Below are 144179 nucleotides of genomic sequence, written 5' to 3'. Positions count from 1 at the left end.
TTCTGCCACTCTGACCCCTCCCCATGGTCAAGGCTAAGACCTGAGTTTCATGTTCTCTATCCTGGCCACTGTCCCCACTTATCTCCTGGCAGGACACAGACCACCCTTGCTGCCTGCAGGTCACTGTGCTCTGGGTTGGATGACAAATCCTCTCCTGGACAGGTCTCTTCTTGAGTTCCAACTTTGTGCCATTTCATTAGAATGTCTCAACTCTGAATTCCAGCGATGTGGCCAACCCATGCCATTCCACAGCAAGGCAAGTCAGCAGATTTCACCCTATTCATAGAAGCATGGGGCCTGCAGCCCTGTGCCATATCTGCCAGCCTGGCAGCCACACTAGTTTCTTTTCTCTTTTTTCTTTATTCTTTAAAGGCTTAAAGATAGTTATTCTTATAAACAATATGCACATGCAATCTCATGGGAAAAGACTTGAAAAATAAAGAAATATAGGAAGAATTCATGTAGTGAAGTATTTAGGCTCTACTTTATTCAATTCTGACTGCTAATAGTTTGGTACAGTGGGCACAGAGAAGGTGAACCTTCCGGGCTGCTGTACCACCACCCCCAGCACTGAGGAGCAGAGTCACCCCCAGTGCAGAGGAGGTGAACCTTCCAGGGCACCATACTACTGCCCCCAGTGCAAAGGAGCAGAGCTGCCCCCAGCGCAGAAGAGGTGAACCTTCTGGGGTGCCGTACCACCACCCCCAGCACCAAGGAGGTGAGCCATGTGGGGTCCAGCAACACACCCTCCCCTGTTTAAATGAGAACACACCTAAACAAGTCTCAAAACCAGACTCTCAGATAGCCTAAAGCAACCCCAAAAGGAAGCAAGATGGAACAATCTGATACTCAACCACCCGGACTCCCTGAAGTGGCAACAAAAGGGGATCTGGAAAAAATGAAATCAGAAATAATTTCTCAGATAACAGCAGAGATTGTGTCATAGTGCAAGACATGATTAATAAGTCTAGAGAGGACACAGATAAAAAAAATGGAGGTGCTGAGGAACATGATGCAATCCAAACATAGGAAAAACATGGAATACATAAAACAGATTCAAACAGATTTCCAGGAGATTAAAAAACTCCATTGAAAGTTTACACAGCAGAATGAGCCAATGTGAGGACAGAATTTCAGATATACAAGATAAGATTGCAATGACAAGGAAAGGAAAAATTTCTTTAAAATTGTAAGGGATCACGAGAAATCAATCCAGCAGCTGCTAGACGATGCAAAGAAGAATAACATAAGACTGATCAGAGTCGATGAAGAAACAGGAGAGAGTGCAGATGAAGTAAAAAGTGTTCACAGAAGTGATGGCAGAAAACTTCCCAAGCAGGGAAAAAGATGAGTGAGGCATATAGGACTCCAACTAGCCTTCACCAAAAAAAAAATCTACACATAGGCATATAATAGTTAAGATTCCAGAAACACAACAGAAGAACAAAATTCTAAAAGCAGTTAGAGAAAAGAAACAAATCACATGCAAAGGAAAGCCCATCAGAATCACAGCAGACTTCTCAACACAAACCATCAAGGCAAGAAGAGCTTGGAGTGACATATTCTAAGCCCTAAAGGAAAACAGCCTCCAACCCAGATTGATGTACCCTGCAAAACTATCTTTCAAAATTGATGGAGAAATAAGATACTTTCATGATAAAGAGCACCATAGAAACTTCATGAATACCAAGCCAGCACTCCAAAAAATTTTGGACAATATCCTAGAAAAAGACAATGAGGATCAGAACCCCAGGAAGCCCAGCAGAATGAATCTCTTGGGCATAACAAGAAATTAAATGTAAAGGGGGAAAATCCAACAGAAAGAAAAGCCACGACAATGATAAGACAATGCATATCACTTATAACCATCAATATTAATGATCTCAATTCACCAATCAAAAGAAATAGACTGGCAGAAATGGGTCAAGAAGCAACATCCAACAATATGCTGCATACAAGAAACACACTTAATTCAAAAAGAAACTCATAGACTGAAAGTTAAAGGGTGGAACACAATACTCCATAAGACAGGAACCCAAAAAAAAGCTATCCTCTTTGCAAATCAAGGGGATTTCAAACCAACACTGGTTAAGAGAGACAAAGAAGGACACTACATCCTTGTAAAGGGAAAAATCCAACAGGAAGAGATGACAATCATAAACATATATGCACCAAACACTAGTGCACCCAATTACATAGAACAAATACTAATGGATATGAAAAATCAAATAAGCACTAGTACAATAGTAATGGGGGACATCAATACCCCACTGTCACAAATAGATAGATCAACTAGACAAAAAATAAGCAACAAAGTAATAAAACTCAATCAAACTCTTGAACAAATGAACTTAACAGATGTTTACAGAGTGTTCCACCCCACAAAATCAGAATACGCAGGTCGTTATCCAAAATAGACCACATACTCATTCACAGAGCATGTTTACGTAAGTGCAAAGGAATTGACATTATCCTCTGTATATTATCAGACCATAGTGTGATGAAATTGGAGATCAGTAGCAAAAGAAACCTCAAAAATTTCATAAACACACAGAAATTGAGCAACACACTTCTGAATAACCAATGGGTCACAGAGGAAATTAAAGAAGAAATCAGTCAATTCCTTTAATTAGTTGACAATGACAATACAACATATCAGAATCTATGGGACACAATGAAAGCACTCTTATGAGGGAAATTCATAGCAATAAATACTCATATTAGGAAAACAGAGTGAGCCCAATTAAAGAGCCTGATGCTGAACCTCAAGCTTCTAGAAAAAGAAGAGCAGGACAAACTCAAAGCTCATACAGGGGAGGAAATTATAAAGATCAGAGGAGAAATCAATGCAATGGAGACTAAGAGAATGATATAAAAAATCAATGAAGCCAAGAGTTGGTTCTTTGAAAGAATCAACAAAATTGACAAACCCTTAGCCAACCTTATCAGAAAAAGGAAAGAAAAGGCCCAAATCCATACAATTAGGAATGAAAAGGGTGAAATTACAACAGACCCAGCAAAATTCCAGAGGATCATCAATACCTACTTCCAGAACCTATGCACCAATAAGATGGAAAACACAGAAGAAATGGACAGATTCCTAGATATGTATGAATTACCAAATTTGAATGAAAAAGACCTAAAAATTCTAAACAACCTAATATCAATTAATGAAATTGAAAATGTAATTAAAATCTTACCAACTAACAAAAGCCCAGGTCCCAATGGCTTCACTGCTGAATTCTACAAGACATTTAGAGAGGAACTACTGCCACTACTGTTTAAACTCTTCAATGAAATTGAAAAGGAAGCAATATTCCCAAATTCATTCCTGGAAGGAAGCATCACCTTGATCCTCAAAGCAGAGAAAGACCCAACTGAAAAAGAGAACTATAGGCCAATCTCACTAATGAACATAGATGCAAAAATCCTTAATAAGATACTGGCAAATAGAGTGCAGATCATCAAGAAGTACATACACCTTGACCAAGTGGGATTCATCTCAGGAATGCAGGGATGGCTCAACGTACGCAAACCAATCAATGTAATACACTATATCAATAGAGCCAAGGACAAAAACCATATGACCATCTCAATAGATGCAGAAAAAGCATTTGACAAAATCCAACCTGCATTTATGATGAAAACCCTACCAAAAATTGGAATAGATGATCTCTACCTCATTCTCATAAAAGCCATCTATGAAAAACCAACAGCCAGTATGCTAAATGGTCAAAAACTGAAACTCTTCACACTAAAATCATGAAAAAGAAAAGGATGTCCACTATCACCACTCCTGTTCAGAATAGTTTTGGAAACATTAGCCATCAGCCACAGCAATTAGACAAGAGAAAGAAATAAAAAGAATAAAGATAGGAAATGAAGAAGTCAAACTGTCATTATTTACAGACATGATACTCTATATAGAAAACCCCAAGAACTCCACCAAAAGTCTTCTAGACTTAACAACCAAATTCAGTCAAGTAGCTGAATACAAGGTCAACACACAAAAATCAATAGTTTTCCTCTACATGAATGACAGACTCACTGAGGGAGAAATAGGACAAACAATTTCTTTTACAACAGCATCCAAAAATTGAAATACCAAGGAATCAACTGAACAAAAGAAATCAAAGACCTCTTCTCTGAAAACTATAGCACTCTGAAAAGAGAGATTGAAGATGCTATCAGAAAGTGGAAAGACATCCCTTGCTCCTGGGTAGGAAGAATCAACATAGTGAAAATTGCCATACTTCCAAAACTGCTATATATATTCAATGCAATCCATATTGAAATTCCAGCAGCACACTTTGCAGACCTTGAGAAAACAATCCAAAAATTCATTTGGAACAAGAAGAGACCTAGAATAGCAAAAGCAATCCTAGGCAACAGAGAAATGGCAGGGGGTATCACAATTCCCAACTTGAAACTATACTACAGAGCTACTGTGATAAAAACAGCATGGTACTGGCAAAGAAACAGACCTGAGGACCAGTGGAACAGATTAGAAGGTGCAGAAAGAACTCCAGACACACTCAGCCACCTCATCTTTGACAAAGAAGCCAAACCCCCCAGCCCCGCCCCCCGAGGAAAGATAGCCTCCTTAATAATGGTGCTGGGAAAATTGGGTTTCAAGTTGCCAAAGACTAAAACTAGATCTGTATCTCTCACCATGCACTAAACTAAAATTGAAATGGATTAAATCTCTAAATATTAAAACAGAAATGTTGAACTGACTGGAAGAGAGGTTAGGTAGAACTCTTGAAGACATTGGTGTAAGAAAAGATTTTATGAACAAAACCTCAGTTGCCTGTGAACTAGTATAAATAATAAACAAGTGTGATCTCTTTTCATTAAAAGGCTTCTGCACAGCAAGAGAAAACAGCAACAGAGTGAAGAGACAATCCACAGTGTGTGGGAAAAAAATTTTCACCTGCTGATCCTTAGGCAAAGGTCTACTACGTAGAATCTACAAAGAACTTTTAAAAAAAATCAGACCTCCCAAATTTAAAGACCCAATCCAAAAATGGGCATCTGAAATGAACAGACATTTCTCACACAAAGAAGTAGAATTAGAAAATAAGCATATGAAAAAATGTTCAATGTCACTGGTCATTTGAGAGATGCAAATGAAAACAATGCTGAAATTTCACCTCACCCCAGAAAAAATGGCTGCTATAATGAAATCAACCAATAACAAATGCTGGCAGGGCTGTGGGGAAAGAGGAACGCTGCTCCACTGCTGGTGGAAGTGTAGACTGGTGCAACCACTGTGAAAATCACTATGGAGATACCTCAAAGAACTAGGACTGGAAGTCCCATTTGACCCAGCTATTCCCCTGCTGGGTATCTTCCCAAAAGAATTAATAGAATCATACCACAGTAACATATGTGCACCCACATTCATAGCAGCACAATTTGTAATAGCTAAAACTTGGAAGCAGCCCAATTGCCCATCAGCTGGAGACTGGATAAAGAAAATATGTTTTTTAAAAATAAAATGTAGTACTACTCAGCCATAAAAAATGAGAAATTAGAGACATTTTTACCTAAATGGTGCACATTGAGGTGACACTCTTTAGTGAAGTAAGTAGGACACGTGTAAATACCAAATAGTTTCTCTAGTGAGAGAATCTGAAAGTGTAAATAAGGACTAAATGTATAATAGATAGTGTGAAATAGGAGGAAAAGCGGCAAAGGGGAAGGGGGAGGGGGAGGGGAAAGGAAAGAAGGGAAATGGAATTAATGTGAAAAAATGGAAAAATGGAAACAAAGTCTTTGTAAATAGGGAGGGATGGAGGGGTTGAAGGGAGGGCAGGGGAAGGGGGAAAACATAAGAGCCAAGAGAGATTATGTAAAGGTGCAAATTTCCAATGTTGAATGTCATTATATTGTATACCTAAAATGTACCAATAAAATTAATTTAAAAAATAGTTTGGTACAGTGGATCCTTGACTTATGACCTCAATTCCCTTGGGAGGGCTGGTTATAATTCCAGTTGGTCAGTTGAAGGCTCAGGATCCTCTACACTGCCTTCAAAATCTCTCTCCTGTATACAGGCAGATCTCAGTGTTGTTGGAAAGACATTGGCTCAGGATTTCTCAGTTAACCCCACACAGGAAAGGATGTTGTAATGTTCCTTCCAGAACTCTTTTAAGGGTTAAATCTGTATCTGAGAACATCTGGAAGGACAAGCGGCTGGCATTCAGGTCATAACTCAAGACTGTGGTTATAAGTTGAAACTAAAATTCCAGTTGTAACTCAAGTTGTTCATATGTCAGGCCAGTCATAACTTAAAGGTCCACTGTATATCTCATTCCAATTTTTTCCTATGCATTTATATACAATTTGTACTATCAGCTTAAAATACCAATACAACTATGCATTTGTATGTACAGTAAGAATCAACTTACTCTAAAAGGAAGTCTGGCCTTCAACCTTGGCCCCTGACAGTGGTTTGCCTGGAACCTTGGTCTACCCCGATCATCACAGTGTGATTTTGAGTGGGGCTGACCACACTAGAAAGACTGACAGTTTGACTTAAATTGGTGGCTTTGGGTCATGCAGTCTCTGTTACCTGGGAACCAGCTTGGCCTTGTGGGTCAATCCTGCCTATGGGACAGGAGCCCAGTAAACATGCTGAACCCTAACCCCGGGACACAGGAGCCTCCCTGTTTGGCAGAGCTCTTCGGACATTGTCACACACAGATGCCAGAGGAAGAAATGTCCATGAGTCACTGGGTAGAGGATGATGGGAGCTCCACAGCTGAGGCCTTTCCTGGCCTCTGACTTATGATCTTCATTTCTTGGGTCAGTTTATTCCATACTCATTCTATGCAATGAACTGGGCTGTGAGTATAACCATTTTCAGTGAGTTCTGTGAGTTCTGATAGAAAACGATTGAACCTGATGGTTGTGAGAACCCTTTGAATAGACAGTTGGTGTCAGAAAGGAAAGTGGTCTTGGGGACAATACCCTCTAACGCTATAGTTGGCCTAACCCCATTGCAGTGTGTGATTTTTTTATATGTTACATATACATTCTATAACATGAAATTCTGTTCATGGTGCTCATGAGTTCCACCTTTCATGTGCTTGGAGAGGCACTCTAAGTCTTTTTGTGACTCAGTGTCCTCATGCACAAATAGGGTTAATTATAGCACCTGCATCCAGAGGGTTGTTATGAGAAATAAATGATTAAATATTTGTAGAGGTGTTAGAACAATTCCTCTAGCTTGATCCTAGAGAAGCGATGGCTATGATTTCCATGCCAGGCCAGTGAAGTCTAGCTTATTCCTTTTAATAGCTGATGGACTTCTCTTAGTTACTCTGTGTTTCCTGCAAAGACAGTATTAATTTAGGACCAAAGTGCTTTGTAGATAGTGACTTTTTTGCTGTACTACAGTGTTTGGTAAATTAGTCAGCTAGCTTAGAACAAGTATTTATTTACCTAGAAAACATTGATTTAGCACATACTATGTGCGGATGCCCATCCTCATAATAATGAAATCATAAAAACAAGTGTGGTTGGAGAAGAGGAAAAAGAAGGGACTAAACATCTGTTTGATTACCTACTAAGGGCCAGTCAGTTTATTATTGCATTTAATTCTCACATGAGCCCTGGATGAAAAATGGTATGACTTCATCTTTCAGCAAAGAAAACAGGTGAAAGCCCTTGCCGAGCTGGCACATCCAGAAGGTGTTGAAGGTAGAGGGTAGTCAGGGTGTGCTCATTGCAAAGCCTGTTCATGTTGAGCTGTGTTTTACCACTGAACAAGATATGGACCTCACCCTAAAAGAAGTTCTTGGCTCTTTGGAGGAGGGATGAGAAAGGTGGGAAAGATGAGACAGAATGCAGTTATAAAAAACAAGCCTTTTGTAAGCAAGTCCCCAAATACAAAGTCATTCTGTTATTCAATGTGTGTATTATTCAGCTTTCCATTACTATAGCAAATACCAAATACCTGAGATTATCAGCTTGTGGTGGATTAACTAATGGTCAACTTGTAATACCCAGCTGAACTAAATAAGCATGGTTGGGCATGGAAGACCCACCTGAGGACTGTTGCCAATGGCATAAAAAGAGAACTGGAAGGGAAGATCATGGGCTGTTGATTTTCTAGGACTGTGGGCTGTTGATTGCTGTAGTTGATTTTCCTGATGTGAACTTGGGTGTTCTTGTCGGAGGAGAAGCTCAGGTCCTCGCTGTTGCTGGGAATGGCTGTTGTTCTTCTCAGAGGAGCCCTGATCTTCACCATGAGCATCACTTCCTGGCTCCAGTGTAGATCCCTCAGCCTGGTGGCACAAATCCTTCGTCCCACTGGTGCAAGTTTTCTGGCTTCTACCACTGGCCTTTGGGCCTTGCTGATGCAGATCCTCGATATGGACAAACGTGAGCCATTGCTGTGGGCTCTAGTCCACTGGCTGGACACATGGAGGACATTGCCTTGGACTCTAGGCCTTTAGCTGAATTACATGGGACATTGCTCTGGGATCTGGGCCATCAGATGGATTCTTTCGGTCTCTAATGTGTGGCTAGACCTCTTTCATTCCTCTGCATTTGACTTTTTGGGTGAATATTATAAAATAATCCTATAAATTTTGTTTCCTATATTAAATCTAAATCTATTCCCTTGCAAACCCCGACCACAACACAGCTTATAAGGAGGAAAGGTTTATTGTGGCTCACAGATTTAGAGGTTTGAGCCCCATTTTGTTTGCACCTGTGGTGGTGCAGGACATCATGGTGGGAGCATATTGCTCACCTCATGGCTGAATGGGAAAGAGAGAGGAAGAGGAAGGGGCTAGATGCCCACAGTCCCCTCTGAGGTGCTCTACTTCTTCAGTGGTCCATCATTTTCCAATAATGCCAAGCTGGAGACCAGACCTTTAACACATGGATTTGGAAAATACTTCCCAATGTCACGGGGCTGACAGTGAGAGACTTAGAGCTCTTACTTCATTACCTAGGTGCAGGCTTTCCCGTAGGTCCTGAGTGTGGAGCCAACAGGATAAGATTGTAAGTGATACCAGCAGTTACTTTTCTTTTTAACTTATTTTTATTTTTATGTAATATAAGTAGATATTAATAAAAAATGAAAACCATTCTATGAAAAATAAATTTTCATAACAAAAAAGAGACTAATAATGATAAATACCCTGTGTATCATGATATTAAAAGAATATATTTTCATTTGTTAATCTCTCAACTCATTTCCTAATAAAACTATACCTTTTTTGCATAAAACATTTTAATTATTAACAAACTGTCTCACACTCAGTATAATTTTGAACAATGTTTTCCTATTTCCCAATATCTATTACACTTTTTGATCCTTATTTATACTTTCAGTTTCTCACACCAGAGAGACAATGCAATACTTACACATGTGTGTTCGATTTAGAATTTTCTAGGTAACTAGATGCACCTTGAAACCATACTCTTAAGTGAAATAAATTGAACCAGCAGTTATTTTTGCAGGTAAACTCAGTTTGTGAAACATGTGCTGGATGCCTGCATCCTGTAGAGAGGCCCTTGTGGATAGGCGGTACCAACGACGTCTACTTTGCCAAGATCCCAAGCCCAGTCCTCACCTACAGCTGCCAGTGTAAGGAGTCCAGGTCTTTCCTGGAATCTAGGAGCTATTTTCAATCTTTGAAATCATAAATGCACTGAGGGTGAGATTGCAATTGTCCCATCAGCTTCTGTTTCTAAGCTCACAGAGAAATTAGGACTTTGGAGATTTTTCAGGAAACATTTATTTTGAGAAAACACCACTCAGCAGAAGCAATCATGATTAATTTGCCCAGTTCTTCCAACTACTTTTAGTTGGACTCTTTACTGTGTTCAAGTCAAAGAGCCAGGAATTGGGACACTGCTGTGACCAAAACAGATATGGGCCTTTTTCCCTAAGGAATCTTGAATATAGGGCCTCGATAGATTTACATATGAACCCAATGAGGTGTGTGTTTGTGGCATGCATGCACATTATGTTTAACTCTGTCCTATGTACCCCCTTTTATTTTACCAATGGTGAGAAAATGAAATTATTTTTGAACTCCTGGAGGGAAGGATAACTGGGTTTCTCAGATCATTTATAACAACACCTAGACTTTCCAGACATTAGACTCTGTAGCTTCTTAAACGACAGTGAACCTCAGGTTTGTCTCCTCTTGGAGAAACTAGGGGATTGGACAAATCTAGGACAAATCTTGGACAAATCTAGGGATTGGAATGAGTCTCTCAGGCTTCTGTGAATACCAAATGAACAGAGTCTGAGATGCTTTGAACTGCCAATGTGCTGTCCATGACCAGAGTGCTTGTTCTCATATGTTAAACTCAGGGGGCCGTGGTATGTTCTTCTCTAAGTGTGTGACAATGCCCTCTGATGAGGGATAAAGTAATCCACCAAGTCTAGAGCCCACAGGGTGATGTTTTATTGGGTACAAAGGGACACCTGATTGACCACCTTGGAAATTTCAGGAAAATTATTTAAATCGAATACTGATTTATGGATGACCCATTCTTCAAGCTGAAAAGCTGACTTTCATCTAATTTTTAAAAAAGATTTGTTCAAAAGTTGTTTTCTGGTTCTCATTTTGCCTTTAATAACTTGTCTCTTATCTTAAAATAATGGTTGGTCACTTTCCACATGTACATACTTCACAGGGGGAAAAAAAGCAAGAGAAAATTGAAATTTCTCATTTCTCAGGAAACAAACAAACAAAAAATAGCAATGCCCTCTGCTATGACATCAATTTTTAGATGCGAGAGAAAAAAAACCTCAGGAAATAATTTCTTTTTATTGTTTTTTCTTAAGAAGTATTATTTTTATTGTGACAAAATATATATAACATGAAATTTACCATTTTAGCCCCTTTTAAGCATATAGCTCAGTGACACTGAGTCTATTCACAAATCATACTTCTGTCCCCATTCCACTATGAGATCTTTTCTTCACACCTAACAGAAACATTGTACTTAGTCAATAATCACTCTGCTTCCTTCCCTCCGCCTGCTCTGCTGACTTCTATTCTGCTTTCTGTCTCTCTGATTTTTTAAACTCATATAAGTAGAATCATGTATTTTTCCTTTTGTATTTGACTTATTCATTTAGGTTAATATTTTAAGTCTCAAGCATGTTACAGGCCAGATTGTGTCCTATTTTTCCCAAAATTCATGTGTTGAAATCCTAAATCCCAGAACCTCAGCATTGTAACCATATTTGGAGATGAGGTCTTCATAATGATAATTAATTCAAAATGAAGTCATTAGAGTGGGCCCTAATCCATTATAACTGGTGTCCTTCTAAAAAGGGGAAATTTGGAAGCAGACATACAGAGGGTTCTGATGTAAAGACACAGCCAACTAGATGCCAAAGAGACAGGCCTGGGCAGACCCTGCCCTAGGCTCTGAGAAGGAAGTAGCCCTGCCCACACACTGATCTTAGACTTCTTGACCATGAGAAAATCAGTTTCTGTTGCTGACAACACTCAGTCTGTGGAATTCTATTATGCTAGCTCTGGAAAACAGTATCTATCTGAATTTCATTCCTTTTTAAGGCTAACTAATGTTCCATGGTTGTTTCCATCTGTTGCCAGTCACAAATAACAGCACTATGGATATTGTTGTACACTACCTTCTGGAGTCTCTGCTTTTCATTCTCTTTAATATTCACCCTGAAGTAGACTTGCTCTGCCACATGTACACCTAACTTTCTGAGGAACTGCCAAACTGTTTTTCACAGCAGCTATACCATATTCTCCTACTGAGGAAAGCAGCAGAGTCCCAGTTCTCTGCCTCATTGCCACCACTGTCATTCTCCATTTTTTTTGTTTGTTATTACTGTTTTTCAAGCCCAGTTAAAATGAAAAATGAAGAGGCTCACTTCTGGAATGTGGGGATTTAGCTCAGAGGTTCTGTCGCCTGCCTCACAAGTGCAAGGAACTGAGTTTGATCTCCGGTACCAAAAAAGAAAAAGAAAAAGAAATGCCTAGCAGATGAGTAAAAATGAAGAGGCTCACTTCTGGAATGACAGAGTAGGCACCTAGGCAGGCAGTCTTCACTCAGAGTTATTAACTGGATAAATGCAAACACCAATACCCAAAGATTCTGAAAAATGCACAAAGCTGGCAGACTACAGAAGTCAGAGCTCCAGAGAAGGCATCAGCAGAGCCCAGGCTGTAGCCTCCATGTCTCTTGCTTGAAGTCAGGACACCATTATGGTAAAATGGACAGTTGCTAACACTTCAGTAGAAAATCCATCCTATTTCTGGCCTGGGAACCAAAGCTAGATTCTGTAGGCCTTTTGTAATCATTGGAGAGAGAGTTGAAATCCTGAGAGGGGAAGAGCTGGACCCCAGGAACTCCCAAATGCTGCCTGTGCTGGACACTAATGCTCATAGGGGGCACAAGAAAACAGCTCCCAGTGGAGGCAAAACAGAGTGTAAACATCAGTAGCAAATAACTGGATATGAAATTTCTTAAAATTATGAAATCATCAACTTAGGAAAAAATTTAACCAAAGATGTCCAAAACCTCTACAATGAAAGACATCTATAATAGTAATAGAGTAAGATCAACATAAATGGAGTGATGTACCATATTCATAGATTTGAAAATACGAAGTTGTTGAGATGTTCACTTCTTGATCCATTGATTCTACATAGTCCCAATCAAAATCCCAGCAGACTCTTTCGTAGAATTTGATGAACTAATTTTAAAGCTGATGTGATAGTGCAAATGATCTAGAATCAACCAAAACAATTATGAAAAAGGGCAAGGTTGAGAGACTTACACTCCCTGATCTCAAGACTTAATATGAAACTACAGCAATACAGATAGCGCAGTATATTGATGGAGACCAGTGGAACAGAACAGAGTCTCAAATAGACCTATGCAGATATGGTCAATTGATTTTCAACAAAGGTGCCAGGCAATTCAGTGGGAGAAAGAAAAGCCTTTGCATTGTGTTGCACAGAGCAGGTCCCAGGGCAAATAGAGTCCATCTTTTGGTGGGAGAGGCAGCCAAAGCACATTGCACGGGCAATAGTTATAAGGTGACATGATATTTGGGGATATACCACCTAACAAAACCTGGATGAATCTTAGAGGCCACCCATCAGACAATTCTGAGTGTTCACCCTGGTCTGAACTCAAAGGCCACCACCTCTGAGAAGGCTTCCTGGGTCACTATCTCAAGGTAACCCAGAATTACTTCTCCTGTCGCACTGTCCTGATAAGCACCTTCTTAACTCTTCTACAATTTTATTCATTTGTTTCTTCATCTGTCTTCCTTATTACAATATAATTGCATTTTAAGTTGGCTTTGCAGTACATAAAATGAGGCAGAAAGCAGCCAGGGGCCAGACTTGAAGGGTTGGAATGCTCCAGTTAATTTAGATATTAGGGAAGCAGAGAATCAGAAGTTCAAAGCCAGAGTGTGACCTGATAAAACTGGCATTTGATGACAAGACCCTGGGCCCAAGGGTGTTGGAGAATTCCTTGGGGCCCCCTGCAGTGGGAGGCGGTGTGCAGGGAGACCTGGAGGAGGAGAGCAGGGTGTCTGCTATCTGAGTCTGCTGTTACCACTCTGTCAGAGAGGGTGGCCTGCCTACAGGGAGGCAGGATCCCCAGGGCTGGCATGGCTGGACATCCTGATTTTTCAGCAGAGCCTGAACATTTAGATATAGGCTCTAGCATGTTTTCATTGCTGGTAACTAATAAAAATGTTTAAAGTCTGTTGTGGGGAGAGCTGTGGCCTGAGCCTCACTAGACAGCTTTGTGAAGTTGGCTGTTTCTCTGCCAAGCATAACAGGGTCATGATTTCACAGGTGTGAATTATAATTTAACTCGAATGCCTGGAATCCAGGTTGCTGTTCTGAATGGTTTCTGTGTTCAACCCAAAATACAGTACCTAGAAGAAAAGACCTAGGGGTGGAGGGCAAAGGGCAGCAGGGAGTTGTGAGCCCACAGGGAGGTCAGGCCCTGCTCTGCCTGTGCTTGGGGGAACCTTGGATTCTATAGCTTGAGGAAGGCAAAGACAGCTTTGCCAAGATTCCTGCCTGTGAGTCTGGCCAGGCCACATCTTCACATTTGGGACCCCATGTTTCTTCCTCCACACACTGGGAATAGTACTCTCCACTTCTCATAGTTGGTGGGTAGAGAAACAAGAAAGTTCCATACATTTTGCCTAAAGAAAAACACTTATTATCTGCAGCAACTCTCTGAGGTCTTTATTATGTTTTCCTTTCTCGTGTGTGGAAAGAGTGGCCCACAAAAGTTAAATAACTGGTCCTAGGCTACATAGCCAGGAAGTGTGAGGTGCAGGATTTAAAGCCAGGCTTAAAATTGGTGCCACTTGCTCTGCTCCACCCCCAGGTGTGAAAGTTCCTGACACTTCCCATGCTCTCATTCAGGCCCTTAATTTATCCAGCTGGTGTGCATTGTACTCCCATGGTGTGTGTGGCAATGTGCTCAGGTCTGGTAGAATGGTGAACTACAGAGGTATGGCTCCCACCTTGTTCCATCTCTGTTCAGGCTCTGTGTTTGTGGGTAGGAGTGGTATTAAAATGTAGGTTTCATTATTATTTAGGTTTAGAGAGGCCAACAGATCAGAAGAAAGTCAACACTGTAGTCTTTTGTTAGTCCTGTTCCGAAGGGAGGAAGGCACACCGTGCCCCGAGGGCCACATGGGGAGGAGTCAAGTCCGACGGGGGGCAGAGGGACTGAGGTGCAAGAGTGGCACTGTGATCCTGTCGGCAAAGGATGGGTGAGGAGCTGCGAACCTTCAGAACCTGATAGTTTGAATATTTGGTGGGCTCCAGGCAATAGGAAAGGATGCTTATTTCTTGGTTTCTGGCCCTGGAGTGACTCAGGGCAGAAAGATAGTGTCCAGAAGACAGCCTCGTGATGGAGCAGGAAGACAGCATGGACTCCTCACTGGCTGGTCTGCATGGGCAGGGCATGCCTGTGGGGTGGCTGCTTTCATCTCTAAGGGTGGGCCAGCCCTGGGAAGGGGAGCACCTCCTGTCAGCAAGGCCCCAGACACCAGGCATCAGGAGGACAGAGAATATAGTTCATACAGAGGCACATTCTTTTTTTTTAATTTTTTAATTTTTTTGTCAAATTCTTTTATTGGTACATTGTAGGTATACAACACAAACACAATTACATTTCTCATTGGGAATTGTACCTTTACATAATGCATCTTGGTTCTTATTTTTTCCCCAATCCTAGCCCTCCCTTTACCCCCTCCACCCTTCCCTATTTACAAAGACTTTATTTCCATTTTTTCCATTTCTCATCATTTTTCCTTTCCCTTCTTTCCTTTCCCCTGCCCCTCCCACTACCCCACCCCTTTGGACCTTTTCTTCCTATTTTGCATTATTGATTATTCATTCTAATCATTGGTACATTTTAGGTATACAATATAATGGCATTCATCATTGGAAATTTGCACCTTTACATAGTCTTGCCCAGCCCTCCCTTCCACCCCTCCATTCCTCCCTATTTACAAAGATTTTGTTCCTATTTTTCCATTTGCTCATATTAATCCCATTCCCTTCTATCCTTTCCCCTAGCCCTCCCACTTACTTCCCCTTTGCCCCCTTTCTTCCTATTTCACATGACCTATTATACATTTAGTCCTTATTTACACTTTCAGTTTCTCACACCAGAGAAACTATTCGGTATTTACACATGTGTGTCCTATTCATTTCACTTAAGAGTATTGCCTCAAAGTGCATCCACTTAGCTATAAATGTCTCTAATTTCTCATTTTTTATGGCTGAGTAGTACTCCATTTTATTTTAAAAAACCCCACATTTTCTTTATCCAGTCTCCAGTTGATGGGCATTTAGGCTGTTTCTAAGTTTTAGCTATTACAAACTGTGCTGCTATGAACATGGGTGCACATATATCACTGTGGTATGGTTCTTTTAATTCTTTGGGGAAGATACCCAGCAGGGAAATACCTGAGTCACGTGGAACTTCCAGTCCTAGTTCTTTGAGGTATCTCCATACTGATTTCCACAGTGGTTGCACCAGTCTACACTCCCACCAGCAGTGGAGCACTGTTCCTCTTTCCCCACACCCCACCAGCATTTGTTATTGGTTGATTTCATGATAGCAGCAATTCTTTCTGGAGTGAGGTGGAATCTCAGCATTGTTTTCATTTGCATCGCTTGAATGACCAGTGATGTTGAACATTTTTTCATGTATTTATTGCTATTTTTACTTCTTTGTCTGAGAAATGTCTGTTCATTTCAGATGCCCATTTTTGGATTGGGTCTTTAAATTTGGGAGGTCTGATCTTTTTAAGTTCTTTATAGATTCGAGATAGTAGACCTTTGTCTGAGGAACAGCAGGTGAAGATTTTTTCCCACATTGTGGGTTGTCTCTTCACACTGCTGGTGGTTTCTCTTGCTGTGCAGAAGCTTTTTAGTAAGAAGAGATCCCACTTGTTGATTGTTTGTGCTAGTTCATGGGCAACTGAGGTTTTGTCCATAAAATCTTTTCCTACACTGATGTCTTCAAGAGTTCTACCTAACCTCTGTTCCAACTGGTTCAGAGTTTCTATTTTAATATTTAGATCTTTAATCCATTTTGATTTTAGTTTAGTGCATGCTGAGAGATATAGGTCTAGTTTGAATCTTTGGCAAGTTGAAGCCCCATTTTTCCAGCACCATTTATTAAAGAGGCTATCTTTCCTCCAGTGAGGGTATTTGGCTCCTTTGTCAAAGATGAGGTGGCTGAGTGTGTCTGGCATTGTTTCTGTATCTTCTAATCTGTTCCACTGGTCCTCAGGTCTGTTTCTTTGCCAGTACCATGCTGTTTTTATCACAGTAGCTTTGTAGTAGAGTTGCAGGTTGGGGATTGTGATACCCCCTGCCATGTCTCTGTTACTTAGAATTGCTTTTGCTATTCTGGGTCTCTTCTTGTTCCAAATGAATGTTTGGATTGTTTTCTCAAGGTCCATGAAGTATGCTGCTGTGATCTCAATTGGAATTGCATTAAATCTATATAGCAGTTTTGGAAGTATGGCCATTTTCACTCTATTAATCCTTCCTACCCAGGGGCAGGGGATGTCTGTCCATTTTCTGATATCATCTTCAAGCTCTCTTTTCAGAGTGCCATAGTTTTCAGAGAAGAGGTCTTTGATTTCTTTCATTAGGTTGATTCCTAGGTATTTCAGTTTTTTGGATGCTATTCTGAAAGGAATTATTTGCCTATTTCTCTCTCAGTGAGTCTGTCATTGGTGTTGAGGAAAGCTATTGATTTTTGTGTGTTGACCTTGTAACCAACTACTTGACTGAATTTGGTTATTAAGTCTAGAAGACTTTTGGTAGAGTTCTTGGGGTCTTCTATATAGAGTATCATGTCATCTGCAAATAATGACAATTTGACTTCTTTGTTTCCTGTCTTTATTCCTTTTATTTCTTTCTCTTGTGTAATTGCCATGGCTAATGTTTCCAGAACTATATTGAACAAGAGTGGTGATAGTGGACATCCTTGTCTTGTTCCTGATTTTAGTGTGAAGGATATCAGTTTTTGACCATTTAGTATGATATTGGCTGTTGGTTTTTCATAGATGGCTTTTATTAGTTTGAGGAGAGACCATCTATTCCAATTTTTGTAGGGATTTAATCATAAATGCATGTTGGATTTTGTCAAATGCTTTTTCTGCATCTATGGAGATAATCATATGGTTTTTGTCCTTGGCTCTATTGATATACTGTATTACATTGATTGATTTGTATATATTGAACCATCCCTGCATCCCTGGGATGAATCCCACTTGATCAGGGTGCATGATCTTCTTGATGATCTTCTACATTCTGTTTGCCAGTATCTTATTAAGGATATTTGCATCTATGTTCATTAGTGAGATTGGCCTATAGTTCTTCTTTTTGGTTGGGTCTTTCTCTGCTTTGGGGATCAAGGTGATGCTTGCTTCCAGGAATGAATTTGGGAGTATTGCTTCCCTTTCAATTTCATTGAAGAATTTAAACAGTAGTGGCAATAATTCCTCTCTAAATGTCTTGTAGAATTGAGCAGTGAAGCCATCAGGGCCTGGGCTTTTATTAGTTGATAAGTTTTTAATTACATTTTCAATTTCATTGGTTGATCTTGGGTTGTTCAGAATTTTTAGGTCTTCTTCATTTAACTTTCATAATTCATATGTATCTGGGAATCTGTCCATTTCTTCTGTGTTTTCCATCTTATTGGCATATAGGTTCTGGAAGTAGGTATTGATGATCCTCTGGATTTCTGCTGTGTCTGTTGTCATTTCACCATTTTCATTCCTAATTGCATGGATTTGGGCCTTCTCTTTCCTTTTTCTGATAAGGTTGGCTAAGGGTTTGTCAATTTTGTTGATTCTTTTGAAGAACCAACTCTTGGCTTCATTGATTTTTTGTATCGTTTTCTTAGTCTCCATTGCATTGATTTCTCCTGTGATCTTTATAATTTCCTCCCTTGTATGAGCTCTGAGGTTGTCCTGCTCTTCTTTTTCTAGAAGCTTGAGGTGCAGCTTCAGGTTGTTTAATTGGGTTCGTTCTGTTTTCCTAATATGCGTATTCACTGCTATGAATTTCCCTCGTAAGAGTGCTTTCATTGTGTCCCATAGATTCTGATATGTTGTATTGTCATTGTCATTTAATTGAAGGAACTGTCTGATTTCTTCTTTAATTTCCTCTGTGACCCACTGGTTATTCAGAAGTGTGTTGTTCAATTCCCACATGCTTATGAAATTTTTTTTTCTTTTGCTATGGATCTCCAATTTCATCACACTATGGTCTGATAATATACAGGGGATAACTTCAATTCCTTTGCACTTACTTAAACATGTTCTATGTGTGAGTATGTGGTCTATTTTGGAGAATGACCCATATGCAGCTGAGAAGAATGTGTATTCTGATTTTGTGGGGTGGAACACTCTGTAAACATCTGTTAAGTTCACTTGTTCAAGAGTTTGATTGAGTTTTATTATTTTGTTGCTTATTTTTTGTCTAGCTGATCTATGTATTTGTGACAGTGGGGTGTTGAGGTCCCCCACTACAATTGTATTAGTGCATATATGACTTTTCATGTCTGTTAGTATTTGTTTTATATAGTTGGGTGCACTAGTGTTTGGTGCATTGATGTTTATGATTGTCATCTCTTCCTCTTGGATTCTTCCCTTTACAAGGATGTAGTGTCCTTCTTTGTGTCTCTTAATCAGTGTTGGTTTGAAATCTACTTGATCTGCAAAGAGGATAGCTACTCCTGCTTTTTTTCGGGTTCCTGTCACATGGAGTATTCTTTTCCACCCTTTAACTTTCAGTCTATGAGTTTCCTTTTGAATGAAGTGTGTTTCTTGTATGCAGCATATTGTTGGATTTTGCTTCTTGACCCATTCTGCCAATCTATTTCTTTTGATTGGTGAATTGAGACCATTAACGTTGATGGTTATAACTGAAACATATTGACTTGTCATTTCCATGACTTTTTCTTTTTGTTGGATTCTCCCCCTTTACATTTAATTTCTTATCATACCAGATGGGTTCATTCTGTTTTGCTTCCTGGGGTTATGATCCTCAATGTCTGTTCCTAGGCTATTGTGTAAAATTCTTTGGAGTGCTGGTTTGGTATTCACGAAGTTCCTAAGGTGCTCTTTGTCATGAAAGTATCTTCTTTCTCCATCCATTTTGAAAGATAGTTTTGCAGGGTACATCAATCTGAGTTGGAGGCTGTTTTCTTTTAGGGCTTGGAATATGTCACTCCAAGCTCTTCTTGCCTTGATGGTTTGTGTTGAGAAGTCTGCTGTGATTCTGATGGGCTTTCCTTTGTATGTGATTTGTTCCTTTTCTGTAACTGCTTGTAGAACTTTGTTCTTCTGTTGAGTTTCTGGAATCTTAACAATTATATGCCTATGTGTAGATTTTTTTTTGGTGAAGGCTATTTGGAGTCCTATATGCCTCACAGATCTGTATGTCAAGCTCTTTTCCCCTGCTTGGGAAGTTTTCTGCCATTATTTCTGTGAAGAGATTTTTTATGTCATCTGCGCTCTCTCCTGTTTCTTCATTGAGCCCAATCAGTCTTATGTTATTCTTCTTTGCATCATCTAGCAGCTGCTGGATTGATTTCTCATATTCCCTTATAATTTTGAAGCAATTTTTCTTTTCCTGGTCACTAATTACAATCTTATCTTCTATATCTGAAATTCTGTCCTCATATTGGCTCATTCTGCTGTGTAGACTTTCAATGGAGTTTTTCATGTCCTGGAAATCTATTTGCATCTGTTTTATGGATTCCATTTGTTTCCTATGTTGGAATTCCATCATGTTTCTGAGCTCCTCGCTAGATTTATTAATCATGTCTCGCACTAGGAGCACAATTTCTCCTGTTATCTGAGAAATTATTTCTGATTTCATTTTTTTCCAGATCCCCTTTTGTTGCCAGTTCAGTGGGTCCAGGTGGTTGAGTATCAGAGTGTTCCTTCTTATTTCCCTTTGGGGTTGCTCTAGGTGATCTGGAAGTCTGGTTTTGAGATTTATTTACTTGTTTTCTCATTTCAACTGGAGGTGAGGTGCTATTGGCGCCTGCACGGATTACCTCCTCTGAGCTGGGAGAGGTGGGACAGGGTCAGGGAGCAACAGTAGGGATGGTGGCCCAAAGCCCTTTCCTGTGGGCTGGGAGCAGCGGGAGGGATGGTGGCTGGGAAGCCCCTTCCAAGTGCCCATCTCTAAAACTGCTCTCCTATGGGAAGAAACCAGCCACCCCTTCACACAAAGGGCCCAGGAGAGCCTCCCAGGAGCTAGCACTTCTTAGCTCCGACTTTACCTGCTGGGCTCACCTCTTCCAGGGAGAGAACATGGCAGAAGTTCTGGGCCTGGCATAGTCCCCTCCACGCTGCCCGGGTGAAACAAACAAGACTCTGGGACCCTCTGTGTGTGCCTTGACTTGGGGCAGCTTGGGAGCTCACTCTGAGTGTGATCGACTCCCCTGTTTTCCCTCCTAGAAAGAAAGACTAATACTAAAGCAACAGTCACAGACGGCTGTCTGCCCAGCTGTCTGCAGATGACTTGGTCTTTTGGAAAACACCAGCATGGGGGAAGATAGCTCCAATTCTGCACTGTAAACAGAACAGACAAGGCCCAGATTAGCCCCATCTTTATGTTTATTTTTCTCCCTTTGGAACGTTTCCTCGCAAGGAGGATCCCTCCTTGTGTTATAAACCTGTGTCTGAGACTGGGTTTGTTTTACACTTTGGAATGGAAAGAAGTGTCCCCGAAGTGAACCAAGTGAAGCCAGTCTGCAAGTCACTCACCTTCAGTGAAGTCCCACACAAGTCCTCTGCATAGAGGACCCCTCTGCTCCTCTGTCGTTGGCTGACTGGAACCTAACTAAAGCAGAACACAACCAAATCTGTGTAACCAACTGGAAGAAAACTGTGACTTTGAATATGGAAAACTAAACGAAAGTCCAAACAAAAGCAGATGCTCTGAAGGTCATGCTGAGTGGCCAGGTACTTTCAGATCTGAAGGATTCAGCGCCTCATGTTAGTAGGAAGTGTCTTTGGCATTTTTTCCAGGCCCCTAGTTTAACAATCTTTTATTTTAAAAAAAACTTTCTTTAAAAATGTGACTATATAGGTGCGATCACAGTTCATTCAGACTGACCTACTACTTTGAAATTTGTGATGATTCAGGCAAATTAAGTTGAATCGATTCCATACAGTGCAGTGACACTGGTCACAGATGGCACCTCACTGCTGAAAGGAAGCAACAATTTCCTTCTGCTTGCCCCAAAAGGGTTCAGTCTATTCACCCTAGCAGGCCATGGAGCTGCTCCTGGGCAGAGTGGTGTTGTTGTCTTGACTGAAATTCCCCTTGTTGTGTCCTATCACACTGCACACTGAGGCTCCAGACAGTGACACATCACACCAGCTCCCTTTGCCAGGCTGCTGTCTTTACACAAGCTGTTTCCAACTGATCTGATGTCACTTTACCATGGATTTTCACCTCACTGTGTCTGCCACCCCACTCAGGGGCAGCTCGAAGGGGCCTGAGAGAAACTCCTCCCTGTTTAAGGTGCCCTGTGACACCAAGATAGAACTCCATTTCTCCTTTTCATATCCTTTGGAACTGAGGAAACAAGATAGTTAACTCCTGTCCTCCCTTTTTAAACTCACAGGAGCCAATACTTCACTAACCTTGAAGAGCCCAAGTCTCATTGTAAAATAGCACATAGAGACCATTTCCACCCCCACCCCCCCACCCCCATTTAGTGTAATCTGCCAGGGTGAGGGTTAGCAAACTTCATCCCTTGGCCAAAGCAGGGCCTTCTCATGATTTTATAAATAAAGTTTCATTAGCACCCATCTGTGTTCAGTTGTTGTGTCTGTTTACACACTGCCAAAGCAGAGTCAAGTCACTGGGACAGAAATCAGTTGGTCTGCAAAGTCTAGAACGTGTATTCCCTTGCCCTGTATGGGAATGTTTGCCAAGCCTTGCTCTAAGATTGTAGGATGCAGTGGCTACAGGCTTAACTTGCTGGTGTTTAAAAGTGAAGTCACAGCACACAGCCAGCTTGGTCTCAGCTTCCTGTGCTCACCCAACTGCTTGGCTGCTCCTGGCACAGGGATTCCAGCCCTGGCACAGCTGGTGCAGAGATGATTTTGGTGAGGATGTGAGGAGACTCAGGATGGGGCCTCTATTCTGCTTTGAGCTTTGTTCTGTGATACTGATAAAGTTACTTCTACCCCTGGCCCTCAGTTTCCCCATCTCAGGCAAGGGGTCAGGAAATGGGATGTCTCACCAGCCCTTCTGATCTCACATGCTCAGGCCTTGCTGCTTCTCCAGCCAGCAGCATCACCACCACCCAGAGTGTCATGGATGCAGAGTCACAGGTCCCACCTGGACCCACAGAACCAGAGTCTACATTTCACCAAGCTCACCAGGTGCCTCTCATAAGCAATCGGTGGGAGAAGCAACTTTTCTAGAATGTCACCTTCCTGGAGAGACGTTAGTGGCAAATAATGACCTCTACTTTTCTGAGAACTTTGGGGATTTCACTTCCTGAATTTTAATGCTACATTGAGTTTGGTGAGACATAAGGCATGTAGTCCTATTAGTATAGTGTTTCTTGGGCCTTCTCCCAGGGTTCTCTTAGGACTTTGTGGAACCCATCAATATCTGACCATCAATATAGCCCCTGGCCATTCTTAACACATGCACATGCAAAGTACAGGACAGCAGTGCTTGGCTTTGAATTATTTTCTTCTTCTCCTTCTCCTTCTCTCCCTCCTCCTTCTCTTTCTCCTCCTCCTTTTCCTCCTCATCTTCCTTCCTCTCTCTCTCTCTCTCTCTCTCTCTCTCTCTCTCTCTCTCTCTCTCTGCTAGAGGTCTCTTTTAGTGAAGAGATAATACTTGGGCATTTGTTGGAAGGTCATGGAGATTAGAAATATTAATATTGGTGAGCAATTTTGCTGATGGACTTTAAGAAACTGACACAGAACTTAAAACAAATGTTGCTTTTGGGCTGGGGATGTAGCTCAGTAGAAGAGTGCTTGCTTAGCAAATATAAGGCCATGGGCCACATTCCTAGTACAGTTATAAAAAAAAAAGCTGTTTCGAAGAATAGAGGAGATTGTGTTGACTCATCTTTCTGGGTTCACTGCTGGGTGATGCAAACAACCATGAAGACAGTAGCTGGTGCTTCTCTAGCACTTACTGTGTCAGGAGCTGTCCCTGAGTGTTTGAAAGTGCATCAGCTCATCTCATTCTCAGAATTACTCCATAATGTAACACCACTATATTCCCACTTAATAATGGAGAAACTCAAAAAGAGAATGAAATGACTTATGTAAGGGACAGGCTTGGAATGGAGGTAGTATAGATCCAAAGGCCATGCTGTAAAGGACCATGCTGCACCAACTGCCAGTTGGATGGGTTTGGTGAGTGAGCGGGGAAGGCCAGGCCTGCAGTGTCCTTTGCTAGGAAGAAGTGGGGCCCCTGGGATGAAACACAGGCTGGAATGCTGCCGGCATCAGGTAGGCTGAGTGGATAGATAGTTGGTGCTCCCCTCTGGTAGAGTGCACCCCATTAGCATAGCTGCATAGTCTGGGCAGGGGCCAAATCAGTCACACAGTTGGTGGTTGGCAGAGACTCAGAGGCCCACAAGAATGTTGGGAGACTGAGCCTTGGAAGCAAAGGCCACAAAAGGGAAGTGTTTCAGGTGGGAACAAGCCGAAAGCTCAGCACTTGCTTGCCCTGGCTAAAGATGTCATAGCCACCTCTTCTATGACCAGCACCACATGGGCAATGTACTGAATAGCAGACATCTTCCCACTTGGCCTGGGGCTCAGGCTGGGCTATGTTCTTCCATGCTGCTTTGGGACTGCATGGTCTGAGGATGGCTGTCCCTCTGCTCCTTTTCCTGTGCCCTTATCAGCTGAAGAAGAGCTCCACAGAGCCTTCCTGTCCACTGAAGCACAAACCATTCCCTTGTAGGGCAACGGCTTGTGATTCCCTGTAACAATATTTCATAATTTATATATTTGATTAGAAAGTGGACCCTGTGCCAGCAGTCTGCATAATCTAACAGACCGGGAGCATTAGCTGCTGTGTCACTCTTCTATTTTAAAACTTTCCATATTTGAACTCATGGAAGTACATCCTTCACATTTATGAAACTTTTCCCATAAAAGAGTTTAGTAAGTCTCTATCATCTTTCAGAGTTAAAAAAAAAACAAGTCACTATAAAACTCTTTAGACATGTCCTTCAGGAAATACCATTTTATTTAGACCTTTTAAAAACATTTGTCCTATCTTGCTGGTGATTAAAAAAATATCAAGACAAATGGGATTGTTAGTGGCATCATAATGACTTCAAGATGAGCTCTGCAACTTGGCTTCCATCCTGGCTCTGGGCTGTGGGTTACTCAGACCTCCTGTCAGCCTCCTCCCTCTCTCCAGGCACAGAGTTAGCCTCTCAGATTCTGGGGTTGGTGGTCTCCCCATTTCTCACCTGGATGCACTCCTGCCCTTGGGAAAGTGAGCCAGCTCTGCTTGACCTAGAAGGCTTTTCTTTTCGTCTTTACCTCTGACAGGGTGGTGGTGGTGGCGGCAGCGGTGTGCGTGTTTACATTATTAGGGATTGAATCCAGGGGCTTCACACTGAGCTACATCCCCAGCTCCTTTTTTCTTTTTGAGACAAGGTCTTGCTAAGTTGCCCAGGCTGGGCTGGAACTTTTGAGCCTCCTGCCTCAGCCTCCCAGAGTGCTGGGATTACAGGGCTGTACCATCACCGGGATAGGGATTGTTTTTTATAAAGGGCCTGTTTTCTATGACTGGGGTGAGGCTGTCTTTTTAATCCTTCCCTCTCCCTACAGGCTGGCTGCAACCTGGTCTAGGCATTGCCAGTGGAAGTCACCCAGGTCCATACTACTCGTCACTTCTGTAGAACGAGGGAGATGAGACGATCAGGTGGGAAAAGTAGCAGGTTTACTCAAAGGTAGTTCCAAAGGAGGGGCCTCCTGCTGCCTTAAATCTCCATGTCATCGCCATGTCCCTCTCCATGTGCATGTCCGTCATCCCCATCTCCTCCATCTTCTCCTGTTGGAGTTTGCAAAGGCTTTCACTGCAGGGAAGAGGTGGGAGGAACACAAAGGGACAATACACAAGGAAATGTTAACCCTGCCTTATTCTGTCCATTCTGGGCTCTTTCCTTCCTTCTTCGAAATGAGACTGGATGCTGGCCTATATTCCTTTCAGATGGATGCTTACGTCTACTGGAGGTGTTACTTTTCCATCTCCTCATCTGAGATGAGAAGAGAAAGGGGTGGCAAGATACCTCCCAGCACGAGGAAGCTGGAGACGTAGCCTATTTCTGAAAGAAAAAAAAATGCTGTTAGCTGGGCTTGGTGGCAAACACCTGTAATCCCAGCACTCTGGGAAGCTGAGGCAGGAGGATCACAAGGCAAAACTGGGTTTCAAAATAAAAAAGGGGTGAGGATGTAGCTCAGTTTGAAGGCCCTAGGTTCAATCCCCAGTGCCAAAATAAAAATAAAAACCCAAAACCCAAAACCCAAATCAATCCTATCACCTTCTGGGCTACGGTTACAGAACTTGGTCAAGGACTAAGCACACAGCCTGAGCCGATCACAGTCCTCCCCGGGAGCCCCAGAAGAGATACTCCGTTTTCACTGGGCTCCATGACTCTGAGGAGTCTTTGCTGCAACTGGGTGAGCCTGCCTGATAGGTAGGCCAATAGGAGGGAAAGCAGAGGGAAAGATGAGAAAAAGTAGCAGTCTTAGCTCATACCTTGAGGTAATGGATTCACTTGTTCCTGAAGCCAGGCCCTCTCTCAACTTTGACCAGAAGTAGACTCTGGCATGTTCATCCCCTATCACCTCTCCTGTGGTCCACACTGGTTTGAACTGCCCTTCCTTTGCTTGCAGTAAGAGAGATCTGGATAGTACTTCTGCTGTCTGCAAGTGCAAATTCTTTCTGTCTTTCAAGAAACAATGTTGTCCCAAAGTCAAAACACTGAAACACTTTATGCTGGCGCTGCAGTTCCTATTATTAAAAAACCAAGGGAGACCACAAGATCATTTTGCTTCAAACCAGCAGAATCTGACTAAATGCAAATATTGATTGAGAAGAGAAAAAAACACAACACTTCAGAATCATGGCTCCCAGTGTTGGCTGGTCCAAGGCAGAGAAAGATGTGAATACCCAACCCACATATTATTGCACAGTCCCATCTTCCATGCAGCTTTCTCACACTGCAAGCCAATGTTCTGGAGCCAGAGTCTGATAACCCCATGACTCTAGCACTCGTGTCACTGTTGCTTATGCCTGTGGGACAGACTTGATTGAAAACTGCTGATATAGTAGAATTTAAACGTTCTCACTCCCCCCAGATGGTAAGTATGTGAGGCAATTGATTCATTGATTAGCTTGTTTTAGCCATTCCACAACGTGTGGGTGCCTAGCCATGTGCCACACAATGATGTCTCGGACCATTTACATGGATGGTGATCCCGCAGGATTACAATAGGTGGAAACTGTCCTGTTACTCAGTGATGTTGCTTGTCACAATGTCCTTTGCACAATCCCTTACGTTCACATTTGTGGTGATGTGGGTGGAAACAAACCTACTATGCTGACACTCTTTTTTGTTTTCAAAAATTTTTTCATTATCAAGTACTGTATTATATGTTGTACATAACTGTATGTGCCATACTCTTACATGGTTGGCTATATTGCTAGTCTTATGAAAATGTAGCACATAGACTTACGTACTGTCCCAGATACTTGATAATAGCCATTAACAAAATAAACAACTATCATATCACTTGTTTGTATATTTATGCTATATATTTTATTGTTATTTTAGAGTGTACTCCTTTTATTTATAAAAACAAAAGCTTACTGTAAAATAATAGCCATGTTACACCAGCAATAGGCTCCTACATCTCATGTTTACCATGTCCACTGATCACACCAAAAGGCCATATCCCATGTCTGACCTACACTATCGTGGTTTGTGTCCATGAAAGCCGACATGTTTACATATTGACCAAATTGCAGAACAGTGCATTTATCAGAATGTGTCATATGACATATGACTGCATCAAAGCATCACGTGTAGATTGTAAATATATAAAATGTTTATCTTTCAACTAAAAATTCCAAATGAGCTAGCATAATATAAAGGCTTCAGAAATGTGTAATTAACCCAAGCTTCAGGGTAAAATATCTTGGGTATCAATCACATTGTTTTTGGCAATGGTGAACAAAATCCCCTCTAACGAGAAACTGTATGAAGAAGAAATATATTGAACAATGAGAAAACGTGTCACCCTATACCAAGAATAAGGAATTGTCCCCTCCAACAAGAGGGCCAGAGGTTAGTCCATTGTCCCAGTGATATAGATTGTTTTCAAAATAGAGAGAAGGTAGAACTTCTTTTTATAATAGAATCCTAATTAATAAATGTTAAAGGAATAATTTTTAGAAAAAAAATTTTCAGCTATCATATTAATAATTAGCTCTCAATTGAGAAACATCAATGGATACTAATAGCCAGTGGCGGGTTTTATTGAGGATTTGGATATTCATACTGTCTCAGAACCTCCCTACAAAATATTTATTTAAAGCAAAAGAAAAAAATAACCTTATAATGGGAAAATCTGGCAAACACATGCTTAATCAAGTGTTCAAAAGTAATAACAATACTAATGGAACAAATAAAAAAACCTATACTATCTCTTTTAGTACAATGAAAAGTCAACAGCATTACCCCTGTCATATCCTTCCAAAAATGCATATCCTGAATCTAATTATAAGGAAGTATCAGGCCCAATACAACCAATAACTACCCTTTAATATTTTAAAGTATCAGGGTCCTGAACATTAAGGAAAGATCAAGGAAGACCCGATTGAAGAAGACTAGAGAGACAAGACAGTTAAGTGAACTGTGTGATCCTGGACTGGATCTTTGGTTATTGGGACTGTTGGTGACACTGAAGTTGGATCTGAGGGTTAAATGGTGGAATCATGTTTGCTCATTTTCTGGTTCTGAGGGTTGTATTGTGGTCATAGAGGAGAATTTCTTGTTTTGGAATCACACAATGTAATATTCAGGGGTGATGAGGCACTATGTCAACAATACCTTCAAATGGCTTTGTTCTTTTCCTGTAATTTTTTGGTAAGTTTGAAATTCTACTAAAAGAAAAAGAAAATGAAAGCAGGGATATTTCCTTCATAGCATCTGCTTTCATTAAAGAAGAAAAGTTTTCCAAGAATCATCTTGATGTAGAAGCCCCTGGCCAGCTCTCTTGCTGCAAAGGGGGCTGGGAAGTGAGTTCATATCCTGGGAAGTGGGCCCTTAGCAGGAAGAAAGAAGTGGGGTGCAGGTTGGCAACGTGTCGGTAGCCAACAGCGTCTGCCTCTGTCTGAAGCCTCCGTATTTGATCTTGACCATTTGAGAATATTGTGCATTAGCAAACTGAACCATCCAAAAGCCCTACCTTGTTTGTAGTTTAAAAATAAATTCATCACATGTTACCCCATAACATATACATTTATTATTTGTTGGGAGGCTGGGGCAGGAGGATCACAAGTTCGTGCCTAGCCTGGATAAATTAGTGACTTATGGAGATCCTGTATCAAAATAAAAATACTTCCGAAAAGGCTGAGATGCAGCTTAGTGTGAAGGCCCTGAGTTCAATCCCCAGTAGCACCAAAAATAAATAAATAAATGAATAAATATTAAAATTTCATAGGGGAAGCCTTTTGCAAATAATTACAGCATGGAAAAAGCAGTGCAAAACTCCCTGTCAGCCTGGGGTACCATGAGTGCACTGTAAAGGGTGCCTAGAATGTTCCAGGGGAGTGTAAGGCCAGGGAAGCTTCTAAAAGGCAGGAGTGGTGGAGATGGCAGTTGCTCTTTCTGCTCTTTCTGTCATATTTTAACACATACATCCACCTGGATCTGGCCCAGAGTCCCTCTTGGCCACAGTGCCTCTGGAAGAGACAGCAATGATCTAGAGCCTAGGGAACTTCAGGGAAAGGGAACAAACAGCCTGAGTGAAGTGACGGCGGAGAGGCAGAGAAAGTGACACAGGAGCTGCACACTGTTCATTTGGCTTCTGAAAGGAGAGCAGGAAGCAAGGAGGGTTGTGTTCAGGAAAATTAAATTTGTTTTGGTTTTGGTTTTTTTTTTTTGTACCAGGGATCGAACTGGGAAAATTAAATTTGATCAAAAGGAAAAAAAGTTTTTACTTTTTTCTGTGTGTGCAACAGGAGCCTGTGATTCTTTGTTGTTTGTGTGATTTGGTTTGGTGTTTTTAAGTCGGGTTTTCACTGTGTAGCTCAAGTTGGCCTAGAACTTATAATCCTCCTGCCTCAGCCTCATGAGTGTTGGGATCACAGGCCTGTGCCTGGCTCTGTTCTTGGAGAGGAGAATGCATGATAAGGCCTGTGTTTCTGAGCAATTCATCTGAAAGTCAGGTCATGGCAAGGAGACTCACTAAGAGACTGTCATCAGCCTGGGCAGAAAATGCAGGAGGTAGGACACAACCTGGGGGATGGCAGGAAAGAGAGGCTGGAAAGAGAAGCCCAGAGAAAGCTCAGGGCTCCACATGTAAGGACTGGTGTCAAGAATAGACAGGAGGAAGGCAGGAGCAAGGTCTGGGAGGTGCTCAGTGGGATTTGTGCTGGACCATCAGGCTTTCCCAAAAGGGCATGACCCAGTTGATACTCAGGCATCATGCTGGATCTCCAAAGTGGAGGGACCATGTGTCCAGTGACCAACCTGTCCAGCTATCACCAGCAATGCCTCCATCGCTCCTAGGACAGAGATCTTCTTTTTGTCATCTATGAGGCAGGAGCTGGGTCCACTGTCTTCCCTCACTGACCACCTTCATCGCCCCCAGCCCTCTGCCACGTAGATCTTCTTTCAATCCTACCTGTCCATGGGCATGTGGATTACTGTCATACAGCACAGTAAGCAGGCATTGAATGAACTGGTGCAGTTTCTGCCACCAGACCTTTACATGTGTCATTCATGTATGAATCCTTAACCACTGTCCCCTCCCTCTTCCCTGACGCAGCATCAGTTTATCCTTTGGATCCCATTTCAAATGCCACCTTCTCTTGACACATCTCTTGATATTCCTAGCTAGGTCCAATCTCTCTTTTATGTTCCATAGTATCATGAACCTGCATTAAATAGCATCCACAGTAGCTATAATTTTTACATTGACTTTGGGGAGTATTTGTCTGAAGCCCATCTCTCTCAGACTATAAAGTCCACTGGGCAATGGCTATTGCTCTTTTTCAGGCATGCTGTGTCCCCTGTATTCAGCGTGAGAGTTGGAACTCTGTAGTACTTAGTAAATATTTGTGGGAAAGGTACATGGATAGGTGACTATTCCAACTGTGCTTCAGAGAAGTGCCTGAGGAGCAGGTTGTACTTGAGAATTATCTTATAGAACACATAGAATTGGAACAGATAGAGTTGATAACCAGGCCAGACTGAGCAGAAGCCTGGGGTAGGGGCTGTGGAGGCTCATCAGAAGCCTCTAACTGTCCAAAGAGACAAATATTTAGAGAAATAAAGTTGTAAGAAATAAGAAACCTAATCAAGTTTGGAAAGATTCAGATTTGCAAGTGAAGATTCTGTTCTTAACAGGCAGTAGGTAGCCACGGAGCTCAGGTAAGGGCAAAGAGGTACTCAACACTTGGCACTTGGCTTTGAGAAGACAGAATGCCCACAAATTGAGCCCAGCTGGAGCGGGGTAAGGGGAAGATGGGGGCAGAAGACCACCACGGTGAGAGAGACTGGAAGTATTTCATCCAACTTGTGGATCACGAGCATGGGAATTATAAAGCATGGTGAAAGCAAACTTTAGATGGCAAAATTAAAGACACATGGCAACTGATGGAGAAGTTTAAGAAACAAGACTGTGTGACTGAATGTGAGCTCCTAGGACAGTGATGGTGAACCTCTTAGAGCTTTCAATGATAACAAGTAGCCAGCTGTGGCACGCGTGCCATGGGCTCCCTCCTCTGTTCTAAGACCCCTGTCATTCTCAGCTTTATATCCCCTATAAAAAATGATAGGGTTGTTTTCTTAGGCATGTGGGAAGGAAATTAATTTGAAGGATGAAAATACCGAGAGAGACCATAAGAGGGAGAGAAAATCTGTCCCAGTGATATGTTCCACCTGGCTCACTCAGTGGTCTGTTAGCAACACTTAAGAATTGGGAGATTTCTCATAGTCTTTATTTTTAAAGATTTGTGCACATTGGCCACCATGGCCATGTGGTGGCTGTTGGTTGAGCCTAAATGGCTTTGTCTGGCAGCTCCTGACTCCACCTGCTCTCCTTACGGATGGATGGCTCACTCATGGCCTGTCTGGCTCTGAGGGTAGCTGAGTGAGGTCCTCCACTCAAACAAGTTCACCAGAGGAGGCCGCTCTTCGGGGTTCCATGGAACAGGAACACAGATTTCCCTCAGGGATCTGGGAGCATTTGCAGCAGGGGACCTGGCAGGAAAGTTCTGTTCTGAGAACCTGGATGCCGGTGGAAATCTGGAAGACACTGGTGAGGGCTGCTTCCCGCCAGCACTAGCCTGTGCAGGATCATGGGTTAAGTGAGTGTTGCAAAAGTCATATCCATGGTGTAAGTCATTAAACACAGGTGTATGTGAAATTCAGAAAACTTTTATTGATAATTTTATCATGCCAAAAAGTTGTTTATTTAAAATTCAAATTCCACTTGAGAAAAAGAGGCAACAAGTAATAGTTGGGGTCCCAGCCTGTTCCTGGAAAGGCTCCCATGTCTACAACAAAGCTTGAACATCCTATAGCTACGTGACTGGGTCACTCAGATTGCATTCTGGAAATTCTCCCTGGTGCTTCTTTGCAGGATGCTGTTTGTGTCTTTAGTCGGTTGTAGTTGGGAAAGAACGACAGCAAAAAGAAATCCATCCTAAGACTTCTTAAAACATTTCTGGTTTTACAACTACTGCCCTCAAGGATCTACCACCACTCAACCTAGAATATATATATATATCCCCACTTGAAAGACATTACAGGTGATGTTGCCTGCTGGTGATTACATCAGCCCCTTGGGATGGTCTCAGCTTCTGGGTGGGATCCCATGGATTCTGAAGGCAGGGAGTCCTTCAGGAGCGCTTGGACTTGCTGCAAGTGGGGCACAAGAGCTGACCCTTGGTGACAATGTACGCCCGGCCACTCAGCAACTGCTCACAACCTTCGCAGACAAAGTGCTTCCGGTGCCAGGCGAGCTCTTCCACACGCTGGTAGTCCTCTGAGAATATAATCTAGAAGAGGGGCAGGAGAAATGAGTGACTCCATTTTTGTTCACAGATAGAAATACAAGTCAGGGGATGGGGGTTCATCCCATCCCATTCTTATTTTGGTCTTTAGAGGCCTCAGTGGAAAAATCTGACAAACTCTGGGGCAATCAGTATAGTATTTGGTGAGGGTCATGGTTGCATCTTACCTTCTCAGATTAAAAAAAAATCCTCCAGCATAGGCAGGTTTTATTTATCTAGCATCTGTGATAGCTTTTTTTGAAAATCCAAAGGCCAATTGAGTTCTGAGATGGAATGACACAATCCAATGAAGACAGTTTAATAACAGATAAGCTGCTGATGGCTAATCTTTGAGAGCAAGAACACAGAGGGCCCCTGGGCTTGGACTAAAGTGGCATTTCGGAATATTCCCACAGTGAGAACCCAGAGCCTTAGGAAGAACAGAATAGCAAACTGGTCACATGGGCCTCTGACTTTGGAGTCAAGAGGAACCGGCTATGAGTTTTCACTAGATATTTGTCAGCTTCATGGGCAAATTTAATCTCTGTGCCTCAGCTTCCATATCTATAAAATGGGGACACAAATACTTGCCACCTACAGGGTTTTAAGAGTCCAAGATGAGCTACTGCACATGAAATAATTGGAACAGTGTCTGACTCAACATCAGCCCCATGTAGTTATTATTGACCCTTCTTAACTGCCCTTTTCTCAAATGTAAAATGGACATCATGTTATTATGTCTCAAACGGGATACTATGAGATATGCACAGCATGTTACCCCCCAAGGATGGAGCTCATTATTGACCCTAGTACATGACGGGGAACCCTGACTGCACCCAAACGATGGTCCCCTCAACAGTGAAGTTACAAGCAGGCCTTTCCCTTCTTAATATCACGAGGTCACACAGTCATGAGGTAAGAGGGCCGTGAGCCTTGACTTCATATGGAGACCATCGTGGGGAAGGTGGTAGAAGGCAAACTTAGGCCCAGTGTGGAGCAGACATCTCACACCCTCTAAAGACAGAGGCAGTGTGCCTTCTGCTTCCAGACACATGCCGGCACAGCTCACTGTCATCAGAACTGGCACTGCAGGACTGACCTAGTTCAGAGTGCCTTCTCATCTGCTCCCATATCAGGTCCTTGGAGACCTTTCACCTCAACTGCTATGCAACTACTATGGTGTGTTCCATAAAGGTGTATGACCATGTGTAGGATGGATTATATCACACCATGGCAAGACAACTGTAGCTACCATCTGTTAGTCACTTAGGCAGCCAGGGCCATACATGTTTGTTCATACAGGCTCTGACTTACCTGACTGGGCACTCCTTGGGCTGGGTAGTCTTCTCACTCCCACTACAGAACCAGTGGCACCAAGGCACAGGCTTTAGTAACCACAAGGCTCAGACATAGCCGCAGGGGTGAGCCTGGTGCAACCTGGGGCCCTTTTGAGCACTTGCTAAATGCCAGGCACTGTGCCATGGCCCAGACTTGACAGCACTGTGTGTCAACCCCACTCTGACCCCATGTGAGGGCACCAGTGTCAGCCCCATTATGCAGATGGGAGGATGGAGGCTGAGGGTGGCCAGTGAAATGTGCCCCAGTTTCCCAACCTGAGGAGCAAGTCATGGACAAAGCCCCAGTCCTCCAACCTCGCCCTGCCCACCTCATCGCAACCTGAGCACCGTGGCCGCAGGCTCTCGCAGTAGTGGCGGCCACACCAGGGCGCACCGTCCTTCCAGAAGTAGATGAGGTCCACCAGTGGCTCGGAGCACTGCGCACACACAAAGCAAGCTGGGTGCCACTGCTTTCTGTAGCCAGCCCTGTCCGCATAGACCACAGGGCTGTCGCTGGAGGCTGCGCCCTTGCAGAGCTCGCAGACCTGGAGGGTGAGGGAGGAACAAGCACACAGATGCAAGTTTGCAGGGAGAGTGGGACAAGGGTTTGAATCTCGCCTCCACCATGCTGCTTCCTACGTGACTTTGTGCAAGGTAACACATCTTTCTGGCCCTCAGTTTTGTCCTCTACAAAGGAGGATAACAGTGTCTTTTCCCTAATCAGTTGTGAGGACTCAATAAAGTTACTAATTTATCCCTCTGCCTCTCAAATCTCATGAGTCTCAATATTCTCAAACACTATAGAGACTCCCAGAAAGATTTTGTTCACATGGGTAACAGCCACTGGTATTTACCGTAAGAGAAGCTGAAATGGAACAATTTAAATATTTATTAATTCATTTAATAATGACAAAAAACATACAACATGCTAACACAAATATCTTATTACTAAAAATAATGGGATTGGGGGGTAGCTCTGTGGTAGACCACCTGTCTAGTATGCATGAGGCTCTGGGTTCAATCTCCAGCAATGCAAAAAACAAAAGAAATCCCTGAGAAACCAAAACCACTGTATCTTTTAAAACAAAACATTTAATACATTGTTTAAAAAATATATGCAAGAACCATACAGTGAAAACTACAAAATAGTGCTGAGTGAAATAAATGGCGAACTAATGTGAGGTGTGTGGATCGGAAGGCTCAACATTGTTATGAAAGCAATCGCTCTGGAGCTAATTTACAGATCCAACCTTCTCCCCCCAAAAACATTCTGGGAGGCAAAAAACAAAATACAAAACTTTAGAAATTGCTTTATGGTTTTATAAATCTTTTTGATGACTTGCTTAAGACAGCTGGGTTCTCATGACTACTTCTGCATTCCATCTTGGGCACTGTGTCACTGGTTGAAATACATGAAGGGTATCTGACTTCACACTGATGCAAAGTTGGACAAGGAAGGGAGGAGTATTTGAATAGCCTTCCGAGATCACTGTGCAGTGGTAGCTTTCCGAAAGATAGCTGCAATGTGGAATCTAAAGTCATCAATAATAAGCAATGAATCTTTCATAATAGGTTATAATAAAATAATAAGGTTATAATAAAATGTTTGTCACCTTGTCCTTTGAATGGATCTTTTTCCCATGCATGATTATTTTTAATAAGCTTGTAATTTTTGAATATTTTTAGATTTATAGAAAAATTATAAAAGTAGTACAGAGACCATTCACATATACCAGTTTTCTCTGTTTTTAACGTATTACATTAATGTGGTATTTCATGTTTAGCTAACCAATATTGATATGTTATTATTAAATAATGTCCAAGCTTTGTGCAGACATTCTTAGATTGTACGTGTTGCCCTTTTCCTAGTCACACATCCCACCCAGCATTCCACAGCATTCCATATGCACGCAGTCACCTGTCTCTTTAGGCTCCTCTTAGAAGGGACAGTTCCTCAGACTTTCCTCACTTTTGACAGCTCCCCTGACAGTTCTGACTGCTCATCAGGTACTTTGTATAATCTCCCAACTGGAATCTGTCTGGTGTTGTGCTTACACTGGGAGGAGGAGCCCAGAAACAAGCTGCTCTTGACACACATGCTATCAGGTTCTTGCTCTCCCCACGATTCATCACTGCTGACACTGACCATGACCCTCAGGGCCAGAAGCACAGCTGAGGCAGTGCTTATCAAGTCTCTACACTATAAAGTAACTCATCGCCCCTTTTCCATACAGTCCTCTTAGGGAGAAAGCCACTAACAAGGAAGGAGAGCCCCACCGCCTGGAGGGCAAAGTATCGCATGAATTATTCAGGGTCCATTCATGATTTTGATCTCATAGCTCTCCCAGGACTTTGGGAACCACTCATTGTCCTATTTACTCTGGACTTGGCCAGTTTTGGCTGGCATTATTTCTGGATGTCTGTGTGAAATGGGTATATTCCCTGAGGGCCACTCTGCTGCCTCTAGCTCTCTCTCCATCCCTTTACGCAGGAATGTTTCCACTGCTGGCTCAGGAACAACACAGGGAAGTCACCTCGGGCTGCTCCTGAGCCTGAGTTCTGGTAATGATTTTGTGGGAAGAGTGAGCCTGGAAGAACTGGAGTGTGAGTGTCCAAGGTTTCTCCCTCCCCAGTCCCCACAGAATGCTCATTCCTTCCTTCCTGTCTTTATGACTCGCCTGTTTCTGTCTGCTGAAGGACAGAAACTTGACAATGTTACTTCAAGAAATCTTTTGAGCCACTGGAGTCCATTTCTGCTCCCCAAAGTCTCGGTGAGGAGGAGGCTATCACGCCTTTGGTGCACCTATGTGCACCTGGGCTCAGGACCACACAGTCAGTACTAGTGCTCCTTACATGAATCCAAGTGACTTCTCCTTGTAGAATTATTTCTGTATTATAGAAACCGTTCTTTCCCCTCCTAGAGATGATGAAACTGAGGCTCAAAGAGCTCCAAAATTTGCTCAATAGCACAAAGCAGACAAGAGGCAAAGCCAGGACTGGAACCTGACCCCAAAGCAAAGTCTATTACACAATGTGGCTTTCAGGTCTGGGGCCTCCAGTGGAGTGAAATGTCTCCTCCAAAGAATTCAATTTTTCTCATTAGTAGATCTGAAGGATTTTTAAAATAAAGCATTTTGCTTAATTGTCATATTTTAAATTCTACAAATATTTTTGCAAATAAAAATGGAAACTTATTCTCTCTCTCTCTCGTTCTATCTCTCTGTCTGGTGGCACTGGAGGTTGAACTCAGGCCCACTGAATTACATCATCAGCCCTTTTTTAAAACTTTTTTTACTTCAAGACAGGGACTTGCTAAATCTCTTGGTTGGCCAGGCTGGGATCAAGCTTGCATCTGATTCTCCTGCCTCAGCTTCCTGAGTGCTAGGATAACAGGCATGGACCACCATGCATGCTTTGTTTTCTTTTACACAAAGTGCCTATATGAGATCGTTCATTTTGGCTCCTGGTTCACAATGCCTGAAGTATTTACCACTTGAGCCTCTACAGAAATGTTTGCTGACCTTGGCCTACAGATGGTATTTTGAGCTTAATAAGCACCAAAATAGAAAGCAATTGTTCTGCCATGTAAAGACGGGGAGGTCGACCTCTGGAGGGTCCCCCAGAGGCCTGTGTGTTAGAGGCTGGGCCTCTAGTCCATGTGCTGTTGGGAGGTGTGGAACCTACAAGAGATGGGCCCTGGTAGAAGGCAGGGCATGGTGGGGCACTGGTCCCTTCAGCCCATTCTGCTTCCTGGCTGCTACAAAGTGAACGGCTGTGCTCCATAACTGCTTAGGCCATGTGTCCTGGGCTACCATGGGCCCAAAGGGTTGAAGACAAGTGACCATGAACTGCAGCCTCGAAAACTGTGAGCCAAATGAAACCCTTCTTTTTGTAAGTTCATTATCTTAGGTATTTGTTACAGTAACCAAAAGCTAACACATAGTGAAACAGTATTCTTAACTTACATACTTTAATATATTTTTAATATACTTAATATTACTTAATATTCTCTTGTATACCAAAAAGGAAATAGTTAAAATGGTGAAAACTAGGAAAAGAAAACTAAATGACAAAGAATGCTCAGGTGCTGGTCACAGTCCCTGAGCACCATAGCTATTCCATGGGTGTCTGAACACGGTGAGTCTGGTCAGTGGGGAGAGGCTCCCCGCTATCAGCTGGGACCCCCGAGAACAGGCTAGATTTGGGGCTTTGGCACTGCCACTGAGGATGGATGGCACCATGCCTCACCTACATATGATTCTCCTTCTTCTCTGCATGCCTAGAACCCTCAGAGGTCTAAACCAAGGGATGGTTCACACCCATTTCCACATCCCATCAGCAGAGCTGGGGACTGTGAGCTACTTGGCAAAGGCTGCTTGAGCGCAGGTGAGTTTTCTGCCTGGCTGGCTCTGGGATTCAGAGAGTGCGATTTCCAGTCCCCTTCCTCCCACACTGAAGGCACTCACTGTTGCTCCACAGAGCTACACCCTGCCAGGCTGCATCTGGATGGATCAGTGCAGCCCGATCTATGCTGCCACATGCTGCCTGATTTGGGAGCAGGGAAACAGAGGGATGTAAATGTACCTTGGCATGTCTGGGAAATGGGGCAGGCACCCAGCGACAGACAGAGGGGAGAAGGGGGGATGAGGTCAGAAGGGCAGCTCTGGCAATTGCAGGAGTGTGAATCCATGTTGGGAGCTAGAAATTCACTCTGGAGCCATTGTGGATTCTTGAAGGGAGGAGTGTGATGTTCTGATTGGACCTGCAAGGAGTTAACTGGTGGCAGGCAGTGTGGAGGGAGAATGCTTTGCTTCATAGAGCTTGGTCTCAACCTTCCTCTTGGCCCTGTGTCCCACAGCTGGCTCATTTTGGCAAATAGGTCAGGCAGCGAGCCCTGTAGACTCATCTCAGCAACCAATGTTCTCCCCCTGCCTCTGAGCTACTTCCTGTGCCCATTTCCTGTTGTCCAAAAGGATGAAGGATCTGAGGTTGTGCTAGGTCTCTCAGCCCAGTGACCCCTCAGCCACTAGGTGCAAGCTGGTGACCCAGAGTCGGCATGTCAAGCCTGACTTAATTCATCTCTTACCACAAGCCTGGCACCCAGGCACAGTTTCTACACCCCAGTGGATGATCAAGAGAGGAGCTCCTGAGTCAGGCTGCATGGGTCCATTGCTGTGTGACCTCAGCAACCTCCCTAACCTCTGTGTGCCTGCTTTTTCACTTGTCAAATAGGGACACTGATAACAGCAACAGAACCAGGCTGTGCATGGACTGAATGAGATGATGGAATCACTGGACTTCTGAAGGGCCGATAATGAAATCACCTGTTATCCTCGCCACAGTCCTCCTTATAGTCTAGCAACTTAAGGCTCAGAGAGGTTAAATCACTGTCCAAAGATGACAAAGACATGCTGCTGGTGGGCCTGAGCCCTGGATTTTCTGACAGCACACATGGACTGCCAGAGCTCAGCCTTCCCATTCTTGAGCTCGATTCCTACAGCAGGTTCCCTCTGTGCCAGGCCGGAGGTTGTTGCACAAGTCTGCTCACCACCTGCACTGCCCAGACCCAGGATGCTCAGCCTTGGGGTCAGAGCATCTGCCTTTGGCCTCTCTAACCTGCACCCTCTAAGACAGGTGCTCAGGCTGCAGCCCTGTTTCATACTCCCACAGGGCTCCTCACACACATCCTGATTCCTCCTCCCCACAGAGTGGGGCACCAGTGTTTGCACATTCCCAGAAGATACTGGGGAGGTCAGGGGGCCAAGCTCTGAAAACTGCTACCATAGATTGCTTAAAAAAAAAAAGAAAGAAACTTACCTTATGCATAAGCTCAGCAAAAATGATACCACCTCTCTGGCTCAGTTATCACAATGACCCATTTGATTCCTGGAATGTTTAAATTTAAACTGGTTCTGAGAAAGCTCAGTGTGGCTATTCTCATACTTCTGCCCCTACTAAGGAAGCAGCCAGACAGGCATAGAAATGTAACTGATCCTTAGTATAGCTGTTGACTCTTGTTCACACCCAAGTCTCTCAAATGTGAATTCTCATAAGAGCATCTCCCACATTTGCCCTGTAACTGTGTCTACAGACTCTTCTCCCCTGGGGAGAGGATATCCAGATGACCTCTCAGAAGGAGAAAAAATGGGAAGCTCTTCCCTATACCAGCAATGGTTTGGGGCCAGTCCCATAATTCGTATTAAAAGGCCTGAAGGGAAAGCTTTCTGTGCCTGGAGCCTTGATGCTCTGTAAATACCTGCTTTGAGCTGGCTGAGGGACAGACCATGTTCACCTGCCTCCAGAGCTAAGCCCCAGAAGGGCTGTGGGTTCCCTTAGTTGTGATGTTTTCAGTCATGTTGGCAAATCCTTGAGCATTCTTCCCACCGACACAGAGTTTGTTTCTCTTCAGTGTGGTCCCAGCTTAGCGACTTGATTCCACAGGACAGGGCACGGCAGAAGTGATGCTATGACTCTAGGTGGTCAGAAAGGCACCAAGATGCTTCTTGAATTACACAGGGTTCAGGTCTGATCAACCCATCAAAAGCTGAAAATATGGTAAGTTGGGAATGCCTTGGATACCGCTTGCCTGTGGAGCTCCCTAGCTCAGCACTACAGTACCCTGTGAGCCACAGAGTGTGGCTATCCGCTCTCATGACTGGCTAGGAGCTGCAGTTCATGGCTGCTGCCTGGCTCATGAAAGAGAGCTATGCTCATGGATGGCCCCAGAAGAGACCCACATTTGAAACTCAGTCTCTACTGGAATGCATAGCATTTTTTACCATTGTAGAGTTGAAAGATCTTAAGAAGAGCCACTGTAAGTCAGAGACCATCTGCGCATCATTCCCTTGGGCTCTCTCAGTCCACACTCCTTGGGAACCTCAAGCAGACAGGGAGGAAGTCCTAGTATCCTGATGCTTCATGTCAGGACGATCATGTGGAGCAGCCACACAGAGGTGAAGGGAGAGTCCAGGAGACTCCATGGGTCTTGCTTCGCTGTGTGTATGTCCATCTTCCTGGCATCCGGGGCAACCTTACAAGTGGGCAGGCTTCAGACCAGCCCAGTCCTGCCAGTGAGCTGCTCCAAGTGATGCTGAGTGGACAGACCAGCTTTTCCCTTAGCCCTGGCCAGACTGCGATTCTCGAGCAAAACAGATGCTGTTGATTAAAGCCACTATGTAGCCTAAGGGAACAGACATTACATGTGGACACTCAGAATTATTAAGGCTTCTGTATTGAAGTAACCAAGACAGAGTGCTTCAGGCAGCAACAGGCTCGGGAGGGTGGCCAAGAGCTGGGGCTCAGGAACTGTCTCTGAGGACTGAGCCATGCTGACCTTCAGGAGGGATCTACAGATACAGAGAGCCCTCTACACCAGCAATAATCTCTGCCTTGGGCTTGCCAGAAATTCCATCTCAATCATGTTGTTTTCCTCTGGAAGACTCTTATCCAAAGTCCACCAGTCTAAACCCAGAGTGCCTTGTGAAAATCTCACTATTACAATATAGTAAATATTAACATAAGGGCCTTGAATTCAGTCGCTGGGTCCTTTCCAACACAAATACTCAACAATTTATTGATAAACAGCATCTCTCCATTTCCTCTTATGGTGATTATTCACTATCTTTGCTTTGCAGCTTCACGTGTTCAAAAGATTTTTTTTTCCCCTCTCTTTTTCTTTCCTGGCCAAGTATCATTTCTGTGTTCTTAGCTCTTAGTAAGCTCTGCTCTCCATATAGTAGTCTTCCTGGGTCCTGATGGTACAGAAGAAACAGGCTGGGTGTGTCTGCCATGATTGAGCCCAGGGCCTCTGGTATGTGGCTAGTACCACAGCTCCATGTATTAGCTTTGTGTCATTGTGATAAACATACCTGATAAACTCAATTCAAATGAGGAAAGATTTATTTTGGTTCATGGTTTCAGAAGTGTCAGTCTATGGTCATTTGGCTTCACTGACTCTAGGTCTGTGGTGAGGCAGAAACAGCATGGTGGATGGGCACAGAGAAGGTGAGCATGCTCATCTCATCTCATGGTGGCAAAGATGAAGGGAAAGAGTCAGAGAAGAAATGGCTGGGGACCATATATAGTCCCCAAGGCCACGCCACAATGATCTGCTCCTTCCAGCTAGGCCCCACCTTCTAAGTTCATTTTACCTCCCAAAGCCATCAGATTGTGGTCTCATGAATATATGGTACTGCTGATGAAGTTAGAGCTTCCATGATTTGTTCACCTTCTGAAAGCCCCACTTCTGAACACATGAAATTTTAGGGGGACATTTTAGATCAAAACCATAGTGACCCATCACTGTTGAGACCCTCAGAGAAATCACACACGGGAAGCCTCGTTTTTCTTATCTGTAGCACCTGGAGGGCTCCTACTCATAGGAAATGCCTCACATGTGGTATATGGTGGTCACTGCTGGGGTTCACTAACCCCATCACCTATGTTGCTTCGCAGGTCAGGTCATCAGCTGAGGGGCCCTCTGCCAAGTGGGATAACATGCCAGGCATTTCTAACTGAGTCTCCTTCACTAGTTACGAAGTGGGAAGATGGAGCTGGGAAACCTTCATAAATGTCTTACTTGTAAAGACAACATCAGTCTAGCTTTATGCTCAGATCTGGCTTTGATAAGCAGAGGTTTCAGGAATGGTTTCTCATGAAAGGATTCTGCTTGGTCCACAGCTGATCAAGGAAAAGTCTACAATGGGGTCCTCTATTGCAGTGGCCTCTCACAATGTCTAATTTTAAGGGTGCTCTGCAGGTGGGAACTTCTGTCATCTGGAGTCTGTGTGGGGTTTGGGATGACACAGGGCTGGGCTCTAGTTCTGGCTTCACCCAGCCAGATGACCAATTTTGTTATTTGAAATTTTTGTTTCTGTGACCCCCGGTAAGAAATACATTTTACATCCTAATCTAACACACACACACACACACACACACACACACACACACACACACACAATAAACATTTCCCATACTACCTCTGGAATGCTCTTTTTTCTTGTAATTTTCTAAAAAGAGATCTGGTTATAATCCACTAAAGTAGAGTAGTATCCAGTGATGGGTTGTAACCTAAAATTTGTAAAGGTATTTTAACTTTGCTAAGAGGATCTCAATTCCCTTGTCTGTAAAAAGGGAGATAATATACTTGGTAAGATAATTCTTAGGATTAAATAAAGTGTCACGCAAAATTTCGAGCACAGTGCCTGACACAACCTTGGTAGCAATGAGTGCAGATGACATCATTACCAACCATCCCCACCACCACCGTTACCATTACTATGCTTATCACCGGCACCATCTCCACGTCTGTCTTAGTTACTTTCTTAGGCACTGAGACAAATAACTTGATCCCCACAGCTTACAGGAGGAGAGGCAGTCCATGGTCAGGTGGCTCTCAGGTAAAAGCAGCAATGGCAGAGGGGTGTAGTGGATGAAAAGCTGCTTACACCATGGCAGCCAGGAAGCAGAATGAGAGGGCACAGGAAAAGAGAAGCCAGGGAGGGAGATGCACCCTTCCAGATCACAGCCCAGTGACCAGACCCTACTTCCTAACACCATGTTTAGCTGTAGCATGCCCTGACCCAATCACCTTCCAAATCATTGCCTCTGAGCATTGAGAGCTTCGGGGTTCATTTTTGATCTAAACCATAAAACAACATCACCATCAGTGCTTAAATTATAACATAAAATCAGATAAAACCAAAGTCATTAATAGAAAAGCTATAATTTTTTTATGATTCTTTTAGTTTAAGAATCAGGAAACTGCAACCATCCTTGGGCCAAATCCAGCCCACCACCTGTTTTTGCAAATAAAGTTCTATTGGAATGGGGCCATAGTCACCTTTTAGATATAATCTGTAGCAGCTTTAACGCTATGAGGGTGGGCAAGCTGAGTAAAGCAACAGAGACCATAGGGTCTGCAAAGCCTTAAATACTCACGGCCTATCCTTTACAGAAAAGTCTCCCAATCTCTACTTTCATCAATGGAATAGTATGCAGCCCACATGAAAGAAGAAAAAGTGCTTCTGAAGGTCAGATGGCAACATGGAAAAGTATTTTTCATACAAATGGTGGAATAAAGGGAATTTTCTTTGGGAAAAAGACCTTTGGATGTCATAAAATATCTCCACTAGAAAGGAGGAGACAGATGCTGAGAAGCCTGGTAACCATGGTGATTTTTCAGGCTGCTGCCAGGCCCCTGCCCATAGGTACCTGAGACAGAGGGCTGTCTAGGGAAGTGAGAGGAACCAGGAAATCCTCTGGTTAAAGGTCTGTCCGCAGGTTTCTTTCTGTCCCTCTTACCTTCCTGTTCTCCCATTCAGAAAAAAGTGGCTCACAAAAGGGATGGAGTGATTTCAAATTCACAAGTAGGACCAGCAGAAAAGCTGGCCAGCCAGTCTGCACAGCCCACAAGCCAGACATTTGCTTGGACAAAGACTTGGAAGTTCCTTGCCCACAAGTATGTCCCTCTCGGGGGCTGGAGTGTGGCTGAGCCGCCAGCCACTGTAACTTTCCATCTGAGAGGCAGGCCTGTGGTAGCTGGGTGGGGACCACAGCTTCCTGTGCTCCCCGCTTTGCATTTCTGTGGGGAGGTGGGAAACAGAAGCTAGACTGCTCCTGGTGTCCTGGTGTGCAACCAGGTGCCCTAAGAACACATCCTCATGATGGCAAGGACCCTCCCCCTTCTCACCATGTACCCTGTGCCAGTTACTCTTCAGGGCAATCACTTGGCCTGAGAAGGGTGGTGTAGGAAGGAGTAAGGTGGTGTAGGAAGGAGGCTGCTGGCAGGAACAGTGAACAGGAAAGAGCAGAGGGTGCATTAAATGCGATGTTTTGGCTTTCTCTTCTTTCTTCAGTTACAAGTTTGGAAAGGTCGGAAATTCCTGGGCAAAATACTATGCCCAGGAAATGTGTATATTTAATTTCCAAGAAAACATCCAGTCTGCCCTCTGAATATAGGAAATGGCCTGGTGGAACTGCTAACAATCAGAACATGAAGAATGCTGCCCACATACCATAGCACCCACAGACTCCATCCAGGTGGGAGAGACGGCTGCAGAGGGCCTGGGCACTGAGTCTGAAATGGTCCACGTTGCTGGAGCCAGTGGCTCCATGGCCACAGAGTCCTTTCATGCTCCCAAGACCCATGAGAAGCTGTGGAGGCTAGAACTAGGGGAGGGCAGGCAAGGCTTTCTTTTGTTTACAGCATCCCCATGTCACATTCCCCAGTGGGCTGGGGTGTGAGGGACCCAAAACACTGCCATTCACCCCAGCAAACATCAACCCACACACACACACACACACACGCACGCACAGACCCTGGCATGATGGGACCCACTGTCCATCCTCATCCCAGGACTGTTTACTCTCCCAGCACGGAGAAGGCAGAGAGCTGAGACAGGGTCCAAGCCCACTGCTTGGCAGCTGCTCGTCACTTGGCTATGCCTTGGGTTCCTTATCAGCTGCCATTGGTATAGCAGCCCCTCTCATGGTTGCCACAAAGATTTCAAGAGACAGAGCATTTGCATCTTGTCTCCTCTCCACATAGAGTATGGTGGGACAAGTGGGTAGAGGGGGGCTAAATATTCTTGGGTTTTAACTGGCCTCATGGATTTAAAAAGGCATACTCACTGCTAGTGAGCTGGCATCTGGGATGGGTGTTTGCACCCTGGTATTTCCTTGTGCAGAGGGCTTACTCCATGGGCGTGCTGGCCACAGGAATTTCCTGTAGTAGCCCTGTCCTAGAGCATGGCATCTTCAGAGGATGGCTCTGAGGTAGGTGCGGTAGCCACAGTTCTTGGGGTCATTGTTCTAGTAGACAGATATGGTCTGCTTAAGCTCAGTGGCCTGTCCTGTCTGTAGTCTTGGAGGTTGGAAGCTGACCATGGGTGCAGAATTCAGATCTGCCCACTGCGTTCAGACCCCCAGCACTGGACAGCCCAGCCATTCAGCCTGGCTGGCCTGCTGTGATCTGGGCCCCCTCCAAACACGGCCCCTCGGTGGAAACTCCACATGGGCAATTTAGAAAAGGCTTTGGAAGTGATGCTCCTCTGGCTGAGATAATAGTACTTTCCACAGGGACAGTATGCTGGAGCTTAGGGAGGACTCAGTAGCCTGCTGGGCTCTGAGTCCCTCCCAAGGTTCCAAAGGGAGGACACTACCCTCAGAGGCTGACTAGCCAGTGGACAAAACCCCAGGGGCTCACAGATGCATGCAGAACATGAGAGTTCATGGGCTGCCAATAGCTGAGATTGAGGGTCTGCAAAGGCAGAACTGGTGGAGCGGGGATACAGCAAGTGTGTGCCAAGAGGCCAAAAAGATTTAGAAAATATCCATGTTACCCTCGGTATTCTCCCTGTACTAAATTGATGGTATGTTTGCTGAGCTTACAAGTAAGGTAATTTCTAGCACTCCTTATCAGGGGACCTCACAGTGTGGCCATGGCCAGCACCCACGTCACCTGGGAACTGTCAGGCATGCAGAGTTCCAGGCCCTAACCTCTCCTTCAAGGGAATTCTGGGGTGGTATCCAGCCTTCTGGGTTTTAACAAGCCTCTCAGGTGATTTTAGGTGGCATTGAACTAGCCTCACAAAAGCTCTGAGAGGTCCTGCTGTAAACAAATCCGTGTCTTTCATATCTACATGGCCACAAGACCCTGTTGTGGCATGAGGTCAGTTAGGTCTCCTAGGAACAAGCTTTAGGGAATGAGAAAGAATGTGGGCTTGGAGTCTGGCAGACACTGGTTTGAATCCCAGTTCTGAGACCCAGCAGCCTGGGCAGGCACAAGCTCATCATATCATTAGGTGGTTGTGAGTTGTATCTGCGTTGAGTTCAGTTCCAAGTTCAGAGCAACACCCACCAAGTTGTGGTGCTGGCCACAGTCACATTGACCAGTATGATGAGAGTCATTCTGGTGTTACCAATACAGTTCAGGCACAGTTCATGTGTCTTCTTTATGCCCTTTATCCACCCCTTTCTAGCACCCTGCTGACATAAATCTCTTTGGTCTGGAGATAACAGGCCGAATCCAACAATTTCTTCCACATACCTGTATTCTCAAATTGAATGCCCTGACCATTTCCTGCAAAGTTTATGGCCTTCAATGAGGCTTCCTGCCTGCTGCCTGGCTCTGTTAACTGCTCAATGCTGCCTTTTTATGGGGAATGAGAGGAACACAAACTCAGGATAGCCGGGATACATGGCCTTATCACGAAGCTGCCCATAGAGTGAGGCAGAGAGAGCCCACTCCCACATGGACAGCAGGCTATGTCAGGATTCACTCTCCTGCTTCTAGGAGATAAACAGAGGGTTACGTAAGAAGCCCCAGTTATGATAAGCAAGGTGTTCTAACACAGGCCTGGGAACACAGGGATCCCAGCAAAGTTACCTACTGTCTCTGAAACCCAGATCCTCACCTGTAGGTGGGTTTGGTAAAATTCACCTTACCAGGAAACAGTGTGAATTAAACAAACACCCTGACAGTGTGAGCATAGTGTTTGGCATATAGCAAGTGCTTAATCAACGTGGAAATGGAATCTGCCAATCCTCCTAGGCAAAATGGCCATCCACATTGCCCCCAACTGTCAGGGTCCAGTTTAGTTCAAGCATTTACCGACTCGTTCACAGATCACAAACCTACTGAGTGCCTACTACCTCTCTCAGTGGCACCTGCTGCAGACAGAGCTGAATGAGACCTCAGCATCCACATAACGAACATAAATTCACTAATTACATAATTAGGTACTGAGTTAAAATTGTGGCTATGGCAAGGAAGGAGAAATCTGTATTTCAGAACCCATCCGACCCAGCCCAACCAGGACTTTCCTTCAGATTCCCTGCCTATTTTCTGGTTGGGGATTCTGCCAAAGTATTAAGTATTGTTTACGTCTGAGGTGTGATAAGTACTTCCTAAAGTTAACTGTAAACAAGGACCAGGATCTCAGAGTACCTTTGCCCCAGTTCTCAGATCAACATCTCTTTCTTGGAAAAGACACTTTGGAAAAGCAGAACTCTCCCATGAGATTTCCTTCCAAATTGGAATTCTCCAGAATTTTCCAGAATTCTAATTCAAATTCTCCAGAATTTCTCAAAAGAAAGACAGCTATCTGAGGGCGCATAGAGGGCAGGATTGGGGTGGGGCAAAGGAGGTCAGTTTATGAAATATGGTAACTTTTTTTAAGTCCTTAGGACATGTACTTATCCTGAGAAATAGGTCTTTTAAATATCACTTATAAATGAGCAGTCAATAATTTTTGTGTTTTATCTTAGAATTTGTAGCTAGACCCAGGCATGGTGGTGCATGCCTATAATCCTAGCACTCAGGAGGCTGAGCCAGGAGGATCACCATGAGTTTGAGGCCATCCTGGGCTCCATAGTCAATTCAAGGCCAGACTTGACTACATAGTGAGACCCTATCTCCAGGAAAAAAAAAAAAGAATTTTCAGCTAGAGCTGTGTGAAGCCCTAGTTCCTGGGTGGCAGTCCCAGACTGCCAACAAGATACAGCTGAGGACAGAAGACACATGAGGAGCACAGAGCCAGCCCTCTCTGGTGGTAGCAAGTCCTTGGGCTTACACTTCCCTGGGTTGTCTGGCTCACCGATGACCATCAGCCTGTTGCCCAGCAAGGCAAATAATACACTGGAAGACCCATGAATTGGGTCTTTTATCTCCATATGTCAAATAGTGGCCAATGAGGCCACTTAGCTGATGTCTGGGGAGAACAAAAGGTAGAGGGACCCTAGGAGCCCTAAACATAGTGAGCGTAAACACACATGTTCCAGGCTCAGCTAGCCCTTGGGGGCAATGTGAGACACAGCAGTCTGTGAGGCTCTCAGCAGTGGCTTCTCTGTGTTTTCTCAAATTGGCCCCCAGTAGCTCACTACCTGATGGGTAACCCTAATCATCAATGTGACCGGATGAATCCTGGAGAGGTAATGGGATCATGGGGGTGCTATGCTCATTTGAGAATTAATCCACTGCTGTCCATGGCTGCATGTGCTGTTAGGAGGTGGGCGCTGCTAGAGGTAGGTCCCTGGGGATGTATATGCCTTTGGGCAGCACCTCTCTCCGGTGCTCTGGTTGTGCTGTCCAGCTGCCATGATGTGAGCAGCTTGCATCCCCCAGGCCTTTCCACCATGATGCTTCTGCCCTGGAGCCAGATGACCATGGCCTGAGCCTCTGAAACTGTGAGCCAAAGAAACCTCCCCTCCTTTAAGTTGTGGGTGCTGGGTATTTTGTCCCAGCAACAGGAAAGCTGACTAATACATCCCCACCAGCACATCCACCACACTGTTACTAGAGGAACTCTCCAAAGCACAGTGGGCTCCTGTGACACCTCTGATGGCAAGCCTGCTCCCGTGACCCTTAGAATCAAGTTCTGAGTCCATGGGTTTCTCCCTCACAGGGACCTTGTTCTCTGCTTGCTTGACTTCCTGGGGCTTGGCCGATAATGCAAACTAGCCAGCATTTGAATGATGAATGAACAGACAGCCTGGCTTTCCTGGAAACTCCCCCGCTGTCCTCCTGGCCTTGAGTCCCCCACTCCTCCACACCTCGCTGTCACTCACACAGTATGGTTTTGACTCCTCTGACTGCACCATGCTCTCATAAACTTAGGTCTTTCTCTGCATGTGTGCACCTCTCTAGTGGGGAGCACATCATTACCTCAAAGCCTCCTAGTTATTCTTCATGCTCCAGCTGGCCCCTTTTTGAATCCTGCACTTACCCCCAAATCTGGTTAGATGCCCTTTCTCTGAGTAGTCACATCATGCTTACCTGTGCCCTCCCCTGGACAATGAGACTTTTAAGGGCAATGACCTAGCACAATACTGGCATAGAGTATGAACAAATACCTGCTGAATGCATGAAAGCATGTCAATGCATGATCACAGTGCAGTGTGACAGGGCCCTGAAAGGACATGATGCAGCCCTGGGCCAAGGCCATTTCAGCCATGCCAGAGAAACAGGGGACACTCACATATTCCACTTCCTTGGCTGGGTCACCGAGGTTGCCATTGGTGGTGGGTGCAGTGGTCTCCATACCCTCTGGCTTGTCCTGGTTCTTCCCTTCCTCTTTGGGCAAGCCACCCTGCCCTGGGAGGGCCACTTCGCCCACCCCCAGGGCCTCGCTCTTATACTGCTTGACAAACTCTTCCATCACCATCAGCTCATTCTCCAAAAGTCCACGGCAGCGCGAGGGGTCCTGGTCATAGATGGGGAGCTGATGCATGAGCTGGCGTCGGCGGTAGTAGGCCCCCTCAGTGCCTGTCACTGGCTGTTTCTCCTTGGGAATGAGCTCCATGTACTGCAGGCCCTGGTGGGGAGGGGAACAGTGTCGCATGGGTGGGGCTCTGAAGCTTTCAATGTTATTAGCAATTGCAACTACTATCATCCTTTTTGAAATTTTGTATTGCTTTGTTTTCAAATTACAAAAGCAATATCTGTCCATTCTCACAAATAAGAAAACACAGATGAAAAGAAAGGACATAAAGGAAGATAGGCACTTTCCGGCTCTGTGAACAAGGAATGTTGTGAATCTGCATCTTGGTGACAGTGACAGTGCTGTGGAAGTGTGTCTGCCTCAGAGTTGGTCACACTGTGCACAGGAATGCATGCCCTGTACTGTGTGTGTGCTGCATTTGGACTGAAAAAAGCACTTAAAGAATTCTGCCTCATTGGCCACAGCAATGGCTTGATGCCCACTTGTGTTTAACCAGCCAGAGCTTTTCCTATGTGTATTTATTAAAACTTACTTGAATGCTATTTTCTGAGTGTGTGTGTGTGCATGTAAGTGTGTGTCTATATGTGTGTGTGTGTGGATGTGATTTAAAATGAGTCTTCTAAGACCAGGTCCAATTCCCTGATGGTTTTTATAGCCTGTGTTCATGCTATAGGAGACAAAACTTTTCTTTAGCAGTGCGGGGGATGGAACCCAGGGCCTCACACGTGCTAAGCAATTGCTTTGCCTCCCCAGGCCCTGAGTAACCAGCTGTATCTCTTCTTGCCAACAATCATTAGTATTGTACTATTGCTTATTCCCCAAACACTTAATGTAGCACTCATCTTTGGATGGCATTGGGAAGAGAAAGTTGATCCCTATTAGTTTATATTTGTATCAGAATGTGGAAAAAATATCATTTTGCTTTGTGCTCTGTCTTGCAAGTATGGTAATGATTATAATTTTGCCTCTATCACCAAAGAAAAGTTGCTACTTTTATTCTTTTTTTTTTTGGAGGGAGGTGGTTTGAGGCAGGGTCTTGATGTGTAGTACAAACTCATGGCCTCAAACTCATGATCCTCCTGCCTTAGCCTTCCAAGTGCTGGGATTACAGGTATGTGTCACCAAACTTGGCTGAAAGTTGCTACTTCTGCACCTTTTCTCTGATACCATTTCCTGGAAGGTAGTCAGCTGATAAAACCCTTACAGTGTAATGGCCACAGTAATGCAAGGTAACTAGCCTCCTATGACCTGTGCCCACCTGGGACTGTCTTTTTACTGGTTCTACAGCTGATGTGCCTGATTTCTACCTCCACTCATTGCTCCCTGGTGAAAAGCTTTCTCTTATCTTTCCTGTTCTTACAAGCAGCTTTGGCCATATCAATGTCAATATCAATAGATATTCCTTATCTATTTCTGCTATACTCAAGCTCACCTTCTTAATGGCTTCACCTACCCCCACTGGGCAGGCAATGTTCCTTCTACTTTAATAGCAAGAGTGAAGGCTCTGGACTTGGCCTTTTGTGAACTGAAATCCTGGCTCTAGGCTGTGTGACTAAAGCCACTTTACATCCTCTTTGTGCACAGGTCAAATGAGGAGCATAAAGCCTAGAGTGGTTGTGGGATTCAGTAAGAGATCTTAGCATCTAAACCACGCATGTTACTGATTTTTCCCTCCCCTTCCTCTCCTATCTGTGATTTTTCCACTGTTTGAAATCTGTGACTGCAGCTAGACACACTAGATGCATATTTCATAGCAGTCTTTCTCCAGTGACACAGTATGTGACAGCCATGGTTACTGCGAATGCAGATTCTCAAGCACCAGACTGCAGTCAAGATCTTGTACAGCAGGTGAGGTGTGGGGTCCAGGAAATCGCATGTTGAACAGGCTCGGTTTCTGAAGCAGAAAGTTGGCTTATGGACCTCACCTAAATTACTGCTTTAATGTGACAGTTTTGGAGGTTCCATCCATCATCAGGCTGACCCATCGCTTTTAAGCCCCTGGGGACAGCATGTCACAGTGGCAAGAAATGTGTGAGATTAAACCAGCTGTGAGCCCAGGTAAAGACCTGAGGCCAGGTTGGTGCAGGATCACTAGTGGCTTCAGGTGGCTTCAAAGCCCTGGGACATTCCAAGAAGAAATGTGGTGAGTTTTAGGAACACACAAGAGGGGCGTAAATGAATGTTTACTCTGCCCAAAGCTGTAGCCACAGATTCATGTTCTCAACAAGAACAGCTCATTCTAGGTGTATATTATAGATTTGGTGCTTTGCAATGTGGGTCTTCTTCCTTTAAGAGCAATATTTTTGCTTCATTTAACTCAAGGGCAATACTTCTAATTCTAAAAAGTCAACAGAGTTTAAAATTGCTTTTCTTAGAAAAGTGGAGATCATTATGGCATAAGGTAGTTTGTGGTTTATTAGTTTTCAAACATTCAAAGGCGCCTTTTAAGAGTAGACAAGCTCTCAGGTCCATGTGCCACTTCCACATCAATATGGCTAGCAAGTGTCTGAATATTCATGGATTTGCAGACAACTGTCTGATTTGGCTTTTTTTTTTTTTCTTTGATGAGCAGAGATCCATCTGGGTGGTTCCAGGTTGGGGGAAGGTTAGGGGAGACGCAGTCTGGGGCCACATCTCAGTGTGAGCAGCTGAGAGGCAGACTGTTTAGTCTGGATGGCAGATTTCCATTTCTGTTCTTACTCCTGACTTGGACCCTGCTACCAGGTTGGAGGACCCCTCTTGTCCTGAGTGGCCACTACCATGTTTATGCTTTGTGAACCCACCTGCCCCACATCTCATCCCAGGGCTGGCCTCACTTTGGAGTTATGGGAATCAACATGGAAATTCACACTAAAAATGCTAACAAGCAGTCTCAGCTGTTGTCTGGTTGTAGGCAGTAGGGATGCTGCTTTGGACTTGAGTGAACCCCAGAAGTCCATGTGTTCAAGTCTTGGTACCCAGAGTGGCACTATTGGTAAGTGATGGACCCTTTAAAAGGTAGGGCCTAATGGGAGAAAGTTTGGTCATTGGGGTCATGCCCTCCCAGGGAATAGTGGGACTCCAGGCTCCTCCTTGCTCTCTTTGCTTTGGCTTCCTTGGATGGATGTGGTAAACGTCTTTGCAACTATGCCATCCTCTTCCTAGTTGTTGCCAGGGCCAGTGCCCAAGAAAGGAGTTTGAAGTATACACAAGAACTCTGTCTACCCTGGGTGAGTAGGCACCAACCTAGCCAGCATCTCACTAGTTCTAAGTATTGACACAGCCCCAGTCACAGGCTGATTCAAGGTATAGAGGAATAAACATTTTCCTATAAAACACCTCACTCCCTTCATTCAGTGGTCTACAGAATGATAGGAATGGCTAACATTCAGGTACAGCTTCCTATGGTTTCATTAAATTAACCCATTTACTTCTCACCTAGGATGAAGATACTAATGCTACCCCCTTGAGAAACTGGCACAGACGATGGCACAGAAAGGTTAAGTAAACTCCTGAAGGTCACACAGCTAGTATGTAGCAGAGACAGCTTTGAACCCAGAAGCTTGGGTCTGAAGCCCTTCTCTGTTGCATTACCTGGTGCCACTCAGTGACCTTCACATTCACAGTGTCCTTTCGTAGCTCCATGCTGGCCCTGGGCATCTGTGTAGATGGGAGCTTGGCCAGGATTTAGAGACAGGGAAATTTCCTTTCTGGGATCCAATATTCCTGATGCAGCTCAAAACTTCAGCTGAGCACTGGTGCTCTGACTTTCCATTGTCAAGGCCACTCTGTGTGCTGCGACACCTGGCTGGCCTGGGGCTCCCAGCATCCATCAATACAGCATGATGCCTCAGGATGTCCCTCCATGTGGCCCTCACTGTTGACTAGCATGGACTGTGGGAAGGGAAGGACAGGGACAGAGCACTGGGTCCCACCAGTTGCCTGTGGCTGCTCTGACTCTGGAAGAGGATCTCCAGGTATCTCCCAGGAGGCTGACCAAGGAAGGCCATGTTTCCCAAAGCTTTGGCAAGAGGCATCATCTCAGACCAGTGGAAAAGGCTGGTTTAGGTTTTAAGTTTGTCCTAAGGACCTTTCTGAGTTGTCTGGTGTTATGTGAGGTGTCTGTGGTGGGGAAGTTTCCAGATTCTCTTTGTATCAGGAGAGAAATTAAAAGTACAGAGAGGAAAGTGGCAGGCCTGGTACTGTGTTCCCTGTGCTAGGCTCAAAGTTCAGCACACCCAGGCCTGAGCCTTCTCATCTGGATTCTCCTCCTGCTATTAGCTAAGGAGTAGATAAACAGGCTTCACTCCACAGGCCACCCCAGTAAGCAGTGCCCACTGGGAGGGCTCAGGAGACAGCGCCCTAATTGACAGCAGCCTCTGCCACGGGTTGGGCAGAGGTGAGGTGTGGTGAGCACCGACCCGCACAGGCTCCTCGTAAGCCTCTCTGCTCCCCTGTAAAATGGGGCCGTGACATACTTGGCACAGGAAGTGGCAAGGTGTTCTTGTGATGCACACAGAGCCCACAAGATATTTGTGTCCTCTGTCTTCTCCCTTTGCCTGCCCCCAAATCCCAGTTAGCTTTCAAAATTTCTTCCTCTTTCTGCAAGCCTTCCCTAAATATACCAGCCCACTACTCATACTTGCTCCTTTCTGCCTCCCCTCCCACCTGCTAGTTCTGGTGGCTGGATGGAGAAGAACCCTGGCTTTGGAGGCAGGGAAGCCCAAGTTTAAGTCCCTGACTCTGCCACTTAAATCAGCTGTGTGGCATCTGGTTATGTACAGCCCCTCTCTGAGCCCCACTTCCCTCTGTGCAGATGAGTGGGATAACTGTACATCTCTGCCAGTGTTGAGAAATTAGATGAGATGGCTCTTAGTGGCTGGTATACAGTAAGTGCTTCATAGACAGGAGCAATCAGGGTTTTAGTTTTTACTAGCTTAAAAGGCTAAAGAATTTCTCTGGCCTTCAATTTGGTTGGGATGTATAACAGACAGCAAAATTCTGTACCATTTCCAAAATGTAATCAGTCCTGATCACTTGGCAATTACAAAAATTGCTAGGAAAGTGAGTGGGAAGGGAGAGCTGGCCAATCTCAGAAATGTGGCTTGCCCAGGCAGACCAGCTGCAGGGCAGATGTGGGGGCTCTTGACAGTCATGAGTTTTTACAAGCCAGCAGTAATCACGGCCCTGTGATTCCTCCTTGATTAGTCTGGGGCCACAGTTTGGCCTTTTCACCAGCCCATTCTGGATCCCTACAGCCAGCTCCTTTATGAGCTGCTTGCTTAATTTCCGCTGACATTGTGGAGACCCACTTGATAGCTTACCCAGACCGGGTGCTGGAGGCAGGGCCGAGTTCCAGAACACCCGGCATGTGCCCACTCTGCCAGGGCCTCTGTGGCCCACGACCAGCCTGCCTGCGAGGTGCAGGGCCAGTAAACCTCCTCTGCTTCCTTAAGTCTAAGACTACTCCTACCTTATGGGTGGTGGAGCTCCTGAATGCTGTGGTGTTTAAACTGTGCTTTATGCATTTCAAAAAGTATAATTTAATTTTATAAAGCCTTAGCCTCTCTTCACTTTATCTAGGAGGGCTACCCTACCATCCTCTTAAGTGACAGCTTAGAAGTGTGCTCGTCACACTCCTCGTGCTAAAGGACTAGGGTGGGTCTGGTTCGCCACACTGTGCAGAATGTTTCGTGGCGTCACTGTGCATGATGAGATGCAGCTCATGCCTCTGGAGAGCCCAAGTGGATCTGACGACAGCCAGAATCTGTTCAGTGAGATGAGGCCTCCTCTCACATTCAGCTGGCTACCATGTTGCTATAAACTTTCTCCAACATCCGTTTGCAGTGTCTGTACTTTCCTCCTTCTACACCAGTCGGAAGAACTTTGGGGAACAGTTTCGGTCTATGGACCACACTTGGAGTCTCTCACTGGAGGGTGATGCTCCACCTATATACTTCCCATGTGGCCTGCTGCTATGAGTGTGCCCCTGAGGCCCCTCTGATAAAGGTTTGGTCCCCACAATGGCACTCTTGGGAGGCAGTGGGACTTTTACCAGTGGGGCCTGGTGGGTGGTTCTGATCTCTGAAGATGTGCCCTAAAGGGGACTGGGGATCCTGGTCTCTTCCCTCTTTCTCTTTGCTTCCAGCCATGAGGTGAGTGGTTTTGTTCTGCCTAATGCCCCTGTTGTGATGTGTTGCTCCACCACAGGCTCCAGAGTAATAGGGCCAAGAAGTTATGGACCAGAGCCTGCAGCACTATGAGCTTTTTCTAAGTTGATTTTCTCAAGTATTTTGTTATAGTGATGGAAAGCAGACAAACACTTGCATTGTGCTCAGTACTGGGATGTCATGGTATGACTTGGGGTCTGCCCTCATGGCTTCACATGGCTCTAACATGCAGAAGAGATAGTAACTAAACACGAAGATGTATACAAAAATTACTACTTGCAATAAAGCCTCCAAAGAAATGGAAAAAATCTGAGCATGATGATGCATGCAAGTAATGCCAGCACTGAGGGATCCTGAGGCAGGAGGATGGCAAGTTCAAGTTCTGTCTGGGCAACTTAGTGAGACTTTATATCAGAATTAAAAATAAAAAGGCTGGAGGATGTAGCTCAATGGTAGAGCATTCCTGGGTTCCATCCCCATGCCTCCCCCCAAAAGAAAGAAATGGAAAGAGAGACAAGGTGTAGGAGGATGTGTAGTATCTATCCTAAATGGGGTCATCAAAGAAGGCCCACTTGCCACCTGACTGTCAGAGGACCCAGCCACCAGAGGGCAGGGAAAGAACAGTGCAAGTAGTGGGAGAAGCAAGTACAGAGCCCCTGAGGAGGACAAGAGCTTGGTGTGCTCCATAATGGAGGGGGGAAGTCAGTGTACCATACAGTGTTGAATGATGGGGGAGTAATAGGAGCCATGGAAGGAACCTGCTGAGAGAGGACCATATAGTACTCCACAAGGTCCTTTTCTCTTCCAAGACAGACTCATGAAATGCTAGGCATGTATCTAACACTGTGGAATGTTTTGCTCTTGTTTTTAAATCTCATAACTCTGTGGAGGTTACAAAGCTCCTTGCTACTCCAAGTATGGTCTGGAGCCAGCCACAGCCGTGTCACCTGGCAGTCTGCAGACATGCAGCTTCCCAGGAGGGCCCTAAACCTACAGGATGCACTTGAGTGAGCTCCCAGATGACCTTTACATGTAGTGAGGTCTGAGAAGCCTTGGGCTGGGGCACTGGTTCATAAAGGTGGCTGCAGGCAGTCACCTGGGGAGTCATTTAAAGTGAATTCAGTACTCTGGATTCTGCAATGTGGAGCACTAGATTCAATGAGGAAAATAAGTTTGGTTCTCCCTTCTAGGACCCAGAGTCTGCCGCTTCTAGGAAGAAGGGAGGACTATTTCTTCCTCTCCCGAAGGCTGGCAGAGGGCATATCTCAGGCCACTTTGTGGGGAAACAAACATCTCACAGACAGACATGAGTACTCAGAATTTTGAGTGATGAAGCATCCCCTGGTCAGCAGTGAGGGGTCCAAAGCAACAATGAATGCCCTGTACCACAGTTGGAAGACTGAGGCCCGGAGAGTCTTCACTTCAGGAGCAGATTTGAAACAAAGGCCACTCCTACCATTTTTGCAACCCTCCCCTCTTGCTACCTTGTCTTCGAAATTCAGGAGCTCTTAACATAGCTAATGTTTACAAAGACAGGAAAACACTCACTGGACTGGAAGAAGCACTTACCAGTTTCTGGGTAACTCCAGGGGGAGCCCACTCATAGGTGATGGTGTCAAAGGTGGGGTCTTTCCCAGTGGCAATAGGGTTGGTCATGATCATTCGGTTCCTCTTGTAAATGCGGATGCCATCCCCTCCTTTCACCCTGGCAGTGAGGGTAGAGTACTTGGAGTCCATCAGCAGGCGGCCAATTTTCCGATCATCTTCCAGGTCAGAGGTTAGGCAGTGGTCTTCCTGGCTGCATTTGCATGATTTGCATATTTTCCTGGGGTGTAGGGAGGGGTAGGAACAAATGAGATCAACCTCCAGGAGTGAGACCTGCCAGGGGAGCCTCTGCCCCTTTGAAAGCAAGCTCACAGACCACCTTTGTTAACTTGGAAAGGCAAGCAGCAGACAAATGGTAACTTGACACAGTAAGACTTTAGAGATCAGGAAACCTATCAGTCTATCTGTAAGGAAAGCAGGATGTAAACATTATTAGAGAAGCCTGCATTGCCAAGGCAAAGGCTAATTCATTCCCTACTGATATTCTAGAGCTGGAGCTTCTTTGGCCTGGGGCTTGAATCTAGCCCACAACCTGCTTTTTGTAAATAAAGTTTTATTGCAATTCAGTCATGCTCATTCATTTACACACTGTCTATGGTTGCTTTGGGGCTAGAATGACAGAGTTGATATTTAGCCATCTGGCCTACAAAGCCTAAAATATCTGCCTTAACACAAGAAATTTGCTGACCCTTGCCCTAAATACTTATTGACATTGTCTCCCAAGATTTATAAGCTTCAGAACTCCAGCAAACCTTAAAATGCTTTAAAATGCACCCAGAAGTGAGAACCCAGTGGGAATTTTCTTCAAGAAACTAGTGGAAAGGGCTCAGAGAGAAGGGAGCAAGTTGATAAAAGCCCTTCAGCTGGAGAAATGGATGTCTGTAGGAAAGCTCTGTCAGGAGGCCGGAGAAGGAAACATATCTTGGGGAAAGTTCAAGTTCACTTGAAAGCCTGATTCATCCCTCTGACAATTAAAAGCATAAAGTGTTTGGCTGCTTTGTGTCATGCTGTCGAGGTTTAGAAACCCAGAGAGTTCCACAGTGTGAGAGGAAAACTGCTCCCTGCCCTTGCCAGCCTGTCACCATAGGCCTGCTGTGGTATGTTTCAGATCCTGCAGGCTGTGCAACTCAAGAGCTTGTTAAGTAAAGTGAGCAGTGTCAAGACCAACCACAGGCATGAGGAAGGCCAGGCAGGGCGGGCTGTGCCGCAGTTGTACTATCACAGCGTGGAAGGTTGATCGAGTATTGTACTGCAAATACTGACTGTGGAGCTAGCAGAGGCTGCTTCGATGTTCTGCATCAATGATTCTTCAACTTAGGTCACTTCCATCCCCCAGGAGGTATGAAGCAATATCTGGAGATATTTTTAATTATCCTAGGGATGATGGAGGTGCTCCTGGTGGCACTGTCTAGTGAGCAGGACCCTGTGATCCCCAGCACAGCTTCCCGCGTGGAGAATTTTCATGCCCCAAATGCCAATAGTGCTAGGGTTAGGATGCTGTCATCTACATGGAAGGGAATAAGCCCATTGCAAACTCCAAGCTTACTGACAGGACAGGAGAAGAAGAGAAAAGCATAAGGGAACTGTAACAGAAAGCAGACTAAGGTTGGGCTAGGACAGAAGTACCTCTGGTCTGGGGTGTTTCTGGCCCAAGCAGCTCTGCGGGATATTAACAGGTGACACACAGACAAGGGCTTAGCACTCCGTAGTCATGAGCTGGGGGACATAGTGGGCTAAAGAAAGCTAAACACTTTCCTTTAGCATAAGGCTACTCCTTGTCTTTGATACACTGATGTGCAGTGTGGCATCGCAAATGTGTCTAAATTCACATTCAGTGAGCAGCAATGTGAGAAATGTTAAAGCCCATGATCTCAAGGATTCATTCTAGTACAACAAAAGAAAGATGACCCTAAGGGTGGACACTGCAAGACAAGGGTGAGAAGTCTTCTCAGCCTCCTAGGAAGGGGTTGCCTGTTGTGAAAACTGGGGCTTTTTATTCATGACCCATAGCATCCTCTTGCCTCTCCCTTCAGTAGAGGAAGGCAAAGACAGTTCTAGAGGGTGTAAAAGCAGCAGCAACAGAAGTGGCAGGAGGGGGAAGAAGGAGGCAGGAGAGGAAAGCCCACTGTGGGAGGATACAGGGCAGCCCTGACCCAAGCCCTCCACGTGCTGTCTGTCCCTCTGTCCCCCATATATGGAACTGGATGAGGAAAATTCCCTGTGTTCTTTTGGTTAGTGTGGAATTTCAGGATGCTATTAGAGATGTTGGGAATGCAAAACATTTTGAAATGGAAAATGTTAACAAATATGAGATGTTCTTTGAGATTGCATCTACATTATTTTTCCCCTTATTTATGTTCTTCCAGACACACTGCTATGCTAGGACTTTATAAATGAGAAAGGCATCCTTCCCACTCTACCCTATCTTTTTCCAGGGACCCAGATTGCTGGAAACACAAATACATTCCAAAGGAGCCTTGATAGTATGAAAATGGCCATGGTTGCAATCTTCATTCACAGCCTAGAATTGGATTCTGTGCTCTGATGGTTACTGGAGGGACTTCCCTATTAAACTAGGCTGGCTGGCACTATTATAGGCAATTAATTTAGACAGAAATTAATATACAGTCAGAGAGCAATTGGGCTCTCAAGGAAGGCTGTGAAAAATAAAGACATCAGAATTATGGCTGGAGGCACATCTGAAGGGCAGGCCTCAAGATAGATATGTAGTGGCCAGACATACCTGCCTCCCTGAGGGATAAGCAATACCTTGGAATTATACTGTAATTAACACCACTTGGTCTAGGAAGTCCAAATAGGCATCATTGCCCAGGTGGGTATTCAGAGCATCTGGACCCAACCCTTCCCCCAAATGCCTCCCTATACCCTTGCTATGTGAGTCACTTTCCTATTTGACCAATATTAGATAAGCAGCTATATTTGTAATCCTATAGGTTGATTACAGTTTGACCTATATTATACACACAAACTCAGCACATCTGACATCTAACAGGTTGGGAGTTATATTTATTCTGTATCAGTATATTGGCCTTTTAAGTGGCTTTCAAACAATCAATGGTATGAAAATTGGATCATGGAGGTGTTTGATAGGATGTACCACTAAGGTTCTGTGGTGTCCTGGCTTCAACAGGGGTTGAATTTAAGTTCCTGTTAGCATTGTTGGAACCAAAGACAACATTTGATATGCAGGATCTATAACTTGCAGTCTGTATTTCTCAAAGAGAAACTCACTTGATATTCAAATCATTTGTAGGATGACAGGCTAATGTAGGGATTAAAATCTTGCTGAGACTTCTGCTGCTAGTCATGAAGAACAGGGTCAAGAGTTGTTCTCTCTCATAAATAAGCAGAAAACCAGACAAATTATGTAAAATGACCATTTTCAGATGTTGGCAAACAGGCAGCTCAGCACTGTGTTTCTTCACAAAAGGGGAAATATTCAACTATCTTGGTGGGTGCATTTAGGGAACATTTCCTTTTCCCATGAAATTTACAATGCGATCTCCTGGCTGTCTTGAAAGAGCTCAAGAGGAATCAACAGTATCTGAAGCCCTGGTAAAAAGATATAAGACCAACAGGGTTTAAATGATAGTTAAGTGGACCTCCTTCAAGGCCAGAAAGAGCTACAATGGTAGAAATAGAAGTATAGGGAGTTCTCTTCCCGAGTGTCTTTTAGTTGTAGAAGAAAAGTTTGCATTGGATGGGTTAGGTAAGCTTGAAGGGCCCTTCTATCCAGAAGATCATGTGAGCTCCTCTGAGGTTGAAGACTTTCAAGGAAGGGAGTTAATGAGTGGTCTCCTGCTTTAAAAGCCCACAGTCTACCATATTCCAGAATAGTGAAGAGCATGGGATTATATTTTATGCAGATCGGAGTTCAAATTCTGCCATTCAGTAGCTATCTCCTTGTTACCCACTTTCAGTATCTTGATCTATAAAATGGAGATACTAATAACATTACTGCTTAGGGTTATTCCAATATAAGAGATATTACTCAGTTTAAGTGACATTTTTTGTATTTGCCAGAAAATAGCTCTGAACTTTGACCCCCTATTGAGTGCTCAACAGACACTATGGCACTGACAAAATAAGGTCTTTGCTTCAGTGCTCCAGAGCTTAGGGTCCCTCTCCCAGGGCAGCATGGACAGTCACACAGGCTGTGCCCTGAACAACTCCAGGAGACACCATATACACAGGTGCTGGTGTGAATAATGCCACAGCATTGTATAGTATGGCAGCCTCAGCATTGCTGTCAGAATCCTCAGTAAAAGAGAAAGAAAACCTCTGTAAGTCAAATTGGATCCTATGGCCTTCCTGTGGGAATATAAATACCAGATTCTGGACTTAAAGGATTGTGACAGAATGACTTTTCCTTCTATCCCAGGAGCTACTCTTAGATCAGGACCTACCCATGGGGTTGATAGTACAGTGGGGTGAGATCAAGCCTGGCCACTAAACCCTTGGGCAGATGATCCTATCTCAAAGACACCCCTGCCCATCCATCGCTTCTCACAGCAAACCTTGCTGGCCCCGGCTTGTTGGCTTCCACCTTCAAATGGTTTAGGAAGCACTAAGTTCCTTCTACAAATCTGTGCTCCCCAACACCTTTTCTGAATTGGGCCCAGCAGGAGAGCTCTCCCTCCTCAGCTGTCCCTTCCAGTGATGCATGCATCCTAAGCAGTCCCAGCACGGGAACCTACAGGGTTCCCAGAAAGGACAGCCAAGACATGAAGGCAGGCAGAGTACCCCTCCACACCCATACTAAATCCGTTACCTCCATGAATGTGGCTCGAAGCCTGAACACGTCCCCTTGCATCTCAAGCAAGCCACAGCTCTTGCTGACTGCTGCTGGCCCAGGGACATCTGGAAAAGGAGACAGAAGAGGGTGTTTTCCTTTCAAAATCTTGGACCAGGAAGCTTGACCTCTGAAAGACTTGGCATACCAGCAAAGGGACTGTGTGGGGTTCAAAGGACTGAGATCAATAAGCCATCACTAACTGTTTACCAGGAACAGAGAAGACTGCTGGAAATGGGGCCATAGGGCTTGTAAATGTAGAAGGGTGGGGTCCTTCCCAATAAAAACAAAACTGGGACTTATTCCCAGCCTCCAGGGCAGTCATATAACACTGAGGCTGGCTGGCAAGGCTCTGCTGTGAGTGACCATTCTTCCTTTCCCCACACCATTACTCCTCATTTCCCTGTCACAGGAATGGAATCTTCCAGCGAGCATCTCCTTTTCCTCATTTAGTTCTAACTTATTGATAGCATGTAATTAAACCAAAGCTACAGGCACAAGCAAATGTATATGTTGCCAAATGTGTATGGCTCAAGGCATAACTTAAATATTTGGCTAACACACTGAAAATCTCATGAGCATTCAGAAATCTCCTTTGGAAGAAGAATAATGCACATGACAAGTTTGACTATTCATTACCACCCAAAGGTAACAAAAGCGCATTTGGCAGCTGCTGCTGTGTTTAGACACAAAAAGCTCTCAAATAGGGTCTTGAAATGCATCTTCCCAGACCTTGCCAAAAATGCAGACCCTCTTGCCGTATGCCAGCCCCTGTGAGCCAGAATTTGTATGTTAATCAGGTTCCCTGGAGGTGTGTATTACAGTAAACCTGAAGGAGTGATGGGTTGGCCATTTATGCTGATCTGTGGATTGAGAAACATCTACCGCTCCATTGCTTGTGAAAGCAGAGAGGATTTGATTCTGGAGCACACATTTACCATGCTATTATCACAAGAAGGGTACAGTCAACTACAGTAATTGTACAATAATGCAAAGGAATACACTGCTCCTTCAAAAATGCATTGAATCACTGACTATTTAACACCCACTAAATACCAGGCACAGGGATGAGATCAGGTGGGCCTTAGAAAAACTTGGTCTAGGTCAGCAGGAGGAGAGTAGGAAACATATACTAATCACTGGATTTAGCAGTGGGGAGGGCAGGGGAAGGGAAACTGCTCATTGTGTAAGAAGAGCAAGGTGTGGACTTTGGAGCCTAACATGCTTGGACTGAAAATCTAGCTTTTTGGCTGTATGCAACTTATTATTGGTTGCATGGCCCTGGACAAAATGAGCCTGTTTCCTTACCCACCAAGTGGATATAGAGATAATATATGCAAAATACCAGACCACATTAGGCATGAAAAATAACTATTATTTGGTGGTAGACTTCAGAAGTACAGAGGAAGATGTTAATAAACCCTAAGAGAAGTGTAGGGAGACGTTTAGAGGAGGGGACTTTGGATTGGGGTTGTGTAGGATGAACAGGCAGATAATGGGAAGAGGGCATGCCTAGCACGAGGAAGACTTTGGGTGCTGGCCAAAGGGTGAAAAGACATGGTGGGTGGGATGAAGTAATTGGAACATGCTCTTTGGAACGTTACTAGTTTACTCTGTTTGCTTATAGGGGAAAAATTAAGTAGAGAAAATTTTAAAACCATCCTCATTGCCAATGTTAGAATTCAGAGATAGGCAGGGAGAAACTGTTCTCCTTCACAGTAGCTCTCCTCTACAACCCAGATCTTGCCATAATAATGCCTGCTCCACATCTCCTGCTTGTCACCTTTTACACCCCATCTTCACACACTATGCTCTCCCGCTTTGTACACACTCACAGCTCTAGGGAGCAAGGGCTGCGTTGCCTGAATTTGGAGGGAAGCATGTCTGTATTTGTGGCTGCTCGGGACTAAATCTGTGTTAAATGTGAGAATTAAAGCAACTCTCAACTTTTCATCCTACAGTGGGCCTTTTCATTCACAGGTGAAACTGTTCCCTAAGGCTATTAGCATACAACTCTGTTCTTTTCCACACCTTCCTGAAACTTTGAATTTTACTAGTTGGAATATAGTGCTGTTTCCACACTTAACATTTGATTGATTCCAAGTTTATTTTGGAAGGTACATAATTTATGAACAAGGCCTCATTGTTGAAGTATTTCAGATATACCCAGAGGCCTAGAAACAGAAAGCTGTGAAGAGAGCATTTCATAAGTGGTACAGCACCCGGCAAGCCTGAGCATTACTGTTCATCTAATGAGAGGCTGATTTAGCCATCATCCTGCAGGAGATTAGTTCTGACACTCGACCTGGAGAACCACACTGTCTTGCGTCTGCTGGCTCAGGGTCTGGTTTAGACATAGTGACGTAAAGCAGAACAGACTGCAGAGCATCGGCCTGTGATGGTGACAGCCTCACAGTGCCAACGCTGGCATTCACTGGCTGTGTAACTGGAAGAGAGTCATTTCTTAGTGCACCCTAAGTGTCTCCCTTTTAAAATGAGAACACTGGCCTGGATCAGGGTTATCCAAATTGTATTCTGCAGGATATAGATTTTTTTGGTGATGGTACAAAGTGGTTCGTGGGTGGGCAGGAAGGAGGATTGCATAATCAAATAAAAACAGTGGGCACTGGATGTACAAAACCCCTGAAACATTACAGTGCCCCCCTGTGCTCAGAGCAACAGGAGAGGGGGAGAGCAGGCAGCTATTCCATGGGGAGAGATCTCCAGTGTGCATTTTAGTTCCAGTTTTCCCCTTTCTTCTGCTGCACTTAGGCTAGCAACTGGACTTGCTGAGTCTCAGTTTCCTCTCCTGTGTCATGGGGATAAAGGAATCCAACCTGCCTCATGAAATTACCATGAGGGTCAAACAAGATGCTGCATGGAACAGACTTAGCACATTTATCATGCACTGAGTGTCATACTTGCCATTACATCGGGTAAAGATGGTTTGAGAGTCTTTGAATTAGATGTTCTCAAAACATTTGTACAGAGCTTTGGCATTCTAGAGGGCCACAGAGGAACTACTTTCCTAACTGCACACCCCATAGGCTTTTTCAGTCTTCACTTTGTTTCTTGGATATAAGTATTGCCTCCTTGATTAGATTTTTTTTCAAAAAGAAAAAAGGAAAACAAAAAGCCTACAAACATTCCATATTTCACAATTATTAAGGAAGTTAATCCTGACCTTTACTCTTGATTAATTCAGTAGGCAAAACTGTTTCTAAGTGGTGTGCTACCCATCACTTGAAGAATACCATCATGAAAAATCCCCCAAACACCACGAAATCCCAGCGCAGTTAGGCAATTGATGGTACAGAAGGTGTGACCTACTGGGGCTAGGACATCAAACAAAACACAGAAGCAGGAAGCAGGAGGGCTCAGCCTCCATCCTGCTAGTGAACAGTTTTCACAGTGACAAAAGCCTACAGAGAGAGAAAGAAATAGCCTTGCAAGAAAGAAACAGATTGGTCCATCAGGCCACACTGGCAGCTGCCCTCCTGGCAGTGTACTTAACACAGCCAAGCCTTGCTCACTATGTGCCCTTTGGCCAGAGCCACACAGCCCTACTGTCTTCAACTCATAGAAAATGATGATCTGTTTACTGAGGAGGGGAAAACTTCAGCCAGAAACAGAGCTCCAAACAAGACCCTCTGTTTTATAAACAGTAGGTTTCTCTGATGTAGACTCTGTCTATTGACAGATGGCACCACATCTCCCACTGTCTCCCCGTAGCTGAGAACAGAAATGGTTTAAAGGAACCATCATTTAGAAAAAGCTTTCTTGGAATGAAGCAGCTAATCTGTCCTTTTTCCTGGGAGGAGGAAAAAAATGTTTTGACAATTTTCTTTGGCTCAGGTTAGTAGGATGTGGTTCATCTGCTGTTGTCATGGAATTGAACCATGTCAGGGACTTCTAAAGACTCAGATCATCCTGGGAGGCTGTGGCGATACAAGGAGCAGGGGTGGCTGAAGAACCCTTTCTCCTTTAAGCCTGGCCTTTAGGTGAACCCCAGGGGAGTCTTAAAAGATGGGGTGAGGGCATTACCAAGAACAACATAGCATTGAGAAGAGGAGGAATTTAAAATGGGAAATGCAGTGTGCAGTGTAGGGATGAGCATGGGGTGTAGAATTAAAAAATAAGGATTCTCTCAGCTCAACTTCTTCCTCCTTATGTGACTCACTTTCTTCCTCTAAAAATGGATTATTCCTGCCATTTTTTGTCTTAATAAGGCTGCTATAAGCACCCTGTAAGCATAAAAAGTTATTTGTCAAATGAAGTATTTAACTTTGTTTTAAAAATTATCCAGAGATTTGAAATAATGCAAACAGGTACGTGGCACACCCTTTCCATTTTATGGTGACAATATGACCTCCCTTGGAGGTACAGTCATTATTGCTTGTCAACAAATGTTGAATGACCTTCAATCTGAGCGGGGAAAGGCAACTTGCCCATTCAGAATGGTCTGGATTGGAGCTCCTCTGGAGGAAGGGATCGCCTAAGTTTACCCTTACCCTTACCCTGTACTGGCCTTTAATACAAAATGTTTGATCCTTCCCAATGATTCTGATAATAGCCAGGAGCACCCATCTTTCAGTAGAAAGCTAATGGACTGTCTAGATTTGCCTGTGTCTGTTTAATGTTCAGAAGTAGGTCTTTTACTACTAAAACCAGAAGCCAGGGACAAACCAGCACAGAGCTGGTCTCCTTAATTCAGTGAGCTTCCCAGGGGGTTCAAATTGATGTGCTGGAGCTTGGTTTGAACAGGGTATTCCTAAATTCTGAAATCCACATTTTAACTTAACCAAGTGTGCTAGAGTTCCATTTTTCAGATATTTTGGAAACCTCATGCTTCTTAAATAACTCACCTGAATGTCGGATTAAAATGTAGTCAGTGCTAGGAAGGAGAAACACAGCATGTCTGTGGCTGCACTTTAGTGGGTTTTACCCTGGCCTGGGTGTATATAGAGGGCAGTACTTTCCCAGTTAGTCAGACACTCTGTTAGCATAAAAGTCACATGGAACCTAGTCCAAGTGCATAGTCTGGTGCAGCAAGTGTGCAGTGAAGCTGACATTGCATAGTTCTACCAAAGCCCTTGGGGAAGTTAATGCTGCTGGTCCAGGACCCATGCTTTGAATAGCAAGGGTCTACATTAGTGGTTCCCAAGTTTCTCTGCATATTAGAATCCCCTGGGGATCCCAATGTCCAAGCTGAATCCAAGGCTAATTTAGCTTCAATCTCTGAGGATAAGTTACAGGCTTCAGGATTTTGGAAACTTCTTGTACAAAGGATTCCAACAGGCAAACAAGTTTCAGATCCACTTGGCATCACCAGTGTAAACTCACCTGTTCCAACTTAGACCTTAGGGGTTCCAGCTCACTGGCTTCATGACTCTTTGTCCTGAACTTTGGCACACTATTGGTGGGAATGTAGATTGGTATAGCCATTATGGAAAGCAGTATGATATTCCCCCCAGATTAAAAATAGGGCAGACATACAACTTGACAATCCCACACCTAAGCATGCATATATATATATATATATATATATATATATAATAAAATCAATGTCTTGAAGAGATATCTGTGCTTCCATGACTACTGCAGCACAATTCACAATAGCCAAGATATGGAAACAACCTCAATGTCAACTGGTAAATAAGATGTAATATATGCTGCTGTGGCTGGCACAATGTCCTGAATTGATTCAAAATGTTTATCCTTCACAGTCATTTTGACTTTGGGGAAAACCTAAAAGTCGAACAGTGCCAGATGGATGAAAACACATCTTAATGTTTCTATGGGCCAGCCTTTCCTTTGGATGGCACTTGGCAGCTGCATTCATCATAATTTTGATAAGACATTTTTGAATGACAATCACAAAAGAAGACTTCCAGAACTGCTTCAGAAAGTAGCAAGAATGATGAGCTAAGTTTATGCAAGGCAGAGAGGAGTAGTTTGAGTGGCTTTAATGGCAATATGTCCTTTACTGTAAATAATTTTTCAATTTAAATATTCACTGTATTTTTTGATCACCCCTTTTATATATACAATGGAATATAATTCAGCCTTAAAAAGAAGTAAATCCTGCTACAAGTGACCACCTGGATAAACCGGGGGGATATTAAGTTAAGTGAAATAAGACGGGCACAAAGAGACAAATATTGCAAAGTCTTACTCATATACAGAAACTATAATAGTCGAACTTATAGAAACAGAGTAGAATGTGGGTAAAAAAGGGCTGGGGATTGGAGAAAATCAAGAGCTGTTGGTCAAACTCTATAAAGTTTCAGTTATGCAAGATCAGAAATTCGTAGAGGGCTAATGTGCAGCATTATAACTCTAACATTATAACTCTGTATAACTGGGTTGTATACTTGAATTTGCTAAAGGGTAGATCTCCGTAGTTATCCCTAGAGCAAGGTAACTAGGGAGGTGATGGGTGTGTGAATTAGTCTGAATTGTTCACAGAGAATACGGATATCAAAACATCCATTTGTACATTTTCAATATGTGCAACTGTGCCTGAATAAGAGTAAAAAATCAATCTCCCTCCTCACATTCAGCACAGGGCCATCAGTCCCTGTATGGAGAGTGTTTCAAGCAAGTCTGGCTTAGTCATTTCACTCTGGTCACATCTGCCCTGGCACAAACCTGCCTCTACCTCTGAGTGCCAAATGTAATAATTCTCCTAACAATAGGACAGAGGGAAGCCACAGCCCTTCCTTCTCCTAAGACAGTCACTGCCTCCCCTTGGGGCTCTTGTGACACTGAGACCCTCTGCCTCCCTGAGGCCAGGGGTGGTCCCCACACCTCCCCAACTCCAGGCCAAAGAAGGCACTGGGAGATCCCACCAGATGAGGAGCCCAGCCTGGGAACACACAGGGCCTAGAAGGTCACAAGCCACATGGAAAGTCATTGTATTTTACTTTTATTTTTCCCAAAGAAGCCTGACTTGGGGGACAGTGGTCTGGTGGTCTGGTTGGGAAGACTTCTCACTTTTTCACTTAAGAACCCAGATTTGTGGGGCATGGTGGTGCACACCTGTAATCCCAGCACTCTGGGAGCCTGAGGAAGGAGGATCCCTAGTCTGAGTTGGGCCTCAGCAAACTGGCAACTTAGCCAGATCGTGTCTCAAAGTAACAAACAAAAAACAGAGCTGGGAACTTAGCTCAGTGAGAAAGCCCTGAATTCAATCCCCAGTATAAAAGAAAAGAAAAAAATCCAAAGGTCTTGACAACTACCTGGACTTCCACTTTTTTGAAGCTCTTCAACAATAGAAAAACATGTTGCCCCAACAGTACAAAATCTTAACAGGGTAATGAAACCAAAACCCCACTAATACGCTGTCTCCAATTGCTGCTCTTCGCATTTGTAAACTGTCCTCTCTGAGACAGGTCCTGCATACAGCACAGGAGCAGGCCAGGGGACAGGAGACACAAATGTGAGGTAAGGCTGGTCTCTGTGCTCTCAAATGCTGGGACAACCCACATCTTATTCATAATATAGTATTTTCCTGAAATAATATAAAACAAATGCTCCATATGTTGCATCTCCCAGTCTTGAAGCAGAATTATTATTCTGCTTATCTTCTGGCTCCTTCCTCACCCACTTCCCCAAGCTTTGAGAAGACCCCAAGCTAAGACTTTGGGCTGTGGCCAAGAGAATCCTGTTTTCTCAAATATGAAACAAAGGAGTGGTACTTGTGGCCCAAATCTGGAGGGTTCTGTGTTTCATGAGGCCCGAAGGTGACTGGGTCAGACTACAATGACAGCAGGTAAAGGGGGTGTAGAAATGGCTGCTGTCTTTCTTTCTTGAACTACCTTTCCCCACCATCTGACCCAAGTCCTCCACAATCTCATGGGACTCAAACATGGAAATGCCTTTGGACAAAGTGCTGCCTAGAACCACACTGAATCTTACACAGCCAGCAGCAGAGACCTTGTCTACATTAGAGGACATGTGACAGACATTCTTTGGGAAGTTGTATTACCAAACCTATGGTGTCCAACCCGGGGTTAGTCCTTGAGCATTTTGATTCTTCCATCTAGACAAGCACAGATGTGAAGAAATCCCTTCAGTTTAAAGATCCTTCTCCTGAATTATGTAATGAGGATGAAATGCATAGACTAAACAAATTAAAATTAACCCTAGTGATCTAGTACTTGGGATTCTATGGAGGCAAAATGTCTTGTTTTTTGGGGTTTTTTTTTTGGTACGAGGGATCGAACCCAGGTCCTTGCGCTTGTGAGGCAGGTGGCACTACTGAGCTAAATCCCTGGCCTTGTTTTTTTTTTTTGGTACCAGGGATGGAACTTGGGACCTTGCACTTGCGAGGCAGGTGCCAGAACCACTGAGCTAAATCCCTGGGCCCCTTGTTTTGTTTTTTAAACCAATTTTATTTAAAGCAACAGGTGAGGATCACAGTTGGTGATGCTGAGCTGATGGCACCCCTGCCTGAATCAGCAGGATTTCAGGTGAGTGGGTGATTTTCTTAGGTGGTTTGTGTGTGTCAAATTTATAACATAGATTGACTCTAGTTAAGTCAAGTGAATGTATCTCATATTGCGGGGAGCTTGTGATGTCTCAAGATACATTTTAAACAAAAGAATACTTTCTACTCTGTATAACAAATGATATTTTCTTTTAAATTGTTTAGTTTTTTCATTCATGCACTAATTTTTGTCTCTTAAAATAGTATGCCCACATTCAACTTTAGTGCAATTTGGATGTGGGGCAAAATACACCATGTTCTCCTTACTGTTCCCCTCTTTCAGTTTAATGGGTAAGATTAAGCTAAAGTCTGGGTGTCCAGGAAGGAGAAATAAATTCACAGAAGCCCAGCATGCCACTGGAGAGCCAGTGAGATGTGAGAGTGACACAGGACTCAAGATGGTTTCAGGGGTGGCAGAAGAAGCCTGGTGCCCAGGTCTCTGGCACCTCTTGTGGCCCAGCCTTGTGTTTCTCAGGCTCCCAGCAAATTATCACATCACTTTCTGAGGGAGGTCTTTGATGCTCCTAGACCAGGTACCCTTGCTCCCCGTCACTGCAGTCTCCTAACCACCACATAAGCCCCTTTATGGAGCACAAGGGTGTAAGTGAAGACCACTGAGGTTCATATCATCTGTGAACAAGAAAAGGTTAATCTGGCTATGAAAATGGAGTAGAAAGAAAATCCACCCATATGCAGAAAGGGAAATATTAAATGGAAGGCTTCCCTGTTCCAGTTCCTGCCCTTGCCTTCCCCTCTCCATCTCTGCCAGCCGTGCTTCAGTGACCTGAGAATGGATCCAGACAGAAACACAGGGATTCCCAGGCCCAAGGCCTTTTAACGAAGTGCGTGGGCACCTACCCTCAGGGAGGCTGACAGTGGCCATGATTCTAAAACCATATCCCACCACAACTGACCTCACTGCCTGCATCCTGAAGATGTCTTCCTGATTAAAAACACATTAGAGTTATCTCCCCTTTCCTGTGGTTCTGTTTTCTATGCTTTCAGATACCTGTGCTCCACTGTGATCCAAAAATATTAAATGAAAAATTCCAGATATAAACTATTCATAAGTGTTAAATTGTACATTTTTTCTGGGTAGCATGATGAAATTTCTCACCATACTATTCAGTCCCACTGGGATATGAATCATCCCTTTTCCAGTGTATCCACACTGTATATGCTACCTGCATGTTTGTCGCTATCTTGCTTGACAGATAGATTCTCATAGTGCTTGTGTTTAGTAACCCTTACTTAATAACAGATCCGAAGTACAACAGTAATGATGCTGGCAATTTTTTTTTACAATGTATTGTTATAATTGTTCTATTTTAGTAGTAGTTTTTGTTGATCTCTACTGTTCCTAATTTATAAATTAAACTTTATCATAGGTATGTATGCATGGGAAATCACAGTATATACAGGGTTGGTACTTTCTGTGGTTTCAGGCATCTATGAGGAATTTTGGAACATTTCCTCCATGGATAAGGATAGACTACTGCATTGCAATCACAGTTCACTCAGTTATCTGTGCTCTGCTAACTAACTCTACTCGTAATGTCTGCCTCTCCCCACACTATCACTTGGCATGTAATGGAGCAGACACTGAGCATGCTGGGCTAGCCAAGAAAAGGGGTTATCTATTCCCCTTTCCCTCTGTCTTTTTGATAATTTCCCTCTTTTGAATATTTAACTCTTACATGAAAAAAATGAGGAATGAGGTAACAAGACTCAAATCGGGATTTTTTTTAAAAAATTGTATTCTTAGAAACTCTTGATGGGGGAACATTGTGACAGAGGAGCTACGGCAATTCTATGAAGTCATTTGTGGCAGGGTTCCCTCTCTCAGCTAGCACTGGCAAGACTCCTTGTAAGTGTGTAACCTAGACACAGTCACTGAACATCTCTCACATCTTCCTAAGGCTGAGGTCGCTTTGAAAAAGAGGAGTATAGTAAAAGACAAAAAGTTCCAAGTCCTAACTTGAAAAATTGATTCATTACTGGGTGGTTGGATCTCCGCAATGGTGTATGGAAAATCGAGAAAGTTGGTAGTGCTGGCCCTGGACACAGATTCTTTGTTTAATATTCTGTTGGCAGCGTCCAAAGGGTGATGACTGAGGCTGAGAGGAAACCAGCCTCCTTTCCTGCCAGCTGCTTGCTGATAACTGCTGATGTTTACACGCCATTGTAGCCAAAGCAGGTCCACAAATCTTATGTCTAAGAGACCCTGCTGGGTTGACGTGATAGAAATTTTCAGACCGAACTCATATTTTCCTTTGACACCAGCTGCCTTTGAACTTGCCTCAGACACTGCTCAGGCTAAGGTGAACAGTGAATGTACAGAGGCTGACCAACAAAACCAGCGGGGCAAGCAAAACCATTTCTCTTGTATTTTGTGAGACTTGCCCAAGGTCCTAGAAAAGTCAGCTCATTATTCGAAGGGCTCTCAGTTTAATTAAATTACTCAGTGAGAAGAGATTCCTTCTCCCTCCTTCCTACTCTGAGACCCTCCATATTCCCTGGGGTCGGCACTATTTACTCTGTTACATAAGGGATTCTTATAGGACAGAAGAGGAGCTGGCATTTCTTGCCAATCTATTTCCAGAAGCTCCAGCACAGTCTTTTCTCTTGGACTGTCTTTTTTTTGTTTTTTCCTTCCTTGGGGATTTCCTGGCAGCTTTGGGGAAGAATCGAGAAAAACTACCAGCCCTGCCACGTTAAGGAAACCTCCTGAGAATCTTAGCCAGAGATTTACTAAATAGCTTGAGGGAAGTCAAGATAAGAGAAAATAAAGTCTCCTGGGATCCCTTCCTCCTCCACCACTGGCATTCCCCAAATGAGAATAAGCTGCTGGTATCCCAGGCCTAACATCTGCAGGTCATGCTTGGAGATGAAAATCTAATTGGTTTCATGGTCCTCAGATTTCTATTCTTCATAGACTCCTTCTATAAAACTGCAATCATGAGGCTAGCCATGCTTATTATACATCCCAGGTTTGAAAGACTTTCCTAATTTTAGTAGCCTGATATCTTAAGAACGTTGTCCTATAAGAATGTGATTTGGGTGGTATGTGTCTGAATTCTAAATTCATAGCATTATCAATCTTTCCAAGGATAACACAGTTTTATTGGAGTTAATTTTGGAATTGAGGAAGACAGGATGAACCAAGCAGGAGGATTTTTTAATGTTCCCTGTCTGAATCTTAATATCTTAAAAGGAAATGTGCTGTGTAAATATACGGCACTGTTACTAAAAGTCTGAAGCCTTCACATCAGTAAATGCTTGCTGCTAGGAATGGCAGACCTAAATTGTAGGTGAACTTATTTACACTGGAAGCGCGCGCGCGCGCACACACACACACACACATACACACACTTCCTTCAATCAACATCAGTGCCTTGTGTTTTAATGTCGTGCCTTTAGCAAGATGTTTTTCTGGTTTTACACAGACACCCTTTGTATAAATGGCTTCCCTCTTCTCTCTTTTTGGGTAACATGTTTTTAAAAAACTAACATTAAATATAGTTTTTAGTTCAAATATTTCATCTTTCCCTTGATTTTCCCCTGCACAACAGTCTAGCTGCACATACTGTATATAGTCGAATTCTCTGTGCAAGAAAAATATCATAGATTCTTAGAACTGAAAAGACCTTATAAAGTCTGGGGGCCAATTTTTTCTAAGCTCTGTTCTATGAAACAAATTAGAAATTAGTGGATGACAATTTACTTTGCAAATAATTTACTTTTCAAAGTCTTACTTTTGAAACTCATCCAGCACAATTCCAATATAAAATCAGAACTACAAAATCCAAATTACTTTCCAGAAAATTACTGGAGTTAATTTTGGAATTGGAGGAGACTGAAGTAAATTTAGTATATTCCTTTAAGCACATGTCTGCCCCAGGAGAGAGGCCAAATTCCTGTATACCTCGGAGCCAGCCCCATACAGTTCCTTCTGCTTTGGACATTTCTTTCTCCCTTTGCTTACAAATGCCTATTTATTCTTCTGATATACCTATCATATGGTGTTAGAAAAATCTCATACCTTGTGCTTCTTTGTACTACCCATCATGATGGTGGTTATTTAATTCTGTATACAATAACCTTTTTTGGTACTGGGGATCGAACTCAGGACCTTGCACTTCCAGGCAGGGACGGCACCACTGAGTTAAATCCCTGGCCCTACAGTAACTTTTTAATGACACTGTTTACTGCTAAATTGAAACTTCTATGAGGGCAGGGTCACTCTATGTCTACTTCATTGCTCTATTACCAGTCCCTAAAATGCTTGCACATAGTAGCTTCTCAATAGACATTTGTTTAGTTTTTTGGATACCACTTTCATTTTTGTGTTCTGCGTTTGGCACATGAAAAGCTGATACCTGCAGTGGGAGTTGGAAGGGAAAAAAGCTGCCCTGGCTTCTCTGACCACCCCAACCACTCTGACAGCCCCTTGCCATTGTCAGAGGCTCCCCTGTCCCTCTGAGGGTCTGGTGATGCCTGTTCTCCTCTTGCAATCTACCTGAAGGGCTTCACTCTTCCCTCCAGCTCTCACTTTCTCTCCAGGCACAATCCACCTCCTAGCATCTTTCCAGCACAGACATGTGGAACTGCACCTGGACCCTAGTCCTCCTGTGAGCATGGTATCCCCACTGCCACTCACCCTGACCTGATGGTTTCTTCCCACTCAAGGCTGGTGGCCTCAGAAAGAAATGCTCTTTTGGACTCAGTGTTTCCTTATGAATGGGCCATTTCTGGTTCCTGTCACTACAGAAGGAAAATTTAACTGCTCTCGAGAGACTCCACACAAGCATCCCCACAAATCTGAATATATACAAGTACCAGGAAACTCAAAAAGTCAGGCCAACCCATGAAAAGTTATTAAGCTCTACAGACTTTCCATGGGATTTCTGGTCTTGGCTCATTGTTTTGGAATATCCCTTTCTCCAGCCCTGCCCTTGAAATGGTTTGCTGACAGAAGGTCGGGGAGACTCATGCATGTTGGAGCTTGAGTCATGGAACTGGAGCCCTGGCTACTTTTTGCACAACCTATGTGACCCCAGTAAGCAGTTTCTGCTCTCTTAATTTCAATTTTTTTACATCTTTAAAATGAAGCATAATTCCTATCAGCTTCATGGGGTTGCTGTGAGAATCACATGCATGAAAGATGTTTTGCAAACTGCAAAGTGCTGTGGAAATCAGACAGAATCAAACATGGAGTGTTGACAAAACCCTGTGCTCCTTCTTCATGAAGTTTGTCCTCCTTTATAGCATCTGTGAGGTTATTTACTTACTATTCTTCATTATATGAATCACTTTTTGAAAAATTTATTTCTTAAAAAATGATTTTAAAATGTATTGAAAAGTAGAAGGTAACCATCCGAAATAAAATAAATAATCAAACAATTAAATTCCATCTAGATGCAATTACCCTTTAAAAAGCTCTGATTCTGCCTGCCAACTTTTTAAGGTGAAGTTGGGCAAGTGTTTGAGAAGTTAGTACCACACATAGATGTTCTCCTCAATATAATCAGAAGGATGAAAGACCTACAAGGGGGTGAAGATTCTGACTACTGTGGTTCAATGTCTTGCTGCCTGTCTTTATACTGGCTAAACTCAGCTTGTGGCCAAACTCATGACACACACTTCTGGAACAATGGCAACACATTAGGCATGGAGGGAATCTTTGGGTTAAATTTTCTACACTGAATTCATGCTTATCAATGATTATGTTACCTTGGAGATTTACTTAATCTCTCTGAATCTTAGTTTACTCACCTGTAAAGTGGAATTGTTAAGAGACAGGGATGAAAAAGACCTGGCATATGGCCTCTACTTGATAAGAATAGTTTATCTGCCTGTGCAATTGTAAGTCTCCTATTTTAACTCCTCACATTAAGGGAAGGACATGGGTGACATTTCTCGTGTTTTAGCTCTGAGAAACAGGGAACAACTCATACAAAACTAAGGAGAAAATTGGGGGGTTTTCTCTGGAAGCAAAGTAAAGAGGAAAAAATTAAAGTGATTAATTGGATCATTTAAATTTTTAAAATATTCTAAAATATCAATCAAGAAAGCAATTTCACCCAGCAAAACTTTGAATAGACTTATCTACTTCAAAAGAGTGTTCACAGTCAGCACAGTGTCAAGGGCTTGGCTAAAGTTATAAAGCACCAAGAAGTGTGGGTGTTAAGTGTTTTTTAAAAAGGAAATGCCAACTCCCAGTCTTCAGGATAAGAAGAAATACGACAGTCCAGGGCCTTCTCAGAATTTCTTGCACTTCAAAGAGCATGTACTTGGCCATGGTTCTGCCACTTTCCTGAGTTTGGTCAACGTGGCTGACGAAAGGCAAAACTCTTAAAATCCATGCAGATGGAACTTTTCCATTGGCCGTATTTGGGTATAAATATTCATCAAGGGCTAGAAACTTAAAGTAGGTATGGGTCCAAGTGAGGAATGGTTTGGACTCAATTTTAGCATTTGGAGTCGCCCCTCTGGCTCCTGTCTCTCAGGAGGCCATGTCCTCCGAGATGTGGCTGCTGTTGTGTGGTGACACAGGCCAAATGGCTCCCTGCACATGGAAGCCACTGTAGTTATTCTTAGGAGACTTCTAGCCTGAAAGAGAGCCCCGAGATTCAGAGGAAGCCTCAAGTTAGTCGTTTGCAAAAGTGAAATGAGTCAAGGTTTGGCTCATCTACCATCCTGCAGCCAAGCCCTCTGGAGACAAGTCTGAATAGGGTAATGACACTTGGGCTGTATATGTCAAAAATGCAATCTGGTTTGGCATGCTGCCTTCCCCTATTCCTCTCACTTTTGTTTCCTTTTCATCTAAAACTTCCTTCTAAATACTACCAAAGCCTCTTTATCCCACTCACCTGCCCCTCTGCTACCTTGACAGTTCTGGGCACGGTCCACCAGTTAGAGGAATTTAGAGTAGGCAGCATGGGGGCCCACTGGGGGCACTGAAACAGGTTAATGGTCTCCCAGACTCCACTCCACATCTGCTTTGTACTCTGCACTCTTCCTCTCTGTTCTCTCAGATTACTTGTAGGGAAGGGGAGAGAACAAAGTTGCCCTCACTTCTTCCCAAGCCAGCCATCTCTCTGTTTCCTGATTCCATTCCTTTCTAGTTCCTATCCTCTAACATTTTTAAGCTCTTAATGGGAGCCCACACAGGGATCTAAGTCATGGTGTGGGTTCCAGGGAGCTAACAGATGGAGGATTCCAGCACAGATAGGCTCTATGGTGCAGGAGTTAGGCAAAAAGGAAAGGAATTGAAGATGTTCCCAGGCCACTCAGAAAATCCAGTTGAGCGTTCAGTAGGAGGGTAAGTGAGGAGCAAGAACATGACTGAGCTGACAGCATCATGCAGGAAAATGCCAGGGAATGGGGATGGATGGAAGCTGGGCCCCTGGAGGAGAAAGCCTGAGTCTGTATGTGTGTGTGTGTGTGTGTGTGTGTGTGTGTGTGTGCAAAGTATGTTCAGAGAATGAGTGAAAGGCCAGTTTGGGGGAAGCAGAGTGCTATAGAGAAGACATGCCTAAAAATGTGCATCATTTAGAAACTTTAATTCCAGACTGAAGTCTATGGAAAGAACTGAGATATCCTTGGGGCAGCTCCATGGACAGAGCCCTCCCCCATACATCTGGCACTGCAGCAAAAACCTGGCCCTTAACCTCTTTACCCCCACAGCCTCCAGCTGCTTGGGTGTATAGTCCTTCCCACCTGATTACCAAACATTGGCGTTTTTCTCTCTAGCAGTACAAAGTAAAATTTATAAACAGTAAGTATTCACAAATCTCAGGAATTCACTTGGTTGCTGTATATGTATATCCCAGAGCACTAACAACCCGGTAAAAACACAGAACACTTCTGTGTTCCATAAAGTGCCCCCATTCTCCTTTCCAGTCAAAAACCACCTCTTCTTATAAAGGAAGTCACTACTCTGGCTTCTGTCACTATAGTTTTGTCTCTTTATATATATATATATAGATTTTACCTCTTTTATATAAAAGAAATTATATGGTATGTAATTGTGTCAGTTTCTCCTGTCAGCAATAATTAGTATTGCTGCATATATTAGATTTTTTTAAAGCTACTTATAAATATGGGACAATTTGTCTATTCATTCTTTTGATGGAGATATGAATTACTTCCGATTTGGAGCCATTATGAATAAAACTGATTTACATATTCTGGTGTAAGGTTTTTGCTTGTTTTGTGGACAGCTGTATTCCTTTCTCCTAGACACATATGTAGAAGTGAAATTGTTATAGGGTAGACAAATAGTTAAAATGGTCAGAAATTACCCAGCATTCCAAAGTGATAGTACTTCTTCACGTTTTCTTTGGCATCAATGCATGTAAGGTCCAGTTGTTCTACCTCTTCTCCAGTAATTGGTACTGAATTTTATCTTTCTTCTGGGTATGTAACGCTACATCATTATACTTTTTATTTGTATTTCTCTGATGAATAATGATATTGAGCACCTTTTTCAACATTTATTTGCCACACGCATCTTCTTTTGTCATAGGCCTATTTAGGCCATCACTGATTTTTCAGAAACCAGATTTTAAAAATTGCTTTGCAGAAGTTATTTACATACTCAAGGTACAATTCAGATATATACACTGTATAGACTGTAGACTGCATTTCACTTTCTTAGTGGTGTCTTTTAATGGAAGGAAGTTCGTTTTGATAACCAGCTTTCTTATTTATAGAGTGCTCGCTCTAGAAGGAAAGTTGTTACAAGATTGCAAACTTGATTACTCTCTTACTGTTCTAGATTCCATAGGTCTAGGGCAATTTTTTTTTTAAAAAAATCTTGGATATTACTTCTATTTATTAAGGATTTCTTTCCTTTTTTGGCCTCCTCTGATATTATATACATATGCCTTTTTTCTTTAAAAATAGTTCTGACTTTTCTTGTGTGTTTATCACATGGGTTTAGAGTTTTCCTCTTAATTCTTTAAAGTTGCCTGATCTCTTCTCATTGCTATGTTTTTCCACATTCAAAGTCTTGTTCCAAGACACAGGACAGCTGGGTGGCACAGAAGTGGATAAGGACAGGAGAGAGAAACATTCTGGAGGAGCTGGAACAAATCACAAAACTGGACCCCAAACAAAACTGAGGGATGTTCATGGACCAGTGTACTCAGCTAAACTAAACTAAAGGCTGACCTGAGGTCTCCCAGAGGTAGGAAGTAAAACAAGAAACAGGGGCTCAATCCTGACCATAGGACTTGGTAGGAAACTGGAACTTTAGGGAAAAAATAGTGGCTCCTACATCATTGAACCTACCAAAGAAGCAAAGAGAATCTACAAGCCAAAGATGCGAGAGAGAGAGAGAGAGAGAGAGAGAGAGAGAGAGAGAGAGAGAGAGAGAGAGAGATTTTAGTTAAAATAAGAAAGTTTCTAAGAGTTACAGGAGTTAAAAACATCTCTGCAGGAGATGTGAGTGTTCCCTGCTGTTGTCCTTGCAGCTCTGGCTGTCCACACTATCTCATATTTAAGATTTTGGAAGTTGTAAAGGTCTTCCTGAACTGGAATGCAATGCCTAGCTCTTCTCTGAAGTAGCTCTGTTACCTTTAACAAATCATCTAGCCTTGCTGGGTTTGTTTCTTTGTTCTACATAAAGTTGAGTTTCTTCAGGGCCCTTTCCACCTTTTAAAATTAATTTGAATTGATGAAATATACAATACAAGCATTATTCATATAAGTACAAGTTGGTGCTAACCCTGGACTGGGCCTTGGGAAGGGTACAGAGGTGGGTGATGACAACTATTCTAATTAGCTGTGAATCTTATTAGGGGGTTGCGTTTTTCTCCGGGATGTTTGGGCTTGTTGGTTGTGTAGGAGGATAGAGTTGAGGAAAGAGAGCTTTTTCATCAAACTTTGCCCTTTATTCAGATCCTTGCAAATACAGAGGTGATCACCATAATTTCATTTTCTAGATAAATCGGCAGCAAATTATCTGAGATTTATTTTCTCTATTTAATGTACCATATGCAACTGAAAAAAATCAAGAACAATCATCCCAGTAGCATATCAGCATCCAAACCATGTGTGTTTTATTTTGATGGATCATCTGCTCTGAAATATGGCAAGAAGGAACCCATATTTGCTGACCACTGAGATGCCTGAAATAAGAACTATGTGAAAGAAATTGTTTTAATACAAGATTCTGGATCTGGTTGACCACATTCCCATAGTTCAGAAGGCTGGTTTTCATTCCCATAGTTTACCAAGAAATCCTACTAGAGATTTCCACTTCTCTAATTAGCATTTAAATGGCATTAGAGTTTCAGTGTGAAACTCAAGCTTATACATCCTTTGGTATACTTGGTGTTTTCATGTCCTGCTTACACATGTAGTGTACTGAATCTCATAGAAGATACATGTGTTTGTTCTCTTCTTTCCCCATATATTGCATGTATCATTAGTTCTCCTGCATGTGCGTGAACATAAACCTAGGTCTTTCTGCAAAAATTCAGGCTCACTGAGGGTGAGCCTACTGGAACTCCATCCTGGGGCTTGAAGAGCCTCAGGCCACCATCCTAAGAAGTTTTTTGCATGCCAGTGTGGTGGGCTCCACTATTCCCGCAACCCCAAAAGGTTTAGGTTGAGGAAGAACAAATTTTCAGATAAGAAAATAGAAGATGTATGTCTGAGAATGGATGGATACATTGTATTTCTTCATAGCCCAAGAGAGATAACAGTCCCCAAGTTAGATGTCAACTATAATAGAGACTATGAGTATGGGATTCAGAAGGCACAAAACTACACTGCTGCCCGATCCTCATTCATCCTCATCTTTCAACACTCGGCTCCAGTGTTACCTCCTCAGGAAGCTTTTCTGACCTCTCAGGTAAGATTCAGTTCAGTAGTTCCCCTTCTTCTTCTTCAGCCCTACATTCAGACCTCTGGGGAAGGTTTTCAGATATTGTGACTTTGATGATTCCATTAGGCTGTTCCTTTTCTGAAACCATCTGATTTGGGGATTCCTTTTTATTTTTATATTTCCCAGATCAGCATATAATAATTGTATAATACATTTTTGAACAAAATAAATTCTTAAGGTTGGCTGAATCAGAGGTGGTTAAGAAAATCTCTTTGAAATAATGTTTTACTCTCTTCACCATTTCATTCTCATTAGCTCTTTGAATGGTTATAACTGTGTTTAATGCACATTCATTACATGTCAGTTCTAAGAATGTAACACATGCCAGGGATTTAGCTTAGTGGTGCCTCCCTGCCCCAAAAGCACAAGGACCTGAGTTTGATCCCTGGTACAAAAAAAAAAAAAAAAAAAAAGAATGTAACACATGATAGTGACTACAATGGCCTTTAGGTTCATTTTATTGATGAAGAAATTGAAGCTCAGAGCTAATATGGCTTGTTCAGGGTAATAGAAAATGAGTGGTGGAGCTAACTTATCCACTCTGGGACCCTCAGTTATCAATCCACTATAGATATAAGTGTGTATGTTTATATATGCATGAATATGTGTATTTGTATGTATGTCATATGTAATGCTGTTAACACTTTATCTTCATGGGAGGTTCTTAAAATCTGGTGCCCTTTGGCTAATGTGGAAGCATCTCTTCTCAAATCAGTGCTTTAAATATTAGAGTAAAATTACAAAGGGAACCAACATTACTGAAATAATATCAATATATAAAACAAGCCTGTGATTCAGTAACATATGTGATTATATTAAGCTAATTAATAAGACACAGCAACAGATCTAATTACTGTCATCTCAGAACAGGCATAAGGATGAGTGTAAAGTGTGTACAGGACCTATCTCAGATGCATAACAGGATATGAAAATGCATGATTTCCACAGTTATCAAAGGAACAGGGGCTCATAAACTTCAAAAGCTTTTGTCTCCATTCATGATAGAAGAAAATGCTAAATTTCAGTTACAGGTTAGAGATATAAAACTACAATATTCTTCCTATTTAAATTCGCTAGCACCCTCAGTTCTATCCACAATTCCCTGGCTTATAATCTCTCCTTTATCTACTAACAAGATTTCAAAAAAAATTCCTTCTGTATTTTCTCTAAAATAAAGAACCCCCAAATGTTGACCTCTTCCCCCATGAGAGTCAGATCCCCTTCCCAGGAGACTGGCTGGCCATCAAGCTAAGGCTGGGGTGGGGAGCATGGGCAGGTGGGATGGCTTTCCTCCAGGATGAGGGCAAAGCTAGGATCTACTTTCCTTCCATCTCCTTCATCCAGCAGATTACTCAGGTCAGTCACCTTGGTGGTCAGCCTCATGAATCAGTACCTAGAAACGGCGCTTAGTCATACAGCCCAAATAGATGCTATCTTCTTAGGGGCAGTTTTGTTCAGAGGCATTAGTCTGCCAGCAGACCTCTTCCTCTGCTTCTGTCCTTTTGCTGTCCCTGACATCAGCATCATGAAAGACACAGCCCAGGATATTCAGCTGACTCTGAGGATATACTAAGAGCACAGACAGCTGGTCTACCACACCTCTGCAAGAGGGCTGGTTACTGGTGGGACCTGAGAGCCATGCATGCTGCCAGTGTCCCCCTTCTTTAGATTTCTTGTTACTCAGTGTCTCCAGTGGTTCTTACCCTGGGGCTGGTTTATGTGATAACTGGAGAGAAGCTATCCTTCTCACTCCACTGTCACATGACAGATATCTAGAGTTGGGATGTAGCTCCACAGGTGTGCAGTTCTCAGAAACCTGACAGTGAGTGGAAAAGGGGACAAAGTTATGTGTATGTTGGGGAGAGGAGAAGTCAAGGAACTCACAGAATCACAGAAGACTGACATTATTTGGCCTTTCTCCTGCCTTATGAAAAATGCTTTCCACTAGATTCAAATTTACATGGCAGGGACCAAAGCTTTCTTATTCATTATCTTGTATGACACCACAGTGGCTGGACCACAACAGATAGTAAATAAATATTTGCTACATGAAGAAATGAGTGATTATTACCCAATCTTAACAGCAAAACGTCTGAAGGTAAAGGCCTATGTAAAAGCACACAGCTCGGATCAACAACTGGTACTGGGCAAAGAAAAGCCCCCCTTTGAATGGGTAGCAACAAGACATCTAAGATGAATTCTTGCCATTCTCATGATTTGAATATGATGTGGGCTGACTATATTTGTGACTAGATCAAGTTTAGCTACAAAGAGAAGATCCTGCAATCTGATATCTTAGAAGCCACATGTGATGTAGGTAAACTGAACTTGATCTTACAACATTTCAGCATTTAACAACTTGAGATTTTTGCTTTGTGCTGATGAAAAGGGGCTACCAAAAACAGCAGGAAGAAATATTTATGGAACACTTACTATGATTCAGGAACTTTACATGCTTTGTCTCATTAAACTGTCAATTATATGTAAAACTGCTATTAGCTTTCTTTCTCAAAGAAGTAACTGGGTAAACATTGCAAATCTGGCAAAAGGCAAAAATGGGAGCTACATCTAGATTTCCATGGTTGCAAATGTGTGAACATTTTGCATTTCAAAGTGGCCTGTGAATCTTGTCCACAGCCAAAAAGTTCACCTAGCCTTCTAAAGTTTGAGGATATGAGGCTCACACAAAATTGGGACATTCTCGGTTTGGAAGTAACAGAATAGAAGACACCTTTTTCTCCTTCATTCATAAAAGATACAGGTAGCTGAGGCATCTTGATCCTGGCAGCACTTGGTTGTATCACACATAAATTCCAGATATTCCATTTCCCTACCATGTGCCCCCTGCAAACTGAGAGGTTAAACATGAAAAGGTCATGTCAGCTCTTTTATACAATGATTCATTTGTATTTATCTCCAAAGATAGATACATTTTATAGAGGACTCAATGTCTTAAAACAAGAAGAGAAAAAAAATAATCCATAAACAAATCAAGTGGATTTGAAATAGCCGCTGGGCCTGGACACTGGCACGCCTTTGTCCTTCAAAAAAGTGACTTACCAAATGGAACTTTTGATTTCTTCTCCTTTAGCAATCTTATTTTCATTTAAAGTATGTGTTGGTCAGGGCCTGGGCTGTGGTTAGCTTGTCCTGATTCACACATTATTGGCTGGACCATGAGTCAGGCTGACCAGGATATCAAGATACACGTTCTGAAGCCAAGCTTCTACCCACACTAGAATTTCCTGGAATCTATGCATCTAGGATCACTAGGACTTTTTTTTTTAACTATCAGGGTCATTTGTACAATTCCTTAAAAGGTCTCTCTACCAGCTTCTGCCTAGAGAGTTCCATCAGCTTTCTAGAGAAACAGGAAAAATCTAGAAAGTCCTCATTCTACACCTAAGAAATGGCTTTGACTTGATGTGGGTGACAGAAAACCCATGCGAGTGACCAAGAGATATCAAAGACATACAGGTGCTTGGTAACATTTGGCAAATGCTGGCCAGTTCCCCTCAGAGTATGAATGACTTCAATGAGCTGGGAGAACTTGATCTCTGTGTGAGACTCACAGCAATAATTATCTCTCTCCACCAGATTTCTGCTTCTGGTGAATGAGCCTAGCCTAAGTTTTGGAATCAGGGAGGTCTGGGTTTGAGTTCTTAACCTGTCATCATGTGACCTTAGGTAAATCATTTTAAACTCTTAGTCTTAATTTGCTCGTGTAAAAAGGATGGTAATATGTTTTCATGGTAGTCATTAAGACTGAATAAGATAATATACAAGAAAATGTCAAGCATCTTCACTGCTCTCAAAAGATGTCTTTCCTTTTTTACCTGTCCTCAAACTTCACTGTCCTATCAGGGAAAAGATAAGTCTGTTGGGAGGCAAGAATCCAAGTAGTTGATAAAAGAACAAATGTGTTCTTTCTGAGGAAAAAATCTGAAAAGGTTCACTTCTCATACAAAATAGTAGATATGAGGCAAACAGTTAATTTGGGGATTTTTGCAAAGCTTTGTAATTGAATTATTGTTTATGTTTTTGTAAAACCACAAGTTTTGCACCAAATATTTAGCCTTAGATATTGAATATACATTTCAGCCACTAAAAGTCTTGGAACCGATAGGCCCAACTTCCTGTTTAATTCCTCCTGTAAAAGCTTCATATAAAGCATTTTCTAGAGCTTCCCAGAGTCATGCTGTTGACCCTATGACTCCATGAATGGTCAAGACACCACCAATATTCCATATGTAGTTAAGGAAATGCTCTGTTCTTGAGGAACCCCTGCAGAAGTGGGGGTAGCTCTGCACCTGGTAAGGTCATGGCAGCTGCCAGCCAAATCCTCTTCCTGTTATCAAATGAAAGGGGTGGGGGCTATTTCCAAAGGAAGGCACTTTAAGAGCAGCAGCTGTCTCTTCCTTTGGTATATCCTAAGAAGCTGTTCCATAATTCTGCTTTTAGTGGAATGGAATTTTAGGCCTATTTTGTCATAGGAGATGTCTGGTGAAAGGAAAGACCAGTGGGCTGGAGGCAAAAGGAAGCCTATACTTCATCCAAATTCTGCCTCTTCCTAGGAAAAATGATCCATCCACTGTCACCTATTGAGGAAACGCCTACAGTTACAGTTCTGACTGGGCCACCCTGTCAGAAAGCTGCTCTTGAAATAAATATTTAAGTGGTGTTGGATAAGGGTTGGGGAGATAAGAACTCTCAAGGTCTATTACTTATCATAGCAAATCTCCACATGGTTACATATAAACTATTTTGAATATGTGAGTTGGAAAGGAAGGATGATTCTCCTTTGCAAAGCAAAATCAAATGCCTCTTCTGGAGCCCAGTTTCACTCAGTGGTGGCGGGAGGAACTACTTCTTCACTTCTGCATGCCTGACCATTTCCTCACCCTCCAGAGGACAGCTGAGAAAGAAAGAAGATGCAACAGCCCACATGGCAGTCCTTGCTTTCTGGTTCCCAACTTTGCTGAATTATGCCTTTTCTTTTTCTTCCGTTGGTCAGTTGATGTAAAGAGAAGATCAAATTGCAGGATCCACAGAAGATCCCAGTCACCTTTCCAGCTCCATACCTACAGAAGTGCCAATCAGCTCTGGGCTAGCTTTCAGCCTCAGAGCTGAGAGGGCATCCACTAAAACCCATGAGCAAGCCTTGTCCTACCTCCCCTTCCCCTGCCACAGATGCTGGACACATTGGTGGAAGTCAGCTCTCAGCCCCTGGCCTCACCCACTGGGACAGACCTGCATACTGGGACAAGAGTCTCCCACTTAAAAAGCCTCCCAAGGTAATGACTTCAGCGTCTGTTTTTGGAGATCCTTTAAGAGGGAATGGGCAAATCTCTCACTCTTTTCCTCTCCTCCCCATTTTGTTTGGGGCCAAGTTGGGTACACACCTATGAGCAGGCCTCCAGTGTTTTGTCTATTAAGGACTTTAACTGAAGGCTTAATATGTTTTTAAGACTGAAGGAGCCAGCGACAATTCTTAAACAGCCATGTTTACATTGGACAAGTTTGCTCAGGAAACATGCTAGTAGTTTTGCACACTGCAGGAAGTGGAGGTGAAAGAAGGAAGAGGGGAGAACTAGCCTGGAGGGCAGGAAAGCAAAGAAGGGCGTGATGGAAAGAAGGATGGAGACACACCCGGTTAAACTTGACAATGCACATAGAAGTACCATCATTTAATGCTCCTTGGGCATTGTTAGGAGTGAAAAGCAGAGCCCGTCCATTGGCACATGTACAGTTGAGAGTGAGCATGCTCTTAGATCTCTTTGACCCAGCCCTTTCCAATTTTGTACAAATGGCTCCTGACATCAAGAGGTTTTGCAGAACCTAATAGGCTTCGGTTCACCTCAGTAACCTCTGGTTGGGAGCTTGACCCTTCTGGGTCTCAGTTCCCTTACCTAAAAAATGAAAAAGAGCTCCAAGATTAAATTTCTATAGCTCTAGAGTGAAATGTCACTGACTATTCATCCATGTTCAGGAGAGATTCGATTACATAAGAGGATTTTTCATCTGTTAGGTAAGAATAAAGACAAGAACATTGGGCATTGTCCCAGATTATCAAGGCTGAGCTGCTGGCTTGCACTCAACTCAGTGAAACTCAGTTGTTCTTTGAATGGGACAGTCATAAACAAAAGCACATCTTTATTCATCAAAAGACCTCTTTCAGCATCTGCATACCCACTAAAATATACCATCACTGCCAAGAACAATAGTGGCTAAATTTAAGTGAATGCACATGAGCTGACCCTTTTATATACATCACCTCACTTACTTGTCACAGCCATTTTGGGAAGTAGATGCTACTACTGTCTCCTCCACTTTTTGATGAGGTGAGGATACCAACTGAGAAGTTAATTCACTTTCCAAGAGCACACATTTAGTAAGAGCTGGAGCTGGGATTTGAACCCAGATCTGAGGCCAAAGCCTATACTAGTTACCAGCATTCTTAAGAAACAATTAGAAGAACAAACTCATAATGGCAGTTGGTTCCACCAAGAGAAATGGCATTTATCCTTCAAGGCCCTTTGTTACCAAGGAACACAGGCAATATCATCATGCTCAGGGAACTCTCTGTGCTAGGGAACCTTCTCTTTCCCAGTAAAAAAGCAAATGATGGTTCAAGAGCAGCCACTGGGAGTATTTAACTCACCATAGGTGAGGGAAGCCAGGGAACTGATGCCCAGCTCTCCCTCCATGTCTGTGGGGCCGACAATGAGTTCCTCAGCCTGACTGGGCTCAGTTGGATCTCTCAGGCCACTCCAGTTTTGGATTTTATGTTCTTTCTTGAAGACCTTCTTATGACTATCCAGCTGCTGGGGATTCCTGTCCCGCCTCCTTTGGGGGCAGAGCAGTGGAGACAGTGCGTATACCATTTTAAACTATTTCTCATTTTGTAAATTGGTCCCTTACAGCTTGGAGAGTCTATGAAATTGCTTCAAAATGTCTAAGTGTGATTTTGCCTCCTGAAGCCAAATATTATTTAAAAAATCTGTTGCTGATCTTATAAGTAAATACACAATAAAATCTTTTCAGCATGCTGTTGATAAGACACAGTGTTTAATCATTACTGTACCATTCAGCTAGGCAAACTTCTCCTTGACTCCCATCCCTTCTCTTAACTTTTTGGGTTGGAGATATTGGCTAATCCACACAGGGGTAATCGTGTACCTGATTGTTAAAATCCCAAGAGGCCAAAAATATTCACCCTTTTATCTCTACCCACCATATTCTTTTACTAAGCCTGTAATTGGATCTAAATGGAAAATAAACTGCAGACCAAGAAAGTTGACACTAGAGAGTGACAAGAAGGAGAACATGCTCCATCTCTAATCTGGATAATCACGTTCTCCTGTGCAAAGGAAAATAAAACAAAGCTTCCTTCAAGCAGTGGCCCTGCCTTTAGTGCCTTTAGTGCCTTTAGTGCCTTACTTAGTATGGTAACTGTCAACCAGCTTATAGTCAAAACACCCAGAAATCATTGTACTTCCCAGAGAACAACAAAACCCGTTCACTTAGCCCCAAATTCTTCTAATCAAGTGAACTTGGGGAGGTAGTTCAAACACATATCATTGTGCTACAAGGTAAATAATAGTGCATACAATGTACCATAGAAACATTAAGGTTTTAGCTGGCCAGATATTTTCATTGTTTCATAGTTTTTTGAGTCCTGCCACGTGTGGCATGGAATGCAGAGATGGACAAGAAAGGTTTCCCTCCAGAACTTCAGAAAAATATATAGAAATAAGAGCAGTACAGGGCCCAGAATTTAGCTCAGTGGTTCCGCCACCTGCCTCAAAAGCACAAGGACTCGCGTTCGATCTCCGCAAAAGAAAGAAAGAAAGAAAGAAAGAAAGAAAGAAAGAAAGAAAGAAAGAAAGAAAGGAAGAGCAGTACATGTGTAACTCACTACTGGGTAAAAATTAATAGGTATCTTCCAAAAGTCTAAACTCTTATGGGAAATCCACAGAAGGAGAGATGACTTGATTCTGCAAATAGTCTGGCAAAGGCAGCGGGACATGGTGCATTCCAGAGAGATGCCCAGATTAACCCTGACTTGGCGTACACACGAAAAAGGGTTTGCTGGACTATGTGGGGGGTCTGGGGAAGGTCATCTGTAAAGGGCACAATTCTAAGTTAGATGTTGAATGTCATGCCTCTAAGTAGCTGGCTTGCATTCTTATTTTGATGCTGCTAGTCTTTTTTTCTTTTTCTCTCATTTACTTCACAGGTAATGTTTAATGTTTAAGGAGGACTTTGCCCTGCAAGACTAAATGCTCTGAATCCAGAGCTTAATAATTACTGCTTTGGGAGATTAATTCACAGCATCACCTTTTGTTATGGCTTCTGTGAAGGAGGTGGGGTCTATCATCTCTACATTAGAGTCAGAGTAACTGAGGCTCAGAAGAGACTTGGTCAATACTATGTAGCTAAAAAGGACCAGGGCTAGAATATGTACAGCATTTTTGCCTACTGAAACCAGCTCTCTGTGGCCCTCTAGTAACTCCAGTTCTCCATTTGCCCAACCTAGGCAGTAGTGGTGAACCATTTTTGATCTTTCAATGATACAAATAGCCCGCTGCCACACGGGTGCCATAGGTTTGCCACCACTGACAGGCTGTCTTTCTGTTCTCTCCCTGTTCTCCTGTCTTCCCGGTCTCCAGCCTGAACTCTCCCCCAAGTGCACTCAGTTAGGCAAACAGTGGGTGTTGGCACCACAGGCACAGCTGTAGGCCCTTCCTGCAGTAGTTTACCAGGGACCTTCTAGGCTCCAAGCCAGCCCTTCTGAAAAAAGGAGCAGACAGACCCTGGAGACAAAAATTAGTTGCCTGTGTTAAAATTGCTACCACTGCCGAGAGCACTAGCTAAGAAACTGTATGCTGTGTGTTGGGGGGACCCACAAAACCCTGGGATGACAGCAAAAGGGGGGGACTCCCTGTGAATAAATATTACGTGTGCCCCCCATCTTCACATAACCATCCCAGAGGGTTCAGGGAACCCAGAAACTAAGGCTTTTCCCCTAGGGACCCTAAGAGTACCCTCTCCCCAGGGAGTTTTACCTTAATTCAATTCTAATTAACATCATCCAAGAACTAAGACCCTTCGCATAGCTTTACATTGCAATGGCTTAAACAAGAGTGAATTTGGGGTGTGCACCTGTCAGCTCAAACTTGTATTTGGAATTTAATTGCCCATTGCCTCTAGGTACAGTAAGTATCTACCCACAGATGGAGAAGGGAGCAGGGAGCATCGGTGAGTAAAGGCAGGCAAATCTCCGCTCACCTTCTGCACTCGTGGGTTGAGGTCCTTTGCTACCTTTGCCATCTTCCTCTGCGGAGGCGACACCAAGCCTGACTTGTCCAGAGAGGCGCGAGGGCGCGCGGCCGGGCGCGCTGAGTCTGAATGACCAGGTTCGCACGCCCAGCGGGGAGCTCTGGCGCAGCCCAGCGCGCCGCGGTGCTTTAATTGGAGAGCCGGACTCCCTCTAAAACCGCGCCAGCCAATCGGCGCCGGCGCTCTAGCGTGGCCCGCCAATGCCAGCTCGAGGCCGCGCCCCGCCCTCCTAGTGCCCCCGCCTAGTGGAGCAGAGCCCTGACGTCAGCCCGGAGCTCCCCGGCCCACGCCGGCGGCCCCTGCTGTCCCTCCTGTCCCCGGCGCGGAATCCGTCCCCACGCCCTTCTCCTTTAAAGGACAGCGCGCCGAGGGGGGCGGGCGACAGCCGGCGGTCCGTTCAGGTCAGGAGGGAAAGGGATCAAACAGGAGGGCCGAGGTATTTTTAGTGAGCTGGGTCCAAAAATAAATTCTGAGCCTGTCTCCCTTCCCGCCCTTTCCTCCTGCTCGCTGGGTGGCGGGAGACAGGCGGGTAGCGGAGGTCTTTCCCCAAACCTGGGTGAGAAGAGATGAGGGTCAAGTGAGTTGTGACGTTGTCTTTAAACTGAGCACTTCCTTTCTGCTGTTCGCAGTGCAGCCTCACAACCACCTCATCTGAACACGAGGAGGACCAGCGGACTCCTTACCTGGGGAGAAGGGGCACGGGACTATAAATTAGTAACTCTAAACCAGGAAGTTGGTAATTTTTAGATAAATTGGGTCATGCGGCTCTGGACAAGCAAGATTCCCTGCAGGGAGACTGGAGAGTGGGCTCCAAGTATAGCACTTGGGATGGATCTGGTGGGGGTCAGGAACTGCACGTCACATTTCTGAGGCTTCTCTGTTACTGGAAGCTGCTCTTAATGCCTTCTCCAGTTTGGGTCCTAACCCATCATCTCCGGCCATCTGAAATCTTGACCAAGGATCCCAAATTATGATTCCTTTCTCACAATCTTGGAATGGGCTTTCCATTTGTGACTCACCTTTTCCAGGATGAGGGATGGCTGATTTCTTCCTTCCTGGATTTCTGTTGTAATTAATGTTTGTGTTGCTTGCTCCCAGCTATAGCCCCAGCACCTGGCAGGCAACAGAGGTTCAGTGACACATTTGTTGAATGAATGCAAGTCAGGTTCTGGCTTTTAATCAGCAGTGACCAGGCCAGGTGAGAGTTTGTCCAAACTTCCAGGGTGGGCTGCAGTTAAACCACTAGGTGATAAAGAATGGCTAACAGGAGCCTGACCTCCACATGAAGAGTCCTTTCAGTAGCAAATCCTAGGAACAATAGTACTCAGGAGGGATGTCCTGCTAGAGCCTTTATATGTTAGAGTGATGGGAACAGAAGCCAGGAGTGTAACAAAGGCAGGCTGTATCCCTCTGAATCTAGGCAGAAGCCTTCCTGATGAAGTCACTTCCCACTCCCTCCCTTGCCACCCTCCTAGCCCCATCTTGAGAAGCTGTTGTTCCATGGAATAATGCTAATTTTATTAACTTTAACGTCACTTAGCTCCAATCACAAAACTTCTTCCACCTTATTTTATCTTTGGCTCCAGGTGCAATGAAAGGAGGCAGAAGGTGTGGTTGTTTCTCAGAATGTGAGAATCAAGAACTACTGCTTGGAGTCACCAGTCTTGTCTTCTCTTTTCTAGCAAGGGCAGAGGTGGAATCCCTGTTGTCTTCTAAGCTTCTCCCATCAGAGCTGAGGGTGCTGTTTTGGATCCTCTAGACCCTATTCTTCACCCATATGTTCTGGAAATCCTGTAGCCCCAGACTTGCCTGGCCACCTGAGCAAACTTACAAACTTACAAATCAGGACTGATGGGGAAAACTGGGAAATGTAGTCAGTGCTCTTCAGCTTCACTCTAACTTTGAGGTCCTCTTTATTTTTCTTTGGAATAAAATAGGGGATCTTTTCCAGAATGAAACAGTACAGAGATCTAATTTTCCCCAGGTTCATTGCTTTGTGGTACAGGAACTTATTGGAAGCGTTCATTTTTCCATTTGGCAGTTTTGGGGCCCTTTTTTAAAGCCAAGCTTTGTGCTCAATGCCCAGAACACCCTTGTTAATAAAAGAATTCCTTTGGAGATTTCCTTGGTCTATGACTGACACTGGGGTTTTCTGATTGAAAGCTGTTATTGTACCTAAATTTCAAGACAACCACTCTTGGAGGAAACAAATTCTGAATAGTCAAAGGTTTTATCCAATCATGCAGCTCCTAAGTGGCAGAGACAAAATTGAAATTCAAAGTTTCTAATTCCAGATTGTGTCCTTCCAGTTGTCCCACACTGCTTTCCCTAATGACCATAGAAAATTAATCTTGAGGAAAAGTGAGCCCTTGGCATAAGACAACGTATCATTGTCATCATTATCACTGAGTTGGCTCTAAGTGGGATTTTTGAATGAATCACATGCTGTTTTGCCAATCATGAGTTAAACAAATAAACATGGGATTGGGAACTAAAGTGGGTTAGTCCTTGAGCTGAGGGTGCAATAGTCAATACACTGGAAAGTTCCCTACCCTCCCACAGTTTCTGTTCTGGTATTGGGGTAGAGGATTCAGCAGGTGACCAGATATCTAGACAAGGTATTAAGTGCCTAGGGGAGATACATGGAGTAGTCAATGGCTGTTGTCTCTTTAGATGGAGGAGTCAGCAGCATGGAGAGAAGACTCCAGGAGACTGGATCAGGAGAGAAAAGACCCTGAAATGGCACAGCATGGTATGCCTGAGGGGCGGTCAGGTAGTCATCCCTGAGGAGACTTTCGGGAGGCAGGCAGGGGCTGAGTCTCACCAGCCCTGTAAGCCACATTAAGGATCTAAACCTTCTGAGATCAATGGATGTGATAGGTCAGTTCTCAGCTGAAACATAAAGTGAGCTGTGTGTGCCATTATTAAACTTTCTAATAGCCATATTTATAAAAAGAAAAAAGCAGATGAAATATTTGTAATGTATACTATTTAACTCAGGATAACCAAACTGTTGTCATTTCTTCCTACAACACATACAAAAATTATGGAAATGCTTTACATTCTTTTTTTCATGCTCCATCTTTGAAATTTGGAAAAAAAGAAAAAATGTGAAAAAGAAAAACAAAGAAATTTAGGTGTGTCTTAGATGTACAGCCCGTCTCCACTCAGACTGCTATGTCACCATGCTTGACAGCCACATGTGGCAGTGGCAGCTGTGCTGGCCCAGGTGGTCACAGAAGGAAGTGAGGGTGAGACTCACTGTGTAACAGAGGTACTAATAAAGTCCTAGCTGGTCATCAAGGAGCTGGGAACCAGTAAGCGACTGGTCAACTATGTGTTTCAAACACTAGGCTGGGACAGAAAGAGGCAGAGCATGATAAAGCACCTAAATCTTTTAGTTGCTTGCCAATCACTTGCATAAACCACCAATAATCATAGCTCACAATCAAAGATGTTTTTATCTTTACAATATAGCAACCATAGCCCAAGTTGTTCAATGTGCCAATATGATTGATGGTTTTTATCTGGTTATGTATTTTTTTTTATATATACTGTGAAATAGGAAGACCAGTTTCAAAGGGGAAGGGGAAGCAAGAAGGGGGATGGAGGAAAGGAAAGTAGGGACAGAAAAAGTGAGAAAAGAAGGAAACACAGAAACAAGGCTTTTGTAAATAGGGAGGGATGGAAGGTGGAAGGGAGGGAAGGGGAATGGGAAAGAATGGGAACCAGGGTATATCATGTGCAGGTGCAAATTCCCAATGATGAATGAGATAATAATGTATGCCTAAAACATACCAATAAACTTATGGGAGGAGAAAATTAAAAAACATCTAAAACTTAAGGATCAGTGGGTATAAATAATCCGTGAACTATGTACTGTGTTTCCCTAGAAATAAGACCTAACTGGAACAACTTGACTGGAACCAGTCCTAGCTGGTCATTACCATGGTGAGAGCCAGTGTCATACAGGAGATTATACCTCACTACTGTATTCTTTTGCTCTGTGGCTACTCTATGATGGCAGGTAAGGTGAGAATAAGCTGATTGAGGCTGGTTTTTCTTTGTCATTAGGTCTTATTTGGGGAAAAACATGGTAGTATATTTTAATTAACTGATGTAAATATATGTGAATTTCAAAGTAGAATTTTTTTGTATCAACTTGGACCACCACTGGTTCCATGTGCTTGTGATGTATATATGTATGTGAGTGTGTGAGAATTGTTCACAACTCAACTTTTTCTTTTCCTCCATTTTTCACAGGACATTAATTTTCTCCAGATTTTTGGGTGGCCTCCTAGATCCAGAAACGCTTTGCCTATAAAGCAAAAACATCTGTATGAAAACAAAACATGATTGTTGGACCCAAGGGCATGGAAAGATACAAGGGGAATCTGCCTCTTAGCAAATAACAACAGATCAGGAACTCTGCATTTTGATCCCGTCTCTAAAATTGACTTGCTACCCAAGTTTCTTATACTTTACTCTAAGAAGTGGTAAATTTGTCCAGAACACCAATGTGTTGGGAGTCACACCCATAATTATGTTATGTTTTACAGCAAAGGAAGGGAGACTTGCAGATGTAAATAAGGTCCCTAATAAGTTAGTTAAATGGACTGCACCCCACTGGGGCTGAGGCAAGAGGATTGCAGTTTCCAGCCTAGCCTGGGCAACTTAGCGTCTTACCAAGACCCTGTTTCAAAATTTTAAAAAGGGATGTGGATGTAGCTCAGTGTGAAGGCCCTAGGTTCAGTCTCCAGTATTAAGATTTTTTTTAAAAAAGGAAAGAAAGAAAACCGGTTTAGTACCATCCCCATTATTGCTGGATTTGATCTGTTTTAAAGATTTAATTCTCTATTATTTCTTGGGATGAAGAAATTTGCTGCCTCCTTTTTTTCCCCCTGTACTGAGGATCAAACCTAGGGCCTTGTACATGTTAGGCCACTGAGCTACATCCCCAAGTCCTGGTACTTCTTAAATGAAACAGTTCTCCTTTGAATTCTTATAGCTTCCTGGAACAGAAATTTTCCTGACTTGAGTGTGGCTTTGCTATTATTTGTTTGTTTAGCAGTGCTGGGGGTGGACCACAGGGCCTTGCACATGCTAGGCAAGCACTGTATGACTGGACTACAAGGTGGTGCACAGCCCCAGCCCCAATGATTTCCTGTCAAAGCTGCAAATGTTCTTTTTTTTTTAATTCTTTTATTGGTACATTGTAGGTATACAACACAATTACATTTCTCATTGGGAATTGTACCTTTACATAATACATCTTGGTTCTTATTTTTTCCCCATTCCTAGCCCTCCCTTCACCCCCTCCACCCTTCCCTATTTACAAAGACTTTATTTCCATTTTTTCCATTTCTCATTATTTTTCCTTTCCCTTCTTTCCTTTCCCCTGCCCCTCCCACTACCCCTACCCCTTTGGACCTTTTCTTCCTATTTTACATTTTTGATTATTCATTCTAATCATTGGTACATTTTAGGTATACAATATAATGACATTCATCATTGGAAATTTGCACCTTTATATAGTCTCTCTTGGTTCTTATTTTTCACCCTTGCCCAGCCCTCCCTTCCACCCCTCCATTCCTCCCTATTTACAAAGATTTTGTTCCTATTTTTCCATTTGCTCATATTAATCCCATTCCCTTCTATCCTTTCCCCTAGCCCTCCCACTTCCTTCCCCTTTGCCCCTTTTCTTCCTATTTCACATTACCTATTATACATTTCGTCCTTATTTACACTTTCAGTTTCTCACACCAGAGAAACTATTTGGAATTTATTCATGTGTGTCCTATTTATTTCACTTAAGAGTATTGCCCCAATGTGCATCCACTTAGCTATAAATGTCTCTAATTTCTCATTTTTTATAGCTGAGTAGTACTCCATTTTATAAAAACACCACATTTTCTTTATCCAGTCTCCAGTTGATGGGCATTTGGGCTGTTTCCAAGTTTTAGCTATCGCAAACTGTGCTGCTATGAACATGGGCGCACATATATCACTGTGGTATGATTCTTTTAATTCTTTGGGGAAGATCCCCAGCAGTGGAATAGCGGGCTCAAATGGAACTTCCAGTCCTAGTTCTTTGAGGTATCTCCATACTGATTTCCACAGTGTTTGCACCAGTCTACAATCCCACCAGCAGTGGAGCAGGGTTCCTCTTTCCCCACAGCCCCATCAGCATTTATTATTGGTTGATTTCATGGTAGCAGCCATTCTTTCTGGAGTGAGGTGGAATCTCAGCGTTGTTTTCATTTGCATCTCTCAAATGACCAGTGATGTTGAACATTTTTTCATGTATTTATTTGCTATTTCTACTTCTTTATGTGAGAAATTTCTGTTCATTTCAGATGCCCATTTTTGGATTGGTTCTTTAAATTTGGGAGGTCTGATCTTTTTAAGTTCTTTATACATTCGAGATAGTAGACCTTTGTCTGAGGAAGATCAGGTGAAGATTTTTTCCCACATTGTCGGTTGTCTCTTCACACTGTTGGTGGTTTCTCTTGCTGTGCAGAAGCCTTTTAATAAGAAGAGATCTCATTTGTTGCTTGTTTGTGCTAGTTCATGGGCAACTGAGGTTTTGTTCATAAAATCTTTTCCTACACCGATGTCTTCAAGGGTTCTACCTAACCTCTGTTCCAACTGGTTCAGAGTTTCTATTTTAATATTTAGATCTTTAATCCATTTTGATTTTAGTTTAGTGCATGGTGAGAGATACAGGTCTAGTTTTAATCTTTGGCAAGTTGAAGCCCAATTTTTCCAGCACCATTTATTAAAAAGGCTATCTTTCCTCCAGTGAGGGTGTTTGGCTCCTTTATCAAAGATGAGATGGCTGAGTGTGTCTGGCGTTGTTTCTGCATCTTCTAACCTGTTCCACTGGTCCTCTGGTCTGTTTCTTTGCCAGTACCATGCTGTTTTGATCACAGTAGCTTTGTAGTAGAGTTGCAGGTTGGGGATTGTGATACCCCCTGCCATGTCTCTGTTACTTAGAATTGCTTTTGCTATTCTGGGTCTCTTCTTGTTCCAAATGAATTTTTGGATTGTTTTCTCGAGGTCCATGAAGTATGCTGCTGGGATCTCAATTGGAATTGCATTAAATCTATATAACAGTTTTGGAAGTATGGCCATTTTCACTCTATTAATCCTTCCTACCCAGGAGCAGGGGATGTCTGTCCATTTTCTGATATCATCTTCAATCTCTCTTTTCAGAGTGCCATAGTTTTCAGAGAAGAGGTCTTTGATTTCTTTCATTAGGATAATTCCTAGGTATTTCAGTTTTTTGGATGCTATTCTGAAAGGAATTATTTGCCTATTTCTCTCTCAGTGAGTCTGTCATTGGTGTAGAGGAAAGCTATTGATTTTTGTGTGTTGACCTTGTAACCAGCTACTTGACTGAATTTGGTTATTAAGTCTAGAAGACTTTTAGCGGACTTCTTGGGCTCTTCTATATAGAGTATCATGTCATCTGCAAATAATGACAATTTGACTTCTTCATTACCTATCTTTATTCCTTTTATATCTTTCTCTTGTCTAATTGCCCTGGCTAATGTTTCCAGAACTATATTGAACAAGAGTGGTGATAGTGGACCTCCTTGTCTTGCTCCTGATTTTAGTGTGAAGGATTTCAGTTTTTGACCATTTAATATGATATTGGCTGTTGGTTTTTCATAGATGGCTTCTATCAGTTTGAGGTAGAGACCATCTATTCCAATTTTTTGTAGGGTTTTTATCCTAAATGCATGTTGGATTTTGTCAAATGCTTTTTCTGCATCTATGGAGATAATCATATGGTTTTTGTCCTTGGGTCTATTGATATAGTGTATTACATTGATTGATTTTCGTATATTGAACCATCCCTGCATCCCTGGGATGAATCCCACTTGATCAGGGTGTATGATCTTCTTGATGATGGTCTGCATTCTGTTTGCCAGTATCTTATTAAGGATTTTTGCATCTATGTTCATTAGTGAGATTGGCCTATAGTTCTCTTTTTCAGTTGGGTCTTTCTCTGCTTTGGGGATCAAGGTGATGCTTGCTTCCAGGAATGAATTTGGGAGTATTGCTTCCCTTTCAATTTCATTGAAGAGTTTAAACAGTAGTGGCAGCAGTTCCTCTCTAAATGTCTTGTAGAATTCAGCAGTGAAGCCATCAGGGCCCGGGCTTTTCTTAGTTGATAAGTTTTTAATTACATTTTCAATTTCATTGGTTGATCTTGGGTTGTTCAGAATTTTTAGATCTTCTTTGTTCAACTTTGGTAATTCATATGTATCTAGGAATCTGTCCATTTCTTCTGTGTTGTCCATCTTATTGGCATATAGGTTCTGGAAGTAGGTATTGATGATCCTCTGGATTTCTGCTAGGTCCGTTGTAATTTCATCCTTTTCATTCCTAATTGCATGGATTTGGGCCTTTTCTTTCCTTTTTCTGACAAGGTTGGCTAAAGGTTTGTCAATTTTGTTGATTCTTTCAAAGAACCAACTCTTGGCTTCATTGATTTTTTTGTATCGTTCTCTTAGTCTCCATGCATTGATTTCTCCTCTGATCTTTATAATTTCCTCCCTTGTATGAGCTTTGGGGTTGTCCTGCTCTTCTTCTTCTAGGAGCTTGAGGTACAGCCTCAGGTTGTTTAATTGGGATCATTCTGTTTTCCTAATATGCATATTCACTGCTATGAATTTCCCTCGTAAGACTGCTTTCATTGTGTCCCATAGATTCCGATATGTTGTATTGTCATTGTCATTTAATTGAAAGAACTGTCTGATTTCTTCTTTAGTTTCCTCTGTGACCCATCGAAGTGTGTTGTTCAATTTCCACGTGTTTATGAAATTTTTTGTTTCTTTTGCTGTGGATCTCCAATTTCATTGCACTATGGTCTGATAATATACAGGGGATATCTTCAATTCCTTTGCACTTACTTAAACATGTTCTATGTGTGAGTATGTGGTCTATTTTGGAGAATGACCCATGTGCAGCTGAGAAGAATGTGTATTCTGATTTTGTGGGGTGGAAGACTCTGTAAACATCTGTTCAGTTCACTTGTTCAAGAGTTTGATTGAGTTTTATTATTTTGTTGCTTATTTTTAATCTAGTTGATCTATGTATTTGTGACAGTGGGGTGTTGAGGTCCCCCACTACAATTGTATTAGTGCATATATGACTTATCATGTCCATTAGTATTTGTTTTATATAGGTGGGTCCACTAGTGTTTGGTGCATAGATATTTATGATTGTCATCTCTTCCTCTTGGATTCTTCCCTTTACAAGGATGTAGTGTCCTTCTTTATCTCTCTTAATCAGTGTTGGTTTGAAATCTACTTGGTCTGCAAAGAGGATAGTTACTCCTGCTTTTTTTCAGGTTCCTGTTGCATGGAGTATTGTTTTCCACCCTTTAACTTTCAGTCTATGAGTTTCCTTTTGAATGAAGTGTGTTTCTTGTATGCAGCATATTGTTGGATGTTGCTCCTTGACCCATTCTGCCAGTCTATTTCTTTTGATTGGTGAATTGAGACCATTAACGTTGATGGTTATAACTGAAATGTATTGACTTGTCATTGCCATGACTTTTTCTTTTTGTTGGGTTCTCCCCCTTTACATTTAATTTCTTGTCATGCCAGATGGGTTCATTGTGTTTTGCTTCCTGGGGTTATGATCCTCAATGTCTGTTCCTAGGCTATTGTGTAAAATTCTTTGGAGTGCTGGTTTGGTGTTCACGAAGTTCCTAAGGTGCTCTTTGTCATGAAAGTATCTTCTTTCTCCATCCATTTTGAAAGCTAGTTTTGCAGGGTACATCAATCTGGGTTGGAGGCTGTTTTCTTTTAGGGCTTGGAATATGTCACTCCAAGCTCTTCTTGTCTTGATGGTTTGTGTTGAGAAGTCCGCTGTGATTCTGATGGGCTTTCCTTTGTATGTGATTTGTTTCTTTTCTCTCACTGCTTGGAGAACTTTGTTCTTCTGTTGTGTTTCTGGAATCTTAACAATTATATGCCTATGTGTAGGTTTTTTTTTGATCAAGGCTATTTGGAATCCTATATGACTCACTTATCTGTATGTCAAGCTCTTTTCCTCTGCTTGGGAAGTTTTCTGCCATTATTTCTGTGAAGAGATTTTTTATGTCATCTGCGCTCTCTCCTGTTTCTTTATTGAGCCCAATCAGTCTTATGTTATTCTTCTTTGCATCATCTAGCAGCTGCTGGGTTGATCTCTCGTGTTCCCTTATAATTTTGAAGCAATTTTTCTTTTCCTGGTCACTAATTGCAATCTTATCTTCTATATCTGAAATTCTGTCCTCACATTGGCTCATTCTACTGTGTAGACTTTCAATGGAGTTTTTCATGTCCTGAAAATCTATTTGCATCTGTTTTATGGATTCCATTTGTTTCTTACGTTGTTGTTACATCATGTTCCTCAGCTCCTCTCTAGATTTATTAATCATGTCCTGCACTCAGGGCACAATTTCTCCTGTTATCTGGGAAATTATTTCTGATTTCATTTTTTCCAGATCCCCTTTTGTTGCCAGTTTAGTGGGTCCAGGTGGTTGAGTATCAGAGTGTTCCATCTCATTTCCCTTTGGGGTTGCTGTAGGTGATCTGGAAGTCTGGTTTTGAGACTTATTTACGTGTTTTCTCATTTTGACTGGGGTGGGGGGCTGTTATTGCCTGCATGGGTTACCTCCTCTGAGCTGGGAGAGGTGGGAGAGGTGGGACAGGGGCCGGGAGCAGCAGTAGGGATGGTGGCCCAAAAGCCCTTTCCTGTGGGCTGGGAGCAGTGGGAGAGATGGTGGCCAGGAAACCCCTTCCTCTGGACCAAGCCCCTACCTCTGTGCCGGGAGCAGCAGGACTCAGTACCTTGCTCTGGTGGTCTGGTGTCCTCTTCGTCTTTGTAGTGTGGAACCAGGTGGCTGCCTGTCTGCAGCAGGGTGATTCGGTGTCTTCCGCATGACTCAGGACCTCGGTAGGGCATGGGCAGACCTGCCTGTCTGCAGCGGGGTGATTTGGCGTCTTCCACGCTACCTGCAGATGTTTTTATACCAAGGAGAAAGTTCGATCCTCCCAGGTGTGTGAGAGAAAAATCTCTGTCAACCTGTTTCCAGTAACAGAACCAGGGTGATCTTTGTTCTGGGCAGCTGGAAGGCAGTGAGCATCTGCCTGGTTTCACCTATGTGTCATTAGTGCTTTGTGAGGTTAATGCTTGAAATGGCCTTAAGTGCATATGTTATTATTTCTTTTTACAAAGGAGACACTAAAGATCTGTGTTAAATAAGTGCTCAAGGCCTCCCACCCCATTGGGATCCAGGTTCACCTTGGGTCCTCAAGGGACTGCTGGCTTCAGAGTGAAGTCTTAGCCTGGATAAGGGTAGAGGGGCTAGACTCGCAGACTTTGGGATATCTGTGATTCTCCTTCCTCCTCCAGCTCTGTGCTGCAGAAGCCTACCCTCAGGCTCTATGAATGTGGATAAGGTCCTCGGTTGTCTTCCCACTGGGCTCAGACAGTAGGAGAACCCAATGGGAGACCAGAGATGGTCCTATTTATTCTCCCCATTTTCTCCTGTTAGGCTGGGCAGCATTTTGTGCTGCTTCTATTTCCCTGCCAACAGCCATAGCTCTCCCTGATCTGGTGACATTTCTGTCCCTTGACCCCTTCAGATCTCTTCCTGCTGATGCTGGCCCACATACTTTCCTCTTCCTTAAGGGTTTCTTGATCTCTATTTTCCCTTCCTAAACAGCCCCTTATTATCTCCCTTCAGCCATACCTTTGGGTGCTCTCAGGCATGACACTGACCCACACAGATGATCCTAGTGTGGCTCTGCTAGCTGCATGAAGTATAGACTGCCCTGTGTGCTCCTTTTACATTCCCTGCATCATTGGGTGTGTGAATTGATTAATAGGATTTGAGGGTTGGCAACCTATTAAATAGGAAAACCAGTTAGAGGTGCTGGCAAGGCAAGATGGAAATGTGAGAGCCTTCTCCTAGGCTAGTCTGCTGGCTGCTCATGGGACACGAGGAGACTGACTCTGGGACAGTGATTTTAGGCACTATCTCTTTATGCCTCAGTCTCTCCATCCTAAAAAATGGAGCCTCTTTATTAAAGGGATATTAAGAACTTGACAGATGCAGATAGTCACCACCCTCAATAGTTTCATGGGATATGTTAGTGACACCAGGGCAGATCTCCTTAGGTGACAAAATAAGACTTCTATGAGGTGATTCTCTCTTTGTCTTTTGTATTTTTCCCTCATCATGAGAACTAACCTAATCCTGGGTTGTCAGACTTCTTAACTAGAGAATGCCTTCACATGGAAATGATGACTAAGTTGGAGATGCAAGAAAAATGTTATTACAATAATTGTCAATAAAATTTGCCATGAGAAAAATATAGAGCCCATTTTGAGGAGTGAATATGGATGGGGCTGCAGGTGAAAGCACGGTGACCAAGTCCTCCTTCTGTTCTTAAAATACCTGAGACAAGGTACCTCATAAAGAAGGAAGTTTATTTGGTGTGCAGCTCTGGAGCCTGAGAAGTCCAAGAGCCTGGTGTCAGCATCTCCCCAGCCACTGGTGAGGGCCTTCTTGCTGCACACCATGGTGGAAGGCATCACAGGGCCAGACAGATCAGGTGTGCTAGCTGTGGTCTCTCTTCCTCTTATAAGGCCACTACTGTCATCATGAAGATCCCACCTTACCTCATCTAATCCTAATTCCCAAAGGACCCACCTCCATCAACATAAGAATTTAGGGATTAAATTTCTACTTGTGAAATTTTAGGAACCATGTTCAAGCCATAGCATATGGTTTAAGTTGTAATGAATTTTCCACATGTAAGCATTCCTGAGTAGGGGAGGGGGCAGCTAATATTAATCCTGTCTTAATTCTTTGGGGCTTAAGTTCAAGCGAGAGACACTGGGAACCCAGAAAAGTTTCTGCACTGGACCCTCTTGCTGAGCTTGAATCACTGTAATTTGCTGACATCCATGGAATTTGCAGCCAAGATGTAGCAAAATAATTGTCTTGTCCTGCACGGCCCTCTGAGAGTGACGGTTGGTATGACTCACTACAGAAGAAGAGTCCTGAATAGGATAAAAGGGCAGTAATGCAGTTCAAAATTCCTAGTCTACAAATCATTTTGATCCTTGGGGGAAGGGAGGGTAGTGGTTGGGTAGGCTGCCTTGGAGGAGGCTGCCTCGTGGATTTACAGTGGACTATCAAAAGAGAACTGGTCAGCTTCAAATGACAAGTGAAGAATAACTGGAACCAAGTGTCATTTCTGAGATGACACCAACCTGCAGGCTCTATATGTCCAGATTTTCCCTGAATCTTCCCAACACCTTCCTAAGGCAGGTGGTTTAAGCCCAGGGGACATTAAGTAATGTTCCCGAGCTCACAGAGCCTGAATTCAAACCCACATGTGTCAGATTCCAAAGTGAATATTGGTTAAAAACTACAAAACAGCAAATAAAACACCAGCAACCATTTCTTGGGTTTTGGCTACATGCCAAGTTATACTATGCCATAGGGCTAAATCCCTGGCATAGAAATAAAAGTTGCTTCATCTCTTTTCTCCCCACCCCTTAACACCTGTGAGTTAATTATATGTGACCCTCAACCTAATTATGGAGACTATTTAGCATAACATTCCATTTTAGAACAATGTTCTACACACCAGATAATGGGGAAATTAGGGGAATCTCTAATGAGTAAAGAGTGAAGGATGTATTGTAGCACTCCTAATTCTGAGGAGAGTGTAAGAGACAGAGAGGAGATAAAAATTGCTAGAGTTAAAGCTTCCACTATCATCTTTTCCCATTGTCACATTTTCCATCCAGTTTGCTGAGTAGTCATTTTAATTTTCCAAAGCCTGAAACTGTGTTAACTAGTAACATCTGCCCATGGGCTATTGAAGTCACTGTTTTCACTGAAAAAAGCTGATGGCCTCTGTATTTTACCTGTGACTGGTGCAGAGATGACACGTGTGGGCTTTGTTCAGATCAAAGTGTCTGAGATATCATCTATGAACTGGCCTTATTTGTGATTTGGAAGCATTTGTGTGGTTTGAGTTCAAGGCCAAAATTAGGCTCAGATATTTGGCTTGATCCGTTTCCTCTGTTTCTTGGCTTTCCTCTCCATTTAGATTTTCTTCCTGTGTATCCCACTCCATACTATAGCCTTGTTCCTTTCCTGCCCACTAGAACTTCTCTGCCCTGCCCTCTGCAGCCTCCCCCTCACAGAACTCAGCAGCACACTGTTGAGAAAAGTTTTCAAGACCGTCACATCAGAGTCCAAATCCTGGACTACACGCTAGATCCTAGATTCTAGATATTAGATACAGCTACTAGTAACAGATATTAGGTATAGTTTCTTAGCCATGTGGCCATGGGCAAATTAAATTCTCAGGTTGTTCTAGTTGTGTAATAGGAATGATGAGCCCAAGCTCAGAAGGAGGTATCTGTCTAAATGTCATTGCATGGCACCTGGTAACACCTAGAATTTCCTTTCTCTCCCAAAATTCTCTTTCCTTTTAATGTCACCCACTTCTTGTTATCTCAAATAGTTTGAGAGTATCATTTCTCATGTTGCTTCCTCTCTCCCCAAGGAGATGACACTGTCACATTGGATTAATGATGCAAAGATTCTTCTGACTGCAGGCCTGGAACAGGCTATGGTTAGTACAGGTGAGAATAAACATTTTCAGCTGGTTAGAGAGCATCTGGTCAAAGCTGGGAGCTGAATGTAACCTTGAAAGCATCCATCTCCTCAGTTCTGTGGTACCCTGAAAGGATATGCGTCCTCTGCTCAGATGTTTCTATGTCAGAGAGTTCATTGTCTCACCAGATGGTTCCAGGTAGTATTTGGATGGCTCTGATTGTTAGGAGTTCTCCTTTAGCTTGGGCTAATATCTGCCTGCCTAGAGCTGTTGATCCTCTTGTCTTTTCCATCCTTCAGAATTTATTTGTAGAGATCTTCCTTTCTGTCCTACTCACTTTCCTCATTGCTGGACAAAATACCTGACACCTACAACTTAAAGGAGGAGAGATTTCTGTTGGCTCACATTTTAATTCACAGTTGACTGGACAGCATGGCAGAGGGGCATGGCACAGAAGAGCTGTTCATGGCATGGTCGACAGGAAGCAGAGAAAGTCAAGGGAGGATCCACAAAGGGAGATATACTCTGAGCCATACCCACAGGGACCTGACTCTTCTAACCAAAACCTACCTTCAAATAGCAAGTCAGTTACACTAACCCCATAATCCAATCAGCTTTAAAAAGCCTTGCCTAGGAGCCCATGAGGGTTTGGGGGACATCTAGACATAAACTACAACATTCTACCTCTGACCCCCAAAAGACTCATGCACAATTCTTTATGCAAAGTGGATTTAGGTCTTCTCTGAGAGCCGCCAAAGTCTTAACAGTTTCTGCTTCGCTGAAAAGTCCAAGTCAAAGTCTCCTTTGAGGCGTAAGGCAAATTCTTATCTTTGAGCCACTGTAAAAATCAAAAAGGAAGTTAACTGCCAACATACAAAGGCACAAGGCAAATATTCCCATTACACACTGCTTTGCCTCTCAGGCCTCCCTCTGAAATCTGAGAGGAAGCTTTCCTGACTCCACAACTCTTGCATTCTGCATGCCTGTAAAACCAACATCATGTGGATGACACCAAGGTCTGCTGCCAGCTCAACCTGTAGTCAGGCCTCTTGAATTTTGGTTGTAGAGGCCTCTGAGTGTCTGGATGGCTGAACACTATAAACTGAAATCCAGAGAATAAATGTCGTAGGCAGCCCTCTGGAACACATTGCCCTGGAACTCTCTTAAAGCAAAGCTTGTCATTTTTGTAATTTTGAGCCTGGGAAAAATGGGGCCTCCATGTTTCCTCACATGCCCTCAAGGCATCCTTCCCATTGTTCTGTTGTATTTCACTTCTTTCTCCCCCGCTCCATTAACTTTTTTGGTACATTTTAGGTATAAAATACAGTTACATTTATCATTGGGATCTTGTACCGTTACATGAGTATCTTGGTTCTTATTTTTTTTTCCCTTCCCTTGCCCTCCCTTCACCCCCTCCACCCTTGCCTATTTGCAAAGACCTTGTTTCCATTTTTTTTCCTCTTCTCATATTTTTTCCTTTCCCTTTTTTCCGTTCCCCTACCCCTCCCAATTACCTTGCTCTTTTAGACCTTTTCTTCCTGTTACACAGTATCAGTTATACATTTTTTAAATTAAAATATTAAGATCTAGGAGACATTACCACAGATTTTACAGAATTTAAAAGGATATAGAAAGCATATTACAAAAATATTTTTTGAAATAAATTTGACAACTTCTAAGAAGTAACTTGGAAGACAAATTAATGAAACTAACTCTGGAGGAAATAGAAAATTTGAATAGCACCTATTAAAGAAAGTATATTCCTAGCTTGAAAACCTACCTATATGACAACAGCAGGCTCACAAACATTTTAACTGATAAATTATATCAAACAATTAAAGCAGAATAAAGAAGGAACACTTCTCCCCTCATTTTAGGAATTCAACATTGTGCTAATCCTAAAACTGAACAAAGATAACAGAAGAAAAAAGTATGAACATAGATAGAAATTTGTTTAACAAAACAAACTATTAGAAGTCAGATCTGGCAGGATGTAGAAAGTGGTTTTGTTATAGGGATGGCAGTGTTGGTTCAGCATTGGATGATCCACCCCCAAAAGTCATCATTTTAACAGAGGAAAGGAAAAAGCCATATGATCCTGTCTCTAGTTGGAGAAAACATGTTGGACTAAATTCTACAGCTGTTCATGGTAAAAGCTATCAGGAGACTAGAGTAGAACAGAAACTTCTCAACAGACTAAAGACATGTACTCCATACTTCCAGTGAGAACACCTTATATGAATGGAGAAGATACAATGCTTTCTCCTTAAGGTGAGGAACAAGGGCAGATATGCTTACTCTTTATCTGTCCATTAAACTTTGAAACCTAGTCCCCACCAAAATAGTCTGGCAATAAAATGACACAACTAGGATAGGATTGGCAAGGTAGAACCAAAATCTTTATATGTAGATGAAATGATCATCTACAGAGAAAATACTAAGAAATCTCTAGGAGCCCCTAGAACATGTACCTGAATTTAGCAGGATTAGAAAACACAAGGTATATATAAAAATTCAGGTCTGTGTATACTTGCTATAAATGAAGAATTGGATATTGAAATTTAAAAGTTATGTAGGAGTACAAAGGACCTAGAGAAGTTAAAAACAAAAACAGTGTTGGAAGACGTTTAGTACCTAATTTTAAGACTTCTTCTAAAGCTACAGTAATCAAGGCAGTGTTGGTGTAAGGAAAGACATACAGATCATTGGAATAAAACAGAGAATCTAGAAATTGAACCACACATATATGGTCTACTGAGTTTTGAAAGATTAACATTAACATTAACATTTTATAGAATATAAACTCGATTCAAGAGCCGAGGAAGAGATAGTGTTTTCAGCAAACGGCACTAGAACATCTGGTATCCGTATATAAAAAATTAACCTCAACCCTTTTTTTCCATACATAAAAATAACTTGAAAGGATCTATGAACCTAAATATGAAAGCCTAAAAGTATAAAACTTTAAGAAGAAATTATAAGGAAAAATATTTATGAATTCAGGGTAGGCAAGAACTACCTAGGATACAAAAAACATGATGTATAAAAGAAAAAACTGATAAATGAGATTCCATCAATATTTAAAACTTTAAATGACATCATTAAAATGAAAAGTAGTCCTTAAACAGACCATATTTACAATGCATATAACCTATGGCCAGAATATATAAAGAATTCTTAGAGCTCATTAATAGACAACCCAATTAAAATGTAGACATAAGAAGATGATAAATAGCCAGTATAGCACAAGGAATGGTGTGCAACTCTAGAATCAGAAAAATACTATTCAGTACAATAACAAGATTGAATTATACACTCATTAGGGAGATGAAGGTAAAAGTTTTAAAAGCCTTGTCATGACTTTTTCTTTTTGTTGGATTCTCCATCTTTTCATTTAATTTGTCATGCTGAATGGATTCATTCTGCTGGGCTTCCTGGGGTTGTGATCCTCATTGTCTTTTCCTAGGGTATTGTCTAAAATTTTTTGGAGTGCCAGTTTGATATTCATGAAGTTCCTAAGGTGCTCTTTATCATGAAAGTATCTTATTTCTCCATCCATTTTGAAAGATAGTTTTGCAGGGTACATCATTCTGGGTTGGAGGCTGTTTTCCTTTAGGGCTTGAAAGACATCACTCCAAGGTCTTCTTGCCTTGAGGGTTTGTGTTGAGAAGTCTGCTGTGATTCTGTTGGACTTTTGTTGGGAGCAATGCTACATAATTCTAGGGATAAATCATTTGGTTAGCCTAGTTCTCTTGCCTACAGCCCAGCTACAGAATAACTCCAGTTTGGCCTCCGGTCCCAACTGATACTTCAGTGATCCAGTGATGCTGTGATTCTCCAGGACAAGAAACATCCTGGGAGAACAAACATCTGCTCAGTTCCTCATTGTTCTTGGACTGATTAACATCTTGTTTGCCGGAGATTACTGAACTCTCTGCAAGCCTTCCGTTACACCTTGTTTATCCCAATGTGAACTATTGAACTCTCTGCAAGTCATTTGTTACATTTGTTTCTCCCGATGTACTGAATAAAAAGTGTGGTAAGCTGGGGGCTTTGTCTTTGCTGCCCAGAGCAGCACTGATCAGACCCAAAGCTCAGCTTCTTCTCAGTCTCATTTTTCTACCTTTCCTGTAATTCGCCGTGTGCTGCCGTGGCTCGCAGGAGACCAGGACTCACTGCAGAGGTTCTGGTAACGTCCCCTTCCCCTGTCCCCTGCAGACTTTCCTTTGTATGTGATTTGTTTCTTTTCTCTCACTGCTTGTAGAATTTTGTTCTTCTGTTGGATTTCTGGAATCCTAACTATTATATGCCTATGTGTAGATTTTTTTTTACCAAGGCTAGCTGGAGTCCTATATGCCTGACTTATCTGTATGTCAAGTTCTATTCCCCTCCTTGGGAAGTTTTCTGCCATCACTTCTGTGAACAGATTTTTTTATGTCATCTGTACTCTCTCCTCTTTCTTCATTGATTCCAGTCAGTCTTATGTTATTCTTCTTTGCATCATCTAGCAGCTGCTGGATTGATTTCTCATGTTCCTTTACAATTTTAAAGCAATTTTTCTTTCCCTCCTCACTAATTGCAATCTTATCTTCTATATGTGAAATTCAATCCTCACATTGGTTCATTCTGCTGCAGAGACTTTCAATGGAGTTTTTAATCTTTTGGAAATCTGTATCTGTTTTATGGATTCCATTTGTTTCCTATGTTGGGATTCCATCATGTTCCTCAGATCCTCTATTTTTTTATCTGTGTCCTCTCTAGATTTATTAATCATGTCTTGCACCATGAGAAAAATCTTTGCTGTTATCTAATTATTTCTGATTTTATTTTTCCCAGGTCCTCTTTTGTTGCCAGATCATAGAGTCCAGGTGGTTGAGTATCTGATTATTCCATCTCATTTCCCTTTGGGGTTGCTGTAGGTGATCTGGAAGTCTGTTTTTGAGGCTTGTTTATGTGTTTTCTCATTTTCACAGGGTGGGGGGTGCTTCTCCCACCCATGCGGCGCACATTCTGTGCCCTAGGAGCTTGGGATGGCAGTGGGAGAGCTTCCTTCCGGGTACCGGGACCGGCTCACCTTCTCTGCCCTGGGAACCTGGGATGGCAGCAGGGGAGCTTCCTTCTGGGTGCTGGGACCAGCTGAGCTTCTCTGCCCTAGAAGCCTGGGATGGAGGTGGGGAGCTTCCTTCTGGGTGCTGGGACCTGCTCAACTTCTCTGCCCTAGGCGTCTGGGATGGCAGCGGGGGAGCTTCCTTCCAGGTGCTGGGACCAGCTGAGCTTCTCTGCCCTAGGAACCTGGGATGGAGGCAGGGAACTTCCTTCTGGATGCTGGGACTGGCTGAGCTTCTCTGCCCTAGGAGCCTGGGATGGAGGTGGGGAGCTTCCTTCCGGGTGCTGGCACTGGCTGAGCTTCTCTGCCCTAGGAGCCTGGGATGGAGGTGGGGAGCTTCCTTCCGGGTGCTGGGACCAGCTCAGCTTTTCTGCCCTAGGAGTCTGGAATGGCAGTGGGGGAGCTTCTTTCCAGGTGCTGGGACCATCTCACCTTCTCTGTCCTAGGAGTCTGGAATGGCAGTGGGGGAGCTTCTTTCCAGGTGCTGGGACCATCTCACCTTCTCTGCCCTAGGAGCCTGGGATGGCAGCGGGGGAGCTTCTTTCTGGGTGCTGGGACTGGCTCAGCTTCTCTGCCCTAGGAGCCTGGGATGGAGGTGGGGAGCTTCTTTCTGGGTGCTGGGACGAGCTCAGCTTCTCTGCCCTAGGAGCCTGGAATGGCAGTGGGGGAGCTTCTTTCTGGGTGCTGGGACCATCTCACCTTCTCTGCCCTAGGAGCCTGGGATGGCAGTGGGGGAGCTTCTTTCTGGGTGCTGGGACTGGCTCAGCTTCTCTGCCCTAGGAGCCTGGGATGGAGGCGGGGAGCTTCCTTCCAGGTGTTTTTCACTTCTTTTTAATGCTAATCTTTTTAGCAACCATACTCTCCTCTGCTCCAATTTGGCAGGCCCCAACTTTACTCAAGCTTCCTTCCTGAACAAACTGTTTCTCACAGTACATCTCACTAAAAACACCTTAGCAGTAACCATGCTTCAGACTGGATATTGAACTGCCTTGAAATTTCCTCCACCAGATTAATTAGTCTACCTTAATCTCAGTCTTTTCCAAAGGACATGAGCAAAATGTAGACAAATTTTCTGTTGGAGTGTTACATACATTGTCTCTAGCCAAATTGCCAATGGAGTCCTTCTCAACTGAAAGCTCCTAAGCTTGGTCTTTATCATCTGCATTTCTTTCACCATTCTGGTATTCTGAGCTCTGACCAGTATTGCACAGCAGCATGGCTTACAGTGTTGTGGGGCTGTTTCTTCAGCCAGCATCTCCAAACCTTTTCAAGTTCTTTCCATGAACCACCTCCAATGGCTTCTGAAGCACATGGTAAGGTAGTGTCACAGCAATGACCCCACTTCTCTCATCTGTATCAGTTAGAGTTTACTAGAGGAACATATTTAAATATAAAAGATTTATATAAAGTATTTACTAAGTAGGCTTACAATGGCCTACTTAGGAGTGGAAGAATGCAGAATTGCTGTCTGCATGCTGGACAGCCAGAGGGTCCAGTTGAAGTTTCAAAGCCTAGAGCTCACTGCAGAGTCTGGTGTGAGTCCATGTTGGAAAGGTGAAGGGTCTGTGTTGGAAGAGTGAAGAGTCTGTACTGGAAGCCTGAAGGGAGTGGAAACAAATGTCCAAAGATAATGGCAAAGACCATTAGGAATAAGGAGCCCCTCCTTATTCTGACTAGACTACAAGCCTACTCATTGGTGTCACCCACACCTAAGTTGAGTCTTCCCTGTTCAGCTTGTGGCTTACATGTTAATCATCCACAGACACACCCAGAGCTTTACTAATCTGCTAGGCAGTTCTTATTCAAGTCAATATATCGCAATGATCACACTTTCTAATGACAGTTAATTTATTAGAAAACTATAGTCACATGTTCAAGAGGTCTCTTCCCTCCATCTCCCTCCAGTTTTAGGCACTGTTATGTTCCAGCTCAGTTTTATTCCACCAGCACATTCCACTTTGTTGGCCTTTTCTTATGTCCTATAGTGGTCATCTGTGGTACAACCTATAGAGGAGCAGGAGCACCTGCTTGGAATCAGACAAGTTTGATTTAAATCCCTGGCTGCCCCCCACTGTGAACCTTAGTTCATCTACCTGTAGCATGGGCACAGTGTTGACAAGCTCATAGTCCTGGCTTGCAGCTCACATGAGCAGATATGTAGAGAGCATGTAGTCTGGTGCTTGGCATGGGGAAGGTGTCTGACAGTAGGAAGCTGTGTGATTCTTACTTGCTAAATGGTAGGTTGTGATTATATTTGATTTTCTTCTTTTTCTTTTCCAGTAGTGGATTGAACCCAGGGCCTTCACACTGAGCTACATCCCTGGCCTTTTAAAATTTTATTTCTGAGATAAGATCTTGCTAAATTTCCAGTCTGATCTTGAAATTGTCATCCTCCTAAATAGTTGGGATTAGAGGCATACTCCACCATGCCTGCCTATGTTTGATTTTCTTAGAAAATCCTCTCAGTGATCTTTAAGGATTTAGAGGTCCTTTCCGCATGACAGTAAAATGGCATTAAATAAGTGTTCCACTTATTTCATTACAATCACAAATATTTTGGAGAATAGTATAATTGGCATACTGTTCAATGGTAATTTTAAGTATGTTAGTCCAAGGATATTTAGAAACATAATTCAGGTCTTCTATGCACGTTGTTGGAGTCCTCTGGGAAGGCAGCTGAGTGCCCAGACAGCCATGGGCAGAGTTCCAGAGTCTCTGAAAGATGAGTGTGGCCATGGCTGATGAATGAGGAATGAAGACACCAAATCCCTCTGACAAAGTCCAGCAGTGCTGCTGCTGATCAGGCTTGCTGGAAAGACTAGATGAGCTCATCCAGAAGAAAGGTGTGGGTGGGCAATTTCAGGAAAGATCCTTGGTTAGTAAAAGCACTGGGCATTTGTGTTGATGTCCCCAGTTGTGGTCAAACCAAGACACGTGGCTTGGCAACGATGTCACATGACATGAATAGATACACTGAAGCCAGAAGCTGCCAGACAGATCCTGGATTATGATGGAAGATGGGAGGGATGTGCAGTTTGAGGGTCATGTGAGTGAGAAATGAGTAATGCTTTCCAGTAGTATGCTAACACCCACCCCATCGTTGATGGGAACAAAAAAGAATCCAACTCTCCAAATATTTAAAAAGTAGTTCTCATATGTTCCTGGAAGACCTGTTTCCAAGTGAAGATCTGGAATAATAGTCTCATGTTTTGTCATGACCACAAAGTACTTTGAATCATCCAGTTGAATATAGATGACTGATTTCAATTTTAGTTCATTCTCTCAACAGTTCATTCACTGAAACACTTAGTTGATGATCTAGTCATTCTGTCACTTGGTGGCTCAGTTATTCAGTCCGTTGTTCCATTGGTGCATTGGCCATTCAGTCTTTCAGTCATTCAACAAATGATAGTTGCTTGTCTTTTTCTGTGCCTTGTTCCTGCTTGATATTAGGCAGGAATCAAGAAATAAAGGCACACATACAAGATCCACTCTCCTGGAAAACACAAAAGTTAAACAAGCAATTAAAATGAAAATGATAAATGAAGAGAATTATTACAGGAAAAGTGTGAGCCTTATGGCAAAAGTTTAGTTTGGCAGGAGCTTATACTTTTCTATTATCAAAATCTTCAGATTCTAATGGTTTAACTTCTGGGCCGTCTAAATAAATAACTCCAAATACTCCTCCATTAGAAAGAATTAGAGAGAGCGTTTGTGGTGCTCTTGCCCATGTGGCCAGGCACTGAACCAAGCTCTTTACAAAGATAACTATACTTAATCCTCCTAATAATCCTATGAGTGAGGCCTTCTAAATATCCCCATTTCACAGATGAGAAATCTGGTGCTCAAAAGAGTGATCATCTTGTCTCTAGTCATGCAGAACTAAGTGGCAGATGTAGGAGAGCCTGGTATTTCTGGTGCCACAGCTCATAATAATGACCATGAATGCTTTTGTCTCCCATTCCTGGGAACAAGAAAACCTTCACCAAACACCCCAAGGACTCAGGACTCAGGAAAGGGATTGCAGATTTCCCTAATTTACTCCTAATGAGCCAAGACCTCTGTGGTAGGGCTCATGTCTTATAAGAACAAGGACAAGGGGCCAGGGATTTAGCTCAGTGGTTTTGCCACCGGCTGTACAAGCGCAAGGACCTGAGTTCGATGCCTGGTACCAAAAAAAAAGAACAAGGACAAGAACTTGGGGTAATCAGGTCAGAGAGCATCTTGGGTGAACTATGCTCCAACCTACCAGAAAGCATGAGAAAGGTTTGCAGCTTTACTTGTAACTGTAGAAAGACCTTAGGCAATCTAATGGAGAAATTAATCAGTCTTAGGCTCATGTGTGCATGTTGGATGTAGCTAAAATAATATAAATCAAATCAGAAAGCCTAATATCCACATGATATCTTTATTTGGTTGTAAAGAAATCCATTACACATACTTTCTTTTGTTTTCAATGACAAAAAAATAAAGTGAGTTAGTCATTTTTACAAAAATAGTTCCTCTATTTTAAAAGAAAATAAATTGTTTTCTCAAAGAACATAGGCTTCTATTTTTTCCCCTCACTCCTTACGTTCCCTTCCTCCAACTCAGTACTATGTACTATGTACCTTTGGCCCAGATGGTAGATCACTTTGAGCTAATTTGGAAGTCTTCATGCTTAATGTAGAAGTGATTCACCTACAAATTGAGTAGCACCTAAGTTAGGTCAGGATGGGGACAGTTGCTAAAGGTGGCAGTGATTCAGGCTTGCCAGTGAATGACCTGTGATCACTGGAGACGATCCTGAATGGCTATGATGACTCAGGGGTCTGTATGTCTGTGAGTAATATTGGGAGCTGGCTCAGGAGCTTCTCTGGATGTCCCCCACATACTGTGTGTTGGTTCTGTGCTTATGGGGACAACTGACAATATACTGGTGAAGGTGTGACTGATCCATGTCTCTCTGTAACTTTTCTTTGGTCATTCTGCAGTTACTGCAGACTTAGTCCAAACATTAGCTTCTCCTCTAAATAGATTTCTTTACCGAACATGTCAGTCATCATGAAAGTTCTCTCCTTACCCAGACTCAAGATCAGTCAGCCTCAGAGTCCAGTTAATCTCCTCATACTTCATAATGGTACACTAGCCTTCCTTTTGCTGACAACTACATAGTACTTCTCCATTAGTATAATACTATAAATCCCAACGCCACCACTCCTGTTACTATTGATAGGCAATTCTTTGAAATATCATGTCAAAGGCACCAGGTTGAGCTCTTTGTTTTTTTGTATCTTTTATCCTCATACCAATTCTCTGTGATAGGTGCTAATTTGGATCCCACTGTTACTTGGAAAAAACTGAAGTTCAAATAAGCAGTATAACCCACCTAAGGTCACATTGGTAGTAAATTGCACTGGCATTGTCTAAACTCACCCTGTCTGGTCCTGTGCTGTTAACCCTGATATCATTGCTTCCTGTCTTCCTGACCTTTTTCATACCTTGTGTCAGCTGTGTGGTTATTTGATTAATATTGGCTGGCTGCCACTTACTCACTCATAGGAGCAAGACTGCAAGGGCAGGCCACATATTTGAGCATGTGGACTTTTTACCTGACTTCCATTAAAGTCATCCACCCATAAAGAAAAACAAATCCTACCATTTATGTGAACTCAGAAGGGTGAAAGCACCAAACTTCTGGTCTCCTTCATGGCAAGTACTTGTGAGAATCTCCAGGTGGGAGAGTCTTGTTTAAGTAGCTCTTTCTCTTCATAAACATGACTTATTTCCTCTATAGTATTGTTATGGTTTATATCTGCATGTCCTCCCCAAGTCCTCTGTGCCCATAGGTGGGCCTTTTGGAAGGTGATTGGATTATGGAACTTAAAGCTGACTTGCTATTAGGAGGTGGGGTCTGGTCAGAGCTCAAAAGACAAAAATGCTGATTAAAAAAAAAAAAGCAGACAAAAAACACCAAAAGTAGGAAATTTCAGTTGGGAACAAGAACTACTTTGGCAGTTGTACTCCAGGCCATGTGTATTTTGCTCTGGCAGAAAATTTGTCTTCATTTTGCTCATAGCCTGAGATTTTGCAGGAGACTGAGACTAAAGGCAGTGAACTAATTAATCTAGTGGAGAAAATATTAAGGGACCCTAAGATTCAGGCTGTAGCATGGATACTGCTTGCTGCTTTTAGCCAGGTTTATACTGAGAACCAGGAGCAAAAAGCTCATTTAAAAAGTTTTCAGTTTTACTAGAAAGAAACTTCAGCAAATATGGAGCAGAGTAAAGCTTGGTTGGTGGAAAGAAGTCAAGTACTTTACAATAGAAAAATAGAAATGATGGCTTGAAGGCACCACAGGAATCAGCAAGACCCCTGCCTTCACCTGATGAAGGATGAAAAAGTGAAAGACTGCCTTGAGAAGACAGCTCCAGGGCACCCTGCTCAAAAAGGGCTGCCTAAGAAATTGGTTCCCCAGAATTCAGTTTACAGTGCTCAGCCATCCAGGCTATGCAGCCATGATTCAAGGGGGTCAGGGCTAACTACTGCCCAAGCTGGCAGAAGACTTTCACATCATCCACATGGTGCTGGTTTTATTGGCATACAGAATGCAAGAGTTGTCAGATCAGGGAGGCTTCCACCCAGATTCCAGATTTCAGTGTGCCTCTGAGAGGGCAGTGTGTGAAGCTGTGAGAATGAAGGTAAGAGTGCAGTGGAGACCCCAGAAAGTTGGAGAAGCCAGGAATGTGGAATTTGTAGGGAAGTCAGAAGGAGTGAGCAACATCAGCCCGAGTGAGAAGCTATAAGAGCTATAAACACAAAGAATGCTATAGGGGCAGGGAAGCCCAAGCCCTTTGGAGTTCTTATCTCATCACAACTTGCCCCAGGTATTGGACATGAAACTATGGGATTTAATGCTTGCATTGCTGGGTTTTAGTCTTCCTTTGGTCCCATTGCTTTCTATCCACCTATTTTATACTTCTGGAATGGGGAATCTACTCTATACCATTATATGTTGACAATGTTTAACTTTCTTTTTGATTTACAGGGGCTCACAGCTGAGAGTTTGCTTTAAGTCTCAGAGGAGACTTTAGACTTGGACTTTTCAGCAGTGGTGAAACTGTTAAGACTTTGGTGACTTTTAGAGATGGACTAAATGTACTTTACATAAAGAGTTGCACATGAGTATTTTGGGGGCCGGGGGTGGTATGTTATGATTTATATCTGAATATCACCCCAAATCCTTCTGAGCTTATAGTCAGGGAAGGTTATTAGGTGATTGGATTATAGGGCCTTTACAGCTTCCTTGCTGTTAGTAGGTGAGTCTGGTCTGAAGAGGCAGGTCACTGTGGGTGTGACCTGGAAAGCTATGTCTCTCTTCCCAGTTCCTCCTTTGATTCTCTGTGCTTCTTGTCTCCATGCCATGAGCAGCTGTCCTCTGCTGTGCCCTGATGCCATTCTGTTTCTTCTTGGGAGCTGGGTGACCCTGGACTGAAATGTGAGGGAAAATAAATCTCTCCTCATATGTTGTGGGTGTGAGGTGTTTGTCCCAGCAACAAGAAAGTGACTGAGACAGGTACTATAATTTTACTTCTTCTAGTGAGGACCTCAGTTAGTTCTTTCTAGGAATAGTCTGAGAGCATCAGCAAAGTTATTTGTGCAAACTTTATTTCTCCAGGTTGAATAACCCTGACCTCAGGCTGAGGAGGACCCAGTGTATGTCAAAGTTGAAATTCATCCCCTTGTTTCCAGTTTTACAGGTCCTCCAGGAATTGGCAACTACTAGTATTACCAGTGGACACAGGCAAGAGTGGCTCCAATCCTAGGGACTATGGCCATCTACCTCTTCTAAGCCAGACTTCAAGTACCATGAATTCCAGAATTCTCTGCTCAGAAGGTCTTAATTTCAATTCCAGAACAGTTTGGGTCTGGAGTTCATTCTCCTCCAATGATGGACCTCAAAACAGTTCACCCCAAGACCAAAGGAATAACTAAGAGCTGGCAGTTTATTGGTAACAGATGGAGTTTGAGCAAGATCCACTGAGGTATGAGACAGATAGGAAGGGGAAGAGAAAATGGAGAGAAACCAGGAACCACAGAGGAGCCCAAGAATGTAGAATTCAAATCTGAACTTCCAAGTTGTTTTGAAAACATTTGTCATGGTAGGAAGATAGAACATATTTTTATTCAGCCGTGTGTTAGGTTTTATAACTTTTACATATTTAGACATATGTGTGCTTCCACTTATATATTTTTTGGGTCCCTAAAGAGGTAGGGTTAGGCCTATTAGCTGCCAGTAAGGCAATCAGCTGTCCTGAATTATCTGAGACTAAGGGCTTTTCCAAGGATGCAACATTTACAGTGTTAATGAAGAAAGCTTAGACAAACCAGAATGGGTTCAATTCATCTCTCTAGATTACCCACTGTTAATAATATAGTGGTTGCTATTGATTTGTATATCTAAACATAAGTTAGAATCCTTCTTTCTAGGGCAAAAGAAGAACTTCTATTTTTTTTCACCATAATATACTAGAAATTCCATTTAATGACAGTTCAACTGTCAGAGTTAGGAGATAATTAAAGGTCATTTAGGGATGAACAGGCCTTCCATCTCCAGAGAAGAATGACAACTAGTAGCAGTGGCCTCTGTGAAATTGCCACCAAATTCAACAATGAGCATTTATCAGCCACTAGAAGAAGTCTCATCAAAATTACTGATGGAAGTCAAAATAGATTTCTACACCTTGGACTGTCTTTTTCCTCCAAAAATAAAGAGACTGGGACAGTCCCATGTGGCATTATTCCTAAAAATCCCCATGACTTTGCTACACTTGTCTACTGTGCCTATTTTTCAGCATATGGATAAGAAAGGGCTGGGGATATTCTGGGGTATTTGGTAAGAGCAAAACGATGGGATGGAAACATTTTTAACCAGGCAATTCTCTGGGCAAAATTGAGAAGTAGAATTTAACCTCTCCCATGAAGTTGTTCCTATTTTTGCCACTATCTTGTTTCCTGAGCTTCCCATTTGTTAATTCACTCAAACACTCATTCATTCATTCATTTGTTCCTTCAGCAAATGAAAGAAGAGTAGCAATATTACAAGAAAAAGGGTTAGAGTTAGAACAAAGGTCCTGTGGCAGGAATACATTTGATTGAAGACCTGAAAGCAGACCAGAGAATGGGCTGGATAAGGAGGAAGGTAGAACAAGATGGGGTCTGAAAACCAGGCAGGGCCCAGATCACATAGAACCCTATCATTATTTAGTTGCCCCTCAAAAGTCTCATGTGTCTAGAGGTATAACTTTCAGGAGATGATTTGATCATGAGTGCACTAACCTCACCAGTGGATGAATCCATTATTGAGTTCATAGCTGAATGAGCTATTTGTTAGAGGTGGATCTCAGCTGGAGAAAGCAGATCACTGGAGGGATGTTTTCAAAGGATATATATTGTTTCTGACTCCTTCTTGGCCCCTCTGCCTCCTTTCTGTAATGAGACGAGAAGCTTTTCTCTGCCATTCCGTTCTGCTGTGATGCTTCTGCCTTGGGGCCAGCCAACTATGGACCGAAACCTTTGAAACCATGAGCCAAAATAAGCATTTTGACCTAGTCATAAAAGCTGGCTAATACCAACCCTCTGAGCCACAGTAAAGATTTTAGGTCTTTATTAAGTACAGTGGAAAAGCAGTATGGTAAGCTGAGTAAAGATCCCCCTAAAATATCCACATCTGAATCCCTGAAAAAATGTAAATATTATATGATAGAACCTCACTTTGCAGTTGTGATTAAGTTAGGAACCCTGAGATGTGGGCCCTAAATGCAATCACATTACATCCCTATAGGAGGGAAAGTTGACATGGACAGAAAAGAAGGTCATGTGACCATGAAGTTGGAGGTTGGAGCCATGTGGCCACAAGCCAACAAATGCTGGCAACTTCTAGAAATCAGAAGGGCCAAGGAAGATTCTCTACTCTAGAACCTCCAGAAGAAGCCTATCGATTTCAGACCACTCACTGATTTTGGACTTCCAGCCTCTAGAACAGGGACACAATAAATTGCGGTTGTTTTAAGTCACTATGATTGTAGTTATTTGCTACAGTAGCCAAAGGAAACTGATAAAGGCAGTGATTAGAGTTAGATTAAGATATGACAGGGCCAATGATTTAGTTCAGTGGTGCCACCACCTGCCTCACAAGCAGAAGGTCCTGAGTTTGATCCCTGGTACCAAAAAAAGAAAAAAAAAAAAGATATGACATGATCTGATTTCTGCATTTCAGTGACTGCTTTTAGTGACTGCTTTGTGGAGTAGAGGCCAGATGGGATGGAATAGAAGCAGAGATACCACCTTGGAAGTTTTGCAGGCCTGCCAGACCAGATGTGATGTAATTGAGGGGTGGGGGTGGGGGGAAGATATGGAGGATATTCTTTGGGCATAGATTGTCATCAAGGAAAACAGGCTCTGAAAAGTCACCAACAACTTAATTTGACGGTATGTGTGCTTTCTCATACAGAAAAAAAATATTTTTAAAAAATATAGACCATAGTATGAACCTAGTGGTGAGATTTTAGGCTGTATCCTATCCCACATGATGGGTTGTGGGACTAGGGAGTTTCCTAGAACACACCCTATTCTGCTCCTCAGCAGAACACCTGCTCTGCTTGTAAGCTGTCACAAATCCTTTTAAAGAAGAAGATAGATTGCAAATAGACTGATGATATTCTCTATGCCCTCTCAAAAGAAATTTTTGTGGTACTCTTGAGTATGAAGAGATATGAAAATGTAGTTTAGATGCTATAGTATTAACATTCTTAGGATATCTCAAAGGCTTCCTATATGGTTACCAAACTTCAACATATGTCTAATTCATCTAGGGAGTAGAAATTATACAAATCTGAGAACAGTAGCTTCAGAAATTCTGATCCAATAAGTCAGGCATTGTCAAAGACAATGCTTCTCAAACTTGAATCAATTGGAGAGCTGGATAACATGCTCATTCTCATTCAGCTAGGTGGATATAGCCTGAGATTCTGTGTTTCTGAAGAGCTCCTGATAAGCTCCTGGTGATGTTTGTACCATTGTTCCCTGGATCTTTGAGCTATTGGTCCCTGGATAACATGTGGAGTAGCAACGTTCCTAGGGATTATTTCCAGAGCTTTAAGCCCCATACATCAAGGATGAGCCTGACTCTAGTTTGACTGTGATGCCACATGTGTCAGAAGACAAAGGCAGCCCTCTACATGTTACCAAGTTCTCTTGTGTGATGGCCCAGCTGTGGTCTTTGTTCAGCAGAGCCTTTTCCTCTCAAAACCAGGGACACTTTGCATTCTCTGTTGCTGAGCTTATCAGTGTTTCCCTGCCCAACCCAACAAAGTCCAGCTTCCCAGACTGGGTTAGAAGGAAGCTGAGACTTGTCAGACACACCTCTTCTGAGAGTGCCAGTCATGGGCAAGATGACTTCCTCAGCTCAGCAGTGTCTGTCTTGCTTAGGATCCCATGAAGGCTGGCACACCACAGTTGGCCTGCTGCTTCTAACACATGATCCTGGCCATGCTGTGCTCTCGGGTCAAACCTGGCCTGGCCCCCATGGCCCTCCGGAGAAGGTCAAGTTCATTGGCTTATCCATTTCCATCTCCAACTTTTGACATCTGCAACATACTAGTATGGAACCACTTTGAGGTCCTTGATTTAGTGTCTTCTCTCCAGGCCCAAGGATTCACTGCTGATTCAGAAGCCATTCTTATCTTCTAGAGAAAGATTTGCATGATGAGGACAGGGAGAAACAAGATTGAAGAGGCAATACAACTTAGTGGCTAAGAGGGCAGGCACTGACATCAAGTCTCAGCCTAGTCATACCTCAGCTGTTGACCTTGGACTGTCTCTACACCTCAGCTTTGTCACCCCTGAAATGGGGAAAAGAAAGCCTTTCTTTCAGGGCTGTTGAAAAGGTTCACTGAGATCATATATCTGAAAGTCTTAACTTTGTACCAGGAATATACTGGACATTCAGATTAGCAACTGGTAACCATCCGTCACTGTCTTCCCTCTCCCTCTTCCTGTCTTTTTCACTTCTTGTTTTGCTCTTATTCTCAGGATCTTGGTGGAACTTCAAAGAGGTACAATTCTTGGCATTTTCTCTAAGTGAAATTCAATGAGAGCAGGAAGTATTGTTTGTATGCCAGAGACTGCTTTTTGAAAATTGACCAATAGGGGAGATTTTGGACTGTCCACTTAACTGCATTATCAGAAGCACTTTAAAAGGAAATGAATGGAAATGCTCATTATTCCAGCCATTAGTCCATACTTGGACCAAATAGGAATCTCTAGGTCCAAACATTTCCCCTGTAAAGCTTTGTTTACCTTGGAAACCAACATCAACACAATTCGGTTTCAGTATCAACAACAAGGTAAAGTTAGAAGTCCAGGACTATGGAAGCCTATATATCTGGTGTCCAGGGTCACAGTTAACACCTTCCTTTCTACACTGGGAAAGATTGTTTTGTTGTAGGAACTCAGGGGACATTGTAGAGTTGATTCATTTGATTAAATAATCAAGGACTGGCATTCGATTCCAGATATAGTTATTAGTAGAATTACTGGGGACACTCCTTGACTTAGAGCAAATAAAATCCAAAAATGAATATTTCCTGAAATCTAGCCACCCTTGCTCCCAGTCGGATGAGCCACCATTTGGCTGTGGGTCACACTAAGATGAAAAGATATAGACTGCAGCTGGAGTCATTCATCCACTCTACAGATATTTTCTAAGTACCTAGTAGTTATCAACCACTGTTCTAGACAGTGGTAATGGGGCTGTGAATAAAATACAAAAAAATTCCTTTCATGGGGCCCAACTTCCTGTTAGAGTACATCTTTTATCTTATAAATTATCTACTTGTCTCAGATTGAATTCAGAAACATACAGGATTCCAGGTCTGGGGAATGGTGGTAGAAAGGAACTTGAAATATCTCTACTGTTAGTTCACTGTCTTTCTTAGGGTTCCATGCTCCTCTGGGAGTATTTCAGAAGCTATGATGTGCCTGCATTCAAGCTGTGTAGGCCTTCTCCTTCCATTTCAGAGTTCATCCTCTCTGCCCCACACCCAGATTCAAGCCCCAGGTCAAAACCTCTGTCATCTTGGAAATGTTTCTCGGCATCCTGTCTAAAAGGCATGGATTTCCTGTTTTTTAAAGACGAGGGACTTGCTGCCTCTCTAGAAGCTCATTGTATCCTAGGGCCCTGTCCTTAGGATTTCTTGTCCTGTCTTGTTTCTTGATTTTAGTAATAAGAACAGATACTACACTTGATCTTAGCCAAAAGGCTGAGAAGCTATATTGTTCCTTGATTTTAAACCCTGAGTCTGAGATCTGATGCAAGTGGGCCTGGCACCTTGTTCTCTAGTGTTCTTCCTTTTTCTTGAAGATACAGAGAGAAGGTTCCACCTCTCCCAACCCTGAAAGCCCAGCTTTTGAGGATGTGATGGGCTTAGTGGCTATCCTTTTCCCTGAAAGGGAAAGACTTCAGTAATATTTCTTTCCCCCATCTATAAAGATACTGAGCTAGGCCTCCTTAATCCCCACCACCCTCTGTTTACCTTCTTATCTGAAAATATTACTGAATTTGCCAATTTGCCAAAGGAAACAGAGACATGTTTTTAAGGCTGGTCACTGGCTTTTTGAGCCTGCTAGTGTTTATAAGGTTTAAATGGCTCCTCTGTTCCTTGTGTCACGTGGGAAGAAAAAAGTAAACTCTTCCCTACAGCCTGGTGGAAGGCCAGTGTCCACTGGGCTCCTGCACAGGCTGTTGAGAGGCAGAGTGCAAAGCAGGTGAAGCACTTTGAAGGCACAGGGCCCGGACCAGACACGGAAGGGAAAGAGAAGAACCAGTATTCATTGAAGTGTCTCCCAGGGATCATGGTTGCAGGCTGCGTGTTTTAGGGGAATAACTGGGTCTTGTTCTCTGTTAGACAGGAATCTTGCCACTTCTTAAAGCGTGGGCCCCAGGAGAGTGGTGGTACTGTATTTATCCATAAAATCAGCTGAGTCACAAAGTAGTAGGGGTGGTCAGAGTAAAAGTGTTTTATTTTCTTTAAAGCACTGCAAGCTGTTTGGAAGCTGTATGTGCAGTAACAACCACCACCCATAGCTGCCTGTGACTATGAGCCCACTGTGTACTGCAGAGCTGTGGAGGAGCTCACCATGTGCTCTCACCACACCCCTGCCAAGAAGGAACTATTGCTGTTATCCGTCCTCCCTCAGCTTCACAAAACTAAGTTAATAATGAGTTTTGGTTCATCCACGCCCTACAGATGCCATATTTTAACAATGTGAAGAACACTCATGACCTCAAATTTAAACAGCAGCTCAGACTTTGACAATAACTGACATCTGATCATATAACTCTCTCCTCCATCTCATTTCTGCCACCCATTAGAGGTAGCCATTGTTCTGCCTTTTTAAAAATATAATTTATTGCACTCATATTAATAAATAAATGTGTAGAGCTTGGTTTAATTGCTCTTAAATTTACGTAAAAGGCTATCACAATTTACAGAATTTATGGACCTAGTTTTTCCACTTAATATATTGTTGAGATCCATCCATATTGCCATCCTGCTGTGGAGTTTATGCATATAGATCAGTACATGTATACTATAGAGCATTGCATTATGGGAAAATCTGAGTTTACCCACTCACTTTCTTTCCTGGGCCCTTAGGTTGTTGCCAGGTTTCTGCTCTGGTTAATAGCATGGCAATGGGAAGTCTTGTGGGTCTTGGTTTTCCAAAATGGTTACATCAATTTATCTGCTTACTGGAAATATATGAAAAACCCTTGGATTGCATCCAAAGTTTGAAATTGTGAGATTTAAACTTTTCCCCCAAGCTAATAGATTTAAACATGCAAACAAGTCAGTAAACCAGAAAATCTTAAGTAGAATAAGAAGCTCCAAAGACAACAAAGTAAGAGATGAAGGACTAGAAGGCTTCTGGCAGGCAGAATTTCCTAGGTTCATTCTACGTTGCTTGGTTTTTCTATTTCTGCTTTTTTTTTTTCCAAATATTCTAAGTCAGAGTATTTGCCTGATGAACAGCTATGATTTATAAATCTTTGACTAAGTGTGTTAGTCACTTTTCCATTGCTGAAACAAAATACTTGACACCTTCATGTTGAAGGAGAAGAGTTTATTTTGGCTCACAGTTTTGGAAGTTTTAGCCCATGATCAGCAGGTTCCAAGAGAGGACTATCATGACTGGAAGGTGGAGGAAAGCTGCTCAAATCACAGCATCCAGAAAGCAGAGAGCAGGGGGAAAGCCCAGAAAGGACAGGGCCAGGGAGAAGACAGAGTCCCCAAGGTCCCACCTCCATGACCCACTCAGACACACCCAGAAATGTGCTTCACTAATCTCCTAGGCATCTCCTAAGCCAATCAAGTTGAGAATCAAGATTAACCATCACAGTAATTACCCAGAAGCAAAAGTCAAGGCCATGCTGTGGCTGATAGTGAGTAGACCAATCTTTTGTGCGTGCCTGAACTCCACTTTGTGTTTCAAACTCCCATCAATTTAGAGAAATCACTTGATGACTGCTCTGCTTGCAGAAATTCAAGCAAGGTCTGATGATTAAGAAAACAGACTTAAGAGCTTGATTCCTAGAGTTCAAATCCCAACTCTGTCACTTTTTCCCCAATAAATCCTCAACTTTCTATGCCTCAATGTTCTCAACTATAAAATAGGGCCAGTGGTAATACCTGTCTCATATGTTTGGCAAGTGGATGAAATAAATGAAGGGCTCCCGATGGGGCCTGATATCACTGACAACATCATCTTTCTCTTCCTCACCATCTCACACGCACTGTCTTTGAATCCCTACAACTTCCTAAGGTAAGCAGTGAGTTCTTTAATTTCCACTTTATGCATGAGGAAATGAAAGCTGCTTTGTGATAAGTTCACAGTGCCATGAGACCCCTGAAGCCAAAGATCACACCTCTTTGTGTCACTTTTGTGTTTTCTGTGCCTGCCTTGTACCTGTCACATGGTCCTAGGGCTAGAAGGGTGATGTATTCTTGCCAGCATTTGCTAGGATCCAGGACTCTGACTTCAGAGAGTCCACAGTACATAATAAGAAGCCAGTAGAAGTAGTGTGGATGAAGGTGGACCATGCTAGAAGGCGGGCATGCCATGAGGGGGCACTAGTGAGTGTGAGGGACACCAGGTTGGAACACAGGAAGACACCCCACTATTGAAGTTGTGCAGGCAGGAAAAGCACATCTTCACTCTCTCACAACTTTCTGTTTCAGTTGGACACTGGAGACAGAGATGAATAGTAGCAACAGAAAGCACCTCTGTAGTGCTAATGATATACCATGCAGTTTGAAGTGCTTTGAATATATGAACTCGTGAATGTTCCTGAGAACTGGCTAGATGGGTAGCAGTGACTGTAAGGGAGCTCTCTGAGTACAGAGTCTAACTAGTGCCTCCCAAATCACAAGCCAGTAGATAATGGGCCCAAGGTTAGAATCAGTGCATCTGGCCCCACAATACTGTTACCCATGGAGAGTCTGTCTGACTCAGTGTGGTCTGATCGAGAAGTATCCAGATGGAGATAAACACCAAGGCTTGATGTTTACCTCTGGGAGAGATGCTGGGTTGAAAAGGAAGTAAAATTCATATCATTTTTTCTCTTATGCTCTCATGCATTGCTAGGGACATTTTTGTGTTTCTGTACCAGAAGACCACAGACCAAGTGCCATGGCCTGTGTGGCTGAGGGGACCATGGAGTAAGAAGTGGTGGTGAAAGATTAAGAAAAAACAAAGACAAGGAGATACAAAAGAAAAAAGTTGGAGCCAGGTGGGGCTCTTCCTCCTGATGGGAGAAAAAGACCACCAGGTAAGTGCAGCGCTTTTATTTATAGTGGTAGAGATAAAGGAAGTGCAGAGGAAGGTAAAAGGGGCTGGTCTGTAACCGGAGCCAGGAGAGTAGCTAAGATCTGCAGGATGTCATGTTTGATGGTTTTCTGGTGAATGGGCAGAGAGGAAAACAGTCGTCTTCTCTGCCAGTACTTGCTCCACCACGCCCTTTTGTTGCCTGTTCTCCCCCTGCAGGGCCCTGCCTCATCCATGGGAGGAGATAAGTTAGGCCTGGCCAGTGATCTACAGCCCAGCACTCCCAGCAACCAGGTAAATTCATAGGCAATGGGCTCACAGATTTGGAGGTGGGCTATCCAGGAGCACAGTGCTGACATCTGGTGAGAGTCTTCCTCTATGTCACCACATGGTAGCGGGGACTACATGGAGAGACAGAGCAAGCTGCTAGCTTCAAGTCTCTCCTACAAAGCTCCAAATGCCATCATGAGAACCCCTCCTTATGACCATATCTTATCCTAATTACCTCTCAAGGGCACCACCTCCAGATATCATTGACACTGACATGGGACTTTGGAGAGTAAGTTTCTGGCACATGAACTTTTAGGGGACATCTTCAAACCACTGCAGACTGATCTAAGGTTTGTGGGATAGGCACAGTCAGATCATGGAGGAGGAGCCACTCCACTCATCTCTGAGAGGAGTAGGTGAGAGTGGGTACTGCAGGATGGACACGAGTTCACTGGATGGAGTTGACCAGAAAGACAATTCCAGGAGAAATGACTACATGGGTAGAAGCAAGTATAATTGTCCTCAAAGTAATAAAATTGTTGGCTTTGGGTGTGGGACATAGAAGATAGCTAATATTAGGCTTCCAGGATAGAGGATGCAGCTAGTTGTGCCTCTCTCCTGGCCTCTGTTTACTAATGTTCTGTTAGGAATTTTGAGTAGCCTTGACAGAGAAACAAACCCTGCATTGCTCATAGTACAACCCTGGCCACCTAGAAAAGGCTGAGGTTACTCCTGCTCACCTTGCAAGGAGGGCTCACATAGTTGGGGGTCAGTTGTGAAGTCCTCTCAGCCTCTGCCCTGCCGCTGTCCTCCACCTGCAGCTGCATGCACAGGAAAGCAGGGAGAGCTCCCCCGCTCTGTGTAGTTCCCTCCTCTCAGGGGACACCCTGAGCTGCCAGCCAGCCCTGGGATGTCCCCTCTGGGCTGGGAGGAGCACTCACAAGTGGAGTGGGAGGTACTGGTTTTCTCCAGGAAAGGTGTGAGGATGCACCAGGAGATGAGCAATGGCAGCTCTGGAGGCGAAACCATCACTCGCAAAGAAGAAATGGCAGGTTACTGACTCAAACCCTGGCTTTATTTATTATATGAGTCCAGCTCGGGAATACCTGAGTCACCCACATGGGAACTCCTTGTGCATCTCTTGGTTTATGAGGAGTTTGAGTTAACTGGAGGGAAACTGGTAGAAGATATCTCTTTCTGTTTCTTCCAGTTTATCTCTCTGATCTCCATTTTTGGAGATTTTCAGGCTGGGGAAATGAGATGTTTTGGAATAAATTTTTAATATTGTTTTGCATCCAGGAGGTGATTTACTTTAATAGATGCTCATTCAAACCCCCTGCTGTCATTGTTTTCCTTCTCCATGTCTCCAAAGCTGAGCTACCACTGTACAGTCACCATAGTGGGTAGAGTTCATTCCCACAGTATTTTCAGTGCTTCTAGGTCAGCATAGGTGTAGACATTAGCAAAGGCCATGTGTCTCCAAGAGATGCAAAGTGTCAGTGTGGCTTGGAGAAGACCCTTTTCTTTGACCCATAAGCACTTTTTGACTAGCACTAATAAGCCCTAACGTGTAGACCCCGATGACATGAAAAGTGGGCACATAACCAAGGAAGGATTCAGGCTCAGGAGGGAGACTGGTGCTCAAGTCCTGATGCTATTATTTATTGTTACCCATGTCATGTCACACAAGTTATTTAGCCTCTCTGAGCTTTATTTTATGTCCTGGTCTATGAGAGGATGGTAGCATTAGCGCCGAGAGAAGACCAGATGAAGCCATGTCAGTGAAACTTAGCCCCAGGGGAGACCAGATCCACTTCTTGACCTCAAGGCGTTAGTAGCTAACCAATGGTAAAATGGGCAAGCCTCTGTGATATGTGACTTCAAAGATGCAAACACTGGCTTCTGGGTCTGACTGGACTCCACCATGCCTCTGCATCTGACAGTTCTGTAGACTCAGGGCATGTTGCTTCATCAACTTGAGGTTTACTCTTCTTATCTATAAAATGGGTTTAAGGATACAACCAAAAAGAGGCAAGAGGAGACTTAAGGCAATTTATATAAACCACTTGATCCAATGCCTAGCATATAGCAAGTGGCAATCAGCAGTGCTCTCTTTCATCTTCCTTTTTTTCTAAGTAGGTGGGACCAGCCCTGATCCCTTAGCTGGGATAGCAGGTTAGCTGGGGTTGGGAAAATAGGCCACCTTACAACATATTTGAGACTCAGGGCTGAAAGCACCTGTATCTCTGCCTCTGAGTACCCAGAAAGGGCTTGCTGATTCCCCTTTTGAGAGAATTTGTAGGACAGATGCCTCTATGATATCCCCAGCAAGCATCAACCAACACACGGGCTGTGTGCTGCATGACCAGGAGGCGACCTCTGCTCTCCCTGGGTGGGCAGGGGGGTGCCAAGGATGACGAGATCATAACCCACGCAGCCTCTCTCGTTGCCTGAGTTCCCAGGCAGCTGAGTGGCACATGTGGCATTTTACTTCCATTTCCCTGTCTAAGAAAGCACTTCAGGAACATTAATAGCAATTTAAGAATCAGGGTAGGAGTGCTTGGCTTCTGTCATAAATGGCTCATACCATACAAACAGCACCCAGTCACCTCCCACTGTGAGGAGACTGCTCTTTATCCTGGCCCTGCAGCTCCACGCTTGCAAAGCAGAGAAAGGTCTTGATCAGGAGCATGGATAAATGGAGCCTGGTTTGGCTGCAGTGGAGACTCTGCTAAATCCCCTTTGGGTAAATCCCCAGCAGCAGCAGCAGCCAGTGAGCGAGAGTGAGATGCATGGCTCATTTTCTTCCTGCCTTAACCTGCGTCTCTTTTGTACTCAAACTTCTGTCCTCAATGTCTTCTCGTTTTCTTACCTCAGAATGACTCCCTGTTCACAGTCAACAGTTGGCTTCAGGAAGTAGAGACCTCCCCACTCCCCAGACTAATTCAATTGGTGTATTTTGTATTACATAATTACATTCATCTTGAGGTATTGGTTCATACATATCGCATCTTAATCATTTTTATTCCTCCTTCCCTCGTGACCCTTCCCTCTTTCCCTTTCCCTAGATCCCCTTCCCATCTCCACAAAGTCTACTGCCCTGTTTCCTACCATTTTGGGTTTTTCATTTAAGAGAAATAATATGAGATGTAATCTTGTATGTATGACTTATTTCACTTAGTATTATGGCCTCAAGATCCATCCATTTTCCTACAAACGACTCTATCATTCTTTATGGCTGAGTATACTCTATAGTGTATAAATACCACATTTTCTTTATTTATTCATCTGTTGATAGATATATAGGCCACTTCCATAATTTAACTATTGTGAATTGTGTTGCTATAAATTATGCTTCACTGTCTGATTGTGAGGGCCTAAAAGTATTCCTCTGCCAAAAAGCACTGAAATTTCAGGAGGCCCATGTTGTAGAGCAAATAATTCACTCAGGAGACTCGCATCAAAACCTATGGGTGCTCAATGCGTTGGTCACCTATTTCTGAGTAACCACTAACCTAGAGTCTTGTGATATATGAGTGTTTCTTTTGCTTGGAGGTCTGTGGGTTGGCTTTGGTGGCAGGCTTAGCTCTGTTTCATGTGTGTTCATTTTGGGACCAGGCTGAGGGGGTATCGTGTCCCTGGGGCAGCCTGTCCCATGGGGATAACAGGGGTATGCAGACTTTAGTACACTAGCATATTTCAAGCCCTTGCTGCTAATATCCTATTGGCCAAAGCAAGTCACGTGACTAGGTCCAAAGATTCAAGTGTGATCAACGGCATACCTTTCATAAAAGGAACCACATGGCTTCCTGGCAGCAGACACAGGCAAGGGTAAATCCCTGAGGCCAAAGTGGGTAGCTTAGTCCTGGCAGAGTAGGGATGGGGGATCTGACAGACAGGACTCACGTGATTTCACAAGGGAGTTGAGGAGAATATAGGCAATGCCCAGGTATTCTCTAGATGGTGCAGTGATTTTGGCACCCAGAGACAATGTGAGGGAGTTCGACAGCTGAGAGCAGTGGCACACACAGTGGGCAGGTATCAAATCACAGGAAGGCTTGTGCACACAGATCTCGGGGCTGGGCCACAGAACTTGTCAAGCAGTAGATCCAGAGTGGGCCCTGAGAACCTGAACTTTCAACAGATTCCCAGGCAGTGCTGATGTTGTTTGTAACGAAATGGTCTGTTAACGCCTGATCACTACTGAGGATGGAGCGATACTCACTGGGGCGGGACTGCCTAAGCTCCAGGAACCTCTGCCCTTCGCTTTTGTGCCAGCCTCCTTCAGGATCCTTTGTTCCTCATTCTCATTCATCTCTTGTGATTCTATACCCCTCACCCCACCATTCCCAGAGAATTCCTCTCTCCTCCTCCTTAGTACCTTGATTCATGTCCCATTGTCCCCAAACCTACAAGATGCTGGAACCCAGAATGTAGCTGGCCCTGGCCCAGGCAGCTGAGCCATAAGCTCCATAGAAAACACAGGATGCTTAGGAAGGAGATGACCAGTCAATATGGAGATAATTTCTTGGGAAGTGTTTGGGTCCCTTGACTCTATTCCCTGATGCTTATATTTTTACATCAGTGTTATATTTTTCTACTTTTAAAAATAGGATTAGTGCCACCACAAGACTGGCTTTAATGGCTTGCGAAAAATAAAAACGGTTCCCCTGGGGTCATCATTAAAATGTTTCATTAAACTTATCCAGGAGTTTGACAAATGGAGACTTCAAACCCAACTCACCTTCAGGATGTGGACCAGTACTAACATCATCTAGAACCATGGTCTTACTCGAAGTGAGCCCAGCTTAACTAATTGGGTCGAGGTGTGAGGAAGCCTGAGATTGTGGATGCCCTGATTATGCCCTTGACCTCCTGCTTAGCCAAGACAGTGGCCTGAGGATGTTGATAGCTGGTTTCCAGAGAGAGGCAGAGAGGGGAAGGTGGCCCACGACTTTGGGGCCCACCAGTGGCTCCTTTATCGCTAAGCTCCTCTTTTACAGTTGGGACCCACATTATGCACAACTGATTTTTCTGTTTCTTGTTTTTCCCACAAGCCCCAGAGTCTCAACCTGCTATGTTCTCAGTAGCTGCCACCACATAGCTCACCCCTTGGGACCTTTTTCCCTAATGTGACTGACACCAGAGTGGACTAAGTCTCCTGACTTCTTTCCTGCTACCCCAAAAGACATTTTGCTTCATTTAACTAACTGCCAAGGAACAACATGACCACACCAGCCATTGTTAACAACCCCAGAGAGTCTCTGAAATGGTAGATGAAAGCTTCACACTTTTTATTTTCCAAATCACAGGGCTCTATAAATCCTGATGGCTTCTGACTTGGCCTTCATGCAAACACCTTCAGTCAAGGGCCTTCTTTTCTGTAATAGAATAAAGATTCTAATCTTCTCTGCATTCCTTTTTCTATTGTGTGGAATGATGAACCATAAAGTTAATGGTTTTAAACAACTCAAATATTTATTTCCTCAAAGTTTCTGTGGATTTGGGGTCTAGTCACAGTTTAACAGGGGTCCTCTGATCAGTGTATTTCCAGCCAGCAAACCAGGTACAAATGCTCTGGATTTATGATGAGGTCATGCACAGATATTCCCATTGTAAGATGAAAATGCTTTGAATACACCTGAGCTACTGAGCATCCAGCTCAGCAACACAGAGCACTGTAGGGTCAGTTGCTTCCCCTCATGATGGTAATTGTGTCACTGACTGGGAGCTAAAGATAAGAGAGAAAGAACAAGAGAGTGCCACTAAGTTCCCATCCAAAGGAGGGGCCAGATTTTGTGTTGAGGCTTGAAGAAAATACAATGGACCCTCAAGTTACTACCAGCCTGACAACTTGGGGTATAGCTGGAATTTTAGGTTTAACTTGTGACCAAAGTCCTGAGTTATGACCCAAATGCCAGCTGCTTGTGCTTCCAGATGGTCTCAGTTACAGATTTAACCCTTAAAGACTTCTGGAAGGAATATTACAACATCCTTTCCTGTGTGGGGTTCATTGAGAAATCCTGGGCCAATGTATCTAAGGATACTGAGATCTGCCTGTATATAGGAGAGAGACTTTGAAGGCTGTGTAGAGGAGCCTGAGCCTTCCTTGACCAACTTGATTTACTACCAGCCCTCATGAATGAATTGAGTTCATAAGTCAAGGGTCCATTGTACTTGTTCACTCAGAGGCACAATCTAAAATTATGGCCTAGAACACAGAGCCTGGAATTAGAATATCTGAGTTTGAATCTCTACTCTGTAGCTTGACACTGAGCAAGTTCCTTAGCTCCCTGTGCCTCAGTTACTTCACCTATAAGGTAGAACAACCATTAAAAATAACCTCCTAAGTTGTTACTAGGGTTAAATGAGTTGACATTTCTAAAGCACTATTAGTAAAAGTAAATGCTCTAAAAGTGTTTGGCAATTTAGGAACAATTACTTTGGTTCTCTTTAAGAGCTTTATAATATATAAGAAACCCATTAATATTGCAAATTGCTGCTTGAACCTTTGCATGCTAGCACACATATCATGGGAAAACCCTGTGGAGCCTGGAGCCAAATGGACCCAATTTAAGCCCTAACTGTGTCATTTCCTGGCTGTGTGACCTTGGGGAAGCCACCCTTCACCAGCAACATTTTCTTCATGAGTAAAATAGAAAAAATAATTAGAGTAGTGTGCTGGTAAGTAATTAATAATTGGTTCTCAGGAAATAAAAAGTTCTTGTTGGTAGTGTTTGCTGATGTCCATGTTGTAATACATTGACTACAGCTGATGCCACACTGTCTGAGATGTCACCAAGTGCAGAGCTAGGAAGACATGCCACTGTCTGCCCTTGGAGCCGGTGCCAGTCGGCTTCAGAAAATTCATGAGGGACAGAAATAGCTATGATTTATTGAGCAGCAATAGCTATTATTTACTGAACACCTCATATTCATATAGCACTCACCACATTTAAATGAAAGAATATCTTGCTTAATCTTGGGAAGAACCCTATGATGATGATGTTATTATCTTTATTACAGTAGTTGCAATTGATGGACAAGAAGATGATTTGCTGTAGGTCACACTGCTAGCAGGAATATAAATTACCTGTTTAGTGCTTGGCCCCTGGGAGGTATGCAGCCAGGATAGGCAAGAGTTTTGATATTGCTGCTTTTGCAACAGAAGGAGAGAGAGTTCTTAGTATTTGGTCATTTCTGCAATGTTCCACTGGCTTTCATCAACTTTACCCTCACTTGTCATACTTGTGAAGAAACTGAAAAATTTTGTCCTATTAAAATGAGGATGAGAGCATGAGGCTCAGTGAATCATTCTCTTTGCTATTTACATATGAGGTAGGGCTTTGATTCTGCTACCTACTTGGAAGCAATGGTGACAAGATGTAGATATTTAATGTTTTACTATATTTGCAATAATTAAGATTAAACTCAGGGACTTTGCATGAATTACATCCTCACTCCTTCTAAAAAAATTTTTATTTTAAGACAGAGTCTTTTTCAGTCACTAAGTTGCCCAAGCTGGGCTCAAACTTGCAGTGCTCCTGCCTCAGTTTGCTAGAGTGCTGAGATCACAGGTAATGCCACTAGGCTGTGAATATTTATTGAGGACCTAATATGTGGTATGTGCTCATATATTATTGATCAGTGTATCATTTAGTCTTCCCATAGGTGGAAAAAATTTTCTCGCCTGCCTCCTTTAACCAATAAAGATAATAAATAAGGCCCAGAGAATTGCAGTGACCTGCTCAGTTTCACATCACTGCTAAATGGCCCTTCTGGGATTTGAACTCAAAGAATAACAGAACTGGGTCTTTTCACCATACCATACTACCATACTGCGACACTTGGGCTCCCTGTCCTGTGACTGATGCGGCTCTTTCCTAGAGCTCAGTTGTGAATGCTGGGAAGCAGTGAACTAATGCCGCCACAGAGCATCTCCTGGCAGCTGGCCTAGCCCTTTCCCCTCTGACTCCCAGCTGTAAGAACAGTGGCACAGGCAGTGTCCTGATCCATGGCCTAGAAAAACACACAGTCCCGCTGTGGGCCTGCAGGGCTGTTTACATTAAACTCCTCAAACCAGGCCCCTGGGATGCCCAAAGCCTTAGCCGCTTGTTGAAAGAAAATATCAGCCAGGGCTCCATTTCTGGTCACCATCTCTACACATTCCAGAAGACAAACAGTCCATTTTAACTCATGACCAAGTTAACTGCGGGACTGCAGTGAGGCAGCCCTATTTACCAGTATTCACGTTCATCTTATTTATTGTAGAACCCTGTTCAAAGCAACCCTGAATTTACCTTTTTCCCCTCTTTTTCCCTTTTTTCCCCACAGAGCTTTATCTCAGTCCTTTTTATTTTTTATTTTGAGACAAGATCTTGCTAAGTCACTCATATTGGGCTCAAACTTGAAATCTTCCAGCCTCAGCTTCCCAGAGTGCTGGGATTACAAGAGTGTACCACCATTCCTGACTTGAATTTACTTTTTTATCTGCATGGCCAGAAGACCTAGGTGGATGAGAATGCATGTGAAAGTACCTCTCTGAACACCAACAAAAATATTACTACTGTGGTAGCTTGGGCTTTCTGACCCAGCAAATTGAATGGGGAGGGTTATCTTTAGTTCTTGCTGAATAGAAATAGCCAATTTTTTTAAGTGTTGAGAGGAGCCCTAGAATAAAAAACTGGAAAGGTTTTCATTCATTTGTTCATTCATTAAATACTATTGAAGTTTTTGCCACATTTTAGAAATCATTAAGAGTTCAGATGAAAAGATGAATTTGACATAATTCCCATAACCAAGAAGTTTATGGTCCACTTGAGGAGGTGGCTTAATTAAGCAATCCTAAAAGCCTCTAACATTGTAACTTTAAAAAGTGTTATGAAAGAGAAATACATGGTTCCATAAAAGCACTTCACAAGGGGCTTGGCCCAGACAATGTGGGCCAAGGAAGTTTTCATCAAGGAAATGTCATCTGAATAGTAAGGTAGAGAATGGACGTGTGTGGGATGGAGAATGCTCACAGCATGAACAGGACCTGAAGATCAGAAATAACGAGACTTGAAAGTGGAAAAGTTAGAGCGGCTGGATTGTTAAGTACAAGTGAAATGAAAAGATAAGAAGAGATTGGAGAGGTGGGCAGAAGCCTGGTCCTGGGACAGCTTGTCACCAAATGAGAGCAATGGAGAGGCACTGAAGATGTATACACAAAGTGATTGATGCTAATAATATCATCAACCACCTATGGAGAACAGTATGAGGGAAGAAAACTCATGTAGAGGATGGGTCTGGGGAGTTCAGACATATTGTTTCAGTAGTCAAGGGAAGAAGGATAGTGGCTTGACCTAGGATGATGGTCTTTCAGATGAAGAGAGAAGTGCAGACATCCCATTCCAGGGAGATTTAGAGAGTGGCATTAATGGGGCTGGTGGTCACTGAGAGATGCATTCCAGATTCATCACTTGTGTGAGTAGATAGAGGTTAAGCTCTTTCTCTGACATGGGAATATCCAAAAAGGACCAGACTTGTGGAGTTTATTAGTCAGCTTAGGCTAAGTTACACTGAGGTAACAAATGACCCCACATCTCAGTGGCTCACATAAACAAAGGTTTGTTTCTTGTTTGTGATATATGGCTGCATGGGTCAGCTGCATTTCTGTTCCATATCATCCTTACTCTGGGACCCAGCATGACAGTGCTGAAGTGGCTTCCACAGTAGAAGAAAAAGAGGGCAAATCATGTGCCTGTTCTTAAAGCTTCAAAAATAGCACACATTATTTATTTTTCACTGGACAAAGAAAACCATATAGCTAGCTTCGAATGTAGGCTCTCCCTCTAGGGTGGGACCCTTCAGGGTGGAGAACAAATATTTTGAGCAATGATAAAATTTACCAAAGAGGAATTTCAACCTCAAGTCCATCATCTGTAAAATGAGGATAATATTTAGATAATAGGACTCCTGTAATGACTAAATGAGCTCGTGTATGTAAAGTGCACACTGTATGCCCTGTGCCTCAAGGATGAAAGGAAATTTGCCCAGGGATACCTGCTAATATATAGCACTTGCTGTATATTACCTAGCTGCTAGATACGTGATGTGACCTTAATTTTATTTAGTATTAATTGAGCATAATTTTTGTTCCAGATATGCACTGAGCTAGGTTCTGGAGATTCAGATGGGAAAGGGTCTTAGCCACTTTCCCAAAACTGAGACAATATCTGGTATTCACAACATAATGGAGGAAAGGTTTATTTTTGATTCACAGCTTCAATCCGTGGTCCACTGACTCCAAGGCAGGAACAGGATGACAGAGGAGTATAGTGCAGGAGAAGCTGCTTAACCTGTGGCAGCCAGGAAGCAGAAAGTAAAGGCAGAAGCCAAAGAGAGAGATATACCCTTCCAGGTCATGCCCCCAGTGACCTGCTTCTAACTAGGCCTTACCTCCTAAGAGCGAGTCAACTAGGATGTCTTCAGTGGACTAACCAAATTACTGAGGTGATTATCCATCACCTTCCAAACACAGGAGTCTTCGAAGGGACATTTTAATAAACCATAACATTACATCCCTACACCCCAGAAGACTCATGTACATCTCATTATGCAAAATCCACTTAGTCTGTCTCTAAGAGTAGTCAAAATCTTAATAGTTACAGCGCTGCTGAAAAGTCCAAGTGCAAAGTTTCCACTGAGATTCAAGGAAAACTCTTGGTTGTGAGCCTCGGTAAAAATAAAATGTTTTAAAAGTTAGGTACTTCCAACACACAATGGCATGAGGTAAACATTCCCATTCATAAAGGAGATATAGAAGACAGAAAGCAGGCAGAGTAAAATGAGACAAAAACTCCTCGGGACAAACATTAAATCCTGTAGATCTGTGTCCAGCACCTGGGGCAAATTGTGGCTAGATGTGAGCTGCAGACAGCTTGGACAGCCCACCCCTATGACATTGCTGGTTGCAGCCCTCACAGCTTCCCTCTTGGCGTAGATTCACTCACTGTCTTTGACTTTTATCAGCAGACATTTCTCATTCCTGATGTCTCTAACTTGCCAGAGTCTCTGCTGTACTTGTGGCTCCATTCTCACAGGTTCATTTATTCTATTCTTTGGGGCACACTGCCTGGCCTCTCAGACCTTCTGAAATCTTGGTAGAAGTCTCCATGACCCCCTAACTCTTTCATTCTTGCCTAAAAATCCAGCACCCTGAGTATAATGCCAAGTTCTACTGCCAGCTCAAGCAGTAGCCAGGCACATTTGCATCACAGCTTCAGAGGCTTCTGGATGCGTGGATGGCTGAGAACTGTGAAATGCATCCCTGGGAATCAATTCCTAGGTGACCTTTCTCTAGCAAGGGACCTAGGGACTCTTCTCAAATGAGAGCTGTACAATTTTGTACCTTTGAGTCTGTGATAGGTGGGGTCTTGCTCATTCCTGAGATGTGTTCAAGTCATTTTTCCTATTGTTCTGATGAAAAACACTTGGCTTCTTTTCATTACTTAGTTTTTCAACAACCGCTGTCCTTTGCCCCAATTTTGCAGGTACTTCCCCTTCCTTTCTGGGAAAACTGAAAACTTTTCAAATTATTCAGCTGTGCCACTTGCTCCTGATTCTTTCTGTAGCTCTTGTTCAAAGCAGGCAACAATATCCATGACAGCCTGAATATTGGGTTTCCTTGAAATTTTCTTTGCCAGATTAATTAGTCCATCACCCATAGACTCAGGCTCCTAGTTTTAGAACATGGGCAAAATGTAGAAAAATTTTCTGCCAGTGCATTACACACATGGCCACTAGTCCAACTACCATTGGAGTCCTTGTTCCCAGCTGAAACCTGAGCCTTATTTATCTATCTGTTTTTTTTTAAATAACATTCTGGTCCTCTTTCCTCTGACCAGAATCTTCCACCAAGTGCAGCTTCCAGCTTCCTAGGGCTTCTCTAGCTGCCATCTCCAAGACTTTCCAAACTCCTCCAATGAGCAAGTTCCAATCACTTCTAAACCACATGGTCATGTAACTCACAGGTGTGGCCCCACTTTTTTGATGCCAACATCTGTCTTAGCCACTTTCCCATCACTGAGACATGATTTGCAATACTTATAATTTAAAGGAAGAGAGATTTATTTTGGTTCACAGTTTCAGCACATAGTGAGCTGCCTCCAAGGTAAAGAAAGGATGTCAGAGGAAAAGCTGCTCAACCTATGGCAGCCAGGAAGCAGAGAGAGAAAGGAAGAGCTGGGAAGAGAGAGATATCCTATCTCATACCCCCAGTGACCCACCTCTAACCAGATCTCTCCTCCTAAAAACAAATCAGCTATGAACTCATCACTGATGAGTTAGTGCCCTATGACCCACTCACCTTCCAGACATATAAGGTTTTGGGAGAACATTTTAGATCTAAACCATGACAGAAGGTATTCCCATCAAAGGACTTATGGCATAATAGGACAGAGATGTGTCACTAAGTATAAAACCCAGGAGTCCTGAATGGTGCTGCGCTGGATTCCATTTTCTCTTTGTATGAGGAAAAAAGTCTAAAGTCCCCAGGTTTCTCAGAAATGATGTTTGATCTGAGCCTGAAACGTTAAAGGTTTCATCCTATAGATGCTGTGAACAGGCATTCTGGGAAGAGGAAACAGTGTGGGCACTTGTGGGGCCTGAGGTGCTGGATACATTCGTAAACTGTATGGAGAACTTGCGCATTAGTGTGAACCTCTCCCCACCATGGGACTCACCAGGAATGATGAGTTATCAGGGTTTACTGAATTATCTGATAACAGTGAAACTTCTCAGGCAGCTACCTTGCTCTCATTTTGTTCAGCGCAATGACTGAGCTGGGGGAAGGAGGAGTAGAGAGCAGTAGAGGAGGGAGAAAGAAAGGGAGAGAGGGATTTAACAACTATCATCAGGAAAGGGACTTTTGAAAGAAGTTTTAAAAAGGCATTTGGACAAATGATACTAGTGTGATTTCCTTCTTTAGTCTTCTTTTCAAAGACCATCAGTAAAATGTTACTTTATTGCCCAAAAGGTATAGAGAATAGGTATGTGTCTCTATTTGTGTGTACATGTGTGGCTGTTAATTGTGATGTCAACTTGATTGGATTAAGAAATGCCTAGAAGATTAGCAAAGCACACTGTATCTGGTTAAGTCATGGAGGTGACTTTAGTATCTACCTCTGGTCTGTCACCCCTTCCTTTCTGGAACTGTTTCCCTCCTCTGCTCCTGGCTGCCATGTGCTAAGCATCTTTGCTCCACCACATCCTTCTGACACAATGTTCTTCCTTGGAGCCAGCTAACTGTGAGCTGAGTCTCCTGAAACCTTGAGCCAAATTAAACCTCTCCTCTTTAAGTTGTGCTATCAGGTATTGTGTCACAGGACAGGAAAGCTGACAATACAATGCATGTGTCAGCATGTGTGCACTGGGATGAGGTGATATGTTCAACTTGACTATAAAGTAATGGCAGACCAGCCATGAAAGTCCAATATGTCTGGATCACAGATTAAACAACTTGTATTGTTAACGTGTAAAGCAAACTGTAAACTGTGGTAGAATGTGAACATACAGAAGTAGGCAGTGCCAGTATGAAAGGCTATAATTATTGAGGTGACAACTTGCACTTGTGCACCCAGGGTTCAAAACAATTTACAACTACTCAGGATTAACATTCTGGGGCCAGGAATTTAGCTCAGTGGTTCCACCACCTGCCTCGCAAGCGCAAGGTTCCAAGTTCGATCCCCAGTACCAAAACAAAAACATTCTGCATGTGGGGGTAAAGAGAGCTACAGTCCCTTAGTAAAGGTGGCTAGGTGTCCTCATATGCCCTTGAGAGAAACTGCCAACACTGGTGTGACTGTGGAATGAAAGCAAAAGGGGGAAAATTTGCTTCAGTATCAAAATAAACATTATTGCTTAAAGAAACCTGCCATATCTCTGTGTGATGTTGCCATGGAAAGAGCTATTTTCATCAGATGTCAGAGCAGGAAGCCACATAAAACAGAGTGAAGTGGCCAGAATGAGGGCTTGAAATATCCTTGGGTTGCCCTATTTAGCAACACTTTAAGAGACAGCAGTTTCTTCATGCTTATATGATAGGAATGAGAAAAACGAAGGGTCTCTATGACCTATTTCTTCCATTTCCCCATTGAATGAGAAAACATGCCTAAAATCTATGGAATGGAGAAGCTATTCCAAGTGAACAACAACTTGCTGAATGAAGAGTGGTCCCCAGAGGGAGCATCTGTGACCTGACACTGATCACCACCTGGCCCTCTGGCGCCAACACTATCTTTCAACTATGTGGTGTATCTCTTTTCCTTCTTGTCAAATGTATTTATTACAGGTACTTAATTCATTGTGTTTGACTTTTTAAGGGGCATATTATGCTCCAGTAAAGTCTGGAAGACTGCAACAAGGACATACAGAACTTTCCAACAAAAACATGTTTTAAAAAAGAAGCACATTCATAATGTTGGAAAAAAGAAAGCATAGTCAGAAGTTGGAATGAGTTGCTGGAGCCACCTTAGGTGTCTGATAAAATGATCAATGTCTGGGCGAGTGGTAAAGTTATGAACTGGAATAGGAATTGATCATCTTGGGACACTGGGAGCTTAAGGCTCCTGTTGAATGCACCAGAAACCAGGGAAGTAAGTAATATTTTGTTAGCATGTCTGGCTCCTCTGTGGCCTGTGGTCATGACCTTAAAGTTGACATTGTGTCTGTGGCTGAAGAAGGGAGGGTTGGAAGTTTTAGGCAGCACAAGGCTAAGACATTAGGTCTTGTGTTTTCTCAAGTTTGTGGAGGAAACGGCTTGAGAAGTCAGAGTGGAGATGCACCCATTTCAGAAAGAGGCAGATACCAACCCAGGATGATTTCCTGCCTATTTCTCTGCATTGCTCTCAGGAACCTCTGGATGGTTCATATTGATAAATATGAACTGGAAGGGCAGAGTGCACAGACGAAAACTTGATTGAAAACAATTCAGTTTGGTGTGGGAAAGTGGGGTGTGATTACTTTCTCATGGCTGGCAACATTTCTTTTTAAATCTTTGCTCAAGACATAAGCCATCTGGATTTTGTTTCTCTGGACAGGAGCAAGTCAAGAAGAAGTACTGTTGCCACTTGAATGCCCATGTAATGTTGGCGTGGCATCCAATTTACTTCAACACATTTATTTTGTACCTACTGTGTTTCAGGAAAATACAAGTCCTGAGAACATGAAGAAAAACAGCATGTAGCCCATATCCTGAAGAACTTGAAATCTGTTGGCACAGGCACATCTGCAACTGGCTGTGATCAATGTAGGAACCCTAAAACAATAGTGGGAGTGGCTGCATTAGGCATTTTGTTTGTATTTGATCTCATTTAGTCTACAAAGAAATTCTGTTGGTTGGTGCAATTATAATCCCCATTTTTTCAGATGAGGAACTGAGGCTCTGAAAGGCTAAACTTTTTCTCAACACTTATAGGTAGTGAGTACTGGAGCCAAGATTTGAAGAGTAGGCTGTCTGACTCAAGGTCTCTTTTTTGTCATTATCCCCTGTCATGGATGGTGATAGAGGTGCAGACAAGGTACAGAAAGGTGGTAACATGGGCCCTGAACAATGAACAAGACTCA

The 144179-nt window shown here is 43.2% G+C and overlaps 1 protein-coding gene and 1 pseudogene across 2 annotated transcripts; both read right to left on the bottom strand.

The window, feature by feature from the left end:
• Nucleotides 1-32201: 32201 nt before the first annotated feature.
• Nucleotides 32202-91805, bottom strand: Lmcd1 (LIM and cysteine rich domains 1). 2 transcript variants are annotated; one of them, XM_004835253.3, is made up of 6 exons: nucleotides 91638-91805; nucleotides 62938-63026; nucleotides 58110-58365; nucleotides 50149-50484; nucleotides 34501-34716; nucleotides 32202-32840 (listed from the first exon to the last, which is right to left on the bottom strand). In XM_004835253.3, the coding sequence occupies exons 1-6, from the start codon at nucleotides 91677-91679 to the stop codon at nucleotides 32682-32684; spliced, it is 1098 nt and encodes a 365-aa protein (XP_004835310.1). In that variant the 5' UTR covers nucleotides 91680-91805; the 3' UTR covers nucleotides 32202-32681. The 2 variants fall into 2 exon arrangements, with proteins under 2 accessions (XP_004835310.1, XP_087072770.1); XM_087216644.1 differs by lacking the exon at nucleotides 62938-63026 and having other exon boundaries at nucleotides 91638-91790.
• Nucleotides 91806-124665: 32860 nt separating this feature from the next.
• Nucleotides 124666-124753, bottom strand: LOC147830504 (U2 spliceosomal RNA; annotated as a pseudogene).
• Between the last annotated feature and the right edge of the window lie 19426 nt (nucleotides 124754-144179).

The sequence above is a fragment of the Heterocephalus glaber genome, unplaced genomic scaffold, assembly GCF_053883595.1.
Source record: "Heterocephalus glaber isolate CG9 unplaced genomic scaffold, H.glaber_assembly_v1.0 deba00000122, whole genome shotgun sequence".
Taxonomy (NCBI): Eukaryota; Metazoa; Chordata; class Mammalia; order Rodentia; family Bathyergidae; genus Heterocephalus; species Heterocephalus glaber.
Note: the sequence above shows the minus strand (reverse complement) of the source record. Positions and strands in the feature narration are given on the sequence as shown.

Excerpts from the sequence above, each read along its gene's own strand:
- Lmcd1 (XM_004835253.3), bottom strand. The coding sequence starts at position 91,679 with ATGGCAAAGGTAGCAAAGGACCTCAACCCACGAGTGCAGAAG. Across the intron at positions 58,366-62,937 it reads TTCGAGCCACATTCATGGAG|GAAAATATGCAAATCATGCA; the intron begins GTAACGGATTTA and ends CCTACACCCCAG. Across the intron at positions 34,717-50,148 it reads CAGCCAAGGAAGTGGAATAT|GTCTGCGAGCTCTGCAAGGG; the intron begins GTGAGTGTCCCC and ends CTCACCCTCCAG.